This window comes from Stegostoma tigrinum, chromosome 24 (assembly GCF_030684315.1).
Source record: "Stegostoma tigrinum isolate sSteTig4 chromosome 24, sSteTig4.hap1, whole genome shotgun sequence".
Classification (NCBI taxonomy): Eukaryota; Metazoa; Chordata; class Chondrichthyes; order Orectolobiformes; family Stegostomatidae; genus Stegostoma; species Stegostoma tigrinum.
Window position 1 is genome coordinate 43,759,779 of NC_081377.1, and position 144,179 is coordinate 43,903,957.

Genomic DNA, 144,179 nt, shown 5'->3' on the forward strand with positions numbered 1-144,179 from the left:
GATGGATAAACGTATAGAGTGTTCACTCAGCCATTATCATATTGAATGCTGGGGGAGGTTCAATGGACCAAATGGCCTACTCCTGTTCTTATGTTCCTAAACCAGACTAATTGAAGTAACAGACATAAGAAGGTGTAGAGCTGAATGAACTCAGCAGCCTCGGAGGAGCAGGAAGGCTGATGCCAGATCGACACCTTGTTATCTCAGATTCTCCAGGATCTGCAGTTCCTACTTTCTCAGAACTAATTAAAATAACATCAGTTCTGAGATAACCAAATTCAGTATGGATCAGGGATTGAGATTTTCATCATCTATTCTGTCACTTGGATATCTAAAATGGGAGAACTGAACAAATTGCAAACTGTGAGAGCCGAGGGTGATTAGGTCCAGCCCTTTAGGTTAAACAGGAAATGCCTTTGGGCACGTTTTTAGATACTTGGAATTCTGCCCAACTGCTCCCTGTTAGACCATGAGTAGGCTGTCTTTGTGAAATGCCTTACTAACATCATAATGGCTGTGTTATCCGTATTGGCACAAATTGGATCCTCTGCGAGTGTAAGGCAGCCATTAGTGGCAAAGACATGGGAGGCTTAAGAAGATATTTCAAGGTGATGCAACAGATGGCAAGGTAGAGGAGATATGGAACAAAGTTTCAGAGGATTGGGGCAAGGTGACTTAAGGAAGATAAAATACAACCTAGCGAGTGTCGTGAGCTAGACAGTGTTTAGGAGAACACCACAGGATTCCAGTAGATCATGCAAGGGAGAAAAATTTTCATCCCTTGTTCTTTCCTGGGATGTGGGTATCACTTGCTAGATCAGCATCTTATTGTCCATCCCTACTTATGAATATACAAGTTAGTTACAGAAGTAGACCATTGGGTCTTCAAGCCTGCTGTGTCGTTCAATAAGATCATTTGTTTGTGTTCCAAATTCCACATTCCTATCCCCTCCCCAGTAACCCATAATTCCACTGCCTGACAGGAATCTATCCTCCTCTGCCTTAAAGATATTCAATAACCCCACCGGAGGCTGAGAGTTCTAAAGTCTTGCACGTCTCTATGAGAAAAAAAGAACTCCCCTCATCTCTGAAAGGCACCGCCTAATTTTGAAACAATGCTCCCTAGTTCTGGGCTCATTCAGCTGGGGAAACATCTTTTCCACATCATTGCTTGTCAAGACCATTCAGGACTATACACACTTCTGTAAATCAATCCTCACTCTTTTAAACTTCAGTGGAAATATGCCCAGTCAATACAGCCTGTTGACATTAGATAGTCTTCTCAGTTCAGGTATCAATGTTGTAATCTTCTTCTGAATCTCCTCTAATGCAATTCCGTCCCTCCTTAAATAAGACCAAAACTATGCAATATTCAAGAAGCGACCTCACCAATGCCCTGAATAACTGAAGCATAACATCCTCACTTTTATACTCAATTCATGTCATGGTAAAGGATATATCCCATTGGCTTTTGTGCTGTACCTACATATTAACTTACTCATGTGCTTAGATTCCTCTGTAACCTGCTACTTTCCAGTTTTATTTAAAACCATTGTTCTCTAGATTTGCCTTAATGCCTTAGAACTGATTGGTTTGCTGGGCATTTCAGGGGGTAATAAAGAGTCAGATATTGCTGTGTGTTTGGGGTCACATGTAGGATAGAACAGGTAAGGATGTGGGTTTCCTGCCATAAAGGGCACTAGTGTACCAAATGCGTATTTATGACATTCAACATTGGTTACATTTAGGTTAGGTTTTAATTCTAGACTTGTATTAAATTCAGATTTTAATAATTGCCAAGGTGAGATTTGAACCTTTGCCCAAAATATATTTGTCTAGGGTCTTGAATTACATGCCTAGTAACATTATCACTTTGCTCTTGTGGTTACAGCATTTATATGACTGGTCCAGTTCAGTTTCTGGTTGACTGTAACTCCCAGGATATTGAAACTGGTGGAATTCAGGGACTGAAATGCCAATGAATGTCATTGGGAAATGGTCAAATTTTCTCTTGTTGGAGATGGCCACTTCCTGGCACTTGAGTAATGCTAAGTACTTGCCATTTATCAGCCAAAGTTAGACATTGTTCAGATCTGAGGCAGGGTCATCAGATCCGAAACATTAACTCTGATTTTTTTTCTTGATGGATGGTGCCAGATCTGCTGAGCTTTTTCAGTAACTTCTGTTATTGTCCAGATCTTGCTGCATTCGAACATGAATGGCTTCAGTATCTGAAGAGTCACAAATTGTGCTGAATATTGTGTATCCATCAGAGAACATTCCACTTCTGACCTTATGATGGAGGGAAGGTCATTGATGAAACAGTTGAAGATGGTTGGGTCTATAGCACTAACCTGAGGAATTCCTATAGTGATGGCCTTGAACTGAGATGACCAATGTCCAATAACCATGTTCCTTTGGGCCAGGTATGATTCCAATCAGTACAGTCAAAATACAATGAAAAAGAAAGAAGAATTGGAATACCTTGACTCTATTGGAATATTTAACAGAATAATAGATTATTTAATTACAAAACAGCAACCATTTCCAATATAGTAATATCTCATAAATATATCCTTGGCAAAGGCAAATTCAGTGAAACAGATTTTCTCAATGCACTTCTAGCAGAAGAAAGAAAATCCTAGCTTTTAGATGTAATAGGGAGGAGTAAGTGTTTCCACATGCTGCTTCAAGACCCCAGCAACTACAGAAAGCTAAATCTAAAATCTTAGTTCTGTGGCAGCTTGTGCCCACTCATTCAGTTTTTGCTTCTATTCCAATTTAACAAAACCCCAAGGCCTCAGTTATGTACTTTATTGGCCATTAACAGACCGTTCATCTCCTCTGTCTCAACCTGTTTCCATAAAAATAACCAGAACAAAATACACCTCTCAAAGCCATAGTACTGTCATAGAACCAAGGCTTTAGTGAGGTCAGAAACTGAGTCACCCTGGCAATCCCTTCTATCACTTTGCATCTGATCGAAAGTAAAATGACAGAGCAGTAATTGTCCAGGATGGATTTGTCCTGCATGTTGCAGACAGGACATATCTGAGCCTTTTCTCATATTGTTGAGTGGATGCAATCTTGTAACTGTAGTAGATCAGCTTGGTTGGGGGCCTGGCTTATTCTGGAGGGCAAGTCTTTAGTACTACTGACAGAATTTAGTCAGGGGCCCTAGCCTTTGCATTATACATTGCTTTTAGCTGATTTTTGGTATCACATAGAATGAATCAAATTGGCTGAAGACTGGTATCTGTGATGCTGGGGATCTTAGGAAGAGACCGATATATATGAACCACTCAGCACTTCTGGATGAACATAGAACATAGAACAATACAGCGCAGAACAGGGCCTTTGGCCCTCGATGTTGCACCGACCTGTGAACTAATCTAAGCCCCTCCCCTTACACTATCCCATCATCATCCATATGCTTATCCAAGGACTGTTTAAATGCACCTAATGTGGCTGAGTTAACTACATTCCACGCCCTTATCACTCTCTGAGTGAAGATGGATGCTAAACACTTCAGCCTTCATTTTTGCACCGATTCTCTGTGCTCCTTCAACATTGAGGATGTGGATATTTGTGAATAATTGTCCACTACCATTCATGACTCAATGTGGTAGGACTGTATATCACAATCTCCTTCCATGCTTGACATGCAGGTAGTTCTGCGTTGTAGATTCACCAGATTGATACCTCATGTGTAGGTATGCTTAGCATGCCTTCCCGCACTATTCACCGAACCAGGTTACATCCATGGCTTGTTAGTAATGTTAGAGAGAGGGATAAGTCAGGCATGAGGTTACAGATTGTGGCTGAATACCATGCTGTTGCTGAAGATGGCCCACAATGCCTCAAGGATGCCCAGTCGTAATTTACTAGATCTGTTTGTAGTTTACACACTCAGTCTGATGGTGCCACACAATACAAATGAAGGTATCTTCATTGTGAAGATAGATCATCCTCTCCACAAGGACTGTGCAGTAGTGACTCCAAGTAAAGCTATCATGGACAGATGCAATTAATACAGGTAGATTGGTGAGGATGAAGTCAAGCAGATCAAGCTCCCTCACCGACTGATGTTCACCTAATGTTACAACTGCTGTTGAGACATTCATGGTGATGGATGTAGAAGTGCTTTGATAAAACTACATTCTGTGACCTTGCTGTTGTATAAATGTCGGAAAGGATTAAGATAGAGGAATGCCATTAACACCACCCTCTTTGAACACGAGATACAGATTTGTGGACCAGACAGGTTAACATCTTGAAGGAGAGAAACCTAACAACTGAACCTCCTTATGGACCCTGTAATAATGCCGATCATTACTGTAATACATCATGGGTTGCTAACATGCATTAAACTGTCAAATCCAAAAACTTCTTTGAGTTAGACCATTCACTCAGATTCACACCAACGATCATAAATCTTTGGAACCCTTTTCCTGAAAAGGTGGTGAAGCATGGTCCATGAATACTTTCAGTCAGAAGAGGATGGATTTGTGTTAAGCAACAGGGTTAAAGGTTATCAGAAGCAGGCTGGAATGGGGATTTAAGGCTACAATCAGATCAGCCACAATGAGGTCAGAGTGACTGCCTTTGACAGCAAGTCCACACATTACTGAGTGTGGCATCACTCACTAAACTGGAATCAGTGGGAATCAAGGAGAAAATTCTCTGCTACAAGTGATTGTTATAAGTCAGTCAACTCAGCTCCAGGATATGACTGCAGGAGTTCTGGGGGACAGTGTGCTAGGCCCAATCATTTTCAACAGCTTCATCAATGACCTTCCCTCCATCATAAGGTCAGAACTGCCAATGATTACTGATGACTGTACAAAGTTCGGCACCATTCGCAACTCCTCAGACACTGAAGCAGCCCATGTTCAAATGCAAACACACCTGGAAAATGTCCAAGATTGGAATGGAAACCAGCAAGTACAATTCACACCACACAAATGCCAGGCAATGAACATCTCCAATAAGAGACAATCTAACCACTGCCCCCTGACATTCAGTGGTGTTAACGTCACTGAATCCCACACTATCAACATCCTGGGAATTATCATTGACCAGAAACTCAACTGGACTTGCCACATAAACAAAATGGCTAAAACAGCAGCTCAGTAACTCACCTCCTGACATCCCAAAGCCTATCCACCATTTACAAGGCACAAGTTTGGAATGTGTTGGAATACTCCCCACTTTCCTGGATTGGTGCAGCTTCAACAACACTAAAGAACCTTCACAACGTCCAGAACAAAACAGCCCACTTGATTTTGCATCACATCCACAAACATCCAATCACTCCATTACCGACACTGAGCAGCAGCAGTGTGTATCATCTACAAGATCCTCTGCAGAGATTGCCAACCTAGATCAGTTTAGGATATCTCATTGCAGACAAATTGGACCAAAGGGTTTGTTTCCATACTGAATAACTGATTTTATACAGCACCTTCCAAATCCTTTCATAACCGTGACCACTACAATCCTGAAGGAGGAGGACAGCAGATACATGGGAACACCACCACCTTCAAGCCATTCACCATCCTGACTTGAAAATATATCATAGTTCCCTCACTGTTGCTTGTCTGTGAGACGTGAGAATAGCACCTTGTCTTTTCACTTGTAACGTGGTTTGGATGATGTGCATTATTTTGACAGCACTTGGGCAGAAATGTCTAGTTCAAATCATCTGGAGAATTTAATGAACCCATTTCATGGGGATACAGTCCTGTGCAAGCCATTGGCACCTTCACTGTAGTGTCACAGTCTTTTTAAAACTTTGAAGATGGAGCGGTTGTTAACATTCAGTATGAGGTCTGTTATTTACAACCACTTGGCAATAAACTGTTGTGCAAATGTTAATCCCTTGAGTAGCAGAAGGCAGAGTTACATGGACTAAACCGGGCAAAGATTTCACTGGAAAAATTCCTGCCCAGAGTAACGTAGATTTCTCAGAATGCTTTGTGTTCGACAAAAACAAAAAGCAACTTGGATTTCTCATGGGATTTCCTGCAACCCAAACCATAAGCACATTCTGGAAAGTACATAAATTGTACAAGCTGATCATGGTAGTGGTGATTCATAAGCATCGTTAAAACTAATAGCATAGTTACTATTTTTTAAAATCTGATACCCTTGAGCTGAAAGTTACACCACACTCCTGTTTATTGTGAAACTATGTTATGTTTCCTGTAAACTGAACATTTGGGAATGTGGTCTGAACCATGTGACTAAAATGGATGACATATTGTCAGCAGTGTCCTTTGGGAAGCAATTTCAATCGCAGGGTAATAGATGATTGTGCTGTTGAGGATCATTACAGTAGCAGTCATCTCCACAAAACCCCTGTTAAGCTTTAACGATGTACATAGTTCCTCACTGAACATCCACATTACTGAATAATTTGGACTGATTTTTGTTTTTAAATATCCAAAGAGAGTGTTTCAAGCAGTTAAGGTTTGATGAGGAGTGTTGTTTGAAAGAAGAGATGAAACAGTTTGGCATTTAGGGTGTTTGGAGAATTCCTGCTCATTCAGTACCATCACTGGAGAGTCAGACCCAAGATGCATTTTCTAGCTCTACAACAATAACAAGACATTCAAAAGGATAATCTTCAGGACCCTGCTGAGTGCAGAAGAAGCTATCGGTGTCTTGTATGAATGCTAATATCTTTCTTAAAGTGGCAATACCCTTCCTTAAGGCATAATTTATGGAATTTTAATGGAATCTCCCCTTCTGCCCTGAGGAACTGTTGATCCTCTTGAGCAGTTTTATCAAACTGTCACCCAGCTGGATCCTCCTGCTGGCAATCCTGGAGCTACTTGTCACCCCAGGTGAGAGAGAGGGAGGAATTCCTTTGATTAAAGGAAATCAGTGTTTCATTCAGGCACTGAGTATTGAGTGCTGCCCACAAGACATAACACTCCCTTCAAGTCACACCACCCCCCACCCTGACCCCCGAGAATTCCAACTCCTCTCTCACTCCCCATGTTGTTCACTATTGGCCTGGGACTCAGAGTATATGGTTGAGCCTCCTCTGTGGATCTGCTCTATCAGGGAAGGCAATGTTTGAGTGACAATGACACTGGGCTGGTAATCTTGGGACAAAAACAGAAGTTGCGGGAAAAGCTCTGGCAGCATCTGTGAAGATAAAAATCAGAGTTAACATTTCAGGTCCGGTGACGCTTCCTCAGAACTGATGGTAGCTGGGAAAATGTCGGTTTATTCTCAAAGATAGGGTGTTCAGAGTGGGTAAGGGGTAAGCCATAGAAGGGGATAGAGAATAAAGATTGAGAAGAGCAGTTGTCTTGACAAAGGAGTGGATAATGACCTGCCTAGGAGGGTGAATAGCTGTTAATGGCGACTGTTAACGACTAACAATGGTGTTGGTGTGTAATGGCAGGCTATGTGATAACAAGAGATAACAAGGTGTTCAGCTGGATGAACACAGCAGGCCAAGCAGCATGACATTTCTGATGAAGGGTCTAGGCCTGAAACGTCAGCTTTCCTGCTCCTCTGATGCTGCTTGGCCTGCTGTGTTCATCCAGCTTTACACCTAGTTATCTCAGATTCTCCAGCATCAGCAGTTCCTATTATCTATGTGATGACAAGGCCTAGTGTGTGGGGTAGGGGGCTGGGACATGGGAGAGTTTAGGTTCTAAAGTTATTGAACTCGATATTGAGTCCAGAGGGCTGTAGGTCCCCAAGCAGAAAATGAGGTGTTGTTCTTCCAGCTTGCCTTGGGCTTCGCTGGAGCAAGCTTGAGGCAAAGATGTTAGCCAGTGTATTAATGTGACAGCCAACAGAAAGCTCAGGGTCTTTATTGCAAGCAGAATGCAGATATTCTATAGAGCGGTCACCCAGTCTACGCTTCGTTTCCCCAGTGCAGAGGAGATTACACTGTGAGCAGCGAATGTGTAGATTAGATTATGGAAAATGCAGGTGAAGTGTTGCTTCACCTGGAAGGTATGCTTGGGCCCTTGGATACTGGGGAGGGAGGAGGTAAATGGGCAGGCGCTGCACCTTCGCCGGTTACAGGAGAAGGTGCCCTAGGGCTGTGGTGGTGTTGGGGGTGAAGGAGGCGTGGACTAGGATGTCCCAGGGGGAAAAGTCCCTGTGGAAGGCGCACAAGGGAGGGGAGGGGAATATGTGTCTGGTTGTGGCATCTTGCTTGGGGTAATCCAGGGACATGAGTTCAAACCTGACCATGACACCTGTAGAATTTGAATTCAATTAATAAATCTGGAATTAAAAGTCTCAGCATTCATCAATGATATCATCATTAATTGCTGCAAAAATCCATGTGGTTCACTGTTTTGCTTCAAGGAAGGAAATCTGCCATCCTTCCCTGGTCTGGCCTATATATAATTCCATGCGTACAGCAATGTGACTGACTCTCAAATGCCCTCACTTCAAGGGCAGTTAGAGAGGGCCGACAAATGCTGAACTTGACAGTGATGTCACATGCCATGAAAGAATTAAAAAACACAAGTAGGGTCCAGCTGCTCTCACTGGGTGAGATTTCTACCCCTGGGATCTAGACTACAGAGGAGGGGCTGAGTGGTCTCAGCAGTGCCTGAATGGTTTGTGATTCATCCTGCTTTCCCTGGAAGGGGCCATGTGAGCCTGTGACCAGTTCTTCACCTGGCTGACAGGATCCCCCCCCGCAAATACCTCGACATTTCAACAGAATTCCACCTACTGTTGAAAAATAATGAGATAAATGACACAATTATTATGTACAAGGAAACCACTGCAGTGTTTCACGTTAGGTTCTTCTCCTACCGCTCCTTCCTTTCAATCATAGTTCCTGCAATATTTGAACAGTAAGGGATGAAATTGTCTTATTACCTGTATCTGAAGGTGTAAGTACGAGAAACAGTCTGCATGCATCAGAGTGAAAGTAAATTGTAAATTAGCGAATCTATAGAATGTGGACATTAATGCAGAACTTGCTACAAACAATTAATCAACAAATATGGGGCATTGCAAAGCCAAATAACTATTACCTGTCACCTGTTAAATGCTCCATGAATGATGTGTGTAATACCACTAGCAGCTGCTTCAAACCGGGCTGTTGTTGTCACATTTACAGCTGCAGAGAATGCTGTGTCCCTTTCAGAAAATGATTGTAGATCCTTAATCATGTACCTGGTGTATTTTGCATACAGCAGCTGGGCAGTACAAACAAGCTTCTGTACCATTGGGTCAGGCTACTGGACTAGTAACCAGAGATCTGGAATCATGATCCCGGTACATGAGCTCAAACCTCACAACAATAGCTGTAGAATTTAATTCCAAACCTAGGATAAAACAAGTTAGTGGTGAGTGAACCAACATAGACAAACACAGAGTGCTGGAGAAGCTCTGCAGGTATGACACCGCCTGTGAGAAACAGAGTTAATGTTTCGAGTCCGATGTGACTCTTCTGCAGAGCTCTTGGTAATGTAAACTATCATCAAGATAATAAAATGTGAGGCTGGATGAACCCCACAGGCCCAGCAGCATCTCAGGAACACAAAAACTGACGTTTTGGGCCTAGACCCTTCATCAGAGAGGGGAATGGGGTGAGGGTTCTGGAATAAATAGGGAGAGAGGGAGAGGCGGACCGAAGATGGAGAGAAAAGAAGATAGGTGGAGAGGAGAGTATAGGTGGGGAGGTAGGGAGGGGATAGGTCAGTCCAGGGAAGACGGACAGGTCAAGGAGGTGGGATGAGGTTAGTAGGTAGGGGATGGAGGTGCGGCATGGGGTGGGAGGAAGGGATGGGTGAGAGGAAGAACAGGTTAGGGAGGCAGAGACAGGTTGGACTGGTTTTCGGATGCAGTGGGTGGAGGGGAAGAGCTGGGCTGGTTGTGTGGTGCAGTGGGGGGAGGGGACGAACTGGGCTGGTTTTGGGATGCGGTGGGGGAAGGGGAGATTTTGAAGCTGGTGAAGTCCACATTGATACCATTGGGCTGCAGGGTTCCCAAGCGGAATATGAGTTGCTGTTCCTGCAACCTTCGGGTGGCATCATTGTGGCACTGCAGGAGCCCATGATGGACATGTCATCTAAAGAACGGGAGGGGGAGTGGAAATGGTTTGTGACTGGGAGGTGCAGTTGTTTATTGCGAACCGAGCGGAGGTGTTCTGCAAAGCGGCCCCCAAGCCTCCGCTTGGTTTTCCCAATGTAGAGGAAGTCACACTGGGTACAGTGGATAAAGTATACCACATTGGCAGATGTGCAGGTGAACATCTGCTTAATATGGAAAGTCATCTTGGGGCCTGGGATAGAGGTGAGGAAGGAGGTGTGGGGGCAAGTGTAGCATTTCCTGCGGTTGCAGGGGAAGGTGCCAGGTGTGGTGGGGGTGGAGGGCAGTGTGGAGCGAACAAGGGAGTCACGGAGAGAGTGGTCTCTCCGGAAAGCAGACAAGGGTGGGGATGGAAAAATGTCTTGGGTGGTGGGGTCGGATTGTAGAGCTCGACAGCTCAGAAACAGACTCTTCGGTCCAACTCATCCATGCCAACCAGATATCCTAAATTAATCTAGTCCCATTTGCCAGGAATTGACCCATGTCCCTCAAAACTCTTCCTATTCACATACCCATCCAGATAGTTTTTAAATGTTGTAATTGTATCAGACTTCAGCATTTCCTCTGGCAGCTTGTTCCAGACATGCACCATCCTCTGTGCGAAAATGTAAGTTCCTTAGGTCCCTTTTAAATCTTTCTCTTCTCACCTTAAACTTATGCCCCTCTGGTTTTGGACTCACCCACCCCAGGTAAAATACCTTGACTATTTACCCTATCCATGCCCCTCATGATCTTTATAAACCTCCATAAGGCAACTCCTCGGCCTCCAACACTCCAGGGAAAATAGCCCCAGCCTATTCAGCCTCTCCTTGGAGGTCAAACCCTGGTGACATCCTTGTAAATCTTTCCCGAACCCTTTCAAGTTTCACAAAATCCTTGAACAGCGTGTGGTAAAGTAAGATGATCCAACGGGAGCTCTTCTGCTCCACCCACTCTTTTTCGTTTCTTTCTCTCTTTTTTCCTCCTTTCCTGCACTTTTTTTTCTCCTTTTGACTTGGACTTACCCAGAGAGTAATCTGGCCAACCCAAGAGGCAAATCCGAGAGCCGAGACTGGCACGAGGAAAAGAGTCCCAGAGCGGAGGGTGGTGTGAGGAATAGAGTCTCGGAGTGGAGGATGTGGAGGGCAATAGAGTCCCGGAGCGGAGGATGGTGCTGGAAATAGAGTCCTGGAGTGGAGGATGGGTAGGAGAATAGAGACCTAGGGTGGTGGATAGTGCGGGAAGTAAAGTCTCAGAGAAAACCTACCTTGGAGCAGCTGAGAGCTGGTACAGAGCAGACTGTGGGCTTGGAGCAGCACAGGGATGGTTGTTGTACAGGGTCAGGTGGAGATGGTCAGATCACATGCAGAAGCCCCTGCGCTAATCTACTGCAATGTAATGTTTATTTGTAAATTGTTTGTCTGACTGTCATGTCTATCCTTGTAACTATGTCATATTTCTAACTTATAGTGTGTATCATTTTAAAGTAATGTAACTATTTTTACTTTTAATTCCTTTTATGAATCTAAGATTTTTGCTGAGGTACCTTGTACCCAAGATGGCACCATAAGAGGTAACATTGTAGAAGTTTTTACTGACTCCTGTACTTCTGTACTTGAGTACATGTGACAATAAAGGATATTCTAATTCTATTTCCACTTCTATTGCAGTGAGCCCAGAATTGTACGCAGTATTCCACAAGTGGCCTAACCAATGTCCTGTACAGCCATTACATGACCTGCCAACTCCTATACTCAATACACTGACCAATTAAAGGCAAATGTACCAAATGCCTTCTTCACTATCCTGTCTACCTGGGACTCCACTTACAAGGAAATATGAACCTGCACTCAAGGTCTCTGTGCAGCAACATTCTCCAGGACCTTCCCATTAAATATATAAGTCCTGCCCTGATTTGTCTTTCCAAATATAAGATCTCACAGTTACCTAAATTAAACTCCATCTGCCACTCCTCAGCCCATTGACCCATCTGACCAAGATCCTGTTGTACTCTGAGGTAATCTTCTCTGTCCACTACAAACCTACTAACTATACATCCTATGTTCATATCTAAATCATTTATATAAATGATGAAAAGCAGTGGATCCAGCATTGATCCTTGTGGCACACCACTAGTCACAGGCCTCCAGTCTGAAAATCAACCTTTCACCACTACCCTCTGGCTTCTACCTTCGAGCTGGTTCTGCATCCAAATGGCTAGTTCTCCCTGCATTCCAAGTGATCTAACATTACTAACCAGTCTACGATGAGGATCTTGTCTAATGCCTTGCTCAAGTCTATATCGATCATGTCCACCAATTTGCCCTCATCAATCCTCTTCATTACTTCCTCAAAAAACTCAATCAAGTCAGTGAGACACTATTTCCCACACCTATACCTAATCAGTCCTTTCCTTTCCAAATAAACGGAAATCCTGTCCCTCAGAATTCCCTCCAATAACTTGCCCACCACTGACGTGAGGGTCCCTGGTCTATAGTTCCCTGGCTTTTCCCTACCAATTTTCTTAAATAGTGGCACCATGTGAGACAGCCTCCAGTCTCCAGCACCTCACCTGTGGCTAACGATGATGCAAATATCTCAGCAACGGGCCTGGCAATCAATTCCCTAGCTTCCCACAGAGTTTTATGGTAAACCTAATCAGGTCTCAAGGATTCATCCACCTTTATGTGTTTTAAGTCATCCAGCACCTCCTCTTCTGCACTATGGGCATTTTTCAAGATGTTGCTATTTATTTCCCCATGTTCGCTATCTTACATATCCTTTTCCATAGTAAACACTGATGTAAAATAGTTATTTCGTATCTGCCCCATCTCCTGCGGTTCCATGCGGTGGCCTTGCTGATCTTTAAGGGGGCCTATTCTCTCCTGAGTTACTCCTTTGTCCTTATTGTATTTGTAAAATACCTTGGAATTCTCCTTATCCCTATTTGACAAAGTTATCTCATGTCCCCGTTTTTCCCACCTGATTTCCCTCTTAAATATATCCCTACTGCCTTTACAGTCTTCTAGATCCCTGCTGTCAAGACCAATATATATGCCTTCTTCTTTTTCTTGACCAAAACCTTAATTTCTCTTGTCATCCAGTATTCCCTACACCTACCGTCCTTTCTCTGGACTCTCATTATCTCATTTTTGAAGGCTTCCCATTTTCTAGCCATCCGTTTACTTGCAAACATCTGCCCCCAATCAACTTTTGAAAGATTTTGCCTAATACGGTCAACATTGGCCTCTGTCCAATTTAGAACTTTAACTTTTAGATCTGGTCTATCCTTTTCCATCACCACTTTAAAACTAATAGAATTAAGGTCACTGGCCTCAAAGTGCTCTCTCTCTGACACCTCAGTCACCTGCCCTGCCTTATTTCCCAGGAGTAGGTCAGGTTTAACACTTTCTCCAGCAGGTACATCCACATACTGAATCAGAACATTTTCTTGTACACACTGAACAAATTCCCCTCCATCCAAGCCCTTAACACCATTGCAGACCCAGTCTATGTTTGGAAAGTTAAAATCCCTTACCATAACCACCCTATTATTTTTACAGATAACTGAGATCTCCTTACAAATTTATTTCTCAATTTCCTGCTGGCTATTGGGGTGAGGGGGGTGGATTCTTCAGTATAGTCCCCCCAATATGGTGATCATCCCTTTCTTATTTCTCAGTTCCACCCCTGTAACTTCCCTGAAAGTATTCCCAAGAACATCCACCCTAAGGACAGGTGTAATGTTATCCCAAATCAAAAATACTACTCTCCCTTTTCTCTTTCTTACAGCATCTATACCCTGGAACATTAAGCTGCCAGTTCTTTCCATCCCTGAGCCATGTCTCTGTAATTGCTGTGATATCCCAGTCCCATGTTCCCAATTATGGCTTGAGCTCATCTGCCTTACCTGTTAGGCATCATGCATTGAAACCATGTTTTATTTAGTTTTAGGCACAGTACACATTACTCTTCAGGATGAAATTCTGATCGGGCAAATGAACTTAGAATGAGGGAACTATGATGAATAATGTGTTAGAGCCAACTAGGGAACAGGCAATTCTGGATTTAATGGTGTATAATGAGGTAGACTTAATAAGTGAGTCTAAGGTGAAGGAACCCATGGGGGATAGAGACCATCATATGATAGAATTCACCCTGTAGCTTGAGAGGGAGAAAGTGGCATCAGATGTCACAAGATTCCAATTGCGTAAAGGCTTGATTTAGGCCAGAGTTGATTGGAAGGGGAGCCTAGCAGGGAAGACAGCAGAACAGCAATTGCAGGAGTTTCTAGGGGTAATTCGGGAGGCATAACAGAAATTCATCCCAAGGGAAGAGAAAGCATACTGAGGGGAGGATGAGGCAACCATGGCTGACAAGGGAAGTGAGGGATAGCACAAAAGCAAAATAAAAAGCACTCAATGTGGTTTAGATGGGAATCCGGAGTTTTGGGAAGCCTTCAAAACCAATAGAGGATAACTGAAAAAGCAATAAGGATGGAGAAGATGAAATATGAGGGTAAGCTAGGTGATAATAGAAAAGAAAATCGTAAAAGGTTTCTTCAGTATCTAAGGGGTAAGAAAGACCACCAAGATTGGGCATTGGACTTCTGCAAAATGAAGCTGGAGAAGTAGTAATGGGGAACAAAGAAATGGTAGAGGAACTGAAGAGATACTTTGCATCAGTCTTCATGTTGGGAGACACCAGCAACATATCAGAGCTTCAAGAGAGTCAGGGGTCAGAGGGAACTATAATGGGCATCACTACGGAGAAGGTGCTGGGGAAGCTGAAAGGTCTGAAGGTAGATAAATCACTCTGGCTGGATGGACTACACCCCAAAGTGCTGAAGGAGATAGCTAACAAGATTGTCACAGCATTTGTGATGGTCTTTCAGGAATCATTGGAGTCAGGGAAGGTCATAAAGGAATGAAATAGTTAATGTAACACCCCTGTTTAAGGAGGAAGGGAGGCAGAAGACATAAGTGTCAGGCCAGTTAGCCTGATCTCAATTGTTGGTAAGATTTCAAAGTCCAGCACCACCTATGTTCCACGAGTGAATGAAAAAAAATTCAGTTGGCAGTTAGGAAGGTAAATGCAATATTGGCATTGATTCTAAGAGGGTGATAATACGAGAACAGAAACATATTGCTAAGGCTGTACAACTCTCTAATCAGATTACATCTGGAATATTGGGAGCAGATTGTGGCCCCTTATCTAAGAAAGGATGTGCTGGCATTAGAAAGGGTCCATAGGACTTTTGATATGAGGTGTGGTTGAAGACTCTAGGTCTGTATTTAATGGAGTTTGGAAGAATGGAGGAGGGTTGGGATTTGATTGAAATTTACAGAAAACTGAGACGCCGGTGTAGAGAAGATGTTCCAGGAGAGACCAGGAGTGAAGCCTCAGAGAGAAGGGGTGATCCATAGAACTGAGCTGAGGAGGAATTTCTTCAGCCAGTGGGTGGTGAATCTGTGGAACTCATTGCCACGGAGGGCAGTGGAGGCCAAGTCATTGAGTCTATTTAAGATAAAGATGGATAGGTTCTTGATTGGTAAAGAGATCAAAGGTTATGGGGAGAGGAGAACAGAGTTGAGAAAAGTATCAACCATGATTAAATGTTGGTGCAGACCTAATAGATCAATGGCCTAATTCTGCTTCTAAATCTCATGGTCTTAGCATTCATTGATATCCTTTCCATCCCAGTTTAACTTATATCACTGAATGTGCAAAGATAATAGGTTATAAATTCGGCACTAGCTACAAGCCTACCTAGCATTGAGACCTGCAGTCTTGCGGTTGTTGGGCTCAGTCATCTCAGGCCCAGGACAGCCCTGCAAGATTTCTTCAGGGCTTCGGCCTAACTACAACCATATTCAACTGTTTCATCAATGACTTCCACTTCCTTATAAGGTCATGATGGAATGTTACTGATGATAATGCAACGTTAATCACCGTTCGTAGCTCCTCAGATCTGAAGCAGTCCACGTCCAAATGGGCCGACGAATAGCAAACAACACTTGCACTGCACAAACCAGGCAATGATCATCTCCAACAAGAGAGAACCTAATCATTTCTCCTCATCATTCAATAGTATTACCATCATTGGGTCACGCATTATTAACAATTTGGGAGGGGTGGGGGTTGGGTGTGGAACCATTAACCAGAAACTGAACTGGACTAGCCAAATAAACACATGGCTACATCAGCAAGCTAGAGGTTGTGAATTCTATAGCAAGTAGCTTACCATCTGGTTTCTTAAATCCTGTCCCCAATTTCCAAGTAGCAAGCCAGAAATGTGGTGGTATAATCTGAATCTATCTGGAGGAATGCAGCTCAAAACAACACTCAAGAATTTCAATACAATCCAGGATGAAGAATCCTGCTTGATTAGCACCAGACCCAACACTTTCAATGCTCAATCTCTCCACTATCGATGGACAGTGGCAGCACGGTATTGTCGAGTGATGCATCAACACACATTTGGCAGCATCTTTCAATCCTGTGATCTCTACCACTTAGAAGGGCAAGGGCAGCAGATGTACAGGAACACCATTAACCGCAAATTGCCCTCCAAGCCACTCACAATGTTGACTTGGAAAAGTATCTCCATTCCTTCACTGTCACTGGGTCAAATTCCAGGAACTCTATTACTGACAGTATTGTGGGTCTCCCTATAGCAGACAGGCTGCAGTAATAGTCAGCAGTACCTGTGAAAAGCCAATTAAGGACAGGCAAAACATGTGGCACAGCCAATTACCCCACATCCATGAAAGAACAAAGTAAAAATTGATAGAGACATGAAGAGTTATTAATGTTCAATAGGTGCCTTTCCATGGAATTCAGCCAGGTCTCTCATTTGGTCAGGGCTCCCTGAATTTGCATTGGTAGCTTGTGATGTCTCTTTTGGTTCCTTGGTTAATGTTAGTGTTAGTCTGTTGGAAAATCCCAAATAAATTCTTCAGCTGCTATTCCCTTGGTCAGCTGTTTACACCTCTGTAGCAATGTCTAAACATGCCTCAGCAAGAATAACAAGTTGTGTTTATGGGGCTATTTAAACAGGGGAACCATTCCGATATCCCTCACCGCAGGTGTGAGAAAAGCTTAGCCAGTGAGTCAGAAGCACCACACCTCCATTCTTTAGTATCATTATGTGTCCTAATCATAGATGTGATTGCAGTCAAGAACTCATATATGTACCTGTGATCATGAATCTATATGTCTTGAATGAATACAATCCACACTTTTGTGAGGATAACATGCTTAATACTGGCTGCACCTCAATCTCATCATCTCTGATCATCTCTCTAATGTTGTTCCAACACTGTTGGGATGCAGAACAGTGTTTACAGTATTGAGAAGTAGCAAAATCATTCACTGAATACATCAATTGAATGGGATACCACGATATTAATGATCTTAGTAAAAGACGTTACTTACTGCAAGTTTGAAATTGATTATTCATTGCTAAACATGAGCTCAGCATGTTGAATGACATACCCCTTATTAATGTACATTAACCCCATTCTTTAAAAGTCAGAGATGATAAGATTTGGTATTAGTTCTTGGTTTCTTTTACAGTTTCTAATCAATCAAGCACATACAATATTCTGGAGAAGAGTCACATTGGACTTGAAACATTACCTCTGTTTCATTTGCCACAGATGCTGCCAGATCTGCTGAGTTTCAGATTTGTTTTAGATTTACAGCATCTGCAGTATTTTGCCTTTATTAAAGCATATAGAATAAAAAATTTCCCACTGAGGTCAGTGAGCACAAAACAGGTCAAACAACTTTTTATCCACTCAGACTTTGCTGGCTGGGCTAGAATTTACTGCCAATCCCTAGTTGCCTTTGAGAAGATGGTGGTGAGCTGCCTTCTAGAGCTGTTGCAGTCCATGTGCTTTAGGTAGATTCACAATGCCCTTAAGGAGGGAGTTCTAGGATTTTGACCCAGTGACAGTGAAGGAACAGCGATATATTTCCAAGTCAGGATGCTGAGTGACTTGGAAGGAACTTGCAGCGTTTGGTGTTCCCAAGTATCTACTGCCCTTGTGCTAGATTGCATTGATTGTGGGTTCAGAAGGTGATGTTGAAGGGGCATTGGTGAATTTCTGCAGTGCATTTTGTAGATAGTACGTACTGAGTGTTGGTGTTGGAGGGAGTAAATGTTGGTTGGTGTGATTCCAATCAAACAGGCTGCATTGTTTTGGATGATGTCAAACATCACAAATGTTATTGTAGCCTTGCTCACCCAGGCAGCGGAGAATATACTATCATACTCCTGACTGGTACCTTCTAGGTGGTGGAAAGGGTTTGGGGAGTCAGGAAGTGAGTTTAGAGTTCATAAAGAACTTTGAATAAAAGATCCCCAAGAAATGATGATCATAACATTGGAAAATTTACCATTTAGCTTCTGAGTTAGATGCTTGGGATGCAAACAGTTACACTAAACTTAAATATGGGAATTGCAAAGGAATGTATGTAGAGTTAGCTGGAGTGGACTGGGAAAGGAATTTAGTGGAAAAGACAATTGGTGAAGAATGGCAGATGTTTAAGAGAATAGTTCATGACTCACAGCAAATTGCTACCTGGACAATTAGAGATGGACAATAAATGTTGGTCTAACCCGTATAAGCCCAGTGAAGAAGAAGGTATCTAGGAAGAAGATGAACCAACCATAGCTAACCAAAGAAGTTAAATCCAGAGAATCCATATAGTGTGAAGCAAGCCATTCAGCCCATTGACAACACACCATCCTCTAAACATCAACCCCTTAGAACCACTAAACCCTCATCCCTGCATTTCCCATGGTTAACCCACCTAGACTTCTCATTGCAGGCAATGTAGCATGGCCAATCCACTGAACTTTCATATCTTTGGACTGTGAGAGAAAACTGGAGCACCCAGAGGGGACCTACGCAGACATGGGGAGAATGTGCAAAACCCAGGACAGGTTTCTGGCACTGAGCCTGACCCTGTGGCAAAGAAGGGAAGGGGGGAGAATAGGAGAGTAATTGTAGTGGGGAATCCAATAGTAAGAGGCATGGACAACACGCGAACGAGATGAAAGGATGGTATGTTGCCTCCCGGGTGCCAGGGTCCGTGATGTCTCAGATAGTGTCTTCAGGATCCTTAAGGGGGAGGGTGAGCAACCAGCAGTCATGGTACACATAGGTACCAATGACAGCAGTAGAAAAAGGCCAGAGAAAATGAAAAATGAGTACAGGGAGTTAGGTTGGCAGTTGAAGTCCAGGGCAAACAGGGTAGTTATCTCTGGATTACTACCAGTGCCATGTGATAACGAGATAAGACAGAGGGAGAGAGTGCAGCTAAACACATGGCTACAGGGCTGGTGTAGGGGGGAGGGCTTCCATTATGGGAATAATTAGAGCACATTCTGGGGAAGGAGGGACCTGTACAGTAAGGATAGGTTGCACCTGAACCAGAAGGGCACAAATATACTGGGAGGGAGGTTTGCTCGAGCTACACAGGATGGTTTAAACTAGTTTGGCAGGGGGTGGGGAACCAGATTTGTAATTCAGTGGAATTCAGTATTCAGCTTTCCTACAGACACAACAGGAAGTGAGGTTGTTAATAAAGAAATGCAGCCGATGAAGCGAAATTGTGGACACAGGGATGGTTTGAGGTGTGTATATTTCACTGCTAGAAGTATCACAAATAAGGCAGAGGAACTTAGAGCATGGGTCAGTACTTGGAACTACGATGTTGTGGCCAATACAGAAACTTGGGTAACTCAAAGAGACGAATGGTTGCAGGAAGTTCTGGGATTTAGCTGCTTTAAAAGAAATAGGGAGGGTGGAAAAAGAGGTGGGGGGGGGGCATTGCTAGTCAGGGTGAGTACAGCAGCTACTGATAGGCAGTTCGAGAATGATATGTTTACAGAGGGAGTTTGGGTTGAGGTCAGGAACAAGAAAGGAGCAGTCACTTTGTTGGGGTTTTTTGCACAGACCCCCAAATTGTAGCAGGGAAGTAAATGAGTGGATTGGGAGATAGATACTTGAAAGGTGCAGAAATCACAGGGTTATAGTCATGGGTGACTTCAACTTTCCAAAAATTGTTTGGCAACATTTTAGTTACAATAGTTTAGTTGGAGCGGATTTTGTCCAGTGCATTCAGGAAGGATTGCTGACACAGTATGTAGATAGACCAACACGAGGATTTGGTGCTTGGCAATGAACCGGGCCAAGTGTTAGACCCTGTTGGTAGGAGAGCATTTTGGCAGTAGCGATCATAACTCTGTTTCTTCACGATAGTCATGGATAAGAAGAAGTACATACGGCAGGGTAAGGTTTATAATTGGGGGAAGGGTAATTACAATTCTGTTAGGCAAGAACTGGGTAACATAAATTGGGGACAGATGCTATCAGGGAAGAGTACTATAGAAATGTGGAGATTGTTTAAGGAAAGTATACTGTGTGTGCTCGAGATGTTTGTCCCTATCAGGCAGGGAAGGTGCAGTCACGTGAGGGAGCCATGGTTCTCCAGAGAGGTCAAACGACTAGTCAAGAGGAAGAAGGATGTTTATGTAAGGTTTAGGAAAAGAAGAATGGAAAAGGCTCTAAAGGGATACAAGTTATCCAGGAAGGAGCTGAAGAAAGGGCTTAGGAGAGCTATGAGGTGGCATGAGGAAAACTTGGTGGATAGAATCAAGGAAAACTCCAAGGCTTTTTACATGTACATGAGGAATAAGAGTATGACCAGAGGAAGGATAGGGCCAATCAAGGATGGTAAAGGGAATTTGTGCACAGAGCCTAAAGAGATAGGAGAGGTCCTTAATAAATACTTTTCTTCAGTATTCACAACTGAGAGGGACCTAGTTGTACAGGAGGATATTGTGAAACAGGTGGGTAGGATAGAGGAGGTTGGTCTTAGTAAAGAAGATATGCTAGGAATTTTGAGGAAGTTGAAGATAAGTAAGTCCCCTGGGTCTGATGGGATTTATCCAAGGATTCTATGGGAAGCGAGGGACGAGATCGCAGGGCCTTTGGCGAAGATCTTTTCATCCCCACTGTCCCCAGGTATAGTGCCGGAAGATTGAAGAGAGGCAAATGTCATTCCCTTGTTCAAAAAGGGAACAGGGATAACCCCATAAATTACAGACCAGTTAGTCTTACGTAGTGGTGGGCAAATTATTGGAAGGGGCTCTGAGAGATAGGGTTTATGATCACTTGGAAAGGCACAGTTTGATTTTTGATAGCATGGATTTGTGAGGGGTAGATCATGCCTCGCAAACTGTATTGAACTCTTTGAAGAGGTGACCAAACACGTGGATGAAGGTGAGCAGTGGATGTGGTATACATGGATTTAAGTTAGGCGTTTGATAAGGCTTCCCATGGTAGACTCATGCAGAAGGTAAGGAGGTATGGGATAGGGGAAAATGTGGCAGATTGGACTCAGAATGGGCTGACCCTTAGAAGACAAAGGGTGGCAGTGGATGGAAAATATTCAACATGGTGCTCAGTTACGAGTGGTGTACCACCAGGATCTGTTATGGGCCCTCTTCTATTTGTGATTTTTTTAAATGATTTGGATGTAGAAGTGGAAGGGTGGATTAGTAAGTTTGTGGATGATATGAAGGTGGTTCGAGTTGTGGTCAGTGTGGAGGGCTGTTCTAGGTTTAAAAAAGGCATTGATAGAATGCAGAGCTGGGCTGAGAAATGACAGATGGAGTTTAACCCTGAAAAGTGTGAGGTGACTCATTTCAGAAGGACAAACATGAAAGCAGAATATAGGGTTAACAGAAAGATTCTTGGCAGTGTGGAGGAGCAGAGGGATCTCGGCGTTCATATTCACAGTTCCCTGAAAGCTGCCACCCAGGTGGATAGAGTTGTTAAGAAGGCGTATGGTGTGTTAGCTTTCATTAATAGAGGGATTAAGCTCAAGAGCCGTGAAGTTATGCTCCAGCTATACAAAAGCCTGGTTCGGCCACATCTGGAGTATTGTGTCCAGTTCTGGTCACCTCATTACAGGAAAGATGTGGAAGCATTGGAAAAGGTGCAGAGGAGATTTACCAGAATGTTGCAAGGAATGGAGGGAAGGTCTTTCGAGGAAAGATTGAGAGAGCTAGGGCTTTTCTCTTAGAACGACGAAGGATGAGAGGTGACTTGATCGAGGTGTACAAAATGTTCAGAGATATAGATAGAGTGGACAGCCAGAGACCTTTTCCTAGGGTGGAGATAGCTATTACGAGGGGGCATAATTTTAAAGTGAGTGAAGGTAGATATAGGGGTCCTGTCAGAGGTAGGTTCTTTACTCAGAGAGTGGTAGGAGCGTGGAATGCATTGCCGGAGAGGGTAGTGGAGTCAGCCTCATTCGGGACATTTAAGCGGCTATTAGATAGGCATATGGATGATAGTATAAGGTAAGCGGTGGAGGTTAGATAGACCTTCGGTTTTGGGTAAAAGTTCGGCACAGCATCATGTTCCAAACAGACAGTCACCCGAGGCTGGAATCGAACCCAGGTCCCTGGGGCTGTGAAGTGCCCATGCTAACCACCGAACCACTGTGCTGCCACTAGGATGTTAAATATAACATCAAATTGAAAGGAAACAAAATATACAATATAGCTAAGATCAGTGGTAAGTCAGAGGATTGGGAAAGTTTTAAAAACTGAAAAATATCACCAAAAATAATAAAAAGGGGGAAAATAAACTTTGAGGGTTAACTTGCACCTCGTATTAAGACAGACAGCGTGAACTTCTGAAAATATATAAAAAGAACGAGAGAGACCAAAGCAGACGTAAGCCTTTCAGAGAATGCGGTTGAGGAAACAATAATAGGGAAACAAGGAAATGACAGAGGGGTTGAAGAAATACTTTACATCAATCTTCATTGCAGAAGGCACTAACAGGGTTCAAAGTTATGAAATAATCAAGTGGCAAAAGGGTTCGGAGTGAGGGGAATAAATTCAGTAACTATCACTGGAATAAATGTGAAACTATTGGAGCTAAAGGCCAATAAATCCCCTGGAACTGATAGGATGCACTTTCAAATATTAAGGGAAGTTACTACAGAGATAATGGGTGTGCAGTAGTAATATTCCAAGGATATTTAGATTCTGGAATAGCTTCAGAGGTTTGGAATATTGCCAATGTAACACTGTTATTTAAAAAGTGAAGGAGACAAGAAGAAATAGGTAACTTTTGACCAGTTAGCTTAATATCGGTTATTGGGAAAATGTTCCCACCTGTTAGAGAGGATATAGAGGCACAGCATTTAGAAATATATCACATAAACCAGCAGAGTCAGCATGGCTTCACAGAAGGAAAAGTATACCTGACAAATTTATTCAAATTCTTTGATGAGGCAATAAGCAAGACTCCTCAAAGGGATGTAATATTTGGATTTCCATAAAGCATTTGATAAGGTACCACACGTTAGGCTACAGAATATGATGAGAACCCCTTGTGTTGAAGATAGCATATCAGCACAGCTGGATAATTGGCTAAGTAGAGGACAGATAACAAAGTGTGGAGCTGGATGAACACAGCAGGCCAAGCAGCATCTCAGGAGCACAAAAGCTCACGTTTCCGGCCTAGACCCTTCATCAGAGAGATACCAGCTGCAATTCTCACCTTTTTAGAGATGATGAGAAGGGGAAACCATTGGGTGAGTTGAAGTATTCCCACCTTTTCTCACCACCTCAATAGTTAAGTGCAGGTGAAAAGATCCACTCAGAACTTACTTGACTCACGAGCAAGTAAGGTCTTCAGGTAATCAAGTCACGATGACTTAACTGGACTCCCAAATCCCTCTGTCCTGTAGCTTTGAAGTCTTTCCCCATTAAATAATATTTAGCTCCTCTGTTCTTCATGCCAAAGTGCATGACTTCACAGTTTTCCACATAATGTTACATCTCTGATGAAGGGTCTAGACCTGAAACATCAGCTTTTGTGCCCCTGAGATGCTGCTTGGCCTGCTGTGCTCATCCAGCTCCACACTTTGTTATCTTGGATTCTCCAGCATCTGCAGTTCCCATTATCTCTGATACAAGTAAAAGAGAGAGTTGGGATACTGCGGAGATAATAGGAACTGCAGATGCTGGAGAATCCAAGATAACAAAGTGTGGAGCTGGATGAACGCAGCAGGCCAAGCAGCATCTCAGGGGCACAAAAGCTGATGTTTCAGGTCTAGACCCTTCATCAGAGATGTAACATTATGTGGAAAACTGTGAAGTCAAGCATTTTGGCATGAAGAACAGAGGAGCTAAATATTATTTAATGGGGAAAGACTTCAAAGCTACAGGCCAGAGGGATTTGGGAGTCCAGTTACATCATTGTGACTTGATTACCTGAAGACCTTACTTGCTCGTGAGTCAAGTAAGTTCTGAGTGGATCTTTTCACCTGCATTTAACTATTGAGGTGGTGAGAAAAGGTGGGAATACTTCAACTCACCCAATGGTTTCCCCTCCTCATCACCTCTAAAAAGGTGAGAATTGCAGCTGGTATCTCGCTTTCTCTCTCCATAGATGCTGCCAGACCTCCTGAGTGTTTCCAGCATTTTCCATTTTTATTTCACAATGACCAGTCTCGTATTTGGGTCAAGTTTATCTGTGTTCAGACCAAGACTCTCAATGCATTGGCTACAGATGAGCCATTTTACTTTAACCTAAGTCTTAGTTTGAAATGTTTTCTATTTGTGACACATAATGGTACTTCACTGAAAATCACAAATACCAGAATTGCCCTTAAATCTGCATTGCAACATGACTAATAGTCTTTTTTGTATTTCAACAAATTGCACTGTTTATTTCTTTTTTTGTGACAACCATTTTCTTAGATTTTTCTGAATGTACAAAATAAATGATGATTATGTCTGCATCGATGCTCATTTTGAACTTTTTTTATGCGTTTGTGTCCACTTTTCACAAATGCAAAGCAATTTGGATCATTGACCAATGAAAAGCTTGTTTCAAGTTTTATTATCACATGTCCTTCTGAGTATTTGCATTTTCTTTTCAGATTAATTTTCATTTATGGTTTTCAGTTTCATTCCCATGTCTAATATTTTTCTGACATTTCTGTTCATTTTGTTTGCTGTTAGATATTACATTGGAGTCGATTGTTTTGGATTCACAGCTAGAGTGCCCTGCTTCCCAGTGACAATCTGTGCCTGTGCATTGATGTCACATGAACTTTTTAATGGAATTCACCCCATGATCATCAGACAGCTCTTTCTTCATCTGCCGGTGACCTATCCCTACCTCCCTGAAGGTATTGAAGCATCTATGAACTGTTAAATCATTGCTCTTGGCAAGTCTTCTTGCATCATTTTTTGGAATTCACACTCTAATTCTCCCATAAGATGTTCTTACCTACAGCTCCTGTACCATGTCATCAATCTAAAAGAGGTAGATTTATTTTGGTCCATCCTATGCCTGTTGGATGCACAACACTGTTATGCAAAAGCATTTTCTCATTGCAATAGATTTCATATTTCCTTAGAAAGGAACAAACCCTCTTGAAAATTCTCCTGTAAGGTAAATGTGTATTTGTCCCAGTGTAGTGTATAGGAGTGGGCTTTGAAATGGTGCAACCTCTTAGATTTGTGTTCAGCAATGTTGTATTGATAAGCAAATTACATGATTGAATCTTCTTCAATTTTGTGATGCATCTGTTTCAAGCAGTGTTGGATTGCTGTGAGGCCTTCCTCTCCCTCTCAGAAGGAGAGGTAAAATATAAATCCCACATAGCACAGTGTGCAATATTCTACACAATCATAGTAACATCACAGCAGAGCTTTAATGCATTGTTTTGCTTTACAATCTTATCCACAAAGTGGCAGCATTTTCCATGTTATAGAGTTCCCATATCCCGACGACATTGTTGTCGATGTCACAAGGCAGGTTTCACATAGCGGTGGTGGTCACAGAGAACACTTTAATTGGTTAACTTCGTTCTTCTGTATTTAGCACATTCATTGATGGGAGCGTGGTTGCCAAGGGAACACTTGTTACTTTATGTGGGAGTCTATACAGAAAGTAGGTTAAAGGCAAACAGCTGCTAATGATTCGAAAGTTCCCTGAGCCTCAAAATACAGTTCTGAGAATATCATTTATGATAAGTGTTACTGCCTAGACTGAACAATACAGCCAATGGTATTATGTCATTAAACGTGCATGAAAATCTTGAACACGAGCCTGCGTTTTATTCTTACTCAGCTTCATTGATATTTTTCCTGGCTAATGTTGTTCTATTAGTGTGCAGTGTGTTTCACATTTTATTCAAATGTAACATTATGCATGTGCATTTACCTTGGCCCTGAAGCTAGCAACTTGAATCTTGTGAACAAATTCTCCACTGATTTTGCTGGTGAAGAGGAGAGGAAAATGGCAAATGGAAAACCATGTTTCAGAGAAGGTGCCGTATGGCTTAGTATTAGTACAGTAATGCGATTGAGTGAGTTATGGCTGGAGAACCAGGAAATCTCTCACTGATGCAGTGAAAAAACAACACAGACAAGATACTGCAGTTCCCATTATTTCAAAGACAAGATAGTGTCTTGCAAATTAGGAGTACAATACAGGGGCATAATGGATATGTCACTGGATTAGTAATCAAGATTATTTGATCAACAAATTGGAACTAGATCTATAAACTGCAATTTAACAATTATCTTCAGTCTTCTTTAGAATGATTTTGGACTTCACAGTTGTATACTTAGCCAGTAATGCTGATAACAGTAAAATGACTAAGTGAAACAACAGGGTATCTAATGCTTGTGCTTATGGATAATTTTGATAATTTCCCCATCCATCAAGTTTTCAGTTTTAGGCATCTAACCTCAGTCTGAAGCTGTTCCTGATATGCAGAGCAGAGCTAGGTATAAAGATTTTAACATAAAAAACAGGAGCAGGTGGAGATTATTCCTCTCCTTCCAGTCTGTTCAGAATACTCAGGAAGTGATTTTGGACCGAGATGAGGATATATCTCTTCAGTCACAAAGTGGTAACCCCTTGGAATTGTCTAACACAGAAAGCTGTGGAGGTGAAATCACTAAATATACATAAAAAAGAAATAGATAGACTTGTAGATATTAAAAGTGTGTCAATGGGTTTGAGCAGAATGTCGGAGTTTGCTTTTGAGGTAGAGGATCAGCATGATCATATTGAATAGTTAAGCAGCTCAATGGGCTGAATGGCCCTTTCCTACTTCTATATTCTATGTTTCTGCTCTGACCATATAAATGATCTGGATGAGAACATAGCAGGTATGGTTAGTAAGTTTGCAGATGACACCAAAATTGGAGGTGTAGTGGATAGGGTACATTGGGACCTTGATCAGATGGGCCAGTGGGCCAAGGAGTGGCCGTTGGAGTTTAATTTAGATAACTGTGAGGTGCTGCATTTTGGAAAGACAAAACAGGGCAGGACTTATACACTTAATGATAAGGTACTGGGGAGTGTTGCTAAACAAATAGACCTTGGAGTACAGGTCCATTGGTCATTGAAAGTGGAGTCCCAGGTCAACAGATAGTGAGAAAAGCATTTGGTATGCTTGCCTTTATTGATCAGAGCAATCAGTATAGAAGTTGGGATGCCATGTTGCAGGCATACAGAACATGGGTTCGGCCTACTTTTGGAATACTGTGTGCAATTCTGGTCTCCCTGCTATAGGAGGGGCATTGTGAAACTTGAAAGGGTTCAGAAAAGTTTTACAAGGATATTGTAAGGCTTGGAGGGTTTGGGTTATAGGGAAAGGCTGAATATGTTGGGGCTATTTTTCCTGGAGACTTGGAGGCCTGGTGTTGATCTTATGGAGGTTTATAAAATCATGAAGACCATAGATAAGGTGAATAGCCGAGATCTTTTCCTCAGGGTGGGGAATCCAAAACTAGAGGGCTTAGGTTTAAGGTGAAACGGAAAAAAATTAAAAGAGGCCTAAGGGGCAACTTTTTCAGGCGCAGCAGGGTGCGTGTGTGGAATGAGCTGCCAGAGGAAGTTGTAGAGGCTGGTACAATTACATTTAAAAGGCAGCTGGATGGGTATAAGAATAGGAAGCATTTACAGAGATATGGGCCAAATGGGACTAGATTAATTTAGGATATCTGGTCAGCATGGATGTTTTGGACTGCAGGGTATTTATGGGTAATTTTGTACAGCTCTATGACCATATGATTCTAAGCTCGTGGTTGATCTTCAATCTCTCTTCCACCTTCCTGCACTACCCTCCTATCCCTTAATTGCCCTTGAGTCCAAGAATGTACAGACCTCTATCTTGAATGTATATAACACCTGAACACCCATTGTTATCTGGGGTAGAGAATTCCAAAGATCCACAATCTCCAAGTGAAGCAATTCCTTCCTCCTCATCTCAGTTTGAAATGGTCGACCCCTTAATCTAAACCTGTGGCCCCTGGTTCTAGACTTCCCAGCCAGATGAAACTTTCCCTTAGCAGCAATACTGTAACTCCTTAAGCTCTCTTTTCAGTACTCATAATGTACCCCAGGCCTAACCTCAGAAGAATAGTCTCTCCTGCATCATTTCCCAGACTATTTGTAGCTGTCATAAGTGAAGTTGCCAGTTAATACCAAATAAGATGGTTTTATGTTGTTGGCTCTGGGTAGGGAGGTGTGAAGCTCACCGAGATTGTCCAAACTCATTTCCATATTGGCCTTCACTGCTCACAATGATTAATCCCATCCTTCTGGACTAGATTCTGCCAGCAGGAAATGGCCAGTGTGTGTCCACTACATCAATCAATCAGTTTCATGTTATCATAAATCCTCTACTATGTGGAAGCAGGTCCTTTAAAGGCCATTTCTCCCAGGCCTATGCCTCTACAGTAGCCCCGTAAACCTACACTTCCCACCTACACATTTCTGGACATTATGAGCACTTTAGCACAGCCAATCCAACTGCACAACTTTGAACTGAAGAGGAAATCGGAGCATCAGGGGGAAGTCCATGCAGACACAGGGAGAACATGCAAACTCCACATACACATTCACCGAGACTGGTATCGAGCCTTGGTCCCTGGCGCTGTGAGGCGGCAGTGCTAACCACTGAGCCTCTGTATTACCCTAATTGCAGCTTTGTTTTTCAAACAATGCATTGACATCATAAGGTTTCAGATGAGTCATTTACTCACATAAATCCTGTAGAATTTAGAAGGCGAGGTCATCATATTGAAGCACGTAAGGTCCCAAGGGGATTTGATAAGGTGGACGTGGAAGAGATTAATACCAGGGGAAACAGTTTCAGGATAATGGGTTTCCCACTTAACATGGAGATGAGGAGATTTTTTTCTCTCTCTCAGAGAGTCATTGGTCTATTGAATTCTCCTCCCCAGAGAGGGCTGAAGGCTGCGTCAATAAGTATTTTAACATTGACTCAGGTCATTCTTTGATTGACAAAGCAATTCAGAGGGCATTGTGCGTAGACAGAAAAGAGACCACAATCAGAATAGATCACATTATGATCATATCAAATGCCTGTAGTAGCAGCTGGAGGGGTTGAATGGGCTACTCCTTTTATTAATCATATGTTCGGAAGCATGTTTTGTATGACAGTTTCAAGACCAGAGAGCTCTCTCAGTGTTTCAGGCTAATATTCATCATTCAGTCAGTTCCCTACTTTGAGATTGTAACATGTGCTGATTAGTTGATGTGTATATCTAAAAAGTAGCAATGAATGCACTTAAAAAAATTAATTGTGAAATATATGTACACGCAATCCTTTCTTTCTTGCAATCTCTTTCTGGAGTTGCAGCATCAATGTAAGTGCTTTGATTACTTCAGAAACAGATCTTATTTTTTGAACGTGAGTTTGCTGGTACATTACAGATGAGGAACTCTAGTTTCTGGTAGCTTTAGAAAGGTGGAAATTAAATCTCAAAATCAGTCTGAATTGGACAATTACATTTTTTTATCATTTTGCTTAACCTAGGTCATTTAAAATTAAGTTTCAATAAATCAGATCACTGGGTGAAAGATGTTTCCTGTATATTTAGATGAATGTTTTGTTTGTCATGGTTTAAATTGCCATGATGCAGTGACAGGTGACAAAGTATAATTTGTGATTATTGTCATGATAAAAAACACCCATTCATTAATTCACAAAGCAGTAGGAGGAAGGTGATTCTGTCTCAGAGCCTGTTTCACCATTCATTCTGTTCTGGTTGATATTTCCCTCAACTTCCTTATCTCTATTTCTTAACCCTGATAGCCCAATATACTAAATATCTCAGTCCCAAATTAATACTACCACATCCATCAGCTTTTGGAGGAGAAAATTTGGAGGAGAATGGATATTTTATGTAAAAATGAGTAAGAAACCATGACAGAAAGATGGACCAGTCTGTATGAGTGAGAGATATGCTTACAGAGAACACTATTACGTCCAGCAGTGTAACTGAAAAAGTCTGCAGAAACAGAAAGAGCCAGAGAGAGCAGTCACTCACAGGTTAGGAGAAACTATTACAGGTCACCAACTAAAAAAGTCAATTATAGCTATCATTATTTGCATAGAATAGAACTCAGAGCATAAAGTCTTGTAGAAACACTAACGTTTGTTGTGAACACACACTTTCTGATTTCACTCCTGAACAATCTAGCTTCAATTTTAAGATTGTGCCCTTGTGTTCAGGATCCTCAATGAGAGAAAACAGCTTCTCTGCATCAACCTCATTGCATACCTTCATCATTTCACTTATACCAGCCCACAACATACCAAGGGTTTAAAAACCATTTTGATGCAATTGGTCTTCATCATCTAACCTATTAAATTCCACATAATTCTGGTGAAAATATTTTGTACTCTCTGCAAAACCTTCTTGACTTCTGGTACCCAAAATTGAACACATGATCCCACACAGGGTTGGACTAAGAAACAAAAACAAAAGTTGCAGGGAAAATTCAGCAAGAAAGCTCCAATGACTGAACCCGAAACTTTAACTCTGCTTTCTCTCCACAGGTACTGCCAGATCTGCTGAGTTGTCCCAGCAAATTTCTGTTTTTATTTCTGATTCGTAGCATCCTCAATTCTTTGGCTTTTTCGCTGAGTGGAACTAAAACTTTGACTGCTATATGTGTACTGTTGTATGACACTTTTCCTAATCCTGCATTCTGTATAGTACCCTGTGGCAGATTTTACAGTCTTAACAACATTGTCTGAAAGGAATCAACTTCCCACAAAAAGATTTTTTAAAATTTACTTTCATCTATTAAGCAAATTACACATGATTTATGAAAATTAAAAATTAAGCCATACTTCAATAATTTTCTCTAGCAAGTATAAATTCATTGTCAGAGTAAGACTGTAAAAGTATAATCACAAGAAAATTAAAAACTTGTTTAAATCTCATTTTGTGTTTCTTGATGACCATCTGAATTGAAACATTACTAGATATGTCTAAAACTCCACTCAACTGAATGAACATCTTCTGAAGTTCTTGTTGGCATATACCAGCAGCACAACTTAATAGTGTAGCACCTGAAAGAAAATTGACTCATAATTGTGAGAAGGTCAGAGTCTCATTTAATATAACAGTCCCCTTTTGTATGCGATGTGCATTGTAATTGTGTGCATTGTCCTTAGAGAAACTTTAGTAGCCCAGATAGATACTCTAGTACTTTTATAAGCAAGTACAAAACTAGACATTCAGGTTTGTGTGTGAGGGTTGAAAGCAGGCATGTTATCTCATGCATGAATCATAACATGAATGGGACGACACTCCACTCCACATGCCTACTGCAAGCCCACTGCCATTCTTCAGCTGGTCTGATCTCTTCCAGGGTAGAGATTGTCCATCCTCATACATCCTCCAGCTGCTCATGGCCTACGCTACCCCCTCTCTCACATAAACAATCTTCCAATCCTCTCTTTTAGGGTTTTGCTTTCTCAGCCTGGCTGTTCACTGTCAATGTCTTATTATTCCAATGTCACCAAGGCTCCTGGGTATCTAGTGTGGCAAGTGTTATTGCACTTTATGACAACAATGAAAAACCTATTAGATTTTTTTCAGTTTCTGTTTTAGCTGAAAGGAAGATATGAATTAAATTTGACTATTATAGTTCAGATTGATACTGCTCAGGACCATTCTGGATCAAACTCACAATTTCTTGCTGTACCTTCCTGCTGGATACTCCTACATCAGACATAAGCATTTGGAAAGTTTCTCAGGCCAGCGTCTGCTTGCACCAACACTGTACCCAGCTCATCTGAAGGGAACGGCAATATATACAGAAAACTCTGGTCCTCCTGAGTCTGCGATGCATCCCGAGGGGTCCTCTTCATATTTCTGCAACAGGTTACTGCTGGTCCAGGGTTGGCTGGAGCCTCTGTTCCTCCTCCATCTTCTTGTTCCTTCATTGCAGAACAACAGCATCAATGATAACCCATGCTGGGTACATCACGCACACTCACAATGATCCTGTGCCAGGCACAAAAAGGAACAGAACAGGTTCTTAGCAATGAAGCCAGTGGACAGACACGTCCCTTACAAATGACGGTTGAACAATAAGTGAGCCATGTTGCATTCTGACAAGAAGCACTACGGAATGACTCATCTTGACGCTTTGACATAGGACCTTGTTTCAACAAGTTCTCAGCTGGTCATGTAGCAAAGATATAGAGGCAGATTGTAAATGCTGCTTGAGCACAGAAGCCTCTCGCCCAGCCCCACATCTCCAATGAAAGGCACCATTGCATACAAGAGAAGCTTGCATTATTCTCACAGTTCAGATGGAGGGGCATTCAGTTCCAAACCCCTTTGTACCCTTAGACAACAAAATGTGAGGCTGGATGAACACAGCAGGCCAAGCAGCACCCCAGGAGCACAAAAGCTGACGTTTCGGGCCTAGACCCTTCATCAGAGCCTTTGTACCCTTGGATGTTTTACATTAGCTGTGCGCATTGGGGCCCACAGCTGCCTCTTTTAAAGTCACCTTCTGCTTCACAGAGATTTCTATCTGTAATTTGCAAGGACTAATGAGAATATTGCCCTGAGCTAGCATTCACATCCCATGCACTTGCACCCTGCATGCGTTTCTTACACACCATGATATGATTGCAAATGGTGTGAACCTGCCCTCTCTAGGGGCATGATTGGTGCAACTGCCTCTTGAAGGGCTTCCTGGCATGCACAGGTAGGAGCTTGTGGGTCATAAGCTGACAGTCCAGGCATGGCCCAGTCCATAGTGATGATACTATGACTTTAAGAGGTGTATTTTGACTTGTTTTATTTTTAAATGAAGAGAGGTTGAGACAGAGGTGTTGAGTCGTCTGTTCCCAGCTAATATGGTAAACAGCTTGTGAGGTCTTGAGTTTTTTAAAAGTTGGAACAATAGAAGCAGCCTGAATGGGTGGGGTCAACCTCCCACAGAACCAGGATTTTAGTTTAACTTTCAATAATTTCTGCGAGAATCAAGCTATTATTTCTTCACTCTATTACAGCTAAAAGCTGGGATTCTCTTCTTGCTGCTAGAATTGCATGTGAGACAACTACTTTACCTTTGCCAAGGCTGTGCTTGTGGGCTATTACTACATTGGAACTGTTTCTGTTCAGTAGTAAATCCATTCTCTTATTCTGTTAAGATTTTCAATAGAGTTAAGTGATCGCACTTCTTTTTTCTTTTGTATATATTTTAACTATAGGGTAAGTATAAAGTATGCTTTGCTTCAAGCCTGGTAGTTTGACCAATTGAATTGCATCCAGAACACACTATCTTACAGTTGCCTTTAGAAAGAATAAGTTGCGGTCTAGGCTATCAACTTGTTATATTTTGAGGGTGTTTGGTCTGGTCCATAACACCATCCACAGATCACTTGGAGCAATCAGCAAATCACAGAAAGCAAAGCAATTGTGCTGGATACCATGAGTACCTTGTTCATCCTGGTTATCAGGTCCCAAACCACCAAGTCCCTCTTTACCCTGCACTCGCTGGACAGTCCATCTCCACCATTCACCAACTCCAAATGAGCCTCCAACAGTCTTCCTTACCCCTCTGCCCCATTTTTACAGTCTCACCCTCTCATCATTTTGCTGCTAAGATCCCCCACTGAGGCCACAATGGTGGTAACCAGATATCATCCTCCCCCTCACCCCTCCCACAGCATTCCATGCCCTCCCAAGTACTACCAGCTCTCCCCTAGAATTTGCCACTTCATTGTCCTTGTGCTCTCCCTGGGTGGCTGCCTACAATCACTAGGACAACACCTTCTACCTGCCAACCTCTACAGTGCCCCCAGTAAGCACCAAACAGTCATTTCACTCACTCCCAGGGCTGGCCACGGCCCGCTCCCCAGACTGTACTGAGCACAGATCCCCTGTCTGTGACCTCCTCAAAAGGACAACTGACCATACCCATGTCCCTGGATTGTGTGTGCATGCTGCCCCTAATTGACTGCACCAAAACTAGCCCAAAGTCACAATAACTCCCCACCACCCCGTGTGACCCAATAGAACAGTACTGCAGTGTCACTGCAGCACATGCAGGCAGCTAGCACATACTGTTGATATGTGGTTGATGTAGCATTGTGTTGTACAGCAACATGCCCCTCATATCTGCTGACCAGCATGACAGGCTACCTAGCTTCATGTCTGCACCAAGCAGCAAGGCAAGCCAAGGGCGAAAAATGCAAGAGTTGGTCAGGCAAGGCAGGGATGTTGCAAATGTCCAGGTAGGCACTAAGTGAGTGAGTGTGGAGAGAGCCAGTGAGCAGCCCTGGGATTCAGACTGGGTGAGCTGGGGGCCTGTCCCTACTGCACACAGTGTCCTTGCAGCAGCTTTGCAATGAGAGGGACTGATGCATTCTAAAGTGAAGCACTGAAGAACAGAAGGGTCTTGTAAATGGAGCACAATGTGCCATGCTGGTACAGAGAGAGGTTGGCATGTGTCAGACACCAGCACTTGTGTGTTTTCACTGACCATGTCACATTCCCTCAAATGTGGTGCCAGCTGGTACCACGAGGAGGTCCACAGGAGGCACTAGCAAGCTGAAGTCACTATGCAGCAACTCTGACTTTCACGTTGGATGTTCCGGATATCTAATTTCTCTCCAGCATGTGATAGAATTGGAACCTGCATAAGAATAAGGAGAGATTTGGCAGTAGTGGTGGTCATATTGAGAAATAATTCCAGTTAATAGGCATCGTTAGGGCGGCACGGTGGTTCAGTGGTTAGCACTGCAGCCTCACAGCACCACGGACCCGGGTTCGATTCCCGCCTCGGGTGACTGTCTGTGTGGAGTTTGCACATTCTCCCCGTGTCTGCGTGGGTTTCTTCCGGGTGCTCCGGTTTCCTCCCACAGTCCAAAGATGTGCAGGTTAGGTGGATCGGCCATGCTAAATTGCCCGTAGTATACAGGGGTGTGTGGGTTATAGGGGAATGGGTCTGGGTGGGAGCTTCAAGGGGCAGTGTGGACTTGTTGGGCCAAAGGGCCTGTTTCCATACTGTAGGGAATCTAATCATTAGCGAGAATTTCATCATATCATCCAGAACTTGTTTGGAAAGTGTGACTTTTTACTTCCTGCAACAAGACAGGCATCATTTGACTTCTTATGCATTTCTCCCGGATTTCTTGCCATAACCCATGTCATTCAGGCCATTTTAAGATTTGCGTATGGGAAACACCATGATGTGCAAGAACCCCCTCCAAACCACTCACCATCCTGACCTGACCTGGAAATCTCGCACCATCCCTTTAGTGTCAGTGTGTCCAAATCCTGGAACTCCCTCCCTAAAAGCATTGTGGGGTTTCCTGCACCAAATGAACTGCAGGAGTTCAGCAAACTAGTTCACCATCCCCTTCTCAAGAGCAATAACTGGATGGACAATAAATGCTGGTCTAGCCTATGATGCCTACATTTAAAAACCCACAAATAAAACAAAATTACTTGTGACACCAATCTTGATATATTAAACGCACACTTCCCAGCAGTGTATCATTCTGTTCCCTATTCTGACAGAAATGTACGAATGCAGGCAAAATAAACACTATAACTAAAGAATGTCAATTTATATTTATGTAGGTACAACATCATATTGAAACAGAATTGTAAAATTAGTGAGGGAAAATAGGAACAATGATTTTAATTCTCAATAGCATTTGAAAATAGTTTTTCATTTTTTACTCAGCATTCCTGAACATGGGTTCTACGTTCTACTCTAGCTTCCCAAAAATATTGAGCTAAGCTTGCCTCTGTGAGTTGGAGCTAAATGTTAACAACACATGATTTGATTAAACTGGGAACTGCCTGACAACGCAGTGCCTAAGACATTGATTCTCATGTTGGAAAAATCTCAGATTTTGGAAGTGGTTTCTCTTATAATTTATTACAACTATCCCACTCCAAATTAGTTTTTTGTACTGATAGATGAGGAATAAACAGCTTCAATGAGGCTAACCACAAAAAAATTCACTTAGTTAGAATCCCTACAGTGCAGAAGCAGGCCATTCAGCCCACCGAGTCCACACTGAGTTTTGGAAGAACATTCCAACCAGTTGAACGATAGAGGATGTTTAAAAATAGTTCATTGCTCACAGCAAAAGTATGTCCCAGTAAGGAAGAACAAGTCGAGGACGGAAATAAATGAACCCTGGGTAAATCAGGAAGTTAAAGATCGCATCAAAGTAAAATGGATTGGGAATACTTTGAAATTCAACAAAAGATGACCAAAAACACAAAAGAATGAGAAACTAAAGTTTGAGAGTAAACTTGCAAGTAATATCAAAATGGACAGTGGAAGCTTCTTTAAACATGTAAACAGAAAGAGGGAGACCAAGCACGCAAATGCCTTTTAGAAAGTCAGGCTTCAATAATAACAATAGGGAACAAAGAAATGGCAAAGGAGTTGAATAAATACATCGCATTAGACTTTACAGTAGAAGGCACTGATAGCATTTCAATGCTATTAAGGGCAAGAGGAGCAAAACAAACAATTTCAATAGCTATCGCTAGAGAAAGTGCGCTCGGGAAACTAATGAGGCTAAAGACCGATTACGCCCCGGATCTGACAGGATGCATTCCTACTATTTTAAAGGAAATAGCTACAGAGATAGTAGATGCACTGCTAGTAAGTAATCTTAGATATAGGTAGAACAAACAGATTCTGGAAAAGGCCCTGAGGACTGGAAATCTGTCGATGTAATACTTTCATTTAGAAAGGGAAGGAGACAAAGAGCAAGTAGCTATAGGGCAGTTGGCTTGGCGTCTGACACTGGGTAATTGTTAGGGTCTATATTAAGGAATATAATAGCAGAGCATTTAGGAACACATGATACAATTAAGTTCAGTCAGCTCGACTTCATGTAGGAGAAATCATACCGGTAAAATATAGTAGAGTTATTTGAGGAGGTGATAAGCAGGATAGATAAAGAGGAAGCAGGGGATGTAATATACTTGGATTGTCAGAAGGTGTTTGATAACGTACCACATGTTAAGCTACTTAATAAGAAAAGAGCTTATGGATATTGGAGATAATATATTAACAAAGATGGAGCATTGACTAACTAACAGAAGACAGAGTTGGCATAAAGGGAACATTTTCAGGATTGCAATTTATGGTGTGGAGCTAGTTCATTAAATATATTCAAGACTGAGATAGACAGATTTACAACAGGTTTACAAGAATGTTACCTAGACTTCAGATGTCAACTTATGAGGAACAATTATTCAAATTAGGCTTGTTTGCGTAAGAATTTAGAAGGTTAGTGAGTGATCTGATCGAAGCCTTCAAAATTTGGGCAGCATGGTGGCTCAGTAGTTAGCACTGCTGCTTCACCGTGTCAGAGATGAACGTCTGTCTGGAATTTGCACTGTGTGGTGCTCTGGTTTCCTCCCACAGTCCAAAGGTATGCAGGTTAGGGTGGATTGGCCATGCTAAATTGCTCAAAGTGTCCAAGGATATGTCAGCTAGGCAGATTAGCCATGGGAAATGTGGGGCTATGAGTTACAGTGGGGCTGGATCTACGTGGGAAGGTCTTCAGAGGGTCAGATTGGACTTGATGGGTAGAATGACCTCCCTCCACACTGTAGGGGTTCTGTGATTCTATATTAAAAGGAAAAGACAGTGTTGGACATTCAAGAACTAAAACGAGGAGGCATCGTCTGAGAATTGTGGCCAGGCTGTTCAGGAAAGACATTAGGAAGCACTGCTACACACAAAGGGTGGGAGAGGTTTGGAACTCTCTTCAACAAATGGCGGTGGATGCTGGATCAGTTGTTAATTTTAATTCTGAGAGAGATACATTTTTGTTAAGCAAAGGTATTAAGGGATATGGGCCAAAGGCCACAGATCAGCCATGAACTCATTAAAGGTAGAGTCGGCTAAATGGACTGAATGGCTGGAGTTCTAATGGGTTTATGAACTGTGAATGATGAGCAAATCTTAGGCTGGACTCAGAACCATTTTTACGGGTAAATTTAGGAAGTGTTGGTAACTTGAACAATACCATGCTCTATGATACACTGAATATATTTTTAATTCAATTATTAAGGTTTGGGTTTTGTTTAGAAAAGTAAGTAGTCTTAATTTTTAAATTGACTTATATTGTGAAAGCGTGCAGATATATGAGAGTGTTTTATGCAGTGGATACTCCAGTGACTTTGCTGAGGTTTGCTAAATAAGGGTGAATCTTCGAATCCCTATAGTATGAAAACAGGCTATTAGGCCCATCAAGTCAGCACCAAACCTCCAAAGATCATCCAACCCAGACTCATCCCACCGTATCCCATAGCCCCACATTTACCATGGCTAACCCAACTAGACTGCACATCCCTGGATACTACAGGCGATTTGACTGTGGGAGGAAACTGGAGCACATGGAAGAAACCCGCGCAGACACGGGGAGAATGTGCAAACTCCACACAGACAGTTACCCAAAGCTGATCCCTGGAGCTATGAGGCAGACAGTGCTTCACTAGTGAAGGGGGTTATACCCATGTCAGCCATTTAGGTGAGCAAGGGACAATGATGCAGATGATGTAAGGCAATGAAAAAAAAACAAAAATGGAAATTATGGGAGAAACTTAGCAGGTCTGGCAGCATCTGCGGGAAGAAAGCAAAGTTGACATTTTGACTCTTCATCAGAACTGAAGTTTCTCCAGCAATTTCTGTTTTAGTTTCAGTTCTCCAGCATCCACAGTTCTTTGTTTTATGAAAAGAAAGAAAAATGACTTTTTTAAAAAACTTTCAGCATTTCTTGGATAAACGTACAAGAGTGCACAGAGCTGTTTTCACGCAAATGTTATGAAGGAGACAAAATGAAGTTCCGGAGTTTGACAACTCAGGATCAAGAACAGAAGTTGCTGGAAAAGCTCAGCAGGCCTGACAGCATCTGTGAAGAAAAAAAGATCAGAGTTAACGTTTCAGATCCGGTGAGCCTTCTTCAGAACAGCAGACCCGAAACGTTAACTCTGATTTTTTTTTCTTCACAGATGCTGTCAGACCTGCTGAGCTTTTCCAGCAACTTCTGTTCTTGTTCCTGATTTACATTATCCACAATTCTTTCGGGTATTTATTTGGTATTTGACAACTCAACATGGAAGAATGGGGAGACTACAACTCCCAGGGTACACCTCAAAGACAAGCCCCCAACATCCAGCTTTCATCATCCCCGTCTGAAGACCACGCTGTCACTTCACTGTTGCTCAATTCACAGACGGACGGAGACATCACCCAACCGGGTTCTTGCACCGTTTACATTAGCAGCACCACAGACACACACACACTCATCAAATTACCTGAAGGGAGAGATGTAATTCGCCATGGAACACGCTGCTCACTTTGTTGAAGGCACCGAGAAGCTGCTGGAGGTGTGGTTCACTCGGCCGGATGAAACTAAAGGCTCAGGAGATCTCCGCTAACATCCCCAGGTACAAGCAATGAAGCAGCGACGGGAAAAAAGGCAGAAGCAATCCATTTGGGAATATCTATTTATACATAATTGCACACACAGCACTTGGCCAAAGTACATAGCATGGCTGCTCTGAAATATTAAAACGAATTTGGTAGCTGCCTACGGCTGCACGTCAACCCAATGGGGGAGGGAGTGTAGGAGGAGCAAGTTACAGGAGGTGACCATGTACTTGAAATCTGTAGATTAATGAATCGTATCCAGTGCTCGCTTCCAGAGAAACCATCTGGCAGCGCAATTTTAACACGGAAACATAAAAAAAAATCAACAACAAATCGTCCAATATTCCTGATGATTTCCACAAACCAACCCCTCAAACTCGTTTGTCAGCTGTAACTCACATAATGTCATCCTTAAAGAGTTTTAACTTTATCTCCGAAAATTAGAGATGAAGTAAGAAGGTGGCTCATTTCCTAAAACCAGGTCGGATTACAGTGTAAAAGCACCAGACTTCCAATTAGTTTGATGTCAGAACTTTGTGCCTTATTTAATAATGTATTGAGATAATCTTGTCTCCAACCCAACAGCCACACCCCAAAAAAAGACAGAAACAACATCAAATTCTGGTCTGAAAACAACAAACGCTGGAATTCTCCAGCATTTTTTTTGATGTTTTCAGTACAGATCCCAGCATCTGCAGTAATTTGTTCCTACATCATATTCTGGTCATTTCGAGGACCCGGTTTTGCTGTTGGTTCTGTCACCGTGCTGGAAGGGGATGGCAGGAGTGTGCTCAGTCCCTCGGGAAAATGTTGTCCCAAACAATTCATCTGTAATATTGTTTAAAATGTCAGTTCCAGGAAACGCGCTTATTCTTCACATGGTTTGGGTCGGCGTTCAGCAGTTTTTTTGTTTGAATAACGACGTAGCCCTTTGCAGTCTGCAGACTTCCATCCACACAAAAAAAACTTCCAATCCTGGCTGAGGAAACGGCGGCGGGAGTCGGGGTGGGAAATGGCAGGAGTTACTTTCCTACGGACCAGAGACAAATCACTAGCGTTTCAGAGAAGTGGTGTCTTTGTTTGGCTGCCTAGGATCAGTTTGCTTGCTGCTTTCATTGAAGTGTTTGGAGAAAGTGTTGTTGCTGATTTAATAAATACTTTTTATAATTAAGAACATGTTCGAATCTGCAGATTAAAGAGTTTCAAAATATTGTAAAGGATGACAGAAACCTTTTTGATTGCTTGAGAATTGAACCAGCCATTTAATCAAGTCTACTTATTAAATTAAATCTACTCATGTCCAAATTTAGTGAAAGCAGATGATATTAAGTACGTTACCCATTACAGAGAACACGGTTGCACTAGAGCGATTATTAGGTAATGTCAGTAAGCTAGCGCGTCCTTGTTACAAACATACTGACTATTAATATTAATATCGCGTCCCCCAGCAGGCTTGTTAAAAATACAGCACACATTGTCGCCGGGCCATTTCCTAACAATGCTTTTACGAACACTGTGCGCGGTTATAATTAGGAGCAAAGCGCATTATCTCAATCAACGTTTACAGAAACAGTTAGGCCGGCCTCATGTTTTAAAGGGAAGGTTGTGGTTGTAACATTCGGAATGCTCCCTAGCTTCTGCCCAATCAGCTTCACGGCAACATGTCCCAAGCTGATAAGAGTTATTCTGGGAAGCATGTCAAATATTAAACCGTCAGCAATGGCACACTTGATCCAGAACGTCTTATTATTTAAAAAAGACACATTTACCAAACTATTTTCAAGCAGGAGTTGGATGAATTTCTTAGGGCTAAAGGGATCAAAGGGTATGTGGGAGTGGGGTAATTGGGAACAGGAAGTGAGTTGGATGATCCACCATGATCATATTGATTGGCACAGCAGGATCGAAGAGCCGAATGGCCTACTACTGCTCTCATTTTCTGGAGTAAGGGGCATTTTCTGAGAATTAGGGCCAGACCCGTCAGGAGAGATGTTAGAAAACACTTCGACACACAAAGGGTGGGAGAGCTTTGGGACTCTCTTGCATAAATGGTAGTTCATGTTGAGTTAGTTGTAACTTTTAAATCTGAGATAGTTTTGTTAGGCAAAGGCATTGAGATACGGACCAAAGGCTGGGTTATGGAGTGAAACTATAGATCAGCCATGATCTAATTGAATGGTGGAACAGGCTCCAGGGCTGAATGACCTAATCCTATCTCTATGCACCTATGTTACAGTAAGAATAATTAATGCACTATATTATCACAAGAGAATTTTTCCAAACTCAGATTTTTGTTTGGAGATACTTCAGATTTCACCTTTTTTTCTGTTAAAGCATAATCAATTTTAGAAAGTGAATATCCATTGTTTAAAAATGTCCAGATAGTAATCGTTACATTATTCTCATCAATTCCCAGTTAAGGAAATAAGGTTCTGCTCCTGCGCACTGACTGGTGAGCAGAGCTGGGAATGGTCAGTGTGTGAAAATTGGAAAGGAACAGAGCACATCTGTTGCTCATGTTCCTGTCTCCTCCCAGTTAGAGGATGCTGTGTATTCAACTGGGGTGAGCTTACAGGTGAAGAATAGCCACTGAAGGGTTGCTCAGGACAGCCAGTGAAGAAAAAGCAGAGAGAAAAACCTTGCGTGCTGTGCGGGAATGAATTACAAACCACATTTCTATTGTCTACTCTTTAATGGAACCAAAAATCTTTACACATTCAGGAAAACTGGATAGATGACCATTTTACTGTATTGAAATTCATCTTTAAAAAATCTGCCCTCCTCATCAGAGCAAAATTCATGAGTTGCATAAATGGGAAAATGATAAGATAACCTACTTTCCATATTAAGCAGATGTTCACCTGCACATCTGCCAATGTAGTATACTCTATCCACTGTACCCGGTGTGGCTTCCTCTACATTGGGGAAACCAAGCGGAGGCTTGGGGACCACTTTGCAGAACACCTCTGCTCAGTTTGCAATAAACAACTGCACCTCCCAGTCGCAAACCATTTCCACTCCCCGTCCCATTCCTTAGACGACATGTCCATCATGGGCCTCCTGCAGAGCCACAATGATGCCACCTGAAGGTTGCAGGAACAGCAACTCATATTCCGCTTGGGAACCCTGCAGCCCAATGGTATCAATGTGGACTTCACAAGCTTCAAAATCTTCCCCTCCCCCACTGCATCCCTAAACCAGCCCAGCTCATCCCCTCCCCCCACTGCATCACTATACCAGCCCAGCACATCCCCACCTCCCCAACCTGTTCTTCCTCTCACCTATCCCTTCCTCCCACCTCAAGCCACACCTCCATTCCCCACCTACCAACCTCATCCCACCTCCTTGACCTGTCTGTCCTCTCCGGACTGACTTATCTCCTCCCCACCTCCCCACCTATACTCTCCTCTCCACCTATCTTCTCCTCTATCCATCTTTGGTCCGCCTCCCCCTCTCTCCCTATTTATTTCAGACCCCTCTCCCCATCCCCCTCTCTGATGAAGGGTCTAGGCCCGAAACGTCAGCTTTTGTGCTCCTGAGATGCTGCTCAGCCTGCTGTGATCATCCAGCTACACACTTTGTTATCTAAGTTAACCTACTGTTACCTTTGACGGATCACTCACACTGGCCAGGTGCAAAAGTGTTAGGCAAATGTGTGTCAGGGCTGCTTTTGCATTAATGTCATCCTTATATGTTTGCTCAACTCCCATAACCTGAAGCACCTTTTTACTGCAAATATTTAAAGAAATGTGAATATTTGTCATTAGTCATTCCTACTTGATGATGTTATTTACAATTTGATGTTAGCACAAGTGACATCAATTGATTAGTGTGGCTAAAATAATAGCTTGTCCACTCATTATACATTAGGTTTAAAGCTGATGAAACCTGATGGCAAAGCTGATTGCAATGAACCAGAAATCATAATTATCTTTCGCCTCAGAATTTATTTTTGATCCACCAATTTCAGCGTGTCATTTTCGTGGGTGATTACACATTACACTATTACAACATGCCATTACAGATAACAGAGCTTGACAGAATTAATCTAGTAGTAAGCTCTTCCTGTTCTCAAAAAACAGTTACTGTGACTGGACAGGTAGTCACAATGAAGATGATACTGAAGCTTCCTTGTCAGTAACTGCTACCATCTTCCATATAAAATAAATTTGAATGGAACAAGCTGCTGGATAATTTGCATTGTTTGGTTGTCAGTGTGACAAGAACAGACTGCCAAGATGTTTACGTGCTCAGGTAAGTGACAGCTTTGGGATTTAATACTCTACTGATTGTGGACTCTTCTAAGGACCCATTAAATCAGTTGTTTGATGTTGTTAATCTTCATTATTGAAAACAAAAACTAGCTGGGTCTTCTTTTACACACTTGTTTCAAAGAAAACTTGAGCAGTTGTCATAAAAGTGTAGGACACGTTTTAATTTTAACAAAGTTATACTCACTTATTAACTTCTTTCACGAACATTATAAAGAATGCATCTCTTTCAGGAGTCAAACATTTGAAAAGTCGTCATATAGGAATGTGGAGATCTTTTAAAAGTGACTTGCTGTACTCATTAAATTATAATAGGAAGACAGAGGGTTGTAATTTCCAGAGTCAAACATTGAAGAATTATGCAATAGAATGAATTGCTCTGCTTTCCTACTGGTCTCCAGAGCCCATTGTAACTTCCTGTTATGATGAGAACTGAGTGATTAATAGCAAAAGATTGTAAGTTTCACAGGAGGAATGTAGGATACTGCATTGGCTCCAGGCATTGTTTGTGTACCCAAGGCTGTTCTATTATAGGGAAGACACTTTTAAACCATTTACAACTAAAAACCTGGACTCATGATTTATTTTAGAAACTTAGGCTGCATTTTGCACATGTGGAAAAGCAAAATATTCTATTTGTTTGCTCCTTATGAACTAAATTTTTTGTATAATACATTAAATTTGAGGGTGATATACATCATGCTTGAAGCTCAAAAAACAGGAATAATACTTTTCTAATTGATTTAATTAACCATGTATTAATTTAGAAAAACAACATTCCTTCTGCCTTCCTTTTAAAAGAAATCAAGGAATGTTATGTCTAAGTTTGCTCAGTCGATGTAAACACCTCAAACCAGCTCTGCTTTGAAGGCAACTGCATTCTTACATAGTATTTCATATATTCACAAACTCATGGAAGGAGAAAAAGGATTTCCAAATTGGTCTCCTCATTTATTTGTTCTTCGAAATTGTGCTATTTTCCCCAGTTTGTTATTTTAGCAGTGACTGCATTGACAGGACTCTTGCATCTGCATCAGATGTAGTGGTTGAGAAGACCTGAGACCAAAATCTAAAATAGTATTCCAGTGCAGTGCTGAGGGAGCGTTGCACAGTGGAGGTGCTGTCTTTTGAGTGAGGCATTAAACTAATATTTGTATCTGCCCCCCTCTGGAGAATGTAAAATATCTCACAGCACTATTTCGGAGAACAACAGTGGAAATATCCCCATTGCTTGACCAAATATTTATCCTTTAATCAGTATCACAAAAGTAGACTATCTAGCTATTAGCATATTGCTGTTTGTGGGGGTTTCCTATGCGCAATGGGCTGCTATGTTTCTACATTACAAAAGAGACTATACTTTAAAACCGCTTCATTGGCTAAAAAGCTTTTGAGACATCCACAAGATCATAAGATATAGGAACAGAATTGATCATGACTGACACATTTGTCCATGCCATTCCCCTGCCTTCTACATGTAACCCCTGAGTGCCGTACTAAACGAGAACCTAGCTATCTCTGCCTTAAATACACTCAATGACTTGGCCTCCACAGGCTTCTTTGGCAATGAGTTCCACAGATTCCTCACTCTCTGGCTGATGAAATTCTTCCTCGTCATCTCAATTTTAAAAAGTTTTCCCTTCATTCTGAGGCTGCGCCCTCAGGACTGATGTACTGATCATTAAAGACTCCTGCATAAATGCGAAGTATTCTTTCTTGAAAGCCTCATACATGTTCCCTACAATCTATTCTCCAGGTAAAGTAAATGTAATCAGTCGAATCTTTCTGTGTAACCCTGGGCTTAATTGAAATGAAGATCACGAAAGCTACCAGGTGGGAAGGTGGGTGTCACTTACAATAAACCTTAATATCTTAATCATTCAGAGATAATGGGAACTGCAGATGCTGGAGAATTCCAAGATAATAAAATGTGAGGCTGGATGAACACAGCAGGCCAAGCAGCATCTCAGGAGCACAAAAGCTGACGTTTCGGGCTCTCTGATGAAGGGTCTAGGCCCGAAACGTCAGCTTTTGTGCTCCTGAGATGCTGCTTGGCCTGCTGTGTTCATCCAGCCTCACATTTTATTATCTTAATCATTCATTTATTTTTAAAGGCTTATTATGATAGCTACAGCAACTAATCACATCATTTTATGTTTTCAAACTGTTTTCTTGATTCTTGATTGCGTTGAATATCAAATAAAAAACAATTGGGAGATGGAGTTTAATTTAGATAAATGTGAGGTGCTATATTTTGGAAAGACAAATCAGGGCAAGACTTATACACTTAACGGTAAGGTCCTGGGAAGTTGCTGAACAAGGAGACCTTGCAGTGCGTGTTCAAAGTTCCTTGAAAGTGAAGTCCCAGGTATACAAGGTAGTTAAAGAAGGCATTTGGTACGCTTGCCTTTATTGGTCAGTGCTTTGTGTACAGCAGTTGGGAGGTCACACTGCGGCTGTATAGGACATTGGTTAGGTCACTTTGGAATACTGCACTCGGTCCTTTTCTCCCTCCTATAGGTAAGATGTTGTAAAACTTGAAAGGGTTCAGAAAAGATTAGGGAGGAAGTTGCCTGGTTTAGAGCTTTGACCTATAGGGAGAGACTGAATATGCTGGGGCTATTTTCCCTGGAGCATCGGAAGCTGAGAGGTGATCTTATTGAGGTTTATAAAATCATGAGGGGCATGGATAGGCTGAATAGTAAAGAATTTTTTCCTAGGGCAGGGGAGGCTAAAACTAGAGGGCATAGGTTTGAGGTGAGGGAGGAAAGATTTAAAAGGGACCTGAGGGGTAACTTTTTCACACAGGGGGTGGTGGGTGTCTGGAGTGAGCTGCCAGAGGAAGTGGTGGGGGCTGGTACAGTTACAATGTTTAAAAGGCATCTGGATGGAAATTTGAATAGGAAGGGTTTAGAGGGATGCGGGCCAAATGCTGGCAAATGGGACTGGATTAATTTAGGATATCTGGTTGGAATGGATGAGTTGGACTGAAGGGTCTCTTTCCGTGTGGTATAACTCTATATTTTTGTATTCTTTCATGTGACAAAGGAGTCACTGCCAAGTCCAGCATTTGGTGTCCTTCCCCAATTGTCCTTGAACAAGATGGCTTTCCTCAGCCTCTAGGAGAAACAATAAGAAACAAATAAATGATTCTACCTCATCTCCTCAAATATATATACAGCGCAGCCATACTATGTCAAAATTAATTCTCCAATGTTTTCCCTGCCCATCTCTTGCTGTGCAACACCAGACCTATGCTTAATTTGTGTTTTTCGGATTTCCCTAAATTACAAGGCAATAATGGACTCCGAGACTGCACAAGTGTCATTTTGTGTATCACTCGAATAGATTATCAGTCCCAAAATTGTTCTAATTAATGTTCCCTAATACAATGTTAGAGACGTACACTGGGGCATACAAACAGGAGATTCTGCCTCTAGCTGTGAATACTAATATTTTGTTTCTAGGCTTTAAAGACATATTCCAAAATTGGATGGAAAAGAAATTCTCACACATACAGCTTTCCAATTGGAATTCAGCTCATGGGAAAAAGAACTTCTCTCGAAACAGCTGGCATCTCATTTAATCACAACGGAGGCAGTCTCGAACAGCAATCTGAAGGCCCAGTGGTTTTAATTTTAACAATCTATTGCTCATTTTCTCCTGTCCTCCTCCCCACCATACAATTTTGCTGTCACAGTCCCCCTCCACCAGAGTGCATCACTTAAATCTCTCTGCCCCCGCATTCCCTCCCCACTGAGTGTCCACTTCCTAGCTAGGAGGGGACACTGATCATCCATTCCACATCCTACATTGCCTATGAGTAATGCCATGGGAGATTGTTTAATTAACAATTAAAATGAATTCAGTAAGTGAGAAGAAGATGGATTTAATGGTGCATCTTGTGCCTTAGTTCCAGTGTACCTAAAGGGACTGTGGGCACTAATTAGGTTTTTGTTGTGATACAACAAACATTTTCTTCAACTAATAAATATAGTGGCCATAATTATATTATGATGTGGTGTCAGTCCATGAAAAATTTATCGAAATCACTGTCGCTTACAGCAAAGTTTTAGATCCGCACACTGGGGAACAAATTGCACACTCATCAGAGTTTGAATCATGGATTTTGTGCATTTAGCCAGTTTAAGTAATTCCTCAGAAAAACAATCATTTTTACATCTAATGAACTTTTGTAGGGATTAATGGGAATGGAAATGGGTAAAAAATGTATCTGCTGTGTGAAATTAAGAGCTAAGATTTAAAAAATAGAGGCATCCTATGAAAGGCTTTCACCTTACACTCATCAGGACAGATGCAAGAATGCCAAATTTCAAAGAGAACAATTTTGATTGATACAGCATCAGGGATGGGAGTTGATTGGTTGATTGTGAACTCTGATTGCTAAGGCATTATCATGGGGTTTGCACCCAAGAACAGTTAACCCCAAATTTCAATTTAAATTTATCAAATGCAAGTCCATTCCTATCGACCCAATTTATTGAACAATCTCAAATACGCCAAAAATTGCACTCATGAGCAATTTAAGAGATCAGTTTGGTTTGCAAAGTGGCTGAGTAACACCTGCTAGAAGCTATGTATACTCATATACATAGAAAATGGGAGCCCTGTTGCCTGGTGCATGTTCCATGGCACATCTTGACCAATTAGAGTCAACTTTAAACCTCAAAAGGAATAGTGACATTTGTCTACCGAGCCTACATTTTCAGTCCAAAGATGTGCAGCTTTGGTGGACTGCCAATGATAAATTGCCCCATAGTGTTCAGGGATGTGTAGGTTAGGTGCATTAGCCATCGGAAATGCAGGATTACAGGATTAGGGTGAGGGATGGGTGGGATCTTTTCAGAGAGTTGATACGGTCTTGTGGAGCTGAATTGTCGGGTTTCTATGATTCTATGAAACCACATCCAGACCCCTATGCGCCCCCCCATGCCGTTTGCATCAATTCTCCTAAGTTAATTCACGCCCCGACCCCATCCCTCAAAATCATGTAATCAGTATTTGTGGAACACATAGACGTGGTCTTTCAAATGGTCCTTAAAAAACAACTTTGCCATAGTTTACTGCTAAATTCTACCATTTCATATAATAATGATTCACAATTCTACCAAGCAAAAATTGCTTTGTTTCCTGTTTTCCCCTGACACTTTTAACTTTCACATTCAAGTAGTTTACTTGTTTTTTTTCACTACCAGTGAGCATTGAATACACAGTTTTAACAACCTAGTCATCGATACAACCAAATCTCCTCGCTGCTGTTACCTCAAGCACTTTGCTACTTAACATGTAATCAATATTTTCAGTTCTTCTATGGAATTTCAGCATTTTTCTGTGGTATATTCCGTTTGCCATCTCTCTGATTATTACCTTACCCTATTCAATTCCCTTTTGGACATCACAGTGCTTAGCATCAACTTGCCCTTATCCATAAAACTGGCAATCTTTGAGAAATTCTCTGCTCCTTTTCATTTGTAAAGATTCTGGAAATGAATTTCTTATTTAACTATGCCTGGTGTTGAATAGTTTGTCTATTCTGATCAAATAAGCCCGAAAGGCCTTTTGAAGTATTTTGGTTAAAGGCTTGGCAATGTCAGGAAGAAATTATCTCAGGTCTACATCAGTTGGGAGCAGCATTCTCTTCCCAGGATTGATAAAGAAAAGAAATACCCACATTAAATCACGGAGGGAGGCTATTCAGCCCATTGTTCCTGCACGAGCTCTTCAAATTAGGATCATTAACCCAATGCCATACCCTTGCTCACCATTTCTATCCACATAGCATTCTGATGCCCCTCAATTGAACCTACCTCCACCACATATCCAGGCAGCACATTCAGCCTAACTAACTGCTGCGTAAAGAAGTTTTTTTCTCACCCCATCCTTGCTTGCACATCACTTTAAATCTGTGCTCTCTTATTCTTGTATTTTAGAAGCAGTTTTTCCGTAACTACTCTGTCCAGCCCACATATGATTTTGAAGATCAGAAGAAGATCCTTCTCAGCTTTCTCTCCAAAGACACCAGTCCCAACTTTCTCAGTCTCCCCCACCCCACAGCTGAAGTTCTTTGCCCCGGAACCATACTTGTAAATTGCATCTGTACTCTCTCCAATGTGGTGTGGTGCCCACAACTGTCCACAGTATTGCAGCTGAGGTCTAACAAACATCTTGTGCTTATTGGCATAACTCTTTACTACCACATGTTATCCAAAACACTTCACAGCTAATGACTGCTTTTATAGAAATATGCAATTGCTGTTAAGTTAGGCAGTGAAGGAACTGCTTTCAGTAATTCTTGCATTTCCATAGTGCCATTCCTGCCTTCAGAACATCACAACGTGCTTCACAGCCAATGAAATATTTCTGAAGTGTAATCATTGTTGTAATTGAGAATCTGTGGTTAGTAATTTGCACACTGCAAGATCCCATAAACAGAAATGTGCTGCTGATCAGCTAATCAGTTTAAGTGATGTTGATAGAGGGATAGATGTTGGTCAGGATGCTGGCGAGAATGCTTCTGCTTTTTGAAATATTGTCATAGGATCTTTTATAGCCACTTGAGAAGACAGAAGACACTTGATTAACTGTTCATCCAAAACCCAGCATTATTGTCAGTGTTGCACTGGATTGTCAGCTGTGATTTTGTATTCAAGTCTTAGAGTGGGATTAGAACACAATGCCTTGTGACACAGAGGCCAGAGTGCAACCATTTCCATATAGTTGAATACTTAAGAAATTTGCTTGTTCCACAAACAACATGGTGCCAAATGACTGGTAGAAAATCTGTTTTCGTGGCACGCATTATTTTCTGGCTGGCCAACGTACAAAGGCAAGTTCTTTTGACGAGTTCTGAAATAACTCCACAGAAGCCAGTATCCCATCACCAGGACACATTTATATGTGCTGAGTCCTTGACACTGATCCAGCTCCCTCAGAGCCAGTTGTCAGACCTACTCAGAGAGTAGTAAGGGAATGGAACGCTTTGCCTGCAACGGTGGTAGATTCGCCAACTTTAAGTACATTTAAGTCATCATTGGACAAGCATATGGACGTACATGGAATAGTGTAGGTTCGATGGGCTTGAGATCGGTATGACAGGTCAGCACAACATCGAGGGCCGAAGGGCCTGTACTGTGCTGTAATGTTCTATATTCTATGTTCTATGTTCAAACGTGATGTCGGACACTTCTGTTCTTATCTGTCAGCTAGGGCTCCCTGATTGGACTAGATTAACAGCCCCAATCGGGGAACTCATATTCTGTGAGAACTGAAATAACTGCGGATGCTGTAAATCAGAAACACGAGCAGAAAATGCTGATAGCATCTGTGCTGCCAGACCTGCTGAGCTTTCCCAGCAATTTCTGTTTTTGTGTCATATTCTATAAGGCACCTGGCTGACCTCATCACAATCAGTACAGTTCCATAACACTTTTCAGTAAAGGTAGATAACATTTCAATTGAACATCTCCTCTGCAGACCTGCACTGCAGCACCTCTGGAATGGGGTTTGAACCTTTCAATTCAGAGGTGTGATTATCACATTCAAAACAAGGCAGAAAGACTTAAACATCTGCAGTAATGCAGAATGACTTAGATATTTTTTCTTGGACATTCCAACAAAATCAAGAGAAAAAAATATTCTGTGCACCATATTATTCACTGTTCCTGCTATTGAAGTGGCTATAGTGCATTACAGTTCACTCAGGGAGTCCAAGTTGCTGTGGCAACCATACCTTTTACATGTCTGCAGTAGCCTGGAGCTATGGATAATGATGAGAGAGGCTCAGGTTTCTTTCCATCTAGTAGCTGACCAGGAATTTCTCTCACTGTTACCACCTGCTATTGGCATAAACTAGTGGGATTTCCAGGTTGATACTTTTGGACCCTGTTCTGAATGCATTTTCCCATGACGATTAGTCCTAGGGTGATCTCAAACCCAGACCTTGTGGCCCAGAGGCAGGGAGGAGTGCTACTCGCTGTATCATTTAAGCAATCCATTTGAATGCTCTAAAAGTGTTCAATAAGCCAATTTTTATAATATATGTTAATGACTGGGAGGAAGGAAGTGAATGTACCGTAGCCAAATTTGCAGACCACACTTAAATAGGTAGAAGGGCAGGTTGGGAGAGGGATACAAACAGTTTACAGAGTGATTGTAAGTGAGTGATCAAAAAGTTTACAAATGGAATATAATGTAGAAAAATGTGAAGTTGTTCATTTTGGAAGGGGGAGAATGAAACAGCAGGGTATTATTGAAATGAAAAAAACCCTGCAGAAAGCTGCAACATGAAGGGACTTGGGGATAGTTGTACAAAATAAAAACACAGAGAGCTCGCACACAGGTGCAGCAGGGAAGTCGAGTGAATTGGGCTGGTACAGGCAGCAGCGAAGGCAGTGGTGGAGGAGAGTCGGACCAGTGGTGAAAAATATTGCTTGACAATCAGCGACCTCAATGTTGGTGGACAGCGGCATTGCGGTGGAGGAGGGATGGCAGAGCAGACGTTGTTGATGATAAGCTGGCTCAGGACACATCTGGTCGCAACCCAAAACATCGGCTTTCCTGCTCCTGTGATATTTTTTCCCCTTTATTCATTCACAGGATAAGGGCATCGCTGGCCAGGCAGCATTTCTTGCCCAGAAGGCAGTTAAGAGTCAATCACATTGCTGTGGGTCTGGAGCCACATGCAGGCCAGACCAGGTAAGGATGGCAGGTTCCTTCCCTAAAGGACATTAGTGAATCAGATGGGTTTTTCCCCCAACAATCGACAATGAATTCATGGTCATCATTAGATTCTTAATCCCAGATATTTACTGAATTCAAGTTCGATCATCTGCCATCGCGGGATTCAACCCCACGTCCCCAGACCATTACCTGAGTCTCTGAATTAACAGTCCAGCGATAATACCACTAGGCCATCGACTCCCCACACTGTTTTTTCCCTTACTCTTAAATTATTCAAAATGGCACCAAATCATGGTGACAGAGCTTTTCATTTGTATTCTTACTGTAAAATACACTTGAAAATAAAGTCATTCATCATTCAAATGTTAGGCCCTTATTTCAAGGGCTTAGAGTATTTATTCATTGATAGGATGTGGGCATCACTGGCTAGGCCAAAATTTATTGCCCATCCCTAATTGCCCAGCGGGGTGCAGATTTGAACCCCCATCCCCAGACCATTTGCTGAGTTTCTGGATTAATATTCTAGCAATAATAGCAATAAGCTGTTTCCTCCCATATAAGAGATGGAAAATCTTATTGCAACTGTTCAAGGTGCAGGTGAAGCTACATCTGGAGCTGTTTTGGCCTCCTTATTTAAGGAAAGAAATCATTTCATTGAAGGCAGTTCAGAGAAGGTTCACTCAGTTGATTCCTGGCACAGAGGGATTGTCTTGTGTCTTATAGCCTACCCCATGGTAGGCTATTGCAGAAAATTTGGAGGCATGGAATTGAGAGTGGTTTAGTGGTTTGAATCAGAAATTGGCTAGCTGGAAGAAGACAGTGGTGGTTGATGGGAAATGTTAATCCTGGAGTTCAGTTATTAGTGCTGTAGCGCAAGGATCTGTTTTGGGCCGCTGCTATTTGTCATTTTTATAAATGACCCGGATGAGGGCGTAGAAGGATGGGTTAGTAAATTTGTGGATGACACTAAAATCGGTGGAGTTGAAGATAGTGCGGAAGAATGTTGCAGGGTACAGGGGGAGATAGATAAGCTGTAGTGCTGTGCTGAGAGGTGGCAAATGGAGTTTACTGCAGAAAAGTGTGAGGGGATTCACTTTGGAAGGAGTAACAGGAATACAGATTACTGAGCTAATGGTAAGATTCTTGGTAGTGAGGATGAGCAGAGAGATCTCGGTGTCCATGTGCATAGATCTCTGAAAGTTGCCACCCAGGTTGATAGGGTTGTTAAGAAGGCGTACGGTGTGTGAGGTTTTATTGTTAGAGGGATTGAGTTTTGGAGCCATGAGGTCATGTTGCGGCTGTACAAAACTCTGGTGCGGCCTCACTTGGAGTATTGCGTACAGTTGTGGTCGCCGCATTATAGGAAGGATGTGGAAGCTTTGGAAAGGGTGCAGGGGAGATTTACTAGGATGTTGCCTGGTATGGAGGGAAGATCTTACGAGGAAAGGCTGAGGTACTTGAGGCTGTTTTTGTTAGAGCAAACAAGGTTAAGAAGGTGAAATATACGATGATCAGAGGATTAGATAGGGTGGACAATGAGAGCCTTTTTCCTCGGATGGTGCTGGCTATCACGAGGGGACAAAGGTTTAAATTGAGGAGTGACAGATATAGGACAGAAGTCAGAGGTAAATTCTTTATTCAGAGAGTAGTAAGGGCGTGGGATGCCCTGCCTGCAACAATAGTAAACTCGACAACTTTAAGGGCATTTAAATGGTCATTGGATAAACATATGGGTGATAATGGAATAGTGTAGGTTAGATGGGCTTCAGATTGGTTTCACAGGTCGGTGCAACATCGAGGGCCAAAGGGCCTGTACTGTGCTGTAATGTTCTATGTTCTATGTTTAAAAAGGTTGGGACTCTATTCATTGGAATTTAGAAGAATGAGAGGTGATCCCACTGAAACATGTTGGATTTTAAGGGACTTGACAGGGCAAATACTGAGAAAATGTTTACCCTCCTGGGAGCGTCTAGGACCAGAGGTCATCAATTTAAGATTGAGATGAGGAGGAATTTCTTCTCTCAGAGGGTTATGAGTCTTTGGATCTGCTTACTACAGAAAGCTGTACATTTAAGGCTGAGATGGATTCTCGATCAGTTGGGGAATCAAGTGTTACAGGGAAAGGGGTAGAAAATGAATGTGAGGAATGTTGGATCAGCCAAAATCCTGTTGAATAGTAGAGCAGGCTCAAGGATTTTAACAGCCTATTCCTGTTCTTATTTTGTATGCCCTCATTTTTATTTTATCATACACAACATGAAAATCTAAGTTGGGAATCTGTACAAATATTTGCTCAAGCTTCATTTCCAATAAGTTGTGAATACTTTACTCTTAATAAGCAAATAAAAATTAAAGAGAATGATACCTTTTTCACAAATTACAGGCTCTGACTCTTTTTCAGAACCATTTTGAATGCAAAACGTTAACTCTGTTTCTCTCACCACACCGATGCTGTCTGACCTGCTGAGTTTTTCCAGTGTTCTCTGTGTTTGTTTCAAATTTCCAGCATCTGCAGGATTTTATCTTTAATTAAGCCCTTAATGAAGGTGGGAGCTTAACTAAAATAGAAAATGCTGGGAATGCTTGCTGAGCATTGGTCAGGTCAGGGAGCATCTATGGAGAGAGAAGCTGAGCTAAACTTTCAGATCAAACCTTTCATCAGGATGTTTGACATGATTCTCTGCTATTTCTCTAACATGTACCGACCCTCACCTCCTTGCAGCCTGGAAAATTCTTCCATACATGTATAGTCTGCTGTTATAAGAAGCTGCTGGCCTGACACAGAGCTCTGCTGACATTCAGTGCATTGACAATACTTTGCACTCAGTGAAAAAGCCCTCTTGTTCAGGATTTTTAAACAGAGGCTAAGTAAGTCCATATATCATCCTAGTCATCCAGTAAACTGCCCAAGTATGACTTTTAATCCAATCTTTGTGCTATAGGTGTATTCCATCTGCTGTTAAGCGCAACGGTCTGACTCAGTCTTTCACCATTGTATTCGTAGTCAGAGCTTGGTGAGTTTATACATTCAACTTTTACCTCAATGTGAAATCTGCAAATGTTTCACTGTCAAAGTTTCTATAATGTATACAACCTTGAAAATTCTAGGATAGAGTGCAGAAGCAAAGATTATGAGAGTACAGTTGTAAAATGGGACTGAAATTAACTGTTTGTGCTTAGAGGTAACACCGATAAATAATTTGCATTTTGTTGGTTGTACTCGAGTAGAAATAATCAGCCAAGGACCACTCACATTTGCGCAGAAGACACTAATAATGGGCCTAGGTCAGTTATTTGGCAACAGGACGAAAATATTTAATGATGCCCCCACTGCCTTGACGACAAAAAAAATTGTGGGAACTAGCAAACAGGGAGCAAAGAAGAAGCACCTGAGTAAATCGTACTGAAATCTTGCATTTGTACATAGTGATTCAGTTACGTGTATATGTGTGAACTGACTGTTTATTTAAATAAAACAGTGTAAAATACAGTAAAAAGATATTTTTAAATAAAGAAAATGACTTGTCAGGCTGAATGAAATGAATCAACAATGCAGTGCCTTTTATTTGGCCTTAGATTGTCCTTAATTACCTTCTAAATTTAAACATGACAATTCAATCACGTGAATTGATGCCTCTACAGAAACACCTGATTCCAATCGCTACTGTGCAGTTTTATTCCATCATCCCCCCACCCCGGCAACACTCCACCATAAACAGTCCAGCCCCTATGCAACTGAATGTCCTTTTCCAAAGGTCATTGCCACGTCTCGGTTTCAAACCTACTGCTGCCCATTCCCGATACAGTTGCTGTCAAACCAATACCGCGAATCACGAGCAATGCCATGGTATCGCAGTGTGGCAGAGGAGCAGTGGGTTACAGCTTCACACCTTCACATGCTCACACAGTAGGCTCTCGATCCGAGCTGTGCAGTCTATGCAGACATACCAGATGATTCCCCACAGGACGGGAATGAAAACCAGAAGGTGAGCGAGCCCAAACTGCAGGGAGGTCTCTGTCAGTTCTGGCGGCTGTGAATAGTGAGCCGAAGAATAGATCGACTGACTTTCCGTGGACATGGGAACGCTCGACAAAGAAATAAGGGGAAGGAGAGAATGATATAAATCACTTCAAGTGAAAAATTAGCTATCAGTGATGTTTGCATAATAGTCAGTGAGGAGGTCAAACCCTTTGTTTCCATTGACTTAAAAGCTCATTAACCTAAAACTCTAATGTGTTGCCAGATAATTGAATTTCACCCTTTCTTTTCAGCACAGTTTTGAGACTTATTTTTAGGAGAAATTGCAATTAACATCAAAAGGTTGGATGAGTTTCAGTTTGATCACGATCAGAATCAGGATTAAATAAATATATTGCTGCGATTTTTCACGGTCATTCACTGCAATCGTCAGGCTGAATGTGAATAATAAAGGGTTGAAATCTAACCTTGAGGAATGAAGCATTAAAATTGCATTGCCTTTTCACCATTTCAACTTAACTCTCTTATGGGCAATCACCCAGAGCCAAGAAAGGCTTCACACTTGGCATGTCAATTTTACATTTTTAATCACAGACAGACCCCAAGCTGAGTGTGTGCAAAACTACAAGGCCATCTGGTGCAGCAGGATGTATGAGCCGGGCTGTTGCTGACCAGTGCTGAGAAAGTTGATGCCCCATGTTCTCCCAGATTGGAAAGGAGACAGCACAGAAATGAATTTAACAGAGAAAGACAGGGAAAAATAAAACACTGAAACGATGCTCAAAATCCACTCATTAGGACAAAGCTTCTCTCTCTGCTGTTTAATACAAATGGGTTAACTTTTATTGAAAGACCGAGGAGAAGATGTTTGGATTGGAGTCTTAGTACTGCACTGTACAGTTTAGAAGCATTTCATCCTTTTTCTGTCAGTGCAATGTCAATTGGGTAAGCTTACAGCAAAAATAAGAATCTGAATAATTATCAAAAGTGGTAATAACAGTGAAGCACATTTGAACACTAACACATGGAATTAAAGAGGAGTGGGACATTGGCCATGCTTGTAATTTCCCCAGTGGTGAGATTGTAATCTTAGCTTGTCATTGTGGAGAGACACTGAGTGGAAGCTGGCACAGGAAAGAAGGGAAATTTGCCAGGAAAGTAATTTCAGGTCACTCTCAATCATCTCCTCACAGCGTAATCAGAGCAACACCAGAAAAAGAAATGAAACAAAAGGACCCTTGTTCTCAGTTATAAACTCCAGCAACTCTGAAATTACGTGATTGGGTATTACACTGTTTATCTGAAATTTCTTTCCCAGTATATAAATAAATACAGCAGATTTTCATATGCTGGTGCCCCACAGTGTTATCCCAGGCTGATGTTAGACAAGCTGAGTGTTTTTGTTTGCTCAATAAAAATGCTGGCTTGAATATAAATCCAATTTCTAACCTCTTTTGCTAAAATAAGTAAATCAAGGAAATTATCCCCTCAAAATGAAGTTAAATGATCTTTGAAAGCTAAAACACTTTCACCATTTCTTTTGCTAGATGTTTTTGACTAGATCAGACGTGCATTTAAAATTTTAAAATTCTCCACCTCATTCTCAAATCACTTTACTTCCAAGTGATCTTCTCTAGTTCCAAAAGCCTTCAGGACATTTGTGTCCATATGATTCTGGCCTCTTAATCAATTCCCAGTTTGAATTGCTGCATCATTGGTGGTCATGCCTTCAGCAGCCAAGGCCCTAAGTTCTGCACCCCCCCCCCCCCCAGACTGATCTATTTGCCTTTAAAGTACACCTTAAAAGCTTCCTCAATGACCAACGGTTCGGCTACCTGCTTTTTTATTGAACTATGTGGCTTTGCCTGTCATAAAAATGGTGGCTCAGTGGTTAGCAGTGCTGCCGCGTAATGCCAAGGACCTGGGTTCAATTCCAACCTCAGGTGATTGTGTGGAGTTTGCAGATTCTCCAGGTGCTCTAGTTTCCTCCCAACAGTCCAAAGATGTGCAGGGAAGGCAGATTGGCCATGGGGAATGCAAGGTTAAAGGGAAGGGGGCTAGGATGCTCTTAGGTGGGTTGGTGTGAGGTTGATGGGCTGACTGGTCTGCTTCTATGCTGTAGAGACTCCATTAATGTAATTTTGCTTTATAGCATTTCTGTTAGGTGCTTGGGACATTTTATTATGTTAAAGATGTTGTTTTAATATAAGAGACAGTAGGAACTGCTGGTGCTGGAGAATCTGAGATGACAAGATGTTGAGCTGGATGAACACAGTGGGCCAGGCAGCATCAGAGGAGCAGGAAAGCTGCTGTTTCAGGTCTGGACCCTTCTTTTCTGATTTAAATAGAACTTCTTTTTGTGTGAAGTGCAATCTTTTTTATCCAATGTGATTTCTTGCCAGTGAGAGCAGTATGTTTGTGTTGAAGAGATGCTACATTCTGAAGATCTGTGGCACCATCCTCTTGTTACAGGCAGTGGGACCCTTTTGGGAACTGGCACAAACATATTGTGGCTTTGACACCATTGAGGAAGGGAAAAACCTTGGAGATTTCACTTTATCACCAATATGTTAAGGAAGGATACAATGCAAAACCAGAGGATTATATACCATGCAACTCAAGCAACAGGAGTCTGGACTCTTGTTCAAAGTCTATGGGCTGAATCTTACAAGATATTATCGGTTTTGGCGAGTTTCATGGAGGGATTGTTTCCATGAGCACTAGTGAGTTTCCTTACCCTACCTTCCCAAACTGTCCTCATTACCTATACACCATTGCCCCACGCACCATAGCTGTAAATGCAGTCCACTGCCCAGATTTCCCATGACTCCTGGCAACTGGTCAAACATTGGCTGTCGACAGTTAGATTAGATTAGATTCCCTACAGTGTGGAAACAGGCCCTTTGGCCCAACAAGTCCACACCGCCCCTTGAAGCATCCCACCCAGACTCATCCCCCCTATAACCCACATACCCCTGAACACTACAGGCAATTTAGCACGGCCAATACACCTAGCCTGCACATCTTTGGACTGTGGGAGGAAACCGGAGCACCCGGAGGAACCCACGCAGACATGGGGAGAATGTGCAAACTCCGCACAGACAGTTGCCCGAGGCTGGAATCAAACTTGGGTCCCTGGTGCTGTGAGGCTGCAGTGCTAATCACTGAACCACCGTGCCACCCCATATGGTTCCTGTTAACTGCCCCTGACATGTCAGCCAGAGGCAATTTGGCACTAGCTGTGCCAAAGGGCACCTGGGGGTCCTGGTGGACAGGTGTGTGTGCGGTCACTGCCCATAGAATATGCCCTAAGACCTTGGTGATTGATGGAAGTCCGGAGGAGCAAAATGTGAACTGGAATCATCAGGAACCTGCTTGGAATTTCATGTCAGGAATTGTCTGCCTCTGGTTTCTATCCAGGGTGGGGGATGAGAATAAGAAACTGCATACTAATGAAGAGAGATGATTAAATATTGAGGATGTTAATGAATGGAGTCCTCTCGCTGCTCACCTGTGAGAATCTCATCTCATCGTTCAACATCAGTTGGAAAATGGGACCTAGTGCTCTTGATTTTGAGAAGCTCCTCACTGGCCAACTCATGCAATTCTCCAACTTCCTCGCCATTTCCCAACGCATTCACTGCCTAGCGAGGTTCTGTCCTCCACTGACACCCTCATCCGACTAGCCGAACTCGTCCTCACCCTCAACAACTTCTCTTTCGATTCCTCCCACTTCCTACAGACTAAGGGGGTGGCCATGGGCACCCGCATGGGCCCCAGCTTTGCCTGCCTCTTTGTAGGTTACGTGGAACCGTCCCTCTTCCGCACCTACACAGGCCCCAAACCCTACCTCTTCCTCCGTTACATTGATGACTGTATCGGCGCCGCCTCTTGCTCCCCAGAGGAGCTCGAACAGTTCATCCACTTCACCAACACCTTCCACCCCAACCTTCAGTTCACCTGGGCCATCTCCAGCACATCGCTCACCTTCCTGGATCTCTCAGTCTCCATCTCAGGCAACCAGCTTGTTACTGATGTCCATTTCAAGCCCACCTACTCCCACAGCTACCTAGAATACACCTCCTCCCACCCACCCTCCTGCAAAAATTCCAACCCCTATTCCCAATTCCTCCGCCTCCGCCGCATCTGCTCCCACGATGAGGCATTCCACTCCCGCACATCCCAGATGTCCAAGTTCTTCAAGGACCGCAACTTTCCCCCCACAGTGGTCGAGAACGCCCTTGACCGCGTCTCCCGCATTTCCCGCAACACATCCCTCACACCCCGCCCCCGCCACAACCGCCCAAAGAGGATCCCCCTCGTTCTCACACACCACCACACCAACCTCCGGATACAATGCATCATCCTCCGACACTTCCGCCATCTACAATCCGACCCCACCATCCAAGACATTTTTCCATCCCCACCCCTGTCTGCTTTCCGGAGAGACCACTCTCTCCGTGACTCCCTTGTTAGCTCCACACTGCCCACTAACCCCACCACACCCAGCACCTTGCCCTGCAACCGCAGGAAATGCTACACTTGCCCCCACACCTCCTCCCTCACCCTTATCCCAGGCCCCAAGATGACATTCCACATTAAGCAGAGGTTCACCTGCACATCTGCCAATGTGGTATACTGCATCCATTATACCCGGTGTGGCTTCCTCTACATTGGGGAAACCAAGCGGAGGCTTGGGGACCGCTTTGCAGAACACCTCCGCTCAGTTCGCAATAAACAACTGCACCTCCCAGTCACAAACCATTTCCACTCCCCCTCCCATTCTTTAGATGACATGTCCATCATGGGCCTCCTGCAGTGCCACAATGATGCCACCCGAAGGTTGCAGGAACAGCAACTCATATTCCGCTTGGGAACCCTGCAGCCCAATGGTATCAATGTGGACTTCACCAGCTTCAAAATCTCCCCTTCCCCCACCGCATCCCAAAACCAGCCCAGTTCGTCCCCTCCCCCCACTGCACCACACAACCAGCCCAGCTCTTCCCCTCCACCCACTGCATCCCAAAACCAGTCCAACCAGTCTCTGCCTCCCTAACTTGTTCTTCCTCTCACCTATCCCTTCCTCCCACCCCAAGCCGCACCTCCATCTCCTACCTACTAACCTCATCCCACCTCCTTGACGTGTCCGTCTTCCCTGGACTGACCTATCCCCTCCCTACCTCCCCACCTATACTCTCCTCCCCACCTATCTTCTTTTCTCTCCATCTTCGGTTCGCCTCCCCCTCTCTCCCTATTCATTCCAGAACCCTCACCCCATTCCCCTCTCTGATGAAGGGACTAGGCCCAAAACGTCAGCTTTTGTGCTCCTGAGATGCTGCTGGGCCTGCTGTGTTCATCCAGCCTCATATTTTATTATCTTCTGTCTTGTATTTCTGCTTTGACTGTTAAACAGCAGCTTCTCATGAGCACAGAAAACATGCCATGAGAAATGGCAGAACAGTGAAGACAGATAAGTCCAACAGAGAAAAAAAAGACAAGATAATTAAAAAAGAAAGAAGCAATTGATAAGCAGGTCACAACAGACGTAATTGATGTGTGAATCTCTTTCTTTTCAGGATGTCTTTTTCTCTCGCAAAACATTTATCAAACCAACAAGCCAAGATTATGCTCAAAGGATTTTTGAGGAAGAAGTTAAGTTCTTAAACATATTGTTTCCAAGTAAGCCAAATTAAAATGTTCAGATTTGCTGTGATATTTTAAAATTGACTGATACGCACAGACTAAATTTCTCTTTCTGTTCCAGATGGTGTGGTCCATTGTATGGGACGTGCTCATTCTGACTGCTGGTATGTTATACTGAATACACTTTTCTGTCAGGTTTTTGGAAAGACCAATTTAAGCCAGTGAGCAGCCACTTGAATATAACAAGCGCTGACATAAAGCCATAAGATGTAAGAGTAGAAGTCATTCGGCCCATCAAATCCGCTCCACCATTCAACAAGATCATGGCTGATCTGATACTCCTCAACTCCACTTTCTACCTTTTCCCTATAACTATTGATTTCTATGCTGATTAAAAATTTGCCCGCCTCAACCTTGAATATATTTATCAACCCAGCCTTCTGTGGGAAAGAATTCCACATATTCTCTATCCTCTGAGAGAGGAAATTCCTCCTCATCCCTGCCTTAAATGGGTCACTCCTTGCTCTAAGATGATGCCCTTTGGTCCTAGACACTCCCACAAGGGGAAGCAACCTCACCACATCTCTCCTGTCAACCCCTAAAGAATCTTATATATTTCAATAAGGTTGCCTCGCATTCTTCTAAATTTCAATGTGTACAGGACCAACCTACTCAACCTCTCTTCAGAACACAGTGCCTCTCTACACAGAATCAACCTAATGAATCTTCTCTGGACTGCATCCAAAGCCAGTATACCTTTCCTTAGATAAGATGACCAAAACTGTTCACACTATTCCTGGTGTGGTTGAACTATTGCCTTGAACAGTTTTAGCAACACTTCATACTATTACTGCCCCATTCCCTTTTAAATAAAGGCCATTATTGCATTTGCCCATCCTGTTCTTTGCTGAATTAGAGTGCCAGCTTTTTGTGGTTTATGCATGAGGACCCCCAAAGTCAAGAATATAACAGATCACTTCCCACTTGCCTGGATGGCTGCAGCTCCAACAACTCTCAAGAAGCTTGACACCATCCAGGACAAAGCAGCCTATTTGATTAGCACCACATCCACAAGGATCCACTCCCTCCACCTCCAATGGTCAGCAGCAGCAGTGTGTACCATCTACAAGACGCACTTCAAAAATTCACCTAAGCTCCTTAGACATCTCCTTCCAATCTCATTGATAATGGGAACTGCAGATGCTGGAGAATCCAAGATAATAAAATGTGAGGCTGGATGAACACAGCAGGCCAAGCAGCATCTCAGGAACACACAAGCTGACATTTCGGGCCTGGACCCTTCATCAGAGAGGGGGATGGGGAGAGGGAACTGGAATAAATAGGGAGAGAGGGGGAGGCGGACCGAAGATGGAGAGTAGAGTATAGGTGGGGAGGTAGGGAGGGGATAGGTCAGTCCAGGAAAGATGGACAGGTCAAGGAGGTGGGATGAGGTTAGTAGGTAGGAAATGGAGGTGCGGCTTGAGGTGGGAAGAAGGGATGGGTGAGAGAAGAACAGGTTAGGGAGGCAGAGTCAGGCTGGGCTGGTTTTGGGATGCAGTGGGTGGAGGGAAAGAGCTGGGCTGGTCATGTGGTGCAGTGGGGGGAGGGGACGAACTGGGCTGGTTTTTGGATGTGGTGGGGGAAGGGGAGATTTTTAAGCTGGTGAAGACCCGGTGTGGCTCCCTCTACATTGGGGAAACCAAGCGGAGGCTTGGGGACCACTTTGCAGAACACCTCCGCTCAGTTCGCAACAAACAACTGCACCTCCCAGTCCATTTCAACTCCCCCTCCCATTCTTCAGATGACATGTCCATCATGGGCCTCCTGCAGTGCCACAATGATGCCACCCAAAGGTTGCAGGAACAGCAACTCATATTCCGCTTGGGAACCCTGCAGCCCAATGGTATCAATGTGGACTTCACCAGCTTCAAAATCTCCCCTTCCCCCACTGCATCCCAAAAACAGCCCAGTTCGTCCCCTCCCCTCACTGCACCACACAACCAGCCCAGCTCTTCCCCTCCCCCCACTGCATCCCAAAACCAGCCCAGCCTGTCTCTGCCTCCTAACCTGTTCTCCCTCTCACCCATCCCTTCCTCCCACCCCAAGCCGCACCTCCATTTCCTACCTACAAGCCTCATCCCACCTCCTCGACCTGTCCGTCTTCCCTTGACTGTCCTATCCCCTCCCTACCTCCCCACCGATACTCTCCTCTCCACCTATCTTCTTTTCTCTCCATCTTCGGTCCGCCTCCCCCTCTCTCCCTATTTATTCCAGAACCCTCACCCCCTCCCCCTCTCTGATGAAGAGTCTAGGCCCAAAACATCAGCTTTTGTGCTCCTGAGATGCTGCTGGGCCTGCTGTGTTCATCCAGCTTCACACTTTGTTATCCTTCCAAATTCATGACTACTTTCATTTCGGGAAACACCATGACCTGCAATTTCTCACCATCCTGACTTGGAAATATATCACTGTTCCTTCAGTGTCACTGGGTCAAAATCCTGGAATTCCATCCCTCAGGGCATTGTGGATCAACCCACAGCACATCAACTACAACAGTTCAAGAAGGCAGCTCACCACCGCCTCTTCGAGGGCAATGAAGGATGGGCAGTAAATGCTGGCCCCGTCAGCGATACCCACATGCCATGAAGGAATTTTTTTTAAAATCTCACTGTGCTGCAGCTTTCTGTAGTCTTTCCCCATATAAAAACTATTCATCTCTTCCATTCTGTCTGCCAGACTGCATAACATCACATTTTCCCATATTATATTCGAACTGCTGGGTTTTTACTCATTGAAAGTTATAGCAGCCTGAAACTCTTATTAGTAAGTAATATAAAGAAAAATAGTTGGCATTTTTAAACAGAGTTCCTATACATACAAAATCATACCAAATTCAAACTACTTAACTTTAAATCTTTAATTGAGAATAATCCTTTGATGGTAGGCAACAAGTGGTTCAATCATTGAAAGATCTAATGCAGCCATTTGACTTGGAGCAAAAACTGGGCATGATAACTGAAGTCACCCACATGATTTCCCAATTTACAAAGCACCATTGTGGAAGAAATCATATGAGGACCATTTGGGATCCTGTCAGAAAAATCCTCTTGGCCGCTGTCTTGTAACTCCCACACTTGACTTTTCGAGAAGACCAGCATAAATAGGAACATAACAATTAAAAGCAGGAGGAGATAGCACAGCTGTTCAAGCCAGTTTGCCATTTGACATCATTATGGCTGATCTTATCCTTGTGTCAACTTCACTTTCTTGCCTGTTCCCCATAGCCCTTTATCCCATTTTTCATCAGAAACATACCTATTTCTTTCTTGAATCTGTTGATTGATTTGAAGTTCCCTGCACTGTGGCGTAGTACATTCCACAGATTCACAACCCTCTGAGAGAAGTAGTTTCTCCTCATCTCAGTTCGAAACCTACCTCCTCTCACTGTACATCTGTGCCATCTTGTCAAGACTCTCCCACGAGGGGGAACATCTGTTCCACGTCCACCTTATCAATCCCCTTGAGCATTTTATATACCTCAATCAGATCCCTCCTCAATCATCTGAACTCTAGTGAGTACAAGACCAAGCTATTCAACTACTCCTCATACAATAGCCATCTTATCCCTCTAATCAACCTGGTGAACCTTCTCTGAACTGCCTCCAGTGCCACCACATCCTTCCTGAAGTAAGGAGACAATGACTGGGCTCAATAACAGCCCCTCTTCCGCACCTACACTGGCCCAAAACCCCACCTCTTCCTCTGTTACATTGATGACTGTATCGGCGCCACCTCGTGCTCCCAAGAGGAGCTTGAACAGTTCATCCACTTCACCGACACCTTCCACCCAAATCTCAAGTTCACCTGGACCATCTCCAATACATCCCTCACCTTCCTGGACCTCCCTGTCTCCATCTCAGGCAACCAGCTAGAAACTGATGTCCATTTCAAGCCCAACAATTCCCACAGCTACCTAGAGTACGCCTCCTCCCACTCACTTTCCTGCAAAAATTCCATCCCCTATTCCCAATTCCTTTGCCTCCACCGCATCTACCCCCAGGATGAGACGTTCCACTCCCGTACATCCCAGATGCCCTAGTTCTTCAAGGATTGCAACCTCCCCCCCACCTCCGCCCGCTGCGGTGGTCGAGAACACCCTCGACCGTGTCTCCTGCATTTCCCACAACTCATCCCTCACACCTTGCCCCTGCAATAACCACCAAAAGAGAATCCGCCTAGTCCTCACATACCACCCGACCAACCTCCGGATACAACACATCATCTTCTGACACTTCCGCCATCTACAATCCAACCCCACCACTAAAGACATTTTTCCATCCCCACCCTTGTCTGCCTTCCGGAGAGACCATTCCCCCCGTGACACCCTTGTCCGCTCCACACTGCCCTCCAACCCCACCACACCCGGCACTTACCCCTGCAACTGCAGGAAGTGCTACACTTGCCCCCCACCTCCTCCCTGACCCCATCCTAGGCCCCAAGATGACTTTCCACATCAAGCAGATGTTCACCTGCAGAGCCGCCAATGTGGTAACATTAGCTTTTGTGCTCCTAAGATGCTGCTTGGCCTGCGGTGTTCATCCAGCTCTACACTTTGTTATCTCAAAATTCCAGGTGTGGCCTCACCAACACCTTCTTTAATTGTAACAACATTACTTCCTGGGAGCAGATGCTGTGCCTGGTGTTTGGGCTGGAGGTAGGCAACATCCAAGATCATTTTAGATGAAGAAATGAAACAAAATTCAAATATCTTCACCTTTGCTTGGATAACACCGAAGGCGAATGCAGGGAGCATCCCAGAAGAGTTGACTTGGCTTTTAGTTAGGAATTGTTAAATATTGCCTATTCTAGCGAGTTTTGAGAAGATTTGTAGCTCAGGTTGAGGTTCTGGATGTGAGTTTGCTCGCTGAGCTGGAAGGTTCGATTTCAGACGTTTCGTCACCATTCTAGGTAATATCATCAGTGAGCCTCCGACGAAGCGCTGGTGTTATGTCCCACTTTCTATTTATCTGGTTAGGTTTCCTTGGGTTGGTGCCGGAAAGCAAAGTACAGGGCTAATGGTAAGATTCTTAGTATTGTAGATGAGCAGAGAGATCTCGGTGTCCATGTACACAGATCCTTGAAAGTTGCCACCAAGGTTGACAGGGCTGTTAAGAAGGCATACAGTGTTTTAGCTTTTATTAATAGAGCGATCGAGTTCCGGAACCAAGAGGTTATGGTGAAGCTGTACAAAACTCTGGTGCAGCCGCACTTGGAGCATTGTGTACAGTTCTGGTCACCGCATTATAAGAAGGATGTGGAAGCTTTAGAAAGGGTGCAGAGGAGATTTACTAGGATGTTGCCTGGTATGGAGGGAAGGTCTTAGGCGGAAAGGCTGAGGGACTTGAGGCTGTTTTCATTAGAGAGAAGAAGGTTGAGAGGTGACCTAATTGAAACACAAAATAATCAGAGGGTTGGATAGGGAGAGCCTTTTTCCTAGAATGGTGACGGCGAGCACAAGGGGGCATAGCTTTAAATTGAGGAGTGAAAGATATAGGACAGATGTCAGAGCTAGTTTCTTTACTCAGAGTAGTAAGGGAATGGAATGCTTTGCCGGCAACGGTAGCAGATTCGCCAACTTTAGGTACATTTAAGTCGTCATTGAATAAGCATATGGACGTACATGGAATAGTGTAGGTTAGATGGGCTTCAGTTTGGTATGACAGGTCGGCACAACATCGAGGGCCGAAGGGCCTGCACTGTGCTGTTATGTTCTATGTTCTATGTTCTATATTTCCTGCATTGGCTATTTCCTCCATTGCCTATTCTGCCATATTGAAAAACCATCTCCAGCTCCACCAGACTGAGTTGGATATTTGGCTGCAAGATTCTGCCAGTAAAACATGAGCATATGTAGAGGTCAGCCTGAAGATAAAACACAGCCCTTTGAATGAGCCTTATCCTAGCCTATTGAAAGTATCATTTATTTTGCTGTTTGGGACTGAATAGTTTTCACTCTTTGCTCCCTGTCCCAGGAATGTTTCATTTGTTTCTGTTTACTTTGAAAGGTATTGACTTGACTGACCTAAGGGGATAAATGTAGCAAGTGATCTGACACCAGTAGGCATGATGTTACGATTCTTAGCCGTTCCGAATTTCTTGTTCTGAGTCAGGGAGTCAGTGACTGAGCAGGAGTGCAGGATACTGAAGGATTAGCCACTGTCATCATCCTGGCTTGCTATCCAGAGATCATTACCACTATGGGTTCTTGTAGCTGTTGGATGAATCTGTTACTTTGCACCTTTGAAAAATTGACATGGACAATGATGGATACTGACAAGATCCTGACACAGAAATTACACCCCAGCTTGAGTAACCACTTTGCGGAAAGATGAGAGAATCATTTTCTGGTTCTGTACCCATTATCTACTTGAAGTCTGACTCTGCAAATAAAATTAATGTATATTTTTTTCCTCACCAATGTCACAATGTTCCATGATGGTGGAGTTGGTTTCAAGAATCTCTTGTTGCTTGACATTCAGAACCAAATGATATCATCAAAACGTGCTAAACTACACCATCTTCTTGTTGTCCGAAAGGTAATTGTTGGAGCCTGTCAGCTCTGCAGGAATTATTTCCCCTCATGGCTGATGTATCTGTAACTAGGGTGAGTTTGAGATGGAAGTGGTAGGGGACATTCAAGGAGCAATCTTTTATTCTGGAGAATGGTAGAGTTTTGGAACACACTCCCTGAAATATTAGTCAAGGCAGAACCTCTCATCATGTTTAAATGGTGATGATCTGCTTATCGGCTTATGATCTTTGGTGGCTGCAACCACTAAAGCTAAAGTCCAAAAGTTGGACACTGATGTTAAGCTGAATAGCTATTCGGTGGCCACTATGAATCTGATGGGCCAAATGGTCTAATTGTATGCTGCAAGGCTTTATGCTTCTATATTCTACATTATTATTCTATTCTATTGTTGTAGGTTGCATAATTTGCTCTAACATTTATCTGATGCTGGAAGCAATAAGGGGAACAGTAAGTGTTTGGCTGGTTATATGAGGACAACAGAAATTTCACACAAAACTGGTATCTTTGTACTGTGTATGATATACATTTAGTGGAAAAATAACAAATTTTAGAGTAACAAATGTCTGGCGGTGAGTCAGTATAGTGAGTCAAACAATGTCAGTGTAGAATTCCAATAACACCCAAACCCAGGCAACAAAGCTCCAACAGAGTATCAGCATCATCTGTCTCCAAGATGGATACAACCTTTCAGTCACAGGTAGCTGTGATTTTATTCAGTGCACAGTGTGAATTCTGCCCTATTTCCATACAGTTTCTGAGACTGAGGCAAGGACGTGCAGTGAAGGCTGGAAAATTGTGGGCGTAGTTTACACAAACTTTGAATGCATGCTCCCAGAGGACACAGTTCCCTTGTCTGGAGTGCAGACTCAGTAAATGAGCTCCATCATTTTCACCCTGTTTGGAACATTAGTACCATGAGCTAAATCAGAGCGATGCAGGAAATGTAGTATGACACCAAGCAGTACACCATCAAAATTAAAATTATATTTTTTCCTCAATATTTTATTATGTATAGCATAGAAATAAATATCCTGAGCAATACAGTGTTCTTTGAATTGGGGGTCTAATGTTACCTGTATTGGCTCTGTACTGCAGGCATTCATAGGGAGAAATAAAGGGGTGACGTGAAGAGAATTATATGTTTTGCAATCATGGAAATAACAGGAAAAGGGAGGAAGGTTGGCAAGAAAAGCACAAAGTGAGCTAGAGTAAATTAACAAAATGTTTGCTCTGTAAGCAAAAAAAATTGCAAATCCACTGAGGAAAAGCTGCACAAAACAATTGATTTATAATACAAGAGAAAAGGTAAGCAAATTTACTCACATTTGAACCAAGGATTTGATAATGGTTTGTAAATTATGCCCGAAGTATGATTGCTCCAAGACCTTGCTCCCAGACTCCTTGGGGGTCCTCTGTCATTTTAGTAGAATCTCTGTTTTATTTCTCTGTATTCTTTTGGGGGTCTGGTTGTTGCATAATTGTCCATGAATCAAGAGCCTTTAGATTAGATTCAGATTCCCTCCAGTGTGGAAACAGGCCCTTCAGCCCAATAAGTCCACACCACCCCTTGCAGCATTCCACCCAGACCCAATCCCCTGTAACCCACACATCCCTGAACGCTACGGGCAATTTAGCATGGCCAATCCACCTAGCCTGCACATCTTTGGACTGTCGGAGGAAACCAGAGCACCCGGAGGAAATCCATGCAGACACGGGGAGAACGTGCAAACTCCACACAGACAGTCGCCCAAGGCTGGAATTGAACCTGGGTCCCTGGCACTGTGAGGCTGCAGTGCTAACCACTGAGCCTTGCTATGTCCTTTCACAGGGCAGTTAAGAGGCATAAGAACAAGAGAAATAGGATCAAGAGTAGGCAATACAGACCCTCAAGCACGCTCTGTCAGTTAATATGATCATGGCTGATCTCATCGCGACTTCAGCTTCACTTTCCTGCTCACTCACCATCACCCGTCAACCCATTACTAATTAAAAATCCTCAAATTTATTTAATGGCCCAACTGGGGGAGTGAATTCAACAGATTCACCACACAATGTGATTTCCTCCACATCTCAGTTTTAAATCTGTTACCCCTTATCTGAAAACAATCATGTGGCTCGGGAGTCACTTATGGCCCAGAGCAGGTAAGAATGGTGGATAACTCACTCAGAGATAGTAGGAACTGCAGATCCTGGAGAATCCAAGATAACAAGGTGTGGAGCTGGATGAACACAACAGGCCAGGCAGCATCAGAGGAGCAGGAAAGCTGACGTTTCGGGTCCGGACCCTTCTTCAGAAATAGGGGAGGGGAAGGGGGCTCTGAAATAAATGGGGAGGGAGTGATAGAAGGTGGATAGTGGAGTGGATAGGTGGGAGAAAAGACGGACAGGTCAAGGAGGCGGGGATGAAGCTAGTAAAGGTGAATGTAGATGGGAAATGGGGATGGGGGTTGGTCAGTAAGGAGGGAGGTTCAGGAAGGTGGGAGAAAAGACAGACAGGTCAAGGAGGTGAGGATGAGGAGGGGGTGCTTGTCTGGGAATGAGGCTGCAGTGGGGAGATTTTGAAGGTGGTAAAGTCCACATTGAGACCATTGGGTTGTAGGCTTCCAAGGTGGAATATGAGGTGCTGTTCCTCCAGGTTCCGGGTGGCATCGTTGTGACACTGGAGGAGGCCCAGGGTGGACATGTCGGCCAGGGAGTGGGAAGGGGATTTGAAGTGGCTTGCAACTGGGAGGTGTTTAGGCCTTTGGATTACTAGTTCAGGGATGTTATCACAGCCCCTTTATTAGTGGTGTTTCTGCCATAGTTACTGTGCCAGAATGGGAGGCATTCTGCAGTGCTCCCAATGCATATCTTTCAGGAGCTGGGAAATTTAAAATATTTGTTACTTTTGTGCATTCACCTTGTTTCAATGAAGTTGCAGCCTTTCTGAGCTTGGGAAACAACAGGAATTCTCAGGCTCTGCATACTTCGGAAACAGTCTGGGTGGCAGATTCCCTACCAGTGGCAGATTTACTGCAGTGGGAATGTCATTTCGGAATGTGGCCTGACTCTGTTCCATTTTGGGAACTCTGATGCCTGCATTCAGGCAGCCCACAGCAGTTCACAGAGACATCTGACTTCTATTTCTTCAAGTAGCTGCAGAAATTATTTTCTGAAATGGGCTTTATTAATATATTGAAGAGAATGCAGAAGTGGTACAAAAGAATGGTTCCAGGTGTGAGGAACTTCAGTGATGAGGAGAGATTGCAGAGGTTGGGACAGGTGTCCCCAGACAGGAGGAGTCCTAAAGAAGTGACTGCTCCTCTCCTCTAGATGCTGCCTGGCCTGCTGCGTTCTTCCAGCCTCCTGTTCGTCTGGCATGCACTGCCTGGAAATGTGTGGAGTCTGGTTCAACTGCGGCTTTCACAAATGGGATGGTTATTTGGATAAAAGGGATGTGCCAGGGCATAGGGAAAAAGAAGATTGGCATGAGGCACTGAGGATCATTTCATGGGCATGATAGGCTGAATAGCCTCTTTCTCCAACAATTCTGTGTGGAATTGTCTCTCAAGCAAGTATTGCTAATTGAAATGGTGTCCAGTTTAATGACGTTAACTATCAACACTTACAGCTTGAGCAGAATCAGGCCGAGGTCTTTGTACGGTTTTAGAGTTAGCAACAATGGAACGCTGTATCAATATATTGGAATGAAGATCAGTACACTGTGCTGTAGCTCTGCAAGCATTAATTGATTTTAAGGTCAAGTTAATTGCAAATGGTTTTATGGAATTGGAAGTTATCTGCTGAAAAGCTGTATAGATTTGAGCCTGCGCTGTCATGAATGTCAATTCTATCTGTGAGTACATTTGCATAATTCATGGTTTAGAGTAAATAAGCTGACAATTGGGAATGTCTGTAGCTGTTGAGAGTTGCTGCAAATCAGTCAAGTAAAAGGCTGGATTGAAGTACTTCTCAAATGCTTGTGGCAGTCTCCGCAATGTGAATCGGTTCTGTTCACAAGTTGATTTGTACACAAGTTGAAACACAGTGAAGGACAATGTAAAGTAGCCATTTGTCAGTCCGAGGAAACGCATGTCGGAACTTTACAATTACACGCCTGTGTGCGATTGAGTTTGCAGGTATGAGCATTTGCAAGTCGGACGCTTGTAAATTGGGGTCTGCCTGTCTTAAAGTGCACCACTTTGCAATGAAGGAGTTGCAAAATAATAACAGAATGTCGGGCAGGTATGTCAGTTTATGTTTCAGTTCTCACTGATATTGGATGTAGAGGCCTTTAGGCCGTCATGAATACTTAGTCAGAGGCCAGGCTCCCAAAGATGGCAGAGGATGCTTTCATTGCCAGTAGGATGCCTCATTATGTCAGGCATTGTGGTGGTATCACTGGACTAACAATTCAGTAATCCTCTAGGAAACCTAGGTTTGAATCCCACCGCTGCAGATGGTGGGGATCAAATCTGATTTAAAACAAAAAAATCCCATTTAAAGTCAAATGATGACCATAGAACAACAGTTGATTATTGTTACAGACCCATCGGGGTCACTGATGTCTTTTAGGAAAGGACACTGTTGTCCTTACCTGGTCTGGAATACAAGTGACTCCAGATCCTCAGCAACGTGCTTGTTTCTTAAGGGTCCTCATCATCATCATCATCATCATTGGCAGTCCGTGACTGATGAGGATGACTCCCTTCCACTCTCAGGATGAGTCTGTAGGTGACTGTAAAGACCAATATGGCTACTGCAGGTTCTCTTACACTTTGGGGCAGTTGGTGGTCCCAGGACGGGGTGGGTGATATGTTGGTGTGGCAGTGCGCTCCTTTTACTGTTTTTGCCTGGCTTCCATTTCTACCCGATGGTATGCCTTGAGATGCTCCACGCCTTCCTGGATGCTCCTCCTCCACTTTGAATAATCTTAGCCAACCTAGTGATGCCCATAACTATGGATGAATTTAAAACCAAATGGTTTGGGAGCCAATAATCCACACAGGCTTTCATTTTTGAAAACAGAACTTGCTGGGAGAACTCATGCTTTTTTCTTAACATCTTGTCTACAGATGCTCTGGTTGGAAACCCATGTGTTAAGACTTTAAGAAGTTTGAGGGAGGCTGCCTCTATCTGAATTCGCGCCCTCTATCTTACCCACTTTCCATTGCAGCCTGCTGATCCTTCCAAGCTGAATTGGCCATCCAGCTTTGACAGCTGACCCGCTATCGTTAATGTGACAGGCTCTCAGTCTCCAGGCTAAAAAAGGTGGTATACCCCCATGCATAAAAATCACAATATGCCATGGGCACCTGAAAACAAAGCGCTCTGCCATTCCCCACCCCTAGAGTGAAAATCTTGCTCAGCATTACAGCATCGTGTCACTTTTACCGCATCAAAATCTCTACACTTGCGGTGCAGAGGTTATGTTCCTACCCCTAGACTAGCATGCCTGGGTTCAAGTCTCATCTGCTTCAGAGATGTGTAGTAATACCTCTGCACAGATTGATGAGGTGAAAAAAGTTAAATTCTCCACAATCTAGAATTCAGTTTGTAGGCTTTTATTTTAAAAAATGCTTTCTGTCTGCCTTAAACATCCCTGTAACAGTATCAAGTAACATTCTGCACAGCTTCAGAGGGCAGTACCAGCTATCCAAGCATCCCATGTCATGGGATGTGCATTCTGCAGGCAAGTCCAGTATTTGTTGCCAATCTCTAACTGCCCTTGAGAAGGGCACGAGTTTAGGCAGTGACTTGCTTAGGGGTTGGTGTCAGCTGCAGATCAGTCAGTGGCTCTCTCACCTCTTCATGTCTTCACTTCAGCACATAACATGGGCTGACACTCTACTGAGGCAGCTGGAGAGTGTGCTGCTGGTTAAGATGACTTTCCGTTAATGCATTAACCCGGGGGCTTGCTTATTCCACTGTCTTTAAAAAGCAAAGGAGCTCTCTCCCTGTCTTGGGCAATATTTATCCCTCAAACAACACCTAAAGCAGATGATCTACTGATTTATTTAACTGCTGCTTGTGGGAGCTTGCTGTGTATAAATTGGTATCCCAATTTCCTACATTATAGTAGTGACTACTTATCAAAAACAAATATTGGCTTTAATGTTTCTTCGGACATTCAACTTTGAATTGGTAAAGTGGGACAAAAATTGGTACTCTTTCATTGGATGAACAGATGTGCAGAGTATTTCTTCAATGTGTGAGATTGGAAATTGTAGACGTCTAAAGGGACCTGGATGTTCTTGTCAGTTAAATCATGGAAGGTGCAGCGAGCTATTAGGAAGGTGAGAGGAATGTTAACCTTCAATACAGAAGTAGTGAAGTCTTGCTTTAGTCATACAGGAGCATGGTCAGACTGCACCCAGAGTACTGTGAGCAGCTTTGGGCTTCTCCGGAGGGTATCATTGCCATTAGACCATAAGACATAGGAGTGGAAGTAAGGCCATTCGGCCCATAGAGTCCACTCGATGTAAAAGGAGTATATGGAAGGTTCACCTGGGATGGTAGGGCTCCCCTATGAAGAGAGATTGGGCAAACTCGGCCTGTATTCTCCAGTTTTGAAATAAAGGCTGATCTCATTAAAACCTCCAAAACAATCAGAGATGGCAAACACAAGTAAGAAATGTCCCCTCGTTCAGGAGTCGAGGGCAGGGGAGCAGAATTTAAAAATAAAACACCTTGAACTCATGTCCAAGATAAGGACACTTTTTGTTTTTACTCAAATTGTTGTGAACCTTTGGAATTCTGTACCAGAGAAGACAGTGGAGATTCAGTCTTTGATTATTGTTAAGACAGAGATTGATAGATTTCTGATGACCAACGATGTTTAGGATTGTGGGCATGAGATGAATAAAAGGCATTGAAGTGCTCAAACACCCATGGTCATATTGAATGGACTACTCCTGTTCCTATGTTCCTAATTTATCTCCTTTCTGTCTTATTAAATATTTATATATCTAAAACGATTTCATGTAATTGAATGGCTTGTGTAAGTCTCTGCAAATATTAACTATTTTCTCCTACCACCCTGACCCTACTTCCCTGAGATCAATTGCTGAGATCAGCTAATTTAGCACAGTCTACAGATCAAACTGAACAACTTCTGGTCTGCACAGTATGACCTGAGAGGCTTGATGTTTGACTTTTCATCACAAATTAGTTTCCAGCCAGAGATAGTAGGAACTGCAGATGCTGGAGAATCTGCGATAACAAGGTGCAGAGCTGGATAAACCGCAACTTCCCCCCCCGCTCAGTGGCCGAGAAGGCCCTCGGCCGTCTCTCCCGCATTTCCCGCAGCTCATCCCTCACACCCCCTCCTCGCAATAACAACAAAAACAGAATCACCCACGTTCTCACATACCACCCCAGCAACCTCCAGATCTAACGCATCATCCTCCGACACTTCTGCCATCTGCAATCCGACCCCACCACCAAAGACATATTTCCCTCCCCACCCTTATCTGCTTTCCAGACGGAGCACTCTTTCTGTGATTCCCTTGTCCACTCCACACTCCCATTTAGCCCCACCACACCCGGCACCTTCCCCTGCAACCGCAGGAAGTGCTACACTTGCCCCCACACCTCCTTCCTCACCCCCATCCCAGGCCTCAAGATGATTTTCCTCATCAAACAGAGGTTCACCTGCACATCTGCCAATGTGGTATACTGCATCCATTGTACCCGGTGTGGCTTCCTCTACATTGGGGAAACCAAACGGAGGCTTGGGGACCGCTTTGCAGAACACCTCCACTCGGTTCGCAATAAACAACTGCACCTCCCAGTTGCAAACCATTGCAACTCTACCTCCCATTCTTTAGATGACATGTCCGTCATGGACCTCCTGCAGTGCCACAATGATGCCACCCGAAGGTTGCAGGAACAGCAACTCATATTCCGCTTGGGAACCCTGCAGCCCAATGGTATCAATGTGGACATCACAAGCTTCAAAATCTCCCCTCCCCTTACCGCATCTCAAAACCAGCCCAGCTCATCCCCGCCTCCCTAACCTGTCCTTCTTCCCACCTATCTCCTCCTCACACCTCAAGCCCCACCTCCATCTCCTATCTATTAACCTCATCCCGCCCCCTTGACCTGTCCGTACTCCCTGGACTGACCTATCCCCTCCCTAACTCCCCACCTACACTCACCTTTATTGGCTCCATCCCCATATCTTTGACCTGTCCATCTCCTCTCCACCTATCTTCTCCTCTATCCATCATCTATCCACCTCCCCCTCTCTCCCTATTTATTTCAGAACCCCTTTCCCCTTCCCCATTTCTGAAGAAGGGTCTAGGCCCAAAACGTCAGCCTTCCTGCTCCTCTGATGCTGCTTGGCCCGCTGTGTTCATCCAGCTCTATATCTTGCTACCATAGTTTCCAGCCATGCTGTTAACCTTTATGCTAAATTCTTTTTTTGCTCCGTGCCTGTGTCTGAGATCTCTTGCACTATTTTCTCGCTGCCCAGCCATATCCCTTTAAGGAATTGAAATCTGCACCTAACCAGTTTGTTACACAAACAGAAGATGGGAAACAAGATATTTAACAAGAATTGCAAATTATTTTCATTCATTAGATGTGGATGTCACTACTGAGGGCAGCATTCATTGCCCATCCCTAATTGCCCAGAGGGCAGTTAAGAGTCAACCACATTGCTGCGGGTCACATGTAGGCCAGACCGGGGAAGGACATTAATTATTGCAATTGGAGGACTGAGTTCAGATATCTACATTTATTTGAATAATTAGCAACGTAAACAACAAAGCTTATTATTTGAAATCACGTTCATGGGATTGGACTGACATTAAGATTCCAGAACCGATGATTTGTATCACACAGCTCGCTAGTTACTCACCAGGCCTCCAACAGCATCTTCTTAAAATGAAGTCCATAGTATCTGCATGGTGACTGATAACAGGCTGGAATTCTCTCTCCTCCTGGCAACAGAATGCTGTTTTGAACTGAGACTCTCGGGAGAGAATTTCTTTACCTTGAACATTCTATAAAAATACACAAAAAACAAAGATGTGGAGAGAGCTGCTTTTATCTGCAAGCTTCTTTGAAGGGGAAGAACAGATGGATATTAAAGATACCATCCAACAAAGATACAATGAAGCAGCACCTTAGGACAATTTGAGATCACATATACTTAAGTTAAATAGCTTTAGCACTGGCTTTAATATATAGTCACACAATAAAACCATGGGCTGAGTCTTGCCAGAAATAACCAGCAACACTCATAGAGGGTTTCTGTCCCTGAGCCCCGTAAGTTTTTGCATGCTAACTTCCCGAACATTATCCATACACCACTCTCCTTTGGTGCCTGCTCATCCTATTGACACACTTGGTATAAGTATTTGCCATTGCCAAATAGTCTGGGATCCTGGGTACTGGGGATGACCTAAAGGTACTCTCCCTTGGGTATTATTTCAGAGAGCCCAATAATGCTCTGGGGACCCAAGTTCAAATCCTGCTATGACAGAATGTGGAATTTAAATTTAATAAATAGAAAAAAATCTGTAATTATGAGTCCAATGATGACCATGAATCCAATGCCAATTGTTGGAAAAACCTATCTGGCTTACTCATGTCCTTTAGGGAAGGAAACTGCCATCCATATTCCTGGCCTAGCCTATGTGTGACTCCAGACTCAAAGCTCTTAACTGCAGTCTGGGAAATAAATGCTGGCCCAGCCAGTGACACCCACATATTAACAAATTCTTTGAAGATCTCCTCTGTATCCAGCCCAGAGTTGTCCACCACAATGCACATGATAGGAGACAGCAGCCACAAAATGATACTCATCAGGCCATTTGGGGGCTCACTACCACTTCATTGCCCATTGCTAAACCTAGTTTCAGCACCAGGCCACACAGTTTACCTGTCCTTAGCCACATCCCAACCTACACCCCCATCAAGTCAGTGCTCCTCTGTCCCTGATGCCCACTGTAGTCCAATATCATCCCATCGTCAATGTGGGACCAACACACAATTCAAAACATTCACTTTTATTCAGTGACAGCAAAAGTAAACAAAAAACAGACAGAAACTGCACTCATTTCTGGGAACAGACAGAGATCACATGGTGATTGAGCAGCAATAACTTTAATTCTATGTTGAGAATTAATTTTGCAATAATTTCACAGTAACAGTTCTGTGATTCTGTTCTAGGTTATCATGTGACCCGTATGTTAGGGAAGCTGGGGGATTGGATTGGAGGCAGTAACCTGGGAGCAGTGAAGGGTGAGAAGGGATCTTACAGAGGGATAGGGTGGGTGGGCAAGAAGGCAGAGCGAACAAGAATTTTGGGGGCAGCGAGTTCAACACTGAGGGGTGGGGGGGCGCAATACTATTGCATGGGAAGAGATGACATATTGTGGGTGGGGGGTGGTGCAGTGTTATTGGCTGTCACCACCAGCAACACCTTGGTGAGAGGGACTGTGCAGCACAATGGTGGCTGTGCCTATGCTAGGGCTGGGATCAAGGGACAATGACGAGACATAATTCCAGGAGGTTTGTGAGAACATATGGAGGATCAGTTAGGATGGGTTGGCCAGAGAGTACCAGACATGAGGGTTCAGGGGTTGGGGGGACAGTCCCCTTGATCGCAGGCTGAGCCTGCGACCCATTGGCTAACCATGTCCTGGGTTCCTTCCTCAAGACCGATAGACATTTACACCTCACAAAGAAGCCAATTGGTGCATCGAGTCTGTCTCAATCAACAAATACCTCACGACACATCCTGTAGCTCTTGGGGCTATGGCAATGCAGAAACTGTGCTGAAGAAGCTGTACTTAGGTACCTTTGTACTAAGATAACTCAGTAAGTGGCAACTTATAAACTTTTCACTGCAATCATTTGAGTACATGGGACAATAAAGCTAATTCAATGCAATTAAATATCTAAATACTGCTTAAATATCATGAGAGTTTCTGACTCAATCTCCCATCCAAACAGTGAGTTCCAGACACCAAACACCGTCAAGTGTGAAAACAGTCCTCTTCAATTCTACTTCCTCCCTTAGATCAATGTGCCCTGGTTGTTGATCCTCTACTAATGGAAAAAGTGCCCTCCCATCCAACCTATCTTTCCCTCGATCGGGTCCCTTCCCAACCTTTGCTGCTCCAAGGAAAACAACCCCAGCCAACCCTCTCCGTACACGATAAGGAAAAGCTGGGCAGGCATTCTGAGCGTGTTGAAATAAGCACAAAGTGAGTTAGTGCTAAGAGACAGAGTGAGGAACATTGACATGCTTCTGGGTTGGATCCATGAGCTGGTGATTGGGTGCCTGCTCCTATGCACAAAGTTTCTGGGCAGCAGCATGACAATGATAGATGCCAGTCTGCAGAAGCAGACAGCTAGTGGGTTGGAGATGTGCCAGGGTGAAGTTGCACGTATTGATGGGCAAAAATTGTATGTGGTCACTGCCCAGTGGAGTGTGCCCCAAGATGTTTGCAGCTACTGTCCATGATGGAAGTCTGGAGGAGCCACAGCAAACTGGAGTCACCAGCTTCACACTCAGGATTATACAGTCATATGACATGGAAACAGACCTTTCAGTCCTCCCTACCTCCCTACCTTCACTCATCTTTACTGGCTCCATCCCTGCCTCTTTAACTTGTCTGTCTCTTCTCCACCTATCTTCTCCTCTATCCATCTTCGATCCGCCTCCCCCCATCTCCCTATTTATTTCAGAGCCCTCTTCCCTGTCCCTCATTTCTGTTGAAGGGCCTAGGCCTGAAACATCAGCTTTCCTGCTTAGCCTGCTGTGTTCATCCAGCTTCACACCTTGTTATCTCGGATGCTCCAGCATCTGCAGTTTCTATTATCTGAGACCTTTCAGCCCAACTTGTTTACACTGACCAGACATCCTAATCTGACCTAGCCCCATTTGCCGGCATTTGACTCATATCCCTCTGAACCATTCCTATTCATATCTATATACCCATCCAGATGTGTTTTTAAATGTTGTTATTGTGCCAGCCTCCATCACTTCCTTTGGCAGCACCTGCTGCTGCATGAAAAAGTTAGCCCCTCAGGTCCTTTCTAAATCTCTGCCTGGTTTCTATCTGAGGGAGGGGGTGAGATGGGAAACTGCATATTATTGAGAAGAGATGACTAAAGTAATAAGATGTAAGTGTAAGTTAATGTACGTAAAGAGTCCTGTTGCCTCTGCCCAGTGAGAATCTCACCTTATTGTTCAACGCTCAGTTGTAAAGAGAAACATTTTGCTGTCAACATTGGAAAGCTCCTCCTTGGCCAATTCACATGATTCTCCCAAATTTCTCACCATCATTCAAGGATGGGAAGATTCTGCCGCACGTTTTAGTCTAACAAGACCGTTTCCTTTTGCTTTGTTAGAGAACATTTCTTGCTTTTATAGTGTGAAAACTGGTTGAATCTTCTGGGCAGGTCCTAACTGCTGCAGGTGAAATGGAGATTATTTTTAATTACACCTCAGACACGACAAGAAAAGACATCGATCATTGCAGCATAGATAACAAAGTGTGGAGCTGGATGAACACAGCAGGCTCCTAAGATGCTGCTTGGCCTGCTGTGTTCATCCAGCTCCACACCTTGTTATCTTGGATTCTACAGCATCTGCAGTTCCCATTATCTCTGATTCAATCATTGTAGCAGATGCTTTTGGGTCCCTCTTAAAAAAAAGTGCATTCCAATTGCAACAAAACACTCCATAAAGGGTGGAATTGTATAAATTATATATTTAAATCATAGTCTTATTGGCATCCAAGGGACAGTCTGCATCCCTGTGCTCCACCCAGGAAGGACACAACTGAGTATACTGGCCAATACTACATAGACCTTCGCCTGGACCATACTGGACCAGACTGTTAATCCAGAGACCCAGGTAATGTTCCAAGAAGCTGGGTTCAAATTGCATAGTGGCAGATGTTGGAATTTGAATTCAATAATAATCTGGAATTAAGATTAGACGATGACCATGAACCCATTGCCGATTCTCAGGTAACCCCACCTGGTTCACTGATGTATTTAGGGAAGGAAATCTGCCACCCTTATTAACTGCCCTCTGGGCAACTAGCAAAGGGCAATAAATGCTGGTTTTGGCCAGCGATGCCCACAACACATGAATGAATATGAACAAAAAGTAGTGGGAATAGAAAAGGTCACTCCATGACCCACAGAGGGACTCCCTGTTAACAGTGGATAACCTGGTGCCAATGCTTCACAACCCTCCATGCACCCCAATCGTTGGAGCCTATTTGTCCGGGCCTGGTGTCCCCAATTTAACTCAGCCATATTCATGAGTGTCTGCTTGTTGAACCAGCGGTGGCACTGCAAAGCTGCCAACTCTTTGATTTGGTGGACAGCTCATAGGAGCGGATCACTGACTCTGGTCAGCATCAACAACATTCTGCCCAAGATTTTGCAGCTCTGGCTTTGGCGTGCCTCAGATCAATGGCCACATGTCTTTGCCCTTGCAGCTTAACTTTTGGGACAAGGAAACATTCTGATCGATTTGTGCTGTGTTGTTATTAATTAAAGCAACATTGTTTGTTATGTTGTGTCTGTAATGGTTTGTGATCTGGTGACCTAGCTACATATCCTTCATCAATTAGCATGCTTTACAGACTTTTGTTTGTGATCACATTTCCTCGCATGACTGCACTTCGCCATACAGGCTGAGAGGGCAGCTGTGGTTCTCTGGATCAGTGCTTGTGACTTTGTCAGTTGGTGTGCAACTGTAAGGGCGGAGGAGAAAGATGCCCCCACAGAAAGGAGCGTAAGAGATAAGATGCAACTACCTCATCTTAGCTTCATTGCATCTTTGTTGCTGGTTACACAGTAGCATCAACAGAGGCAGAAAACAGGCCATCCTCCCACTGTACACTTCGGAAATACTGCAGAAGCAAGAGCAGGAATTATAGTGTCAAGCAAACAAATGTAATATTGTGGGAGGTGAGGTGCTGGAGAGGGTGGGAAGCAGAGGTGTTAAAAAAACAAAATAACTTGAGCTTCATGTCAGAAAATTTCTACTTCAAACACTCATTCAGAATAGGCAATGAGTATGAAAGGATATAATTACTGACAGACTCCTATAAAGCACAATGAAAACTATATTGATAGAAGGACAAACAAAATATTTGTATATTGAACATTTGCTGCGAATGTTAGCTTATTATTTTAAGGGCATTAGTTCTGTCCTGAGGTGCAGAAATATCAGACAATTGTTTTCCATCAAGCTGATAGGAGTGCAATGAAAATAAAAAATGTATACTAAATTCCATCACTTTTTCATTAAATCAATACAGGCCTGTTCTGCACATTGCTTTGAGTAAAATGATAATCAGTGTTTGTGAAATGTTAAACCAGGAGATTATATCACTGTTAGTCAGATTGAATCCTAAACTCTGATCCTCCGCTAAGTCCCTGTAATTTTATTTATCCATTTACATCTCAAGCAAATATTTTCGTGTAGCACAGGCAAGCTAGAAATTATGAACTGGCATAAGGGATATTTTCCTTTCAATTTTCAGTCATTCCTAGACAGTTTCTTGCTTCACTGGCACTTCAGTTTTAAACAGGTGTGAGTTTAAAAGTGATGGCATTTTGTCCCCTGCCTCTAACTGTGAGGACGGTTTAATGCTGGTTACTAAGGCAGTCAATCGTACATTCAGCACAGATTCAGCCTTTTCCCTGCTGCACTGATTCCAACTCTAATTTTAAACAGGGTGGCAGAATCAAACAGAGTTCCTTCTGGTTGTGAGACAAGTTATTACAGTAACTGGCTGGGAATTTCTGTCAGTATTAATGGAATTCTGTCGAGTTTATCTTTGCACTGCCATTCAATCCCATACCTGAAGAAAATTGAAAGTGAGAATAGACAGCAATGTGATGGGCAGTGTGCATTGGGTTGTTTAGGGTATGCAGATGGGGTGTTGTTTTGCGAGGCAAGGGAATGGCCCTGAGGTTCGATGGAAGTGGAGTCGATGAAATTAAAAGCATAAGTGTGCAGCCAAACTGTGCAGAAGGGAATTTTGGAATCAGCAAGATGGTTGAGGGGTGAAAGATGAAACTTGACTAAATACACTCCTCAGGGTCTTTCAGGAACACCCTCCCATACCAACAATCTGTATTAGTTTCACATCGTTAAAGTAAAAAAAAACCCCAAGGCATTTCACTGAAGCACTTTTAAACACAATATAACGCAAAGCCACCTTCAGATATGACAGGGCAGATGACCAAAAGCTCAGCCAAAGATGTCAGAGAGGGAATTCCAGAAGTAGTTGAAGGCATGACTGCCAATGGTGGAACAGGTAAAAGTGATGATGGTCAAAGGTTGGGAACACAGAGATCTTGGAGGGTTTTGTTGCTGGAAATGATAACAGCACAGGGATAAGACGTTCTGGGTCTTTTGTGTCATTTTAACTGTTTCATGATTAATTTGTGTAGAAAGCTACAAGGTGATAAATGAATACAGCAACCACAACAATGAATAGAATTCAGTTAATATCTCAGATAGTGCTTTTCCAGAACACCTTGCTAGTTTAATAAAACATATTTCACTTCTAAATATAACTATTCAGTTGGCAATTTTGCTTCCATTTGGAACTTAAAGAGAGAAACAGGACTTTTAGTGAACACCATCTGCAAAAATTATTCATAAAATCTTCCAGAAAACATTATGCATCCTAACCAAGATAATAAAATGTGAGGCTGGATGAACACAGCAGGCCCAGCAGCATCTCAGGAGCACAAAAGCTGACGTTTCGGGCCTAGACCCTTCATCAGAGAGGGGGATGGGGAGAGGGAACTGGAATAAATAGGGAGAGAGGGGGAGGCGGACCGAAGATGGAGAGAAAAGAAGATAGGTGGAGAGAGTATAGGTGGGGAGGTAGGGAGGGGATAGGTCAGTCCAGGGAAGACAGACAGGTCAAGGAGGTGGGATGAGGTTAGTAGGTAGATGGAGGTGCGGCTTGGGGTGGGAGGAAGGGATGGGTGAGAGGAAGAACCGGTTAGGGAGGCAGAGACAGGTTGGACTGGTTTTGGGATGCAGTGGGTGGGGGGGGGGGGAGGGCTGGGCTGGTTGTGTGGTGCAGTGGGGGGAGGGGACGAACTGGGCTGGTTTAGGGATGCAGTAGGGGAAGGGGAGATTTTGAAACTGGTGAAGTCCACATTGATACCATTAGGCTGCAGGGTTCCCAGGCGGAATATGACTTGCTATTCCTGCAACCTTCGGGTGGCATCATTGTGGCACTGCAGGAGGCCCATGACGGACATGTCATCTAGAGAATGGGAGGGGGAGTGGAAATGGTTTGCGACTGGGAGGTGCAGTTGTTTGTTGCGAACTGAGCGGAGGTGTTCTGCAAAGCGGTCTCCAAGCCTCCGCTTGGTTTCCCCAATGTAGAAGAAGTCGCACCGGGTACAGTGGATGCAGTATACCACATTGGCAGATGTGCAGGTGAACCTCTGCTTAATGTGGAATGTCATCTTAGGGCCTGGGATAGGGGTGAGGGAGGAGGTGTGGGGACAAGTGTAGCATTTCCTGCGGTTGCAGGGGAAGGTGCCGGGTGTGGTGGGGTTGGAGGGCAGTGTGGAGCGAACAAGGGAGTCACGGAGAGAGTGGTCTCTCCGGAAAGCAGACAGGGGTGGGGATGGAAAAATGTCTTGGGTGGTGGGGTCGGATTGTAAATGGCGGAAGTGTCGGAGGATGATGCGTTGTATCCGGAGGTTGGTAGGGTGGTGTGTGAGAACGAGGGGGATCCTCTTTGGGCGGTTGTGGGGGGGAGCGGGGTGTGAGGGATGTGTTGCGGGAAATGCGGGAGACGCGGTCAAGGGCGTTCTCGAACACTGTGGGGGGAAAGTTGCGGTCCTTGAAGAACTGGGACATCTGGGATGTGCGGGAGTGGAATGTCTTATCGTGGGAGCAGATGCGGCGGAGGCGGAGGAATTGGGAATAGGGAATGGAACTTTTGCAGGATGTTGGGTGGGAGGAGGTGTATTCTAGGTAGCTGTGGGAGTTGGTGGGCTTGAAATGGACATCAGTTACAAGCTGGTTGCCTGAGATGCATCCTAACCAGAAGTGTGAAGGGATGGTATTATCTGTTTTTGCCCATGAAAATAAAAATAATTTTCAGGTTAATTCAAAATGTAATTTTAATTAGCTGACAGAAGCATGGGATTTTGCACAATTAATCCTCCACATCAGCAGGATAAACAAATCTTTTGGAAACAGGGATTTGTCTTCAAATTGCAAGTGGAAATATTGGGGCGGTACCTACTTTTATTTATCTGCCAGGGCTTGTTTCCTAAAATAAAACATTGCATTAACAGCTTTTACTTAGAAGTTCAATGGACAACTGAATCAATATTTTATACAGTTAATGTTCTATTACCAATTTTCAAAAATATGCAACCTGAAATATTTGAGCTAAAGACTGAATTTGATCAAAGAATAAAGGGAAAGCAGGAGGCCATTCAGTCCATCAAGTCTATTTGACCATTTAACTGGATTATAATTGGTCTGTACCTCAGCGACGTTGACCCAGCATTTCTTCATCTCCTTTGATACTTTACCAAACAGAAATCAAGAATTTCAATCTTGAATATTCCCAAATCTACCCTAGCATCGACAGCCTTTTGGGAATTTCTACTTAAGTTTGTAAATACTCTTATTTGGAATTTAAGGAGGAAATGAGATCACAGATATCAAATCAGCACATATTGTTCCATGGCTCTCAGTTTCACACACAGGAATCACAGGAACTGGCCATTCAGCCCCTCAAGCCTCTTACATTCAATGATCAGTGACTCAACACCATATATCTACATTTCTTTTTATTTATTCATTTGTGTAATATGGCCGGCACTGGCTGGCCAGCATTTATTGCCCACCCACAGTTTCCCTTGAGAAGGTGATGGTTAGCTTTCTCTTTGAACTGCTTCCTGCTGTGTTCAGTTAATATCTCAGATAGTGCTTTTCCAGAACACCTTGCTAGTTTAATAAAATATATTTCACACCAACATATAAATAGTCAGTTGGCAATTTAGCTTCAATTTGGAACTTAAAGATAGAAACAGGACTTGCAGTGAACACCTGCTGTGGGTTGACCCACAATGCCATCAGGGGGGGAATTCCAGGATTTTTAAACAATGCCAGGGAAGGAAGAGTGATATATTTCCAAGTCAGAGTGGTGAGTGGTTTGAGGGGAAACTTGAAAGTGGTCGTGTTCCCATATGACTGCTGCTCTTGACCTTCTAAATAGAAGTGGCCATGGGTTTGGAAGGTGCTGTCTGCAGTGCACCTTGTAGAACATACACACTGTTGCTACTGAGTGCAGGTGGTGGAGGGAACGGATGCTTGTGAATGTAGTGCCAATCAAGCGGCTGCTTTGTCCTGGATGGTGTCAGACTTCCTGAGTGTTGTTGGGGCTGCACTTATCCAGGCAAGGGGGGAGCATTCCATCACGCTCCTGACTTAATTTGCCTTACTATCACTGTTAACAAGCATCTGCTCATCTCTGATTTAAGATTTTGAAGTTCCTGTAGCATCAACTGGCATTTACAAGAGAGAGTCCAAAACTTCTACTATTCATTGAGCATGGGAGCGTTTCCTAACGTAACTCCTAAGAAGTCTGGCTGTAATTTTTAGACCATGCTATCTAGTTCTAGTCTTGCCAACCAGTAGAAATAGTTTCTCTCTATCAACCTTATAGATTCCTCTCAATATTTTCAAAATTATAAATAAATCACTGATTAACCTGATAAATTCCAGAAAAAAAGTCCCTAATTAATAGAGAAACTCTTCTCTTAATTTATCCACTGGAGTCCAGGTAACATTTTGGTAAATCTACCGTGCACTCTCTCCAATGTTACTTTGAAGGCAATGACTGTAGCTTTGCACTCACAACCTCTCAGCTTTGATCAGAAGCCAACAGTGTAACTAACTGAATACTTTTTGAAATAGGCTGTTTGGCTGTTTTTGGGAGTTACTCCAAAACAGCGACAGAAACAAATGAATAGCCAGAGCCAGAAGAGAATCATTTTTCTAGTCAGACAGACAAAATGTTCTTGCTTTATTCCTGACAGATTGCAGATACTTTGCACAGTCCAGCTGCAGAACCTGCCTTTGGCTTACAGGAAGTCACAGAAATGACCTGATGGTCAATATTGCTGCTATGAGACTCAGTCCATTTGATCAACTATTTTCAGGCTGGTCCATCCCTGGTTATGCTACCTCAACTTAACCAAGAGTGCTGGAGAAACTCAGCAGGTCAGGCAGCAGCTGTGGAGAGAGAAACAAAGTTAACATTTTGAGTCTGGTATGATATCACTTCAGAACTATTCTTTTCCCATCACAGCTGCTGCCTGACCTGCTGTGTTTCTCCAGCACTTTCAATTTTTATCTTAGATTTCCAGTATCTGCAGTGCTTGGCCTATAACACAATCAACTTGATAGTTTCTGGACAAAATGATGAATCTAACACCATTAGTGATAACATTAATGATGTTCGTGAAAAATACAAAAAAGCAAAACTTTATAGAAAATTAATTTGTGAACCTTCTTTTCTGAATCTTTCCATTAAGACAGACAGTAGGGTAACCAACATTAGCATAGTACTCTGAAGCCTGAGTAAAACTACATGGAGAAAGAGCAAAGTAAAATTGGGCATTTAAAACTTAATTTTCCCTGATGCAAATAGTCATATATTTTTTATTATATTTCCCTTACATGTTAACCAACAAACGTGTGATAACATGGTGTAGTATGGAAGTTGTAACCCAACAGTAAAAGTTTTACTACTACACACTCACTCACTGACTTACACACTCACTTACACAATCATTCGCTCACTTACACAGGCACTCACTTACATGATCACTCAGTTACACACTCACTCAACCACTTACTCACACACACTCAGTTATTCACACTTGCTCACCCACTGACTCAATTGTCCACCCTTACTGACCCACTTACCCTATAACTCTAACTCACTCACTCACCAAATCACTGACACACATACGCACACTCAGTCTCACATATGCAAGCTTTCACACTTTCTCTCTCTCTTTCTCACACCACAGACACACACACACACACACACACACACACACACACACACACACAAACACACACAATCTCCCTCTCTCAATCATTCAGACACTCAGAAATGGACATATAAATGGAAAATTCAAATTAATTTTACAAAAACTAAATACAGCCGATGATGGAAATCTGCTATTAATGATTCATGAAAAGAAGTTAAACAGGATTTTATTTTAATGGTAACTTGTTGTTTCAGTCTGATTTAGGATTTCATGCTTTTGTGTATTTTTACATAGATATATCTAGAGCATGCTTTTAAAGTGAAGGTGTACCCAGTGGCCTCATGGATAAGAAATAAGTGCTGGAATAATTCAGTTTGCTCCACCATTTGAAAAGATCCTGACTGCTCTTCTACCTCACTTTTACCTTCCTGCATCATTCCTTATTCTTCCATATTCCTTAATACCCTCAGGCCAAAAATCTTTGGATCCTGATCCAGAATACGCTTTGGTTGATTTATTATTGTCACATGTACTAAGATACAGTGAAAAATGTTGTTTTGTTTGCTAGTACCAGACAAATTGTACATCACATAATACATCAAGGTAACAGAACAGAAAGCAGAATATAGCATTAAAGCTACAGAGAAGGCACAGAGAAAGATCAACTCTAATATATGAGAGGAGAAAGAATTAGTGACTGAGCATTCACAGCTCTCTAGGGTCACTGAGTGCAACACTTAGTGGTTTGAAAGGATCAATGTAACAAAATAAAAAATTAATATTTTTAACTGCACTGTTCTGTCAAATTCCAGGATAAACAATTACAAAGTTATCTATTCTTGACAACTTGTCTCAACAATGAAGCTGGGATGTTTAAAAAAATTCTAGTTCTGACAGTGAAGGACATTGGGTTATCTTGGGTTCTAACATGTAGTGAGCAGTGATCCCAACTCAGTTCACTAAATGGTGAATTAAGATGGAATATTCATCTCAGTTCACTTGCTGAGAAATCAACAAATCCTTGCCAAGGGGCAAAAAAGAACTCTCTGTACTTGTGATGCAGGGAATCCAAGACAATGGAATGTTGTAATTTAATTGCTCTGCCTTTTTTGGAGAACACAATTGCAAACGAAATATCATGACTGAGAATTTAAAGGCGTAATTTCAAAGCATTTAAGCACAGCATACTTAGCAAATGTGCAATTTCTTAATCATCAATTTCATGCTTCAAATCAAATGAACTGTAGCTTATTTTGCAGAATGAAGGCAGAAACAAATTGAAAACTGTAATCATTCTTTGTCATTTGGATCTTTAAACATTTAGAAATGCTCAGAATTCCAAAACTTCTGCCTTGAAACAAACATTTCATAAAGGCTGACTGCAAATGATTTGAAATGTACAATTGATGCTTACTGTTCCTTACACTTTCCTAAAATAATCTGTCTCCTCAGACAAATGGGATACGTGATGTGATCCCAGGCTCGTTTTTAGATGCAACAATGTTCAACCCCTGTGGCTGGCTACTCAATGAATGGACTGAAAGCAGATGTAAGTATTCAATTAGACAATTAAAAATCCAAATATTTTACTGAATAGGCGATAAAAATATTCTGAGATTTTGCAGCATGTTAAATGAATTTGTAATATGTAAATAAAAATTGAGAAAAGGAAGTTTGGCTCGTAATTTGATAATGTTATGCAGAACACCTTTGGGACAAACAGTTGCAAGCACTTACCAAAAGACAATACAATGCTGATTTTTGTTTCTGGGCCATTGCACGGAGAATCCTCGGTTTTGTGAATTGGACCGTGAGGAAAGGCTGCCGAACTGTCCTCTTCTTGGTGATGAGGGTTGGGTTGGATTGGAACTTAGGACAGGATTTGTAATGGGTGTGCAGTGCATCGGAGGAATGGGCAAAAACACTTGCTTGGGCAATCCAGCTCATTTAACAAGCCAGTGCAAGCATAGTGGACCAAATGGCCTCATTCTGCACTGTGAGACTTCTGTCAACAGACAAGATCCCTTCTGCCCTCATCCTTCAATCTTCTCAAACCCCATCCCCCATCTATGACAACTAATGCCATCTAATGCCCTATATCCACTTTCTTGGCCCTTATATGCCCTACACCAACTTATTGCCAACTTTTGGCATTGACCAACCATGTCTTGACTTTTTACCTAATATATCACTCACAATGGGCCAACGTCAGGAGTCAAATAGAGATGTGCAAAACAACATTCTATTAATTGAAGTAAACATATTAAAGTCTTTACTATGCTTAGAAAAATCCCTCTCATTCATAATAACACATTTATGACATTTAAATCACTTAATCTATGAATGGAGGGTTTGAGTGTAAGGGAGAGGCTGGATAGACTGGGAAATTTGTACTGGACCATAGGAGGTTGAAGGATGACCTTACAGGGTTTATAAAATCATGAGGGCACAGGTAAGGTGAATAGCAAAGGTCTTTTCCCTGAGTTGGGGAATTTCAAAACCAGGGGCATATTTTTAAGGTGAGAGGAGAAGAATTTATAAAGGACATGCCGCGCAATGGAAAGTGGTTCGTGTGTAGAATGAACTGTCAGGTGAAGTGTTTGATGCAGATACAGTTATAATGTTGAAAGAACATTTGGATAAGTGCATGAAAAGGAAAGGTCTGGAGGAATATGAGTCAAATGCAGGCAGGTGGGACTAGTTTAGTTTATGAACATGGTCAGCATGGATTAGTTGACTCTATGACTCTGAAATCCTTATAAAAACAAACATTTCATTTAATGCAACCAATATTGGAATTCATAGTCTACCTCCTTAAGCCCCATATATATGTGTGAATCCCAAACTGACTTTATTCCAACCTCTGCCACAATGGGAAAAGCTGTATTCAGGGGTGGGATGTAACATTTTGAGGACCTTCTCACTTTTTTGGGAGGCTTTCTAGCTTGGTGTACATCTAAAGCTATGACCGTAGTTTGAGAGTTAGAGTCAAAGAATCACACAGCTAGGAAACAGAACCATTCACTCCAACCCATCCATGCTAACTAAGTCTCCCAAATAAAACTAGTCCCAAACTGGCCCTATCCCTCTAAACAGTTCTTATTCATGTAACTATCTGAATATCTTTATCTACCACTTCCTCTGGCAATTCATTCCACATATAAATCACCCTTTCAGGCCCCTGTTAAATTCTTTTCCCTTTCACCTTAAAATTATACCCTTCAGTTTTGAATTCCCCACACTCAGGAAAAGACTTTTGCTATTCACCTTATCTATGACCCTCATGATTATATAAACATCTATAAGGTCACAACTCAACCTCCTACGCTCCAGTAAAAAAAAGTCCCAGCATATCCAGTCTTCCCTTATACAGAGGCTCCAGTCTTTGTAACATCCCGGTAAATCTTTGCTGCAGCCTCTCCAGTTTAATAATACCTTCCCGACAGCAGAGTGACCAGAATTGTGCACAGTACTTTAAAAGTCGTAAATCAACCTTTGATTGTTTCTCCTGTTTGAACTGAAGAGGATGGATTAGGGTAGCTTAGTGGGGATAGAGTTTCTGTACTGACTACGGAAAGGTCCTGAAAAAGGGTCAAACCTACTTAAAATGTTAACTCTGTTTCTCTCCACGGATGTGACCAGAATTGCTGAGTTCCTCCAACATTCACTGTATCTACTCATATAAGTCAGGGTTAAGTTATGTCTTGATAATAAAATGTGAGGCTGGATGAACACAGCAGGCCAAGCAGCATCTCAGGAGCACAAAAGCTGACGTCTCTGATGAAGGGTCTAGGCCCGAAACGTCAGCTTTTGTGCTCCTGAGATGCTGCTTGGCCTGCTGTGTTCATCCAGCCTCACATTTTATTATCTTGGAATTCTCCAGCATCTGCAGTTCCCATTATCTCTTAAGTTATGTCTTGAACTGGTTTTGATAAACCTTTGTTGTGGAAAGGGTTGGACTGAGAAGGCTTTCCCAGATCTTTTTTTCTTTAATTGGTTTGGGTTATCCCTTATTTCTTAACTTTTCCCATGAGGTGCTCCGGATGGGTTGGTGATGTCCCAGAATGCGCCCTCACCCTTACATATTGGTCAGCTAGATTGTCCCACAGGTCCTGGGTGATAGTGACCACAATTTCGTTACATTTACTTTAGTGATGGAAAGGGATAGGTATATAACGCAGGGCAAGAGTTGTTGCTGGAGGAAAGGCAATTATGAGATGATTAGGTAAGATTTAGGATGCATTGGATGGAGAAGGGAACTGCAGGGGCTGGGCATAATTGAAATGTGGAGCTTGTTCAAGGATCAGCTACTGTGTGTCCTTGATAGTTATGTACCTGTCAGGCAGGGAGGAAGTGGTCGAGCGAGGGAACCGTGGTTTACTAAAGAAGTTGAATCTCTTGTCAAGAGGAAGAAGGAGGCTTATGTAAAGATGAGGCGTGATGGCTCAGTTAGGGCACTTGAGAGTTACAAGTTAGCCAGGAAGGACCTAAAGAGAGAGCTAAGAGCCAGGAGGGGACATGAGAAGTCTTTGGGAGGTAGGATCAAGAAAAACCCAAAAGCTTTCTGTCAGTATGCCCGGAATAAAAGAATGACTAGAGTAAAATTAGGGCCAGTCAAGGACAGTAGTGGGAAGTTGTGTGTGGAGTCTGGAGAAATAGGAGAGGCGCTAAATGAATATTTTTCATCAGTATTCACACAGAAAAAAGACAATGTTGTCGAGGAGAATACTGAGATACAGGTGTTAGCAATTCTGGAAATTGTGAAAATAGGTAAGTCCCCTGGGCTGGATGGGATTTATCCTAGGATCCTCTGGGAAGCTAGGGAGAAGAGTGCAGAGTCTTTGATTTTGATCTTTATGCTGTCATTGTCTACAAGAATAGTGCCAGAAGACTGGAGGATAGCAAACATTGTCCCCATGTTCAAGAAAGGGAGTAGAGACAACCCTGGTAATTACAGACCAGTGAGCCTTACTTCGGTTGTGGGTAAAGTGTTGGAAAGGATTACAAGAGATAGTATTTATAATAATCTAGAAAGGAATAATTTGATTAGGGATAGTCAGCACGGTTTTATGAAGGGAAGGTCGTGCCTCACAAGCCTTATCGAGTTCTTTGAGAAGGTGACCAAACAGGTGGATGAGGGTAAAGCAGTTGATGTGGTGTGTATGAATTTCAGTAAAGCGTTTGATAAGGTTCCCCATGGTAGGCTATTGCAGAAAATACAGAAGCATGGAATTGAGAGTGATTTAGCGATTTGGATCAGAAATTGGCTAGCTGTAAGAAGACAGAAGGTGGTGGCTGATGGGAAATGTTCATCCTAGAGTTCAGTTACTAGTAATGTACTGCAAGGATCTGCTTTGGGACCACTGCTGTTTGTCAAGTTTATAAATGACCCAGATGAGGGCGTAGAAGGATGGGTTAGTAAATTTGTGGATGACACTAAAGTTGGTGGAGTTGTGGATAGTGCGGAAGGATGTTACAGGTTACAGAGGGACATAGATAAACTGCAGAGCTGGGCTGAGAGATAGAAAATAGAGTTTAATGCTGAAAAGTGTGAGGTGATTCACTTTGGAAGGAGTAACAGGAATGCAGAGTACTGGGCTAATGGTAAGATTCTTGGTAGTGTGCACAAGCAGAGAGATCTCGCTGTCCATGTGCATAGATTGCTGAAAGTTGCCACCAAGGTTGATAGGATTGTTAAGAAGGTATACGGTGTGTTAGGTTTTATTGTTAGAGGGATTGAGTTTCGGAGACATGAGGCCATGTTGCAGCTGTACAAAACTTGGCTGCACTTGGAGTATTGCGTACAGTTCTGGTCACCACATTATAGGAAGGATGTGGAAGCTTTGGAAAGGGTGCAGAGGAGATTTACCAGGATGTTGCCTGGTATGGAGGGAAGGTCTTATGAGGAAAGGCTGAGGTAACTTGAGGCTGGTTTTGTTAGAGAGAAGATAGTTAAGCGGTGACTTAATAGAGACATACAAGATGATCAGAGGATTAGATAGGGTGGACAGTGAGCGCCTTTTTCCTCAGATGGTGCTGGCTACCATGAGGGGATGCAGCTTTAAATTGAGGGGTGATAGATACAGGACAGAAGTCAAAGGTAGGTTCTTTACTCAGAGAGTAGTAAGGGCATGGAATGCCCTGCCTGCAACATTAGTAGACTCGCCAACTTTAAAGGCATTTAAATGGTCATTGGATAAGCATTTGGATGATAATGGAATAGTGTAGGTTAGATGGGCTTCAGACTGGTTTCACAGGTCGATGCAACATCGAGGGCCAAAGGGCCCGCACTGCGCTGTAATGTTCTACGTTCTATATTCTATGTTCTTTCCCTGTTTGTCATTTTTGTTGTCTCTCTGCTGTCATTAGCACTGGTTTGGTATTGTGATCACTCAATATCTTTCATTTTCATGGACAGTTTAATAGATCAGGTAAACGCCATGACAGCAGCCAGCCTTAGCTTCACTGTTGAATCTGAGAAAGGTTTGTTACTGACCTATGTAAACACGTTGAGGAAGAATCAGAAACACTCTATTACATGCTTTTTAGAGATAATGGGAACTGCAGATGCTGGAGATTCCAAGATAATAAAATGTGAGGCTGGATGAACACAGCAGGCCAAGCAGCATCTCAGGAGCACAAAAGCTGACGTTTCGGGCCTAGACCCTTCATCAGAGAGGGGGATGGGGGGAGGGAACTGGAATAAATAGGGAGAGAGGGGGAGGCGGACCGAAGATGGAGAGTACAAGAGAGTTGCAATGGGAGAGAGATTCCCTGAGGTTGGTCCGGAGGGAGGAGGGTAACTTCTTCAGGTTAGGCATCCCTGGAAGAGGCTTCGCAGTGAGGTTAAAATAGTATCAGAGATAATGGGAACTGCAGATGCTGGAGATTCCAAGATAATAAAATGTGAGGCTGGATGAACACAGCAGGCCAAGCAGCATCTCAGGAGCACAAAAGCTGACGTTTCGGGCCTAGACCCTTCATCAGAGAGGGGGATGGGGGGAGGGAACTGGAATAAATAGGGAGAGAGTTTTTATTCCAGTTCCCTCCCCCCATCCCCCTCTCTGATGAAGGGTCTAGGCCCGAAACGTCAGCTTTTGTGCTCCTGAGATGCTGCTTGGCCTGCTGTGTTCATCCAGCCTCACATTTTATTATCTTGGAATCTCCAGCATCTGCAGTTCCCATTATCTCTGATACTATTTTAACCTCACTGCGAAGCCTCTTCCAGGGATGCCTAACCTGAAGAAGTTACCCTCCTCCCTCCGGACCAACCTCAGGGAATCTCTCTCCCATTGCAACTCTCTTGTACTCTCCATCTTCGGTCCGCCTCCCCCTCTCTCCCTATTTATTCCAGTTCCCTCCCCCCATCCCCCTCTCTGATGAAGGGTCTAGGCCCGAAACGTCAGCTTTTGTGCTCCTGAGATGCTGCTTGGCCTGCTGTGTTCATCCAGCCTCACATTTTATTACATGCTTTTTAGTCAGTTTTATGTTGAAGTTCAGAAGCAATTAATTATTTTGATCCAAGTAATGATGGAGCGTGGAGCTTGCTGTTCTTATCACTGCTAAATCTAACAGGCCATAACAAACAGGGCTTCCAGGAGACACCAAAGGCAGACAGTCTGTACATTTGTCATTGGGAATGCTTTGATAGCAGGAAGTGCCATAAAATTACAAAGAAAGAGTTCCAAGCAGTCTCACATTTTTACTGAGTATTAAAGCTGTGCAGTCTTGTTGCCATCCTGTGCTGTGAATTGTTGCCGATGGGACAGATTTTAACAGTGGATTGACACGTGTACAGCGCAGCAAAGTGGGCTGTCCTTGAGACTCAGCAAGTGATAACTGTGCTGTCTGCCTGAAACCTCTTAAAGAAGCACACTTTTACTTTCCCAACAGCTAGGCTCATCTTCCATTTATCTGGTCCAGTACGAGATGAGGGCAATTGTCCATCCAATCTGTCATCCCTTCCCCACCACTCAATAAGATCATCGCCAATTTATCCCAGTTCCTCTTGCTGGAAGAGAAACCAAAATTTCACATTTACTGAACAACTCATCCTTCCACACATTATACAGACCTTGTTTCAAAAAATATCTGAATGTTCTCTTGGGAAGAATGAAAAAGAAAAAAGAAACTTTCAAAATTAAACAACTTTCAAGATCTCAAGCAGTTTACAACCAAGCAAATACTTCATTATTGTTGATCTAATGTAGGAAATGCAGCAGCCAATTTAAAGACAGCAAGCTCCCACAAACAAAAGTTTAATAATGAACGTACAGACTGGGCTCGATTCCACCCTCGGGCAACTGTCTGTGTGGAGTTTGCACATTTTCCCTGTGTCTGCATGGGTTTCCTCTAGGTGCTTTGGTTTCCTCCCACAGTCGAAAGATGCACATGCTAGGTGGATCGGCCATGCTAAATAGCCCGTAGTGTTCAGGGATGTGTAGATTAGGCGGGTTTGTAGGGGGATGGGTCCGGGTGGGACGCTCTGAGGGTTCGTGTAGACTTGTTGGGCTGAAGGGCCTGTTTCCGTTTCCACGCTGTGGCGATTCTATGATGATTTAATTTTAAACATTGATTAAAAGCATAATAATCGCAGTGGACAGTGAAATAACTCCTCACAGGCCAACATCCCATCACCAATTACCCTTTATTTACAAATACATAGTCTTTGACAATAGTACTGCCACTCCCTGAGTCAGGCATATAGACAGCCCAATGTCCCTGACATTTATCCTTTTAAATCAACTAGGTTGCCCTGATTGGACCATGTTAACAGCCCCAATGGGGGAACTCATATTCTGTGATATCCAGCTAGCTGACCTTGATACACGCAGCACACACATTTCTCTGTATTTACATCTATATCATACACATAACTGTATATACATTCCATAATGTCATACCTAATCTATTGTTAGAAAAACATTTCCGTGTGAGATATATACAAAATACATTTAAGGATAGGATTCTTGGCAGCGTGGAGGAACAGAGGGATCTTGGTGTGCAGATACATAGATCCCTTAAAATGGCCACCCAAGTGGACAGGGTTGTTAAGAAAGCATATGGTGTTTTGGCTTTCATTAACAGGGGGATTGAGTTAAAGAGTCGTGAGATCTTGTTGCATCTCTATAAAACTTTGGTTAGACCGCACTTGGAATACTGCGTCCAGTTCTGGGCGCCCTATTATAGGAAAGATGTGGATGCTTTGGAGAGGGTTCAGAAGAGGTTTACCAGGATGCTGCCTGGACTGGAGGGCTTATCTTATGAAGAGAGGTTGACTGAGCTCGGTCTCTTTTCATTGGAGAAAAGGAGGAGGAGAGGGGACCTAATTGAGGTATACATGATAATGACAGGCATAGATAGAGTTGATAGCCAGAGACTATTTCCCAGGGCAGAAATGGCTAGCACGAGGGGTCATAGTTTTAAGCTGGTTGGTGGAAAGTATAGAGGGGATGTCAGAGGCAGGTTCTTTACGCAGAGAGTTGTGAGAGCATGGAATGCGTTGCCAGCAGCAGTTGTGGAAGCAAGGTCATTGGGGTCATTTAAGAGACTGCTGGACATGTATATGGTCACAGAAATTTGAGGGTGCATACATGAGGATCAATGGTCGGCACAACATTGTGGGCTGAAGGGCCTGTTCTGTGCTGTACTGTTCTATGTTCTATGTTCTATTTAGTAGCTGGATTTTCTCATGGAAATGCATGTTTCTACTTTTGTAAAGATGCCTGTAAATTCAATATCTTATTCTAACCAAAACTGGCTATTACAGATTGTTCATGTTGCTATATTCCTTTGGCCTATCTGAATTACAGCAAGAATTAGATCCTTAATTTTAGAAATTATTTTATGGGGCTTGGATCAGCATTTAGCGCCCATCCTTCAATGCCCTTGAGAAAGAGGTGATAATCTGCCTTCTTTGGCTATTGCAGTCCATCTGTTATGATTCTTTTGTGATGGCTTTGGTACAAATATGTATCTCACTGGGCCATTTCAGAGTCAATTGCATTGTTGTGAGTTTGGAGTCATATCTAGGCCAGATCAGGTATGGATGGCAGATTTCCTTTTCTAAAAAACATTACTTCTTACAACAATGGATATTAGGCTCATAGTAGCTTTTACTGAGGCTTGCTTTATATTCCAGATTTAATCATTACATTTACATGATGAAATTTAAATTTTGATTAAAAAGTAGTCAAGATGGGACTTGAACCCATGTGCACAGAGCATTGGCTGAGGCTTTTGGATTCCTAACCCAGTGACAGTACCATTACAGCAGCCTATCCCCTTGTTAAATCAGTCTATTGAACAATGACACCAAAAACAGACTAACTGTGACTTTATTTTAGTTATATTTTGTGCAATCTTAATGTATCATTTAAGAATCTCCAACTGTAATCACTCCACCATTTATGCCCCTCTCTTCAGTTGCCTGCACTGCACTCTCTGCAATTTTCTCCCTAATTGTTTCCATCTCTCCATCTCCATTTCCTTCTTTCAGATATTCCTTGAAACTTCTCTTTAATTAAGGCTTTTGTCACCTGCTGTAGTATCTTCTCATTTGGCTCAGTGCCATTTTTGTTTTATAATGCACTTGTGAAGCACCTTGGGATGCTTTATTATCCTAACAGCAATTCATATTTGAATTAAAAAATAAAATTTAACCAGAGTTTATCTACAGAAAAACAGTCAATGAATTTTCAAATATTTAACTTTCTACGGAATGCTCCTGGGTGTTTCTGAAAGACTTCATTAGACACTATTTGATTGACACAGTATCACATACAATTGAGTTGTGTTTTATAAAGATTTTCTGACAAGCGTGCAGAATATCTTATTCTACTTTTGTTTATAAGATTGGAAAGTATCATGCGCACAAAACAAAGAGATCTTTGTCACAATCCAACATGAAGGTCAGTACTCTCGTAACCTGATTCCTGTTAAGTCAGTGCCTAATAATGAGAACAACTTGTATTTGTTTAGCATCTTTAATATCAGAGAGCAGGTCTAGGCGCTTCCCATCAGGGATGTGAAAAGAATCAGGGATGCTCGAGACTTCAGAATTGGTGAGCACTGATGTTTTGGACAGTTGTGGGTCTGGAGGAGATTGCAGAGATAAGGAGGTGCAAAGCCAGGGCGGAATGTGCAAACACAACTTGAAGACTGAGATCTAAAGCAGAACCGAAAGATTAACTCTGATGTCTCTCCACAGATGCTGCCAGACCTGCTGAGCTTTACCAGCAATTTTTGTTTTTGTTTCTGATTTACAGAATCCGCAGAATTGTTTTCAGTTTTTATTTAAAATCAATTTTTTTCAGCTTTTATTTAAAATCAATGTGTTGCTTAGTCAGGATACCAAGGAGCAAGAACAAGCAAAGTCAATATATTAAAGTGTTCACATAGGTTTTAAGGAATTGATTTCTCACTGTTCAGATTGCCTATTTTAACAGCCTCACGCAATTAGGAATTTCTGGCAGAGGGGCCTGGATTATCCATAAATATTCAATAAATTTGTGCAGCATATTGAGGATATTAGCAGAGAAATGCACGTGCCCTTGCTTTAGATGAAAGCTTTTGAGCTTATGTTTGAAACTATATGCAAGCTTATTTCTGTGTTGGTTTTCTAAGTGATTGTGAATATGGCTAGTTCATCTGTTTTGCTGCATGGGCTGCTGTTTGTGTGGCTCTTTAGTTAACTCATCCATTCTATTATATCATTTTCCACAGCAGCCTCTTTCTTTGTCTTTTCATAACCTCAGGGAACATATTGGACCATTCATATCATTCCAGAACCTGAATTCTCCTGTGTAAGCTTTGAAACTGATCTAGCCTTGAACTCCAACACCAAATTGATTAAGAAGATTGTGAATATCTTCAAACCAGAAAAGCTTGTTAGAACATTTTGCCAACCAGGTGAGTTCCAACTAGCGAGTTTTTGATTGTTTTGTGTTGTGGATTTGTGGCACTGGACAAAGTCACCTTTGTAAATAGAGATTAGAGGCATGAGTAGATCCAGTCTATATGATAGAACATGATATGTTGAAAACTCAATACTGTTGAAAAGAACATGAACACTCTTCATTGAGAGTTGCTCTAACTGTTCTCGTGGATACATTGGAATTGAACATATGAACATACATGATAGAAACAAGACCAGGCCATTTGGCTCCTCAAACCTGTTTTGCCACTGTCATCCAATAAGTTCATAGCTAATCTGATAATGGCTTTAATGCTACTTTCTTGTCCACCTCCTTTACCCTTTGAGATCCTTGTCAATCAAAAGTCTAGCTAATTCTGCCCTCACACAAATGATGTATGAATTTCAGACTTGTTGGCTGTATGTTCCAAGGCTGATAGATTATATCGAACAGCTTAACAGTTTGGTTGTTTGCAACAAGCAACATACTTTCCTTACCCAACCACACCATGCTGGCAAAACCCACAGCACAATGTCCAATGTGAGATGCGTTTCCACAATTGGACAACACATATTTCATAATTCTGACTGTGCAAAGAGTTGCACTGATATGCATTAATACCCAAGGTACTGTTCTTTACAGACTCAAAGAACATGAATATACAATGCACCTGTTTCAACTCAACAAAATAACAGACAATTATTTTGTGGTTTGTTTCTCAGGGCCATGTGCTGACCAATCAGACTCAACTTGGTATAAAGATTAAACAAAGCTTGGCAGTTAACTATGGATTATCTTTAAATGGTGCATTCTGTATGGCAACACCTCTACCATAGAACATATATCAGTACAGCACAGTACAGGCCCTTTGGCCCGCAATGTTGTGCAAACTTTTAACCGAAACCTAAGGTCTATCTAACCTCCACCGTTACCTTATACTATCATCCATATGCCTATCTAATAGCTGCTTAAATGCCCCTAATGAGGCCGACTCCACTACCCTCTCCGGCAATGCATTCCATGCCCTGACCACTCTCTGAGTAAAGAACCTGCCTCTGACGTCTCCCCAATATCCACCTCCTTTCACTTCAAAACTATGTCCCCTCGTAATAGCTACCTCCACCCTAGGAAAAAATCTCTGACTGTCTACCATATCTATACCTCTGATCATTTTATATACCTCTATCAAGTCACCTCTCATCCTTCATCGTTCTAAAGAGAAAAGCCCTAGCTGTCTCAACCTTTCTTCATAAGACCTTCCCTCCATTCCAGGCAACATCCTGGTAAATCGCCTCTGCATCTTTTCCAATTCTTCCACATCTTTCCTGTAATGAGGTGACCAGAACTGGACACAGCACTCCAGATGTGACCGAACCAGGCTTTTGTATAGCTGGAGCATAACTTCACGGCTCTTGAACTCAATGCCTGTACTAATGAAAGTTAACACACCATACACCTTCTTAACAATTCTATCCATCTGGGTGGCAGCTTTCAGGTAACTGTGGACATGAACCCCGAGATCTCTCTGCTCTTCCACACTGCCAAGAATCTTTCCGTTAACCCTGTATTCTGCTTTCAAGTTTGTCCTTCCAAAATGTGTCACCTCATGCTTTTCAGGGTTAGACTCCATCTGCCACTTCTCAGCCCAGCTCTGCATTCTATCAATGTCCCTTTGTAATCTAGAACAGACCTCCGCACTGTCCACATTGCGACCCACCTTAGTATTGTCCAAGAACTTACTAATCCACCCTTCCACTCCTTCATCCAAATCATTTACAAAAATCACAAGTAGAAGAGGACCCAGAACAGGTCCTTGTGGTACACCACTCATAACTGAGCACCGTGTTGAATATTTTCCATCCACTACCACCCTTTGTCTTCTAAGGGTCAGACAATCCTGAATCCAATCTGCCACATTTCCCCCTATCTCATACCCCCTTACCTTCTGCATGAGTCTACCATGGAGAACCTTATCAAACGCCTTACTTAAATCCATGTATACCACATCCACTGCTCTACCTTCATCCACGTGTTTGGTCACCTCTTCAAAGAGTTTAATAAGGTTTGTGAGACATGATCTACCCCTCACAAATCCATGCTGACTATCACAAATCAAACTGTGCCTTTCCAAGTGATCATAAATCCTGTCTCTCAGAGCCCTTTCCACTGATTTTCCCACCACTGAAGTAAGACTAACTGACCTGTAATTTCTGGGGTTACCCCATTCCCTTTTTGGTACAAGGGAGTGATCTTTGCCACTCTCCAATCTTCCAGCACCGTAACCGTGGACAGTGAGGACAAAAAGATCATTGCCAAAGGCCCTGCGATCTCTTCCCTCGCTTCCCATAGAATCCTTGGATAAATCCCATCAGGCCTGGGGGACTTATCTATCTTCAAGTTCCTCAAAATTCCTAGTACATCTTCCTTACTAACATTGACCACCTCTAGCCTACCAGCCTGTTTCACAATGTTCCCCCACCCCAACACCGACAACTAGGTCCCTCTCAGTTGTGAATACTGAATAAAAATATTTCATTAAGGACCTCTCCTATCTCTTTAGGCTCTGTGCACAAATTCCCCTTACAATCCTTGATTGGCCGTACCCTTTCTCTGGTCATTCTCTTATTCCTCATGTACATGTAAAAAGCCTTGGAGTTTTCCTTGATTCTATCCACCAAGTTTTCCTCATGCCACCTTATAGCTCTCCTAAGCCCTTTCTTCAGCTCCTTCCTGGCTAACTTGTATCCCTCTAGAGCCTTTTCCTTCCTCTTCTCCTAAACCTTACATAAACATCCTTTTTCCTCTTGATCAGTCGTCCAACCTCTCTCGAGAACCCTGCCTCCCTCACTTGACTGCACCTTCCCTGCCTGATAGGGACAAACACATTGAGCACACGCAGCATACATTCCTTCAACAATCTCTACATTTCTATAGTACTCTTCCCTGATAGCATCTGTCCCCAATTTATGTTACCCAGTTCTTGCCTAACAGAATTGTAATTACCCTTCCCCCAATTATAAACCTTACACTGCCGTATGTACTTCTTCTTATCCATGACTATCGTGAAGAAACAGAGTTATGATCGCTACTGCCAAAATGCTCTCCTACCAACAGGCCTAACACTTGGCCCGGTTCATTGCCAAGCACCAAATCCTCATGTTGGTCTATCTACATACTGTATCAGGAATCCTTCCTGAACGCACTGGACAAAATCCGCTCCAACTAAACTATTACAACTAAAATGTTGCCAATCGATATTTGGAAAGTTGAAGTCACCCATGACTACAATCCTGTGACTTCTGCATCTTTCCAGTATCTGCCTCCCAATCTGTTTCTCCACATCTCTGCACCTATTAGGGGGTCTGTAACAAAACCCCCAACAAAGTGACTGCTCCTTTCTTGTTTCTGACCTCAGCCCAAACTGACTCTGTAAACGTATCATTCTCGAACTGCCTTTCAGTAGCTACTGTACTCACCCTGACTAGCAATGCCACCCCTCCCCACCTCTTCTTCCACCCTGCCTATTTCTTTTAAAGCATCTAAATCCCCAAACTTCCAACGACCAATCTCTCCCTGAGTTACCCAAGTTTCTGCAATGGCCACAACATCATAGTTCCAAGTGCCGACCCACGCTCTAAGTTCCTCTGCCTTATTTCTGATACTTATAGAATTGAAGTGTACACACCTCAAACCATCTCGGTATCTGCAATTACGCTCTATCTACCACATTTCTTTATAAACCACCTCACTTCCTGTGGAGTCAGTTGGAAGGCCGAATACCCTCATCCTCTGAATTATAAATCCAGTTCCCCACCCCCTGCCAATCTAGTTTAAACCATCTGTGGCAAACCTCCCTCCCAGGATATTTGTGCCCTTCCAGTTCAGATGCAACCTGTCCTTACTGCACAGGTCCCTCCTTCCCCAGAATGTGCTCTAATTATCCCCATAATGGAAGCCCTCCCTCCTACACCAGCCCTGTAGCCACATGTTTAGCTGCATTCTCTCCCTCTGACTTATCTTGTTATCATATGGCACTGGTAGTAATCCAGAGATAACTACCCTGTTTGCCCTGGACTTCAGCTTCCAACCTAACTCTGTGGACCCGTTTTTCACATTCTCAGTCCTTTTTCTACCTGTGTCATTGGTATCGATATGTACCATGACTGCTGGTTGCTCACCCTCCCCATTAAGGATCTTGATGTCACGATCCGAGACATCACGGACCTTGGCACCCGGGAGGCAACATACCCTCCGTTCATCTCGTTCGCGTCCACAGAACTGCCTGTCTGTGTCTCTTACTATCAAATCCCCCACTACAATTGCTCTCTTATTTTCCCCACTTCCCTTCTGTGCCACAGGGCCAGGCTCAGTGCCAGAGGCCTGTCTGCTACGGCCTTCCCTGGTAGGACCCCCCAACAGTATCCAAAGCGGTATGCTTATTATTGAGGGGAACAGCCACAGGAGATCCATGCACTGTCTGCCTATCCCCTTTGCCCCTCCTGACGGTCACCCAGCTACCTTCTTCCCGTACCTTGGGTGTGACCACCCCCTGTAACTCCTTTCTATCAGCCCCTCAGCCTCCCGAATGATCTGGAGTTAATCCAGCCACAGCTCCAGTTCCCTAACATGGTTTGTGAGGAGCTGGAGTTGGGTGCACTTCTCGCAGGTGAAGTCGGAGGGGACCACAGCAGTGACCCTTATCTCCCACATCCTGCAAGAGGAGCATGCAATTGCATTAGCTTCCATTCCCTCTACTCAAGATTTCCAGAGGAATAAAAATAAAAGTCTTACCTTACCGACCCTCCACACAGTCTGTTTTTTTGGCTAGAGGAGGGGAATGGGTGGGAGACACTACACGTGTAGTGTTTCGGGTTTATCCAATGCCTAAATATATTAGTTCACTTCCAGGCTCGCGCTCACTCCACTCCCGCCGCTGCTGTATGAGGTTAAGTGTTTACAAGGTAAAAAGCTTACCTTCCCGACAGCACCCTGCTTGGATACCGATGAAAGTTCTCTTGCTAACCAATCAGCACTTACCTGTCGTGCAGTATAAATGTTGTTTTTCTCCTTTAATCGGTATCCTTGTAAATTGCAAGATGAAAAGCTTCACAATATGTGTCCTTTTTGGCAATTCTCAAATTCTGTATCACCAAACAACTATCTAATAAATGTGTTAAGCATTATTTCTCTTTCACAAAGTCTTACTGACTCTGCCTAATCACATTATGATGATCTGGGTATTTTGCTGTTACTTCATGACATGCAAATATTTGAATTATGAGCAGCTATAGGCCATTCACACCTTTGACCCTACTCTGTCATTCAATAAGATAGTGACTGAAGAACATGGCCAACTCTTTCTTCTTGCCTACACTCAGAACCCTATCAGTAAAGTTTCCATCTCCTCTGCTTCATGTTGTTCCATGACCCCACCTCCAATACTCTTTGGGAAGAGGTTCCAAAGACCCAGTACCCGCTGAGAAATAAAGTAACCTAATCGCCAGCTTAAATGGGAGACACCTTATTTTGAAATTGTGTTCCTTGTTCTAGGCTCCATAAAGTGAAGCATCCTTCCAGGATTCACACTGTCAAATTGCACTCGGCATTTTATATGTGTCAATGAGATCACCTATTTTTTCTCATCTCCAAAGCACACAGACCCAATCTATCCAAGCTGGTCTCTTAAGATATCCTGCTATTCCAGGAATAAGTGAATTATTCCAACTGAGTGAATTTTCTCTGAACTGCGTCTGATGCATCGATTTCTTTTCTTAAATAAGGAAACCAAAATTTTACACAGTATTCAGATGTGACTTTCTACACAAACTTTATGTCACATCTTTTTTAAAATCCATTTTATATTCCACCAACAATGTTTTTCTTACTTTCTCAATCGCTTGCTATAACTGTATACAACCTTTGTAATTCATGTACCAGGTCACCCAGATTCTAATTGTCTAGAATTCTACAATCTCTCTTCATGAAAACATCACACTCCTCTACAACTCTTTCCGTTAAAATAGGCCTGTTCACACTTTCCCATATTGTACTCCAACGGCCAAAGTTTGGCCTATTCGCTCAACCTGTTTATTCTCCCTTTGCAGGCTCTTTGTGTCCTCTCTGGAACTTACTTTCCTACTGTCTCTTTATCATCAGCAAATTTAATAACCATACATTTGATGCATTCACCCGTATCATAGATATAAATTGAAAGCAATTAAGACCCAAAACACTGAGCCCTTTGGCCCATCTATAATAATGTGCCAGCAATCTGAAAATGACCCATTTATGCTCACCTTCTGATTTCTATCCTCTATCCTTCTATCCAACATTATATTTTACGCCCAACGCCATGAGCCTGTACTTTGCTTAATAATTCATACTGGAATCTAGCAATTTCTCTGTGACAGATGTGAGACTAAAATCTGTCTCTCTTCTTCCTGGAATAAAATTATTGCAATAGCCATTTTGCAATCTGTTGGGACTATTCCAGAATCTGACAAATTTTGGACAATTATAATCAATGCCCTGGCTTATCGTTGCAGCCAATTGTTTTAAGATTCCAGAATGTACATGGGTTGGCTTGGGAACTGTTTGGCCTTTAAGTTTAACAGTTTTCCCAGCATCTTCCCACTAGAGGTGGTGATTACTTTTTAAATCCTTCCTCCCATTTTCCTCTTGAGTTTTCAAGTTGCAATTGGTTTTAGGCTTTGAGTTTACAGAAAATTTCATGAAGTGAATGGTCATCATTTTGCCAGAGAAATGGCTTGATGTGCAAAGAAATGAGAGTTTGGAGCGCAGCATCGGATTTTGGGTTGCATCTTAGGCATATAGCGCCATAGTTCATCGGGTCCATGTAATATGTCTGTAACCAAGTGTCCTGTTTAGTCATTAGATCCAGTCCATTTTAAAAGCGTAGCTGGTTCATGCAGATGGATGTTCGGAACAAAGTGTGCAGTACAATGTTAAACTCTTTATAATTAGGTTAGAACATCAAAAACTTAGTAGAAGATTTGATGGCTTATTTATCAGCAGACAGTAAACAAAATTCACGGATAAAAACAAGTCAAATAAACAACACATTAAGTAGGAAGAGGTTCGTCTACAATTAACACAACTTCGCCAGGAGGCTTCTCCCTTCAAAAATCATTAACTTCAAATGCAGTTTTTCCAAGCACACAAGATCTTGAAGTGACATTTATTTTGCTAACCTCAAGCTACCCAGTGGGCTGATCAATCTTTTCCTTAAAGTTAACATAGGATGTTTGTGACGTGGTATTTAAAATCCACTGCACGTGAGTCAATTCCCAGCTTACTGTATAAAACGAACGCTTTTCTGTGACATATAGCATTGCTTTTGCCTGTAGCAAATTGCATATCAATGAGACTCTAGATAAAAACTGCAAGCACTGAGTTGGAAAGGTGGAGGCTTACAATATCCAGATACTATGCATTCATCCCTTATATTTGGGAATGGCTTAATTTTGATTTCATTAGGGATTCAGCTATAAACACTAAGGTACTGTCTGTATCCTACCATCTGACTTCTTCTCAATTTGATTGAGTTTTTACGGGAGCAATGCTTTTTTTTAAAATCAAAACTACCATTGATCCAATCAGTACCAAAATTCACAAATGGATTCAATATTGTTACAGTTTAATTAGACATTATCATTACTTGAAACCAAATTGAAAGTGAAGTGAATGTGAAGTAACATGAATTTAGTTCTAATTAAACATGAATTTAACTCTACGAATTCAAAACTGGATACTAAATGTACATAATATAAGAGCAAATGAGTGCAGATGCTGGAATCTGTACTGGCAACAAAAAGTCTAGATTCTGGTCAGCTCTGATGAAGAGTCGTCTAGATGCGAAACGTTAGCTTGCTCTCTCTCCGCGAATGCTGCCCATTCTGCTGTGATCTCCATTTTTTGATAAATGTACACAGTTAGTTTGTATCGATCTGAGAGCTACCCGATACCACGTTTTGAATGCTTGTTTATCATGAGCAATTCTTTAAGAGAGAAGTTTATTTGAATTATTATTTTTATTTAGATTTATTATCGGAATTTCAACAGCGCAATTGGCGTCAACTTTCAGATGGGGGCATCGATCATTTGTAAGTTACAAAATACTTGCAAATACTCTGCGGCAGAATTTCACCACTTTCATACATTTAAATTGAGCAGATGTGAGAGCATCCGGAAATAGTGAAGAGCCACTGAGAACTCCAGCATTCGCCTCCCTCACTGTCAAACACATTATTGCCTTCCCATGGATGCCTGTAAGAACTCCCCAAACTCAACATTAGTGATTATAACATATGAGAACAGATGGTTTGAATTACTGTCATGTAAATTGGAATGTTTATTTAATCTGTTTATTCAATCTTCATTTCCCCTAACCTAAAGAAAAAGAATTACGTACCCAGGTCCTGAATAGAAAATGAAATGACAGAGTGAGGTTAATGGACCGTATGTTGCCCTTAGTCTTTCATCTTATTATCCCGTTACAGTTATTACATTTGCCGAGATTTTTCCTGACTTTGAGATTGACCCCATTACATCATCATACAAAATAGTTATTTTTTGCTTAGTCGGTTTTGAGTGGGAGATTGCTTTGAGAAGTGAAATGTTGAGGGATTTAAATACTGCTGTTGATTTTATTACTGATGTATATCTCATTAAATGAATTTGGTTGGTTCATTATAAATCCCATGGAACACAATCTATATATACTCTTATTTATGTAGTCTGTTTAAAAATGAAGACTGTTATCCAAATGTACTTCTGGAACAATGAGAGTTGAATTATTCACACATTTCTAAACCTCCAAAGTATATTTTTTTTCTTCTAAGCATTAAGATACATGGCTACATCTAAAAGGTAAAATAGAGCAAACTTTGTTATCAATTTTAAACTGCAAAATATACTACTGTCCCAAAAGAAAGTTTAATCGGATGGTTGCTGACAGAGCTTGTGATTTAGTGTAATTTATAATAACCAGTTGCCATGAAACATGAGGGTAAGAATTTACACCCACAGTTTCTGCATCTTCATTTCCTGAGCTTAATTTGGGCTTCAAAAAGGTGGACGTGAGTGGCAAGAAAATGATTTGTTATTATGTTCTGAAGGATGGCTTGGGTTGGAGGTGCAAGTTTACCGAAGCAGCTAGAAAATATTTCCCTAATGTCTGGCTGGTAGAGACATAATTAGTTTATCCAACTGCCCTCTCTATTCCCTTTTACAGTGTGGTGCAGCTCCTAAAAACTAGCCAAAGTTAAGCTTCAGTGCTCAAAGCTGAGGTCCCTCTGAGAAATGTCTTTTGGTTGGGCATCTCTTATCTGTTGCTTAGGGATTGGGGAAGTGATGGAGACTCAAAATGTCAGCTCCGTTTTCTTTGCAGACCATTAGGGAAATAATTAAGAGCATAGGCCCTGCCATTTGCAAAGAGTAGGTTTCCTGAAAACCTTGTGAATGGTCATTTTCACAAACCACACCATAGCAGACATCACATACACCACACCAATGCACAGTTTCTACCCCAGGAAGGAAACTTTTAATTTCTTTTCTTTACAACTGTGGAGAAGCGAGGTTCACACTCGCTGTGGGCAGATGGTATACAGTCAGGTTGGCACAGATCAGCAAATGGTGGGACTTGACTGTACTCACAGACAACACGAAGGCAAGCACCAAGCACCAATGCCACCAAGCACTAGTGCAGAGTAGAGTTTGAAGCAATGAATTTGGAGTTAGGAATTTTCACCTGCCAACGTAAAACAGGAAGCAGGTTCTGCCAGGAACTCAGGGAATGCAGGATTGGTTAAGTTCAGGTTTCCAAAGATGTCGTTAGACTTTCTTATCTAAGGAAAGATAGACTGGTAATTCAGGCAGTCCAGAGAAGGTTCGCTTGGCTGGTATCAGGTGTGGGGGGATTGTCATTTGGCTGGTATCAGGTTTGGGAGGATTGTTACTAGGCTGGTATTAGGTGTGGGGGGAATTGTCATTTGGCTTATATCAGGTATGGGGGGAATTGTCATTTGGCTGCACAGTGGTCAGGACTGGGAATTCAATGTACCAGGGTATAAGGTTTACAGGATAGTCAGGAAAAATGGCAGAGGAGGTGGGGCCACCTTACTAATAGGTGACAAAATTACTTTAGTGGTGAAGGAAGATATAATGAGGGGAAAGCATTCAATGGAGACCGTATGGGTGGAACTGGGGAACAATAAAGGATCTAAAACTGTCATATGGTTTGTGTACAGACCCCTGGTAGCAGCTCTTAAGTTCTAGATCATATAAATGTAGACATTAGGTAAGCATGTAGCAAAGCATACAAAGAGTATAAATGAGGGATTTTAACTTTAACAGATTGGGAGAGAGGTAAGCACCTGTCAGAAAGGTAGTGAATGTCAGAAATGTGTCGGATTAGTTTCGTACAGCAATATGTCCTGGATGCAACAAGGGGACAAGCAATATTGGATTTATTAATGAGAAATGAACTGGATTTAATTAATGAGCTAATTCTTCATGAACATTTTTGAAGTAGTGATCACATCATGACTGAGTTCAATGTAGCATTTGAAAGTGAAAAGCATGAATCAGCTACTAGAGTTTTAGAGTTAGGTAGAGCAGAGTGGGATTAGTTTAGTTTGTGATTATCGGCATGGACTGGTTGCACTGGGACTTCTGTTTCTGTGCTGAATGACTCAATGACTCAATGTTTTTATGAGACAGAGACTGTCCACAGTAAACTGGGAAAATCTGCTAATGGATAAAACAACTGAGGAACAGTGGAGGATGTTCAAAGAAACATTTAACATTATACAAAACCAATTTATACCCCTGAGAGGGAAAAGGTATGCTTCACAGTGAAAATACAAAACCATGGACAACTAAGGAGATATGATACACCATAAAACTAAGAGAAAGAGCTTACAAAATTCAAAAAGAACAGATCCTGCCAAATGGGAAAGATACAAAGACCAGCAAAAGGGCCACAATGTGGTTTATAAGAGCTACTAAACGGGATTATGGAAGGAAACTTGCCAGGGATACTCAACCAATAAGAAGAAATTTTATAGTTCCATAAAGGGAAAGTGAGTGGACAGAGCACTGTTGGCCCATAAAGACTGAAAGCAGGGATATTGTCAATGAGTATGGGGAAATGGTAGGCATGTTGAATAATTACTTTGACTCAGTATTTATATAAAAAAGCAGGATACTTTGCCAGAGGTCTCATGGAAATTAATAATGGATTGGCTCTGGAACTGAACAAAATAAAATTAAGTAACGCATTGGTAATGAGGAAATAAATAAAATTAAAGAGTGACAAATCCTCAGAACCTGATAGTTTCTATCCAAGGCTGTTAAAGGAAGTAGGGGAGCACATTGTAAATGTCCTAAGTATAATTTTTCAGAGTTCCTTATATACAGGTAGTGGGCAGGGGAATGTCTATGGATGTTGTGTATGTGGACTTCCAGAAATCATTTGAAAAAGTTCCACATAAGAGACTGTTAACTAAGGTAGAAATGCTGGAATTGAGGGAAAATTACTGACATGGCTTGGAAATTGGTTGAATGGCAGCAAGCAGAGAGCAGCAATAATGGGCAGGTACTCACATTGACAGGATGTGACCGGTAGTGTCTTCAACTATTCACATTATTTATTAACAATGTGGATTATGACATTGAAAGTCATATGTCCAAGTTTGTTGATGACGCAAAGGATATTGATGACTAGGTGAATAGGCAAAACAGTAGCAGCTGGAGCCAATGGGTGGCACGGTGGCTCAGTGGTTAGCATTACTACCTCACAGACCCTGGGCCCTGAGTTTGATTTCACCTTCAGGTGACTGTCTGTGTGGAGTTTGCACATTCTCCCTGTGTCTGTGTGGGTTTCCTCCAGTTGCCCCAGTTTTCTCCCACAGTCCAAAGATGTGCAGCTCAGGTGGATTGGCCATGCTAAATTCCCCATAGAGCCCAGGGATGTGTGGGCTAGGTGGATTAGCCATGGAAAATTCAGGGTCACAGGGTTAATGTCAGGGGTTTGGGTGGGATGCTCTTCAGATAGTTGGTATGAATCTGATGGGCTGAATGGTCTGTTTCCACACTATAGGGATTCTATGAATGTCAGCACGTGTGAGGTTATCCATTTTGGACTAAAAAGGGATAGATCTGGGAACTTTCTAGATGCTATAAAGTTAAACACAGTGGATGTCCAAAGACACTTGTGTGTTCAAGTGCATAGATCTTTAAAAGCCATGAACATGTGCAGAAAATAATCAAGAAAGCTACTGGGCTGCTGGCCTTTATGTTTAGAGGACTGGAGTAGAAGGATTAGAAGTCATATTGCAGTTATACAAAACCTGTTTAGACCCCACTGGGAATACTGTAAGCAGATCTAGGCATCACATGTTAGGAAGGATATATTGGCCTTAGAGGGAGTACAACATCGGTTTACAAGAATCATATCTGGGCTTCAGGGGTTAAGTTATGGGGAAAGAGCATCTAAATTAGGCCAGTTTTAGAAAGTTAAGGGGTGACTGATCAAAGTCTTCAAGACATTTTCCTGGTAGAGAGAGGACAGATAAAGATTAAATTATTTACACTGGTTGAGGAATTTAGAACTAGATGTATAGTCTAAGAATTAGGGCCCGACCATTCATGAGAGATGTTAGGAAGCACTTCTACACACAATGTTGGTAGAAGTTTGGAACTCCCTTCCACAAATGGCATTAGTTGCCAATTGGATGCTTTATCAGTTGCCAGTTTAAAATCTGAGATAGATAAATGACAAGAATATGAAGTTATTTCACAGATCAGCCATTGAAAGATAGATCAGAATTGAGGGGTTTAATGGTCTACTCCTGTTCCTATGAGGAGAGATTGAGTAGGTTGTACCTCTACATATAAGAGATATAAACATTGTTATAAACACTCCATTTAGCTTCACCACTCCAAGTACCAGTTAGTAAACACAATGTAAACAGACCCAGAAGACTGAAATCAGAGATAATGGGAACTGCAGATGCTGGAGAATCCGAGATAACAAAGTGTGAAGCTGGATGAACACAGCAGGACAAGCAGCATCAGAGGAGCAGGAAAGCTGACGTTTCGGGCCGAGACCCTTCCTTCAGTAGTTAAGATAACAAGGTGTGGAGCTGGACGAACACAGCAGGCCAAGCAGCATCAGAGGAGCAGGAAAGCTGACGTTTCGGGCCTAGACCCTTCAGAAGAAAACACAGTAGGTTGGGTGAAATTGATTAAATATAAAATTTATTTCATTTTTATGTTGTGCTGCACCTTTGACCAAAAACCATCAAAAGTGTCTGCTACGATTCTTAAACTCTTTGCATTGGCTTACTTCTAATTGGTTAACTCCATTTAATATTGAATGCAATTTTTCTTCGAAGAGTTCTGTAATTTATGACTTCATTGAGAAATGAATATTTCAGTTAAAATTACACAGAAATAATTACCATGTCGGCCAGAAAGGAAACAAAATATAATCCATAAAAAAGCATCATAAAGAGAGAGTGTTTGGGTTTTTGAGCATCTTGCTGATGCAGGAAGATGAATAGAAGCCCCTGCAGTGTATTGACCACGTGTTCCAGCTGAACTCACATTACTTGATGCTGTCACACTATTAAGAGGAAATGAATATTATATTCCTGAGCATTAGATCTGTATATTTAATAAGCATATTAGCACAAACAGAAAATTGCGTGCTTGTAAATTTATAGCACAGGCATATTGCTAAGTCCAGACATGGTAATTAATTTTGGTGATTCCCTGCAGAGTTGGAAATGTCACATCTCCTGTTCAGCACCTCCAGCCATGGATGGATTCGAGTGCAAAGACTTGCAGTATGCTCAGTTCAACAACTACAGCTTTGTATTTGCTAGTTACGTCAAGCATCAGCTTCACAGCCGAGGAGAAAGCATCCCAGCTGCACAGAATAGAACATGAATTACTGCATCAATTACATTAATCTGTTTTAACAGTTTGCATGTCATTGTTAAAAAGGATGGAGAAATGGAGTATGAACATACGAAGTTGGAGGAGTAGGCCACTCGGCCGCTCAAACATGCTACACCATTCAATAAGATCTTAGCTAATCTAATTACTCCACCCTCCCACCGACCATCGATAAGCTTTCACTGCCTTAAGGAGCAAGACTCCAAAAGCTGGTGTTTTCAAATAAACCTGTTGGACTGTAACCCAGCGTTGTGTGAATTTTTTTTACTTGTGCGGTCAGACACTGAAATTGAATCATGTCAGACTTGAAACATAGAACATAGAACATAGAACATTACAGCACAGTACAGGCCCTTCGGCCCTCGATGTTGTGCCGACCTGTCATACCGATCTGAAGCCCATCTAACCTACACTATTCCATGTATGTCCATATGCTTGACCAATGACGGCTTAAATGTACCTAAAGTTGGCGAATCTACTACCGTTGCAGGCAAAGCGTTCCATTCCCTTACTACTCTCTGAGTAAAGAAACTACCTCTGGCATCTGTCCTATATCTTTCACCCCTCAATTTAAAGCTATGCCCCCTTGTGCTCGCCGTCACCATCCTAGGAAATAGGCTCTCCCTATCCACCCTATTCTAACCCTCTGATTATTTTACGTTTCAATTAAGTCACCTCTCAACCTTCTTCTCTCTAATGAAAACAGCCTCAAGTCCCTCAGCCTTTCCTCGTAAGACCTTCCCTCCATACCAGGCAACATCCTAGTAAATCTCCTCTGCACCCTTTCCAAAGCTTCCACATCCTTCTTATAATGTGGTGACCAGAACTGTACGCAATACTCCAAGTGCGGCCGCACCAGAGTTTTGTACAGCTGCAGCAGATATCAAACAATTAATTCACACACAGTGTTTGACTAAGCATATGACCAACTGCCTCAGTAGATCCTTACATAGCTAAGAGTCAAACTTTGTTTGAAAAAGAATCATATCAAGCAGCTATATAGATGCAAATTATTGTCATTACAAATAGACAAGATATAAATATGATACATTTAAAACAAAGCAAAATTTGAAATTAAACTAATAATTTAATTTAAAAATTAACTAATAATTATATACAACTTCCAAACTTCTGTATTTTTGTACAGAAAGTTGAAGGACATTTTGGATTAAACACCCTGATATGGATTTGAATTGAGTCCAAAACAAATGATATGAAACTCTCTATCTCGAACGTCTAGGTCCTAATAAAAGGCACTCGAGCCATCTCTAACTCGCAGTGGTTAGAAGACAGTATAATAAAATGGGCCTTGCTTTCAATACATTTGTAAGAATGCCCTCAAAGGGACTGTAATGATAGGCAGTTATTGGAAACAGAAAAGTCATTTAAGCTAAGTCAAGAATTTTCTTTTTACGACATGAGGAATGAGATGCTGTTATCAGGCAAATCTGTGGTAGGAGGTTTGGCTGTTTACATTGCTTTCAATCTAGGATATATCTGATCTAAAAGTAATTAATCCTGACATTCAAAACTAAGTGGACAATATCTCCTGTTTTTCCTTAAACAAATGCTGCCAGACCTGCTGAATTTCTCTAGCACTTTCTATTTTTATTATAGACGACATCTTGCATCACAGTGAAGAATGCAGACAAAATTATTAGTAACATAACATCCCACACTTTCAATGTATTATAACAGTTCCCAAACCTTTTCACGATGGACTACAGAGGTGTGTACTTTGAACCTGACTGCCTCCATCTTACTATCATCCTGTTCGGAGATGTTATGGCACACTTCTGGAGCAGATGGATCTTGAACCCTGACCTCCTGTCTCAAAGATGGAGACCATTCCACCATGCCACAAGACCCTGCTACTTCCCATATTTGGTTTTTAAAAATATTTTAAAACCACACATTTCAAGTTAATTTCAGTGATTCCTTTCAACTGTATGCATTTAAAACCACCAATGTCAATCGATCATTGTGTTCTGATTTAGGATTTACCTTTTAATTATCTCACGGCAATGACTTGGAAGAATTTCTGGGATTTGCATTTTAATCAATAGAAACCTGTTTGTCCTTTCAAACTGATTGAAGATTCAACACGAGGCGGTCAGCGAATTAATTTTGGGGTTTTTACCTTTCTGCTTATAAATTCTTTGTCAGTGTATCTTCTGTTCCACACGACACGTGTGGAAGGAGCAGAGCTCCGAAAGCTCCAGTTTCCTATAACCTGGTGGACGATAACCTGGTGTCATGTGATTTTTGACGTTGTCCACCCCAGTCCAACATGACAACTTCACATCCAGATAATAAAGTAACAACTTGGAGAATTGTTCTTCTCATTCCTCTATTCTCCAAAATTCAAACTCAACAAACCGGACATAGAAACACAAACAAAAATGTTGGGACAGATTGTTTGGCGTGCAGATGCATTCATTATCACCTCTGCTAGTCACTCATCATCTCATGCATTATGCTTAATTAGGAGGATATTTTTAAAATTTCAGGAATAATTATGTTAAGCTGCACTGCAAAAGTAGAGTTTAACCTTGACAATGCTGCGTAGCCCTATGTACTGAACCTCAAATCAGTATCAGTGAAAGGGTGTAGGGAGCATGAAGTAAACTATTACTTGAATATTTCCCCCAAACATCACTTGTATTTTTGCTTTGGACTGATATGCTTCTCCCCCTTCCAGAGACATTTAAGAGTTCATATACACTGAGAAAGCCAAAAACATTTTGAAGAAAATAAGGTATCTGATACAAGTTTCATAGTAAGTAAGTAGGGCTGCATGGTATTGCAAAGTGACTGCTTTACATTCACATCCTATCAAAACATAATTAATTGGATTTATGAGTGATAATGGGAACTGCAGATGCTGGAGAATCCAAGATAATAAAATGTGAGGCTGGATGAACACAGCAGGCACAGCAGCATCTCAGGAGCACAAAAGCTGACGTTTCGGGCCTAGACCGTTCTTCAGAGATGGGGATGGGGTGAGGGTTCTGGAATAAATAGGGAGATAGGGGGAGGCGGACCGAAGATGGAGAGGAAAGAAGATAGGTGGAGAGGAGAGTATAGGTGGGGAGGTAGGGAGGGGATAGGTCAGCCCAGGGAAGACGGACAGGTCAAGGAGGTGGGATGAGGTTAGCAGGTAGGAGATGGAGGTGCGGCTTCAGGTGGGAGGAAGGGATGCGTGAGAGGAAGAACAGGTTAGGGAGGCAGGGATAGGTTGGACTGGTTTTGGGATGCAGTGGGCGGAGGGGATGAACTGGGCTGGTTTTGGGATGCGGTGGGGGAAGAGGAGATTTTGAAGCTGGTGAAGTCCACATTGATACCATTGGGCTGCAGGGTTCCCAAGCGGAATATGAGTTGCTGTTCCTGCAACCTTCGAGTGGCATCATTGTGGCACTGCAGGAGGTCCATGATGGACATGTCATCTAAAGAATGGGAGGGGGAGTTGAAATGGTTTGCGACTGGGAAGTGCAGTTGTTTATTGTGAACCGAGCGGAGGTGTTCTGCAAAGTGGTCCCCAAGCCTGCGCTTGGTTTCCCCAATGTAGAGGAAGCCACACCGGGTACAATGGATGCAGTATACCACATTGGCAGATGTGAAGGTGAACATCTGCTTAATATGGAAAGTCATCTTGGGGCCTGGGATAGGGGTGAGGGAGGAGGTGTGGGGGCAAGTGCAGCATTTCCTGCGGTTGCAGGGGAAGGTGCCGGGTGTGGTGGGGTTGGAGGGCAGTGTGGAGCGAACAAGGGAGTCACGGAGGGAGTGGTCTCTCCGGAAAGCAGACAAGGGTGGGGATGGAAAAATGTCTTGGGTGGTGGGGTCGGATTGTAGATGGCAGAAGTGTCGGAGGATGATGCGTTGTATCCGGAGGTTGGTGGGGTGATGTGTGAGAACGAGGGGGATCCTCTTTGGGCGGTTGTGGCGGGGGCGGGGTGTGAGGGATGTGTTGCGGGAAATGCGGGAGACGTGGTCAAGGGCATTCTCGATCACTGTGGGGGGAAAGTTGCGGTCCATGAAGAACTTGGGCATCTGGGATGTGCGGGAGTGGAATGCCTCATCGTGGGAGCAGATGCGGCAGAGGTGAAGGAATTGGGAATAGGGGATGGAATTTTTGCAGAAGGGTGGGTGGGAGGAGGTGTATTCTAGGTAGCTGTGGGAGTCGGTGGGCTTGAAATGGACATCAGTTACAAGCTGGTTGCCTGGGATGGAGACTGAGAGATCCAGGAAGGTGAGGGATGTGCTGGAGATGGCCCAGGTGAACTGAAGGTTGGGGTGGAAGGTGTTGGTGAAGTGGATGAACTGTTCGAGCTCCTCTGGGGAGCAAGAGGCGGCGCCGATATAGTCATCGATGTAACGGAGGAAGAGGTGGGGTTTGGGGCCTGTGTAGGTGCGGAAGAGGGACTGTTCCACGTAACCTACAAAGAGGCAGGCATAGCTGGGGCCCATGCGGGTGCCCATGGCCACCCCTTAGTCTGTAGGAAGTGGGAGGAATCGAAAGAGAAGTTGTTGAGGGTGAGGATGAGTTCAGCTAGTCGGATGAGGGTGTCGGTGGAGGGGGACTGGTTGGGGCTGCGGGACAGGAAGAAGCGAAGGGCCTTGAGGCCATCTGCAAGCGGAATACAGGTGTATAGGGACTGGACGTCCATGGTGAAAATGAGGTGTTGGGGGCCAGGGAATTGGAAGTCCTGGTGGAGGTGGAGGGCGTGGGTGGTGTCACGGACGTAGGTAGGGAGTTCCTGGACCAAAGGGGAGAAAATGGAGTCCAGATAGGTGGAGATGAGTTCGGTGGGGCAGGAGCAGGCTGAGACAATGGGTCGACCAGGGCAGGCAGGTTTGTGGATTTTGGGAAGGAGATAGAAACGGGCCGTGCGGGGTTGGGGAACAATGAGGTTGGAGGCTGTGGGTGGGAGGTCCCCTGAGGTGATGAGGTCATGAATGGTGTTGGAGATGATGGTTTGGTTCTCGGGTGTGGGGTCATGATCGAGGGGGCGGTAGGAGGTGGTGTCGGAGATTTGGCGTTTTGCCTCGGCGATGTAGAAGTCAGTGCGCCATACGACCACTGCGCCACCCTTGTCTGCGGGTTTGATGGTGAGGTGGGGGTTGGAGCGGAGGGAGCGGAGGGCTGCCCGTTCTGCGGGGGAGAGGTTGGAGTGGGTGAGAGGGGTGGAGAGGTTGAGGCGGTTAATGTCTCGACAGCAGTTTGAGATGAAGAGGTCAAGGGAAGGCAGGAGGCCTGGGGGTGGTGTCCAGGAGGAGGACTTGCGTTGGAAGCAGGAGAAGGGGTCAGTGGAGGGAGGGTTAGGTTCCCGGTGGAAGAAGTAGACGTGGAGGCGAAGGCGATGGAAAAACTGTTCTATGTCCAACCGTGACTGGCAATCGTTGATGTGTGGTTGTAGGGGGACAAAGGTGAGCCCCTTACTAAGGACTGACCGTTTGTCCTCAGTTAGTGGAAGGTCTGGGGGGATGGTGAAGATGCGGCAGGGTTCAGTGTGGCAGTCTTCTCTGGGGTTGCTGGCTGTGGAGGTTGTGGGCGGAGCAACGAGGTCGTCAGCCGTGGGCGGGGTTCCATCGGTGTCGGCAGTGAGTGGGGTTCCGTTGGCGTCGGCCCGACCCCTTCTCCCGCTTCCAACACAAGTCCTCCTCCTGGACACCACCCCGAGGCCTCCTACCTTCCCTCGACCTCTTCATCTCAAACTGCCGTCGAGACATTAACCGCCTCAACCTCTCCACCCCTCTCACCCACTCCAACCTCTCCCCCGCAGAACGGGCGGCTCTCATCTCCCTCCGCTCCAACCCCAACCTCACCATCAAACCCACAGACAAGGGCGGCGCAGTGGTAGTATGGCGCACTGACCTCTACATCGCCGAGGCCAAATGCCAACTCTCCGACATCACCTCCTACCGCCCCCTCGATCATGACCCCACACCCGAGCACCAAACCATCATCTCCAACACCATTCATGACCTCATCACCTCAGGGGACCTCCCACCCAGAGCCTCCTGCAAAAATTCCATCCCCTATTCCCAATTCCTCCGCCTCCGCTGCATCTGCTCCCACAATGTGGCATTCCACTCCCGCACATCCCAGATGTCCAAGTTCTTCAAGGATCACAACTTTCCCCCCACAGTGGTCAAGAATGCCCTTGACTGTGTCTCCCGCATTTCCCACAACACATCCCTCACACCCCACCCCCGCCACAACCGCCCAAAGAGGATCCCCCTCGTTCTTACACATCACCCCACCAACCTCCGGATACAACGCATCATCCTCCGACACTTCTGCCATCTACAATCTGACCCCATCACCCAAGACATTTTTCCATCCCCACCCTTGTCTGCTTTCCGGAGAGACCACTCCCTCCGTGACTCCCTTGTTCGCTCCACACTGCCCTCCAACCCCACCACACCCAGCACCTTCCCCTGCAACCGCAGGAAATGCTACACTTGCCCCCACACCTCCTCCCTCACCCCTATCCCAGCCCCCAAGATGACTTTCCATATTAAGCAGATGTTCACCTGCACATCTGCCAATGTGGTATACTGCATCCATTGTACCCGGTGTGGCTTCCTCTACATTGGGGAAACCAAGCGGAGGCTTGGGGACCACTTTGCAGAACACCTCCGCTCGGTTCGCAATAAACAACTGCACCTCCCAGTTGCAAACCATTGCAACTCTCCCTCCCATTCTTTAGATGACATGTCCATCATGGACCTCCTGCAGTGCCACAATGATGCCACTTGAAGGTTGCAGGAACAGCAACTCATATTCCGCTTGGGAACCCTGCAGTCCAATGGTATCAATGTGGACTTCACCAGCTTCAAAATCTCCCCTTCCCACACCGCATCCCAAAACCAGCCCAGTTCGTCCCCTCCCCCCACTGCACCATACAACCAGCCCAGCTCTTCCCCTCCAACCCACTGCATCCCAAAACCAGTCCAACCTGTCCCTGCCTCCCTAACTTGTTCTTCCTCTCACGCATCCCTTCCTCCCACCTGAAGCCGCACCTCCATCTCCTACCTACTAACCTCATCCCACCTCCTTGACCTGTGCAGCTTCCCTGGACTGACCTATCCCCTCCCTACCTCCCCACCTATACTCTCGTCTCCACCTATCTTCTTTTCTCTCCATCTTTAGTCCGCCTCCCCCTCTCTCCCTATTTATTCCAGAACCCTCACCCCAGCCCCCTCTCTGATGAAGGGTCTAGGCCCGAAACGTCAGCTTTTGTGCTCCTGAGATGCTGCTGGGCCTGCTGTGTTCATCCAGTCTCACATTTTGTTATTAATTGGATTTACTTTGATATTAAGAGGGACAAGAAGCTGGCAGGTTTAAGAATCATGGCACATTCTGAAGAGGGTGATGGAAGTGATGATTAATACCCAGAAAGATAAGAGATGTTGACAAGATGTATCCAGACCTTACTGTAATTCTGCTTGCAATCTTAATTTGGGAATTGAATCTAGATATTATGTATTCCACAGTTAACTACAGTTAAGGTAGGGTCAATATCATAGCCTTCAAGAAAAGTTAGGTAGAACTGAATAATCAAAATATATATTTGTAGAAATTTTTGCTAACATACAGATTCATAAACCACAGTAAACCCCACATCCCCAAGGATAACAAATACATTTAAATCACATATTTTGAAGTCATATTTGTTTGCATTCTTGATCGGATCAAATAGGGCTTGTCATGATTACTGCAATTTTAACTGATCAAAGCTTTCAGTTCTTCTTCTCAGACTGATGCCTTAGCTGAATACTTTTGTCTTTTGTGAGCTCTTCCCTAATTGACCTTTAACTGAATGACTCGCTAAGCCAATTCGGGGGGCAGATGATCAACCTCATTGCTGTGGTCCTGGAGTCACATGTAGGGCAGACGAGGTGAGGATGGCAGATTTCCTGCTCTAAGGGCAGTATGGTGCTCAGTGGTCAGCACTGCTGCCTCACGTTGCCAGGGGCTCGAGTGCTCCAGTCTCCTCCCACAGTCCAAAGATGTGTAGGTTAGGTGGACTGGCCATACTGCAATTGTCCATAGTGTCTGAGGATGTGCAATCCAGGTAGATTACTCATGGGAAATGCAGGGTTCCAGGGATAGGGTAAGGGGGTTGGGGTCTGCGTGGACTTGATGGGTTGAATAGCCTGCTTCCACATTGTAGGGATTCTTTGATTCCATAAAACATGGTTAAATTTCTCAGCAGCTTCATTTATTAGTAGCCTGCCTCATTTTTCTTGGAAGATTTGCGTTCAGTCCTGTTCTTTTTGAATGTCTTATCATTATTATTGCACCTCAGTGATACTGACACATATCAGGAGCTGTTTTGTACTCACCATACCTGCTCTTCCTCAGCATCTCTCAGTTTCGCTACTGCCTCTGTGCCTTTCAGCTTTTTGCCTGAGCTCCCGAGCCAGTCATTGCATCAACTGAACCATGACGTGAGAATCCCAGAGGAACCTAGGTCATCTATTTCCACCCTATCCCCACTATATCTGTCCATTCTCTGCTGAAAGCCTGGTTCATATTTGAAATCTCTCCAGAACTGACAATTCCAATGCTGTCCGGGCCAAATCTGTCCTCCACACATTTGAACTCATTCAAAATTCTGACTCCTATTTCTAGTCCATTCATCAACCATTGACCTATGTTAGCTTTTTGGTCCATTAAGGCTTAGCTTTTGAAATTCTCAGGCTCATGTACCAGTCCTTCCATGGCCGGGACTGTCTTGTCTCTGTAATTGTGTCCAGCTCTACAAAACTCATAGATCCATGTTCTTCCAATTCTGGCCATTTATGCTTTCTCAAAACACACTACCTCACTGTTGATTGTCACGTATTCATCCATCTAGGATCAAAACAGTGGAATTCGCTCCTTAGACCTGTCCACCTTTCTCTATTTATTTAAGGTGCTCCTTAAGACATTTTTAGTTAAGCTTTTGATCACCTGGTTAATATTTCCTTTTTATTGGCTTGGTGTTTTCTTGTCTGATGACATTCCTGAAAAATCATTGTACACAGATTTGTGTTTTCAAGGCGCTATAAAAATGTAAGTTGTTATTTTTATATTTTCTCTTTCATTCACTTATGATATTATTTGCCTTTCATTTTATGATTTAAAAGAGTTTTCCAGAATTAACACTGTTCCATTGCAAGAAAATGTTATTTGGCATATATTTCGTGTAATTATTTAAAGTGCTTCCTACTTATATGCTACTTGCAGATATGTTTCGTTCCTGTAAGAAATTGTGTTGATTTACATTATCCTTATTTCAGCCTTTATAAGATGTTCACAGAGCATAAGCTCAACACTTAATCATTCATGTTTTGTCAAAATGCAATATATATAATAAAACCTATGGTAAACACTGTACAAATGTACCTAAAGAAATGACTCCTACAGTATGCCCATTTCATTAAATTCCTCATCAGAAAATTCAAAAAACCTGTGATTCTGTTTGAAAATGTCAGACAATTCTTTTACACTTAAAGTTTCTAACATCATGCAGATTTATAGGTCAACTTATTGATTCTGACATGAATGCTTTAACCTGAATTTGTTCCCTGTTCTTTACTCCTGGTGTTTATAGAAATCTAAGAACAACTGTTCAACCTTCAATTAAAAATAAATTTGGTTCACACAGTGTTTTTGTTACATTTGCTTTACGCCAGTAAATGCCATTAAGAGCTCTGCCATATGAAGATACTTTGCCCTGATGTTACGGCACAATGTAGGTTTCATAGAGACCTAATTTCTGTTGATCAATTACACCCCATCACTGCAGCCTACTTTATTGGTCCCAACTCACCCGTGCCCTTGACCTTGCTTCAGCAATGTTTCCATTCCTTGGTCTAGTACAATTCCAACAGTTACCACTGCTCCCAGTAGCACTAGTGGGACTGAACAGCTGTCCTCTGATTGGTTGGCAGTTCTTGGAGGTGAGCCATCTTGCCTCAGGGTGGGAGGGGTTTGTAGGGTGACGAGATGCCACACCTTAGGGAACTGATTAGTCCTTAGTCCCATTTCAAAGTCACAGTTTCTTCCTCCCTGATTGTTGTCTCATGTTTCAGCTTTGTCTCCATTTACAAACTAAAGTGAGAGACCAGTCCTAGATATAAAAAGAAATTCCAGTTTTTGGAGAGGGCACTGAAAGCACAATTTCATTGTCAGAAAACAGTCATCAGGGAACACACCAAAATAAGTTAACAATGGTGAGTCCTGGTGATGGGAGTAATGCCACAATCGGTTATGCAATTGCTGGTACTCATCGTTAACAAACAGAGCTGGTGACATCAGTTGTATATCATGGTCTGGGTTTTGTTGTGACAACAATTGCAGAACTTTCAACATTCTACTGAGGCTGATAGTAATGTTTGGAACTCCACATGTATACACTTAAACATGGAAATTGGAAACGGCTGTCAGTAATTCTATGCTTTTTCCACAAAGTGAACTTTTGAGGTCCCTTGCTCTGGAGTGCAATTCTGAAACAATCAGTAATATTTACTGTAAAAACCCTTGAGGAAAGGGTTGCAATGAAGAACAAGATCTAACTGGGTTTGATGAACTGAGTTCATAATCATTGTTGAATAGCCTCCCTGGCCCTGCAAACTAATTGTATATCAAATGTTTCCATTACAATAAAAAATCCCATTTTTGAAAAACCTCTTTTATTTAAAAAAGTTACTTGGTATTTTAACTTCTGTCTTAATGCCATTTTACTAATCTATTTTGTAACCAGAAACTCACTCAAAAATAAATAATATTAAGTAGATTTAAATTCCTTTCCTAGTTTGCTGTTTGACAGAAATGTGAATGGCTATTTAATCAATTTTCTGATTTAACAGCTTCTGGATGCTGGAAGATCCTCTTTGCTACTTGTCGGGAGAGGGGAAATTCTACCTCAAAGAGGGCACATTTCCTGAGGTAAGTGCAATTTCTTTGCTGCTTATTACACCTATAGGAATAGACTTCCACAATCATGTGACATGTGTCCCCAGTACAGACAGGTTTCAGCTCCCAATATGTTGGTCACTATAGATTTAATTTTGTTGGTGCTGTGTTCTCTGTGCTATATACACTCAAGAAGAGATTCTTCAAAACATCTGTGACCATTTTTATAATTAACAAGCAGCAATCCAGCTGTGTCCTTATTCTGAGTCCTGTTCAACTTCTGGTCTTAACAGGGCAATTTAACACTTGTAATTGGGTGGTTTAAATGTTGATGATAACAATTAGGTTACCAAGGCAGCACAAGGAAACAGAACTTTGCACTCCAACGCACTGTGCGACAGTTTGTTAGGATAGAGGTTTGCATAATCATTTTTCCCTCTGTGAATCTTGGTTTCTTTTGCTATCTCATGTAATAAAGTGTTGAAATAACCAAAAATGATTTAGAAAAGAAAATAGTAGCACCTTGAGCAAGTGTTGTGTATTTTATAACCTACTACCATCATTGTGCCTGAAGACTGACTCTTGGCTCATAGTATTTCCAGATCTCTCACTCGCTCTCTCGCTCTCTCTTGCTCTCGATCTCTCTCTCTCCTGTGCTATTGTTTCAGTATCAGTAAATTCCTTTCAATTTCAACTCATTTAACATTGACATTCTCTTCCTGGAAAATCGTCTGTCTTAAAATGTGGCTTAACCAGGTTTCCTCATTTCCTAATTAAATCCAACAAATGTATTTGTTCATTCACTCTATTCAACATTCATCATTTGTTACTTTTTCTGTCCAGCTGACCCTTTCCCTTCTCCATATTCACATTTCAGAGATATTCCATAAGTTGGTTTCCATGTTCTTTAAGGTCTGTCACATGTATCATGTGAAATCATCGGGCCTAATGGTAATACTGCTAGGTTATTAATCCAGAAACTTAATGAGTGTTCTGTGGACCTGGTTTTAAATCCTGCCGTGACAGGTGATGTAATTTGAATTCAATAATAATCTGGAATTAAAAATCTACTGATGAATGCATTCTTGGGGGGAAAGGTCCCATCTGGTTCACTAATCTCCTTCAGGTAAGGAAATCTGCCATCCTTACCACGTCTGGTCTACATGTGACTCCAGACCCACAGCAATGTAGTTGGCTCTCAACTACCCTCTAAAATGGCCTAGCAAGTCACTCAGATTAAAGGCAGCCAGGGATGGGTAATAAATGCTGCCCAAACAGCAATACCCATGAGTGCATTTTTTTAAAAAAAGTTTGTAAGATGACTGGCAGCAGGCAAGCCTACCTACATTACATTGACAAGGCCCCAGAAATGAAAATAAAATGAGATTTAAGCAGCTAGGTTTAACATGGAAGCGTGGGGACAATGCAATGAAGTCTCAATGTGATGAACCATGTACCAGCTCTGGGTTTCATCCTTCAACAAAAGCAACAAATACAATGAAATGAATTGTAAACATGAGAGTCAAACAGAACCTAGTCCCCTAGATTGGGATGGAGAGATAGAGCTAAAGGGAGAGTAACATTCATCATAATGTGTATTTTCTGATAGACAGCTTCAAAGCAACCTAAGCTCAGTGCTAGCAATGACAATTCAATGCTACTTTTTGTTAGGAGGCGCTTTAACCAAAGCAGATGAGAACTGATAGGAGGGCAACTTAAGGATGAATCCATCTTACTGAAAAATCAAAATACAGAAGATTGTTATTATAAAATATCTATCCCAAATTTGGGTTCCAATACCAGTGGGTTTTTTTAGAATGGATTTCTGTATATCATAATATACCATTTGAGGGAACTATCATACTACGCATTTTCTTGCAACATATTTCGTGCCCCAATTACTTTAGTTGCTTTCACTTCATATTTGTGTTTCATTAGTGTACAGTAATAATGAGTCCAAGCATTTTATTAATGATATTTACCAGTGGACAACAAAATTCCTTAGCTGGCTGGTTTGAGAATAACTGACATGTACATTTACTGGCAACATATTCAGTTTATCGTGAAACTACAGAAGAAGCTGTTTAAATGACTTTCGATATTTTCAAATTTCTTTTGTTTTCTCCCAGTAAGTAAAACAACGCTGTGGAATATTTTGCCACAAGATGTCAGCAGTTTAGACAGCGAATGCTGCACTGCAGATAATTAGGGCATTGAAATTTTGTTAAACAAATTAAATTCGACTCCAGTACTTTTTAAATCTTGAAGTCATCAATCATGAAAGCTCTTCACATTGTGATGAAGAGCAAATTTCACCATCTTTAATACTTCCAATCAAACCAAAGAATTGGGATTAATTTTGATCATCTATTGTTTCTATTGCTATTGAATATTTTTGCATAATTTTTGTTTAATGTTGTTTGCTGATTACACCACTAGGGACTGGCATGGAAGAAATATTAATCTGTAATTTTTCACCACTGTTTAAAGTCAGTCATGTTCTTGATTCCTTTGTGCCTCGATACATTGTGGATGTATGAAATCGACCATTCCACGAGAGCAGAATATGACTGCATCAACACAAGATGAACTGTAAAGCTTCTTCATGTCAGAGTCATACAGTCACACAGCATAGGAACAGGCCCTTCGGCCCACCATGTCTATGTCAACCAACAAACGTGAAACTACACCAATTCCATTTATCTGCACATCTACTACACCTTGACATTTGACGTGATCATCCAGATGCTGCTTCTACAGTCATAGTGTTATAGAGCATGGAAACAGACCCCGCTTTGATCCATGCCAACCAGACATCCTAAATTAATCTAGTCCTATTTGCCAGCATTTAGCCCATATCCCGCTAAACTCTTCCTATTTGTGCATTACAGAGGAGGAAGTGTTGGATGCCTTAAAATGCATGAAGGTGGATAAATCCCCAGGAGCTGATCAGGTATATCCGAGAACTTTGTAGAAAGCTAGGGAAGTGATTACTGGGCCCCTTGCTGAGATATTTGCATCATCAATAGGCACGGGTGAGGTGCCAAAAGACTGGAGAGTGGCTAATGTAGCACCATTCTTTAAGAAAGTTGGTAAGGGAGATCCAGGGAACTACAGACTGGTGAGGTTGACGTCAGTGGAGGGTAAGCTGTTGGAGGGGATCCTGAGGGATAGGATTTGCATGTATTTAGAAAGGCAAAGATTGCTTAGGGATAGTCAATATGACTTTGTGCATAGGAAATCATGTTTTACTAACTTGATTCAGGATTTTTTGAAGAGCAACAAAATTGATGAAGGCAGAGTGGTAGACATTGTCTACATGGGCTTCAGCAAGGTGTTCAATAAGGCTCCGCATGGTATACTGTTTAGCGAGGTTAGATCACGTGATCGAGGGAGAGCTAGCCATTTGCATAAAATATAAGCTTAAAGGTGGGAGACAGAGGGTTGTATTTCAGACTAGAAGCCTGTGACCAGTGGTGTGCTGAAGGTATTGGTGCTGGGTTCTGTGCTTTTTGCCATTTATATAAATGATTTTGATGTGAGTAGAGCAAGTATGTTTAGTAAGTTTGCTGATGACACCGAAATTGGTGGTATAGTAGACAGCAAAGAAGGTTACCTCAGAGTACAAAGGGACCTTGATCAGATGGATCAATGGGCTGAGGAGTGGCAGATGGAGTTTAATTTAGATAAATGGGAGGTGTTGCATTTTTGGAAAGGCAAATCAGGGCAGCTATAATATTCTTAATGGTAAGGTCCTGGGGAGCGTTGCCAAACAAAGAGACCTTCAGATGCAGGTTCATAGTTCCTTGAAGATGGAGTTGCAGGTAGACGTGATGGTGAAGAAGGCATTTGGTACACTTGTCTTTATTGGTCAGTGCATTGAGGGAAGAAGTTGGGAGGTCATGTTGTGGCTTTACAGGATATTGGTTAGACCACTCTTGGAATACTGTGTTCCATTCTGGTCTCCCTGCTACAGGAATAATGTGGTTAAATTTGAAAGGTTTCAGGAAAGATTTACAAGGATGTTGTGAGGGTTGGAGGTTTTGAGTGATAGGGAGGAGCTGAATTGGCCGGGGCTATATTAGAGCATTGAATATCTACTGTGTGGAAACGGCCATTCGGCCCAGCAAGTCTACACTGCCCCTCCAAAGAGCATCCCAACTAGACCCATTCCCTTACCCCTGAATTTTTCCATGTCTAACCCACCTAACCTAAACATCCCTGGGCACTATGGGAAATTTAGCATGGTCAATCCACCTAGCCTGCACATCTTTGGACTATGGGAGGAAACCGAAGCACCCGGAAGAAACCCACGCAGACACGGGGAGAAAGTGCAAACTCCACACAGTCAGTCACCCGAGGGTGGGATTGAACGTGGACACTGGTGCTGTGAGGCTGCAGTGCTAACCACTGAGCTCCTGTGCCGTCCCTTCTCCGGAGCATTGGAACCTGAGGGGTGACCTTATGGAGGTTTATAAACTCATGAGGGGCATGGATAGCGTCTTTCGAGGATGGGAGAGTCTTTTTTCCAGGGTGGGGGAGTCCAAAATTAGTAGGTGTATGTTTAAGGTGAGAGGGGAAAGATTTAAAAGGGACTTAAAGGGCAACTTTCTCATGCAGAGGGTGGTGCTTGTATGGAATGAGCTGCCAGAGGAAATAGTGGAGGCTGTTCAATTACAACATTTAAAAGCCATCTGGATGGATATATGAATAGGAAGTGTTTTGAAGGATAAGGGCCAAATGCTGGCAAATGGGACTAGATTTGTTTAGGATATCTGGTCAGCATGGATGAGTTGAACTGAAGGGTTTGCTTCCGCGCTGTACAGCTTTATGACTTGACCTAACTTCTGCCTTTTGAATTGAGAGACAAAAGGGGAAATATTTACAGGCTACAAATGAAATCAACAGTATGCAATTTTTAAAAATCAAACTAAAAATGAAGGCATTAAAATAGAGACGCTGTGTCAGGCAGTGTGCTGTAACTGCATGATGTGAGAGTTGGTGGTCCTCATTGTGGTTCATAGTGACCACTTCTGTCACAAGTGTTGCTTACTTGAGGAACTCTGGCTTGATGAGCTGGAGTCTGAACTTCAAACATTGAGGCACATCAGGGAGGGAGAGATTTTCCTGGATGCTATGTTTCAGGAGCCAGTTACACCCTTATGATCAATAGTCAAGGATGGGGGTTGTGAATGTGAGAAAGGCAGGTAAAGGGATCTAGGAGATAGTGCTAAAGGAGCATTAGCTCTTGATCATGTCTAACAGGTTTGAGATTCTTGGTCCCTGTGTGGATGAGAGAGGAGGCTGTAGGATGGATGGAAAAATTGACCCTAGGTCCACAGTAGATGGAGTTATATAAGTTGGGAGGGTGGGGAAGTGGGGGGTGGGGAGAAAAGACTTTGTAATCAGGGATAGGATAGTCAGGGGAAAACAGATACTGTTCTCTGTGGCCTGGATCGAGATTCCCAAAGGCTGTGTTGCCTGGCTATTGCCCAGGTTCAGGATATCTCATCTGGGCTGACAGGAACATGGAATGGGAGAGGAAAGTTCCAGTCATCATTATCCAGATAGGTACAAACAATATCGGTTGAAAGAGGAGAGGGGTTCTGCTGAGGGAATATGAGCAGTTGAGGATTAAATTGAAAAGCAGAACCAAAAAAGTAATAATCTCTGGATCACTACCTGAGCCACAAACAAATTGGCACAGAGCCAACAAGATTAATGAGGTAAATATGTGGCTCAAAGAATGGTGTGGGAGAAACGGGTTCGAATTCACTGAACTCTGGCCCCAGCACTGGGGAAGGAGGGAGCTGTTCCAACGGGATGGAGTCCATCTGAATCATGTTATAACCAGTGTCCTGGTGCATCACATAACTAGGGTTGTGGATAGGGCTTTAAACTAAATAGAGAGGGTGCATTCAATTGCATGGAAAATATTAAAGGAGCATTGCTGGCTACGTTAGCAATTATTACCCATCCCTAACTGCCCACAGGGCAGTTAAGAGTCAAATACATGCTGTGGGTCTGGAGGACATTAGTGAATCAGATGAGCTTTTCAGCTAACAATCAACAATGGCTTCATGGTCATCATTAGACACTTAGTTCCAGATATAGTTTTAAAAGTGAATTCAAATTCCACCATCTGCCATGGTGAGATTCAAGCCTAGGGTCTCCAGAACATTACCTGGATCTCTGGATGAACAGTCCAGCAATAATACCACTGGGCCATCACCTCCCTGCTAAGTTTCCAGAACAAATAATAGGACATAGGGTATGGAAAGGGTCAGGAACCTACCTTGAGGCACAGTCGATCAGGGGATAACTATGAGGAAGGGGGCAGTCAATGCAGGACTGAGGGTGTTGCAGTTAAACGCATGTAGTGTATGAAAGAAGGTAAATAATCTTGTAACGCAGATTGAAATTGGCAGGCACGATGCGGGTATCTCAGAGATGTAGCTGTATGGGGTCTGGGCTGGGATCTAACTCTGAGGAAGCACATCCTATTAAAAGGACAACGCATCATTTCCGCAACCTGCAATCTGACCCCACTAACAAGGATATATGTCCCTCCCCACCCTTATGTGCCCTCTGGAGCAACTGCTCTCTCAGCGACTCCCTTGTCTGCTCCACACTCCCCATGAGCCCCACCACCTCTGGCACTTTTCCCTGCCACCACAGAAAGAGCTACGCCTGCCTCCACACCTCCTCCGTCACCTCCCTCCCAGGCTCCAAGAAAACCTTCTATATTAAACAGATGTTCACCTATACATCTGCTAATGTGGTCTATTGTATCTGCTGTTCCCAATGTGGCCTCCTCTACATCAGGGAAGCCAAGTGGAGGCTTGGAGACCAATTTGTGGAGAGCCTATGCTCGGTTCGTGACAAACGACAACACCTCCCATTTTGAAGTGCTGTTACTGTCTTCTGCTGTGAAAACTGATGCAAAATATTGATTCAACAACTCACCCTCTTCTTGATTTTCCATTAACATTCCTTGAGCTTCATTTTGGAAGAGGCCTCTGTTCACAATGGCCTCTCTCTTCTTTTTCACATATTTACAGACTTATTTACTTAGTATTCATCTTGATATTACATGCAAGTTTACCTGAAAATTTATGTTTTTCCCTTCAATTACTTTTTAGGCCATTTGTCAGCTTTGAAAACGTTCTCAATCCTCTGGCTGACCAGTTAACTTTACCATGTTTTATTTTTTCTTTCACTTTGATACTATTCTTAAGCTCTCTGGTAAACAGCTGATTGGTGCCTTGTACACTTCCCATTTCTATACTCTTTCACAACAAATGCCAATTTTCCATTTGCCCTCCATATTAATTGCCCTACTTTCATAATAGCTTTCAGTGATTCACGCACAAGGATCCCAGGTTGCTTTGCATCAAAGCAGCTGACATTTATCTCCATTTAGATTAGGTTCCCTTTCTACTCTTCGGACCCAAATTGATTACCTCAACTTCTCCTCATTAAATTTGATCTGCAACACTGTGGCCCTTTCATCTAACCTATCCAAATGTATTTGTCAATTTCTTATTTCTTTATTGCAACTTACTTTCCACCAATTTAGTGTCACCTGCATATTTGGCCACAGAACTTTCTATCCCTGTATCTATCTATTAACACAGTTTGTTAGTAGCTGGGGCCTGAGAATTGAGTCCTGTGGCACCCTACCAGTTATAGTTTGCAACTAGAAAAACAGTCATTTATCCCAATTCTCTACACAAGCTGATAGATTATTACCCAAGGTTAGGGATAACTTATTTTCTCAAACATTTGCCATTGTATCTTAACCTTCTTAGCTACAAAACCATTGAAAAACAATCGCATACACTGAAGAAAATAGTGAAACTCTGATTGTAGTCTGCCTCAGTAAATTAAAGCAGCAACAAATGTGATTTTAATAATTGAAGCAGCAGAAGGTTGGACGTTTCATGGTGTGTTGTATATTTGTCATCAGTGGATTAGGATCTCCTGAACAAGATCATGGCATGTGCCACTTTAGGAAATGGCTAAATGAAGTCTTTGGAGGGATATTCAAGGTCCTTCAGACAGGCAGAGATTGAAATGACGGTCAAATCGGCAGGACAAGCAAGAAGCCTGGTGAAGAGAACAATAGCCTGATGTGCGCATTGAATTAGCTACTCCTGCTCAGTAATTCACAAAAAATATGTCCCGTTGAAGATGATTTTTGAGCTCATTTGATGATATCCTTCTCCATTCTGCCATTGTACCAATCCAGCACCTAGCATTCATAAACGAGCTGAACCATTTGTAATCCCCTCCAGCTTCTGATCACTCACTGTGTAAAGAAATATTGTGTTATGTTTATTCCACATTTATCCTTCAGAATTCTTTAGATGTACTTCCTTGTTCTGTTTCCTTAGTTTGAAGTTAACTGTATGAAATTCTATGTAAAATTAGGCATCACAATGATAGAAAACACAGACTATAATGGTTAACTTCCATGAGATCATTCAAAAGTCATGGGCATTGAGAGGAAATAGTTATAAATGAGCAGGGACACATTAAAATGGCCCCTAAAATTTCTTGACCTGAAAATAGACAATCTCAATCTCAACAGGAATCTACAAAGGAATATTTAAATACCATGGCTGAATGAAAATAATGTACAAGAGCATGGGGAAATTGGCACTAAGTAATGATGCTTGTTTGAAGAGCCAGTGTAAACAAAATGGTCTGAATGTCCTCCTTTTGTGCTGTAATGTTTCTGTGAGATCCTGAAAAGGTTATCTAAGGCTTATTACCTGAACATTAAAGGTGATCTTCTGGAAGGGATAGCTCAGAACAAAACTTTCAAATGCTTCTGCGGGGTGAAATTCAATTCCACATACTGCAAAAATGTAAATTTGAACCTCAGCATGCAAATAGGATTATCCTCCCTCCCTCACCCCACCAAAACTGTGTCAAAGTAAAACAGGGAGCTTAGACAATGTGCCATTCACACACTGTTAAAAATGGATTGTCCCCATTGCAGGCCAGTGGCCAGCATTCACATATAAAACACCCACCCTGTTAGATGTGGTCAGTCATTTGTGGCATTTGCTACAGAAGACAGTAACATCAAAGACATTTTAGTAAATTTTTAAAAAAATGTTGGGCCCAGTTCTCCAAAAATTATCCATTAAGAGAAAACCAAATGTGCAGTGATCATTTAAAACGTGGAAGGCTGCTCCAACACTTACACCTGGAACAACTAAACCAGATCAGCCACACAGCAACTCAACTAGAACCTCAGACCCAACACGAAAAGATATCATTCCTTCAGCTGGAAACTCTATTTCCTTTTCAAATCCACACCCCCACACAGAGCAAGGTACTGGGTAGGGGGAATGTGTTTTTGGAATTCAGGGAGGGTATCACCTTTTTTTATCATACTTTATAATAAGTAAATTTACAATAAAACTAACCAAGTAATTGTAGTTACCTTCCACAAGTCTTTTTCTTCATTGTCTTTAAAAGTTATTCAAGTACAGATTGAGTCAGGGAAGAAACACACGTGTTTAAAAAGTCAAAAATCTATTACCAACCTCATGAGTGGAAAGACAGGAGTTTCTTTAGCAGTCCAGACATAAATGAAATGGTTTTGATTGGAAGATTCCTAATTTATTGAGCCGTTCTTTTCACTTGTTTTCTCTGTCATTGGAAACCAGCCTCATTGTTCTTTGTTGTATTGCATCTAAAAGTTGGACATCTTAATTTGCCATATATAATTACACAGATACAGTGGGCCCAAAATTGAATGAATCTCAGTGACTCACATATAATTGGGTCCATGCCAACCATTGCTTTTTAAACTCAAGAAATCATAAGATAATCTACAATGCTACTTGCTTTGAAGGTTTTGCCATCCCTCAGTTGAGAGAGATACCGGGGTAGAGCTTGAGTTTGTCCAGAAGTGTACATGAAGATGGGTTGGCCACTTGTTCACAATCTTTTCCAATTTTTAGTCACATTTGGATAAAGTAAATGCCCATCCTGGAGACCAACAAGACAACTAAGACTTGGGTTCTAATTTTATCTTTTCAGAAAGTACATGTGAATTTACTTTAATGTCCATAATGCAAATTGTTGGTATTAAATTGAACTTGCCACTTACTTACCAGGGTACATTTCCAAACCTTCATTGTAAGATCTTAGTTGATTACTAAACCCATAGTTCCTGGGCAGCAGCACCCTGCTGCCCCTCCTCAACCAACAGCAATGATGTTACATTGGGAATCACAGCATCAACATCAATCATCAAAAATGATACTAATTGTAGGCAGACCCCTATCCACTGACCCAACTGCAAAATGTGCTCCTCTCTTGACCACTCCCTATTCTTGCTCTTTGGCCAGGCTTCTTTTTAACTGCCTCCTTGAGCACCTCTCACTATTCTCAAAGTTCTCACCCTAGCTTTACATTGTGAGTAGTTCATTTGTTTCTTACAAATCTATACATGCAGTTGTTGACATTACTTTGTCCCAGTGAATTCATCCTCTTAGACCACCTCCCATTCTTGCCCTTATCACCTGTTGTTGTTTCATTCCCATGCTGGTTTCATTAAGCTTTTACCTTTCATGAAACCAATCTCCTGTTCCCTTTGTCCTCGCTCCATTAATTGTTGACTGTTCAACTCCACTTCCTGGATTTCATTACTAAATGTGATTAATGATGGTCCCATTGTAAACTCCACTGATTTCACCCATCACAAGTAAAACTGAGACCAAACTTTGAACTCCACACTTTATCTATATTGAGGATTACTTCCAGCTCTGAAACATTGCTATGCTACTGAAATATTTTTCAAAGTGATATTCAACTCCAGACCAGACTGTTACAATGTTCTCCTTTGTAAGCCTTCATACCTCTCACTTCAGAAATTCCGAAACTGCCCGTATTCTCGTCTTCGTGACCCTATTTATTCTGTTTGATCTATAGTGATTCCTGTTCCCGTTGCATTTTTAAATTTGAATTTTTTGCCCACAGTCCATATGGTGGTTTAGAAAAGATTTACAAGGATGTTGCCAGGATTAAGCTATCGGGAGAACCTGAATAGATTAAGGTTAGTTTCCCTGGAGTGTCATAGGCTGAGGGGTGACTTTTTAGAAATTTTAAAAATCACGGGGGACATGGATAGGGGTGAGGGAGTTCCAAACTAGAGGACACAGGTTTAAGGTGAGAGGGGAAAGATTTAAAAGAGACTTGAGGTGCAAATTTTTCACACAGAGGGTGGTGTGTGTTGGAATGAGCTGCCAGAGAAAGTAATGAAGATTGGTACAATTACATTTAAAAGGCATCTGGATGGGTATTTGAATAGGAAAGGTTTAGAGGGAAATGGGACTAGATTAATTTAGGATATCTGATCAGCATGGATGGGTTGGACTGAAGGTTTGTTTCTGTACTGTACAACTCTATGATTCTGGCTTATTTTCTAGGGTTTTTCCTTTTCTCCTCTAAGGATATAGCTTCCTCGATAGAGTATAAGTTCAAAAGTATACAACTATTTTCTTGTCAACCCATCCGAATAGCCATTGAATAGTGTGAGGAAAACAAATGGGGATTATCAATGTCAGAAGTCACTTAATATCTGGTTATAGTCCAACAGGTTTATTTGGGATCACAAGCCTTCAGAACGCTGCTCCTTTATCGGGTAAAGTGAAGGGAAGCATCACCTGAAGGAGAAGTGCTCTAAAAGCCTGTGATTTCAAATGTTGTTCTATAACTTAGCATCATGTGACTTTTGACTTTGTTCACCCCAGTCCAACACCTCCACATGAGGACTATCAACAGCAGATAAATTTGATTCTCACTCGGTGTCCTCGCACTTAGCAACTGTATGTAGCTATTCATATTGGAAAAGGTGTAGGAGTGATGGCCATGGTTGGCTTTTCTTCCCAAGGGTGCTGAGGCCAATTTGGATTAATCCCCTTATTCATTGACACAATGAGGGCATTGCTACCTACGTCAACATTTATTACCCATCCCTAATTACCCGGAGGGCAGTTGAGAGTCAACAACATTGTGGGTTGGGAATCACATGTAGGCTAGCCTAGGCAAGGATAGCAGTTTCCTTCCCTAAAAGACATTGGTGAACTTGATGGGTTTTACCCCACGACCAGCAATGGTTTTGTGGTAATGATTGGACTTGTCAAATTCCACCATGGCAGAACGCAAACCTCAGTTCCCATGACATTACCAGGTCTCTGGATTAATAGTGCAACAATAACCTGGGTCGACACCTCCTTATCAATTCAGCTGCAACAAATACACTGGGTATCAAATTGAATAAATTAATTCATCACAGGTAAAGACATAGTAGTTCCAGAAGACCAGAGGCTGCTCCGTCATTGGACAGAGATGACTGGCGGTGGTTTAATCACACCTCAGGCAAAGGGGAGAGTTTGAGAAGGTGGGGTCTTCGTGATACCCTTAGCCAGCATGGGATGTTGCTTATAAAATGAGGGCTGCTACAGAAAAGCTGGATAGCAAAGTCTTGTATGAAGCATGCGTATGTGTATGCTGCACATCCAAGTGGCCAGGAAAACTTCAAACAGAAGGTCAAAAAGCTGATAAGGTGTAGGATTGACAACCTTCTTCCTCTTGGCATTCAGCCACCTCTTGCAGACACGCATTTTGCAGGAATACACAAAGTCATTGATTAAAAAGGCAGTTTCAATTCTACTGGCATGGACCAGTGGGACTGAACACTCTTGCACATACCAGTCTATGACTGAGTGTTTATGTGACCTGAAGGTCACAGTCAAAGAATTATTCCCTAGTTACCCTCTATGGTAGGTAAAGTCCCATTCTCATTTCAAGTGCTCCAAACCAATTGAAATGAAATAACAGATTTCAAATTTGAAAGCATATCTACATAAAGTGCAACTTTAATTATTGTATTATTTCACATATCCTATTAAAACTGCCAAATTATGTTCTAGCATAAGAGTCTCCATCTTAGTCAGTTTAGCAGTCGGCAATCCAATTAACTGTGTATATAATATAATGTAAGTAGGCTTAGACTTATTGTAAGTGTGAAATTTCATGTCAGTGTACATTGTTGTTAGTTACGTTCCAGCTGTCTGACTCAATGTAAACACAAGGCTCTGTAGGCTTGTGTATAGAAAACCATATCACATCAGTGAGAGTAAGAACAGCTGATGCTGGAGTCAGGGATAACAGTGTGGAGCTGGATGAACACAGCAGGCCAGGCAGCATCAGAGGAGCAGGAAAGCTGATGTTTCCAGTCGGGACCCTTCGTCAGATGTGGGGAAGGGGTAGGGGGCTCTGGAATAAATAGAGGAGAGGTGGGGCTGGGGAAGGTAAGTGGGATGGTGATCTGTGAGTGCAGGAAGGTAATGGTGGGGATTGGTCAGAGAGCTGGGAGGAGCAGATAGGTGGGAGAGAAGACAGAGGGTTCAAGGAGGCAGGGATGAGATGGAGGGATGGTGATGGGATGAAGCCGCAGTTGGGGGGTGGGAGGGCGGTGAGGAAAATGGTAAAGCCCACATTGAGCCTACAAACCAATGGTCTTATTGGCAACTGAAACTTCCAAGAATGTTTATTTATGCTTTTCCACAATGTCACCTTGTGAATTTGGAATTGTACCTACAAAGAAGACTACAAGGAATGTCTTTGTGGGATTTATTGTGGAACAGGAAAATAAGTTAACTGAAGTATGATGGAACTAAAAAATACTTTAGTTAGCTTGACGTGTGTAAGAATAACTCTGTTTCGGTAGGTTCAGAATAAAGGGAATGCACTGCCTGAGGATGAGGTGGACGTAGGTTCAACTGAGATATTAAACAGTGAGGTAGATAATTATTTGTAAAAGAACATTGTGCAAAAAGTTGGGAAAATAGCATGAAGTCATTTGCTTTCTGTGCACAGGCATAGTGACCTGAATGGCCTCTTCCTACAGACAACAATACCAAGATTAACTGTGTGTGATCAGCAAAATGCACAACTGAGAGCTTTAAGGTTTACTTCAGTTGAAAAAAAAACCTTCTTGTGAACATTAATTAAAAATTTGTTTTGCGACATTAGCTTGCATGTTGCCACTTTTACGTTTTGTGGCTCTGCTGATCAACGTGCAACATGTGCCCAAAGGTTCAAACTGTACTTTGACTGATTTGAGAAGGGTTTAGAACATGTCCCCAGCTGCAGCACATTCTGTTTTGATGATAGTTAATATTCCAGACTGCCTTTTAACAAATTTCACAGAATATTTAACTCCTCAGTTTCAGGATATGGGCCAAATGCTGGCAAACTAGACTAGATTAATTTAAAAGAGATAATGGGAACTGCAGATGCTGGAGATTCCAAGATAATAAAATGTGAGGCTGGATGAACACAGCAGGCCAAGCAGCATCTCAGGAGCACAAAAGCTGACGTTTCGGGCCTAGACCCTTCATCAGAGAGCTGGGTCTAGTTAACTGAAGTATGATGGAACTAAAAAATACTTTAGTTAGCTTGACGTGTGTAAGAATAACTCTGTTTCGGTAGGTTCAGAATAAAGGGAATGCACTGCCTGAGGATGAGGTGGACGTAGGTTCAACTGAGATATTAAACAGTGAGGTAGATAATTATTTGTAAAAGAACATTGTGCAAAAAGTTGGGAAAATAGCATGAAGTCATTTGCTTTCTGTGCACAGGCATAGTGACCTGAATGGCCTCTTCCTACAGACAACAATACCAAGATTAACTGTGTGTGATCAGCAAAATGCACAACTGAGAGCTTTAAGGTTTACTTCAGTTGAAAAAAAAACCTTCTTGTGAACATTAATTAAAAATTTGTTTTGCGACATTAGCTTGCATGTTGCCACTTTTACGTTTTGTGGCTCTGCTGATCAACGTGCAACATGTGCCCAAAGGTTCAAACTGTACTTTGACTGATTTGAGAAGGGTTTAGAACATGTCCCCAGCTGCAGCACATTCTGTTTTGATGATAGTTAATATTCCAGACTGCCTTTTAACAAATTTCACAGAATATTTAACTCCTCAGTTTCAGGATATGGGCCAAATGCTGGCAAACTAGACTAGATTAATTTAAAAGAGATAATGGGAACTGCAGATGCTGGAGATTCCAAGATAATAAAATGTGAGGCTGGATGAACACAGCAGGCCAAGCAGCATCTCAGGAGCACAAAAGCTGACGTTTCGGGCCTAGACCCTTCATCAGAGAGCTGGGTCTAGTTAACTGAAGTATGATGGAACTAAAAAATACTTTAGTTAGCTTGACGTGTGTAAGAATAACTCTGTTTCGGTAGGTTCAGAATAAAGGGAATGCACTGCCTGAGGATGAGGTGGACGTAGGTTCAACTGAGATATTAAACAGTGAGGTAGATAATTATTTGTAAAAGAACATTGTGCAAAAAGTCTAGGTAATGGTGGGGATTGGTCAGAGAGCTGGGAGGAGCAGATAGGTGGGAGAGAAGACAGAGGGTTCAAGGAGGCAGGGATGAGATGGAGGGATGGTGATGGGATGAAGCCGCAGTTGGGGGGTGGGAGGGCGGTGAGGAAAATGGTAAAGCCCACATTGAGCCTACAAACCAATGTTAATGTTCACAAGAAGGTTTTTTTTTCAACTGAAGTAAACCTTAAAGCTCTCAGTTGTGCATTTTGCTGATCACACACAGTTAATCTTGGTATTGTTGTCTGTAGGAAGAGGCCATTCAGGTCACTATGCCTGTGCACAGAAAGCAAATGACTTCATGCTATTTTCCCAACTTTTTGCACAATGTTCTTTTACAAATAATTATCTACATCACTGTTTAATATCTCAGTTGAACCTAGGGTCTAGGCCCGAAACGTCAGCTTTTGTGCTCCTGAGATGCTGCTTGGCCTGCTGTGTTCATCCAGCCTCACATTTTATTATCTTAGATTAATTTAAAATATATGTTTGGCATGTAAGGGTCTGTTTCTGTGCTGTAAATCTCCATGACTCTAAAATGCATGAGCTTCACTTTTTAGTGTGTGCTGGAACTGAGATGTTACAGTGTCAAGCATGAGATCTCTGGAGATTATTCAGTGCATAGAATTTGGATTTTGAAAGGACTTGGACATAGGACAAATTTGCAGGTGTCACTGGCTAGGCTGACATTCACTGCCCACCCTGAATTACAACCGTATTGCTATGGGTCTGAAGTCACATATAGGCTAGACTAGGTTAGGGACATTAGTGAACCTGGTGGGTTTTTGTGACAACTGGCAGTAGTTACTTTGGGCTAGCTTTTTATTCCAGACTTTTCTTGAGTTGAAATTTCACCATCTGCCATGGTGGGATTAAGCCCATTTGCCCAGAACATTAATCTTAGGTTCTGGATTATTCAGTCAATGATATTATCACTACCCCACTGCCTCCTCTTGTACGTGGAATTAATGACTGCTGGTCAACCAAGTTTTACACCATTTTAACTATTGCCGTTACAATGAAGTTCCATTCTATTCTTATGCTGATAATGTTCTCATTTCAAGCACTTTGACCTTGGAGAGCCATCACATCGACAAACTCCAGACTGGCCTCAGTGCAATCAGCAGGATTTTACCAAAACCACAAGGGTCATTTACAAATTCTTGGCTAAGTTGAGAAACAAAATATGCTAAAAAGTTTGGAGTCAAATTTCTGATCAGTTTGCACAACTGCAAGAATAAAGTGTGTGTGTGTGAGAGAGAGAGAGAGAAAGTGTGTGTGCGGGGGTTGGCAGTGGAGGGTGGGTTGGCTGAGGATATAAAACCTTTTGCTTTTATATTATACTTTCCCCATAACCAACATGGAAAAATGCTTTACAGTAATGCAGTTACTGTTGTGAGAAATGCACTAGTTAATTTGCAAACCAGTTCCCGCAATGCAATAATATCCCTTAGCTCCATTATTTGATGTTGCCTGTGTGAGAAACATCAGGCAGAAAACTGGGGAGAACTCTGACTGGCTGCAAATAATGCCTGGAATCTTTCACATCCCCCTGAGACAGCAGATAAGACTCAATTTAATGATTCATCTGAAAGACAGCATTTCTGGCAGTGCTGCATTCCTGCAGTACTGCACTGTAGTATCAGCCTCAAACTTCATGCTCAAGTCCTGAAGTGGGGCTTAACACTAAACTGTCCAACATAGGGCAAGACAGAGCAGCTTTTGGCAGGTTATTTGAAAGGCAGGAGGCAACGATATTGAGATCCTGAGGAAAAGGCATAATTGAGTGAAGCAGCAGCTGCCCATTGAAGGAATTTGGGAATATTCAGTAATCCGGTATCCAAGGATGTGATGCAGGGCTGGTGCTGATTAATGTAATTAGAGTTGAGAAAAGCCATGGAAAATTTCGAAATTTGCCTCAAAAGCTGTAGAGACAAAAGATAGATGCAACCTACAAATCAGACTCTATTATCATTAAACAATCAATACATTATAAAACGGCTGGGATAATCAGACCATTATTCAGAAACTCTAGTCAGAATATTGTATCATCAGCTTTATAGTAATAATATACTATAAGTAACATGTAAAAGAAGGATCAATTAAAAATGCCCACAAGATATTTCAATGTAAGGGCAACATGCTGCTAACTGCAGGTAAAGTGTGTAGTCTGTACAACCAACAGAGATGCAGAAATTACACTTAACTACTGCTGACATTAAAAATTCCTTTATTTTTCAACCTGCGCAACACCGAAGATCAAGCCAACTGTGCGTCTTTTCCAGGAATTCAAGATCTTGTTAAAGTTTGTTTTGGATTATTTTATTTCATGAAGATTTAGAAAAAGAGAAATAGTCAAGCTCGATGTGCTCATTTGGATACAGACTGCTTGTGTACAATATAGGTGTATAATGAAAAGAATGATCTGCCCGAAGTAGCAATCCACCCCTGCAGCTTGCCTTCTCAGTAGGAGGCATTCTGCTCTGGAAAGAAGCATTAGTTTGTACATGATGTCATCAGTGAACCTCCGGAGGCCAAAACAAAAATTTCAGGCAGTGAAAACACTGCGATCTGGGCATACAGCAAAACAACCTTCAGCATTATCGGTACTAATTTAAACTCCCGGCCAGCAATTTTATTTAAGTAGGTACAATCATTTCTTTTTGTCGCAGTTGTGACCAAATCCTCCTTGACAAGCTGCTGACACTTTTCCTGATGCTGTTTCACCTATTGTATAATTGTAGGAAAATGCGGACTGCAATTTCTTGACTCTGTTATTTAATTTGCAGTAAAAAGCCGAATTGGTATGTGTAGTAACTCAGGGAGCCTGATGGGAAACGAACATGGTTTACGTACT

General features: G+C 42.7%; 1 pseudogene; it reads left to right on the forward strand.

The window, feature by feature from the left end:
• Window positions 1–39,657: 39,657 nt before the first annotated feature.
• Window positions 39,658–114,977, forward strand: LOC125465005 (S-adenosylmethionine decarboxylase proenzyme-like; annotated as a pseudogene).
• Window positions 114,978–144,179: the final 29,202 nt, after the last annotated feature.